At 41.0% G+C, this 144,179-nt stretch overlaps 1 protein-coding gene across 1 annotated transcript; it reads right to left on the bottom strand.

Annotated features, from left to right (window-relative positions):
• Positions 1-25,039: 25,039 nt before the first annotated feature.
• LOC119652613 (homeotic protein labial) lies at positions 25,040-138,246 on the bottom strand. Its single transcript, XM_038056850.1, has 3 exons — positions 136,808-138,246; positions 27,217-27,452; positions 25,040-27,072 (listed from the first exon to the last, which is right to left on the bottom strand). The coding sequence occupies exons 1-3, from the start codon at positions 137,772-137,774 to the stop codon at positions 26,791-26,793; spliced, it is 1,485 nt and encodes a 494-aa protein (XP_037912778.1). The 5' UTR covers positions 137,775-138,246; the 3' UTR covers positions 25,040-26,790.
• Between the last annotated feature and the right edge of the window lie 5,933 nt (positions 138,247-144,179).

Raw genomic sequence — 144,179 nt, 5'->3', positions numbered from 1 at the left:
TATGCCAATCGAGGTACTACCAAAACTAAATCCGCCTTCGATGTGTTCCATATGGGAGTAGTGACTATCGGAGTATTCTCGCCTAAGGCAATAACCAAAAATACCGAATACCCGCGAAGCAGCAGCACACTTTATCAAAGGGTGTCAGTTGTGGATTATTATTTTTCTTATTTTTTAGGAAACAGTAAATACATTAAACCCCAATTAATCATTGTTTTCAGAATGAGGAGAAAGCGAAAACCCTAATCGACGCTGAAAACTATTGAAGGAAGAAGTGGACTAGCCTATTATGCGTTGTAGAAGTAGATTGCGAGCTCTGAGAGGAGCAGTTGAAAATGTCTGCTTTCCGTATATTATACTTATGACACGACGGTGATGTTGTCAGAGACGCAGTAGTCCATCAGACCAGGGGAGAGTTTGAAAAATGTTCTTAGATCGAGATAGGTTCTACGTTGTCCTAGGAAAGGGTCCACATGGGACAAGTTTTTTTTAAAGAAGAGGAAACGCATGAATTTACATTGGATCTTTTCTTTGGTAAGACATTCAGAGTACGGCAGGGTGCTCAGTTCACGGAACAGGACCCGAGGAAGCTTGTAATGAGAGAGACAGAGCGCAAATTCTCGGTTTTCTGGATCTTTCTTCGTAAAATATGTTCGAACACCGCACCTCTGACCCTTGTGCATGGAAGACATATGCATGTTAATTTTTGATACAAGCGTACTCCTCTATATGATGGAAATAGGAAATTATACTGTGGTCAGTGTTCAACCCACCATTGTTACCAAAGTTTCCTCTCACTCCACCGCCAATGACTCAGCCCATTTATGTTCAATTTCGGTGGTAATTTTTTAATAGTTTAGTAGTCACCGTATCTTTATTTATGACCCATATTGGGAAAATGGATTCTACTGCGTGGCCTAGCCGGCAATGCGATTGTCACCCCTCCTTAATGCATCACCTATTAACTTCCATTTCCGCCTTCCAATCTCGTCGCGTATCGGTGCCAGGCCTGTGCGCCGACGAAATTTTTCGTTTGTAAGTGAGTCAAGCGTACTTCGATGATACGACACGGACAGGTATTCATGAAGGTTTGAAGCCTTCCAATGACAGTGGGGGTCACTTTCCAGTTGCTACTCTCATATAACAACACAGAACAGTCTTAACTTGATAATGGAGCATTATTATAGGTTATTAAACATTGACTTCGTTTCAAATTCCAACATTTTTATCCACAAACACTCTTGCAAGAATGGTAAATTGCTTGCAAGTATTTGCCTTCTTTTCCAATTCCACGTCAATATTCCTATGATATATGCAAGCTTTATTCGCTCGGTACCATACTATACCATTATGTACCAATTCCAGCTTCTAAGAACTTCAACACTTTAAAAACAAATATTGGTATTGGTATTGCGTTTTTCACATACGTTACCACTGACCTAAGGGTCAGCCGTGTCCAATGCGGACCTTGCTGAAGTTATTAGATTGTCCTAATGTTCCGCCAAAAGTTCCTTGCGACCGATCTCTGCATAGACTTCCACGCCCTCAGTAACTAAGTAACTTCGTTTTCTACCGTAATTTATTCCTCCATCGTCTTCTTGGAGTCTTTCTGGTCCATGATGTGGCTTCATATCTGGCTATGCTACTAATATTCAGAGGTCAACTCGAAATTTCAGCACCTCTCTTTGTAAAAACGCTCTATATCATATGGTCCATCTTCCTCTTTGCGGAGAATTGCCTCGAAGTCCCTATGAAGTTAGTTATCACTAGCTCACCAGAACATCCCCATAGCCGATGTAGCATTCAACTGCATTGGATCGCCTATTGAGCTCAAACTTCAGTTCAGGGTTTTGTTGAATTTTAGATGTTCACAAGCGCCATATTTGGCCTTTCGAAATCATCGGACGGAACGCAGTTACCATAAGGAACCTTGAGTTTTAGTCTTTTCTTGGCGAGGCAGTGAGGACTATCTTGACAGTGACCACCAGGTAATCTCCATGGAAATCACAGGTGAATCGCAAAATTCCGGATAGGTTTACCGGGGGACGGTGAAGCCTACTATGCTCAGAAGATTATTATTGCCCTGTAGGCAACCCAACTACTGGCTGAACAACAAAATTTCAATTAACAGAGAAAGAACTGCTGGAAATATGTGGTAGTATTGACGACAAGAAGGTTGCGAGTTTGATAGGTACCCCTGGCGGAGCTGAGGAGCTGGTAGTAAAGACTGCATCCGACCTTTTTGTTTACACTTTCGATGCGTGCCTGAAGGAATGAATGTTTCTTGCGATTGAAAAAGCACAAGTTGGCATTGTTTCCCAAACTTAATAAGCCACCTGGAGATTCAGCGCCTGATCTACTTGTTGGAAACAATGCGGGAGACAATGGAGAGAGTGATCTATTCATTGTCAAAAACAACATTGTCAAAAACAACAAAAATAGGTTATCGGACTGCCAGTATGGACTTTGGCATGTCCATTCTGCGGTGGATATAGTAAGCATATTGGTGAATTTGGTAAAAGGTCCGCTGCGTTCTCGCGGTTGCTGAGGCGTGTTGGTATTGGCACTCAAAAATGCATAAACTCCGCTAACTGGAACCGAATCAAACTAGCGTTGGCTGACATAGGTTCCTAGATGTTTGGCGAGTATGTTGGAGACTTTCCTATGAGAGAGGACTCCTAGTACGCGATGAATGAGAGCTCGATGCTCGGTCCCCTACTTCTCTTTTCCTTCCCGTTCCAAAAGAGCCTACGATCATTAGTTTAGCTGATGACCTAGCTGCAGTTTTTGCAGGCGTGATGATTGACGCCAAAATGAGGTTTAGGGAGAGAGAGAGTATGCATGTCGCAAGCCAGTTAGTGCCACCGCGACACTTGTAAAAATGTTGTGGTGTGTTGGTGGACTGAAACACTACCGAAATGTACTTCTAGATGAAGTGGTACGATCCATTCAGGTTTATGCCTAACTTCTGTGGGTGGTGGCATCTGCAAACTCTCAGGTGAGGCAGTACTGGTAGTGGCAGGCATGATCCCAGTGGACATTCTGGTGAAAGAAATGAGTGCTATACCACACCTCAGACCTATGTGCCTCTTCAATACAATTTGGGAAAATCATAGTGGCATGGTTTCTGGCAACGCAGATGGAGCGATCGTTGGACGCTCTGGTTCATTCCCAATACAGTGGGATCCCGGTAATTTGTACCGTCAAGGATGGTTTGGTAAGAATAATCGGGATTTCATTGTATTAGGGTTTGATTTGCGTAAAAAAGTGGAGATACCAACTACCGCATTATCCAGTTCCTCGCAAGATACGGTGATTGCCATAGGCAATATTTCTATTGTTTGGGTTGGATGATTCGCCTAATTATCCTGCATGCGATGACATAGCCCTTCGCTCCTGTAGAGTGTTTGATCTTTTGCTGCCCAATACTGGAAATAAGGAATCTGAATCAAGCGTTGGGAAGGCGTGTTGATCAGGAGGAGGTAGTTGCACAGCGGCTGAAGCTGAAACAGGCGCTGAAGGGAGAAAGAAGCAAGGAATCGGAAAAGAGCAGAAGTACGATTGCCGGCTTGCGAAGCAAAACCCAAGTTGTGGTCTCGCAGACCTGGGGCTGGAGAGACCGCGGGTTGTTTTTAGTTGCCGTGAATCAATTCCACACGCACACGCTCTATATGCCGATAAACTGATAGTTATAATTTTCGTTTCTCCTGCATTCCTAAGCACTTAGTTTTTAGTTTAGTTTTCACAGTCCAAGCGTGGCGTACAGTGGCTCTTTTGAAGCATTTTTCCACCCTAACTCGAAAATTTTGACGTGCACATTGTGGAACCTAGATCGGAATCGGTGGTAATAATCTGGTTTGAAATCAGCTCCAATGCCACCAAAGTGCCTCGAGTTTTCTCTGATGGACTTATCTAGGTATAAAAGCATAGTCCTGCCATCGAAAGAGGGGGTACCTTCAAGGATGCTATCATCTTATCATCTTATCTTATCGGTTGAATTCAAACCGTCCAGCCGATATCTTCCGGGGTCTTTATAGTTTTACTGTTAACATATTACGCTTCAATCTTGAATTCTGAGTAAATGCTACAATTTTGTTCATATTCCAGTTCCCGGCAGAGATCCCAAGGTTAAAACGCCGGAGCTTTTCCGGACTGACACGAAAGTTAAGTACAAGAAACAATACAAACCGGAGGAGTTCATGATCAAAGAAACAGAAAAGTTTGTCCCTGCTGAACAATTCTTCGCGGATCTTGAATGTAAGTATCTCATATTCTTCATTTTTGTTTTTGCATTTTTTAGTTTTTTCGCCAAACCTATATTGATGAATTTCTGTTTATCTCCTTGAAGATGACTCGCCAGATCGAACCCACCGAAAATTGGTTTGGATCAATCCACAAATGCCAATTACTGGACGTCATGAAATGCGTGCTCCGGAAGACATCGCTGCAATAAGTGCTCCAAAGACCCCTAAGGATGACCAGGAAGCTATGTGGAAAGACGTCGAATTGTCTTGGGAACGTACTTACAAGGATATGGAGCAAAGACGGGCAGCACGAGAGAGACACGGAGGCGAGACCCCAATCAGGAAAGCGGCTATGGAGAAGCTTGAACAGTTAAAAACAGCTCAGCCCAGGCGTATCGTTTTTGATGAAATGGACACTGCGATCGAACCAGAGGAGATACAATTCGAAAGATTTGTATTTACCGAATATTCGGATGAAGATAAGGAGCCATCAATCTTAGAAGAAAGCATCCTTGCCACTGAAGACGTTTTTGGCGAAGGCCAACTGGTGGAGCCGGGAGCACTTCGACCACCAGTTCCAGTAGAGGAGCTTGAAAAGGCTGAACTTCTTCTCGAAGCTGAAATGCAAACTGACGATATATTTGCTGATGATATCGCTGACCCTAGCGTGGTATTCAAGGAGGTGACGGTGGAAGGTGAGAGACTGGTTGCACCAGGGGAACCTGTTACGCCCGGGCGCGAAGGAGGTATAAGAATAGGAAAACGAATGGTCCAACTACCAGGTAATTAGAACTTTTTCGATTTTTTTCTTTGATTATGATCGTTACTAATTGATGTTCTGAAAGTATATTCGATTTTGAGCGCTGCTATTCGTATGGTGTTCCAAGTCAACTTTTCACACATTCTAATCCATAATTCCCTATATACGTACTCATAACAGGGCAAAAACCGATGGAGCAAAAGTTCATTGAACAATACGGTGACGTTGTATTCGATGATTCACTCAGAGCAATTGACCCTCCTCAAGAACCTGAAGTTCAAACTCCTCCTATGAACGATGAAATCCTCAACCGATACTTGGATCAAAAACTTAGAAAAATGAGAAAAGGTGAATCGCCCAGAGTGTATGGTCCGTGGGCAGAATCATTTCGAAGGGAATTGGAACGAATTGAACGTGGCGATGAAAGTTTTCCCGAAGAAGAGGCTGCAAAATATGAGTTACCCCCTCGGGACCCGGATGCGATTTTATCTGAGTCTGAACTTGACATTAGTGATCCATTTGCTCCAGAGAAAACCGCAATTCCATCACCAGTTGTCTTAGCTGATGCCCAAAAACTTACGCAGAAATACTCAGCACTGAAGGATACATTTGAGGTGAAAAAAGCTCGAAGAATACAAAAAGCTCTGAAGGAGAGAGAAACAGAGCAAGATCTTCTAGAACCCTATATCTACGACTCACTTCCAGACGACAGACCGACGCTTCTAGACGCCTCCATCGCGGACGCGGCCTTAGGACAGGCTTTAGTTGAAGCCCCTCAAACTCCGGAAAAGAGAGATCCTTTTGAAAGCTTTGAACGCCAGCTGGATGAGAGCCTCAAATATTTTCAGGACCTTGAATCGCCTCAATCTGAACCGGGTCGAAGGGCAGTGTATGATCCCGACTTTCTAGAGCGAAGAGTGTATGATGTTCCAGCTGACAAAAGTATTATTGGTAATGAAGAATGGGAAGAAGGAAGTTTATTTGACGAAGGGGAGATAGCTGAACCTCCTCCAGTTCATGAATTGCCACAGCCGCCTCGTTGGAGTTCTCCACGAAAGTCACCAGTACCTGCTCAATATGTACCTACAGAAATGCCTGAATTATATAGGCCGAAACTAGAAGATATTGTTCCACATGGATATGTATCAGAAGAATCGCTGCCGTCATTCGAGCGTGACCTAGAAATGAGCGTCCCTGAAAGTTCTCTGAGTGATATGGAGGTATCTCCTCTTCTTGGCTCATTTCTTGATGAAACAGATATAGCTATATCACCGTTACTTGGATCATTCCTTGAAGAACCAGTGATAGATCCAGTGCTCCAGGCTGCTCTTGAAGCGGAAGAAGGCATCCTTCAACCAGGTGATGAAGCCTTGGAAGAAATGCCAACCGAAGATATCTTCGGAGAAGATAGGGTTTCAACACCAAGCCCGGTCAGACGAGTTAGTCCTACCACGCTAGCTCTTGCAAGAAGCATTCGGCAATCGGTGGATGCACAAAAAGTACTCAATAGGTATCGTCAGAAAAGGGGATTACCTCCAATTGGATTAGAGCAAATTCCCTTCACCGGTGTTGGAGATTACATCGAAGCGCAAAGTAATTTGTTAGATCCGTTAGTCCAACAAGAAATTCGAGAGCAATTTCCTGGAATAATGGATGAGCCCATTCTGGAGGAGGACTTGCAAGCACCATTACTTGAAAAGACGAAAAAAGTTCAAGAAGATCCATTTGCTGAATATGAAAAGCAGATACTAGAAGAGTTCATGGAAGAACAAGCTGCGGAAGCTGCCGCTGAAGTACTCCCAGAGGAAGAAATGATTTATGATTTGTTTGAGGAAGGGGACATTGCCGAACCCGCACCACTCGCCGAATTACCGATGCCAGCAGCACCTATCCAGAGACCTTCCCTCCCTCTCCCGTCCCCCCAAAAACCATCAACTCCTTTCTCACATTTATATTTAACAGAGGCTCCACGAGTAGCACCCGAACCAAGAGGGCCACCACCAGAAGCTATTGACGAAATGTTGGAAGAATTTGGTGAACCCGAGTTAGATTTTGCAGAAATACAAGCAGCTGAGGAAATGCTTTCGCCGGAAGATCAGGAACTTGTGAAGGCGCTTTTTGATGAAGAACTTGAGGAAGCAGATGATATGGTTATGTCTCCTTTGCTTGGTTCATTTCTGCAGGAGCCGCAGGAAGAAGATATGGTTATATCTCCTTTATTAGGATCATTTCTTCAAGAAGAAGAAGATATGGCTATACCTCCCTTATTAGGATCATTTCTGGAGGAACCTGAATATTTTGAAGGAGATGAGGATTTTGAAGCAGCTCTCATTCCTGAGCAAGAGTTGGAAACTGATGATATATTCGGTGAAGACCAAATATTGACTCCACGACAGGCCCATAGATCGCCTCAAGCAATTATTCTCAGCAGAAGTATAAAAGCATCGAAAGATTTACACGGGTTGAGAAACAAAGTTCGTAGGATGAGGGATCTTCCTCCAGTTGAAGTACCACCGGGTGATGAAGCCCTAGAAGAACTGAAAGGTGTAGAAGAGGCAGTAGCTAATATATTGGCATTACCTGCTGTAACCGAAGAAGAAATGGCAGCAGCCGCCGCAGCAGAAGGGCGCGGGGATCTGTTCAAAAGCTTCGAGGAAGAACTAGAGGAAAGCCAACGCCGAAAAGAGGAAGAAGAACTTGCTAGAGAACCAAGTCTTGTAAGCGAAGGGGACATTGTCGATTTGTTCGACGAAGTTGAAATTGGAGAACCACCCGCAATAAAAGATATTCCAATGCCACCAACTCCACCACCATTACCGCCAGCGCCACCTATTTCATTTTACCATCTAGAACGTCCCAAAAAGTATAAATTACCTTTGCCGCATGATGTTCCTGAAGAGGCATTGCTAGAAGAAGAATTTCCAGAAGGTCAGGATGAGGAAGCGCTAGAACTGATTCCTAGTGGGTTTGAAGAGCAACTAGAGGCAATGGATGAACCATCGTTTGAGGAACCACCTATTCCACAGCGTGTAGTCAAACCCATTCCTGAGTCAAAGTTTTTCGATGTCACACCTCAAAAAGATGATCTTTACTACAGAATGTTTGCTTCACCTACAGGTTGGCGAAAACCGCCATTACATCAAATGATCGATGTTACTACTAAACAATCTCGTGCCGTACAAGACATCGTGAGTAAATACCGTACAATGAAAGGCTTAGAGCCAGTGGAGGAACGGATAGGATTGGAGGAAGATCGGTATATACAGCTCGCAGAAGAAGCAGCTGAACTGGAACGCTTAGCGGCGCGGCCACCATCTCCTCATACACCTCGTGTTCCCGAGCGAGATCCATTCGCACAGTTTGAAGCGGCCATGGAAAGGGAGCTTTATCCTTCCCCGCCTCCGCCAGAACGAAGTCTAATATTCGACGAGGATGAAGACTTATTCCCAGAGGACATGATATCAACTCCTATTCATGTCAAAGCAATTCCAATGCCTTCGCCTAGACCATCGCCTTTTTTGACACCGGGAGCTCCTCCCTCCCCCAGAACACCAGCATCTCCGAGAACTCCAGTATCGCGGCGAAGAATTCCGATTGCCATTCCTACATCTGTCAAGAAATATAGGCCGGAATTAGAGGATATACTCCCGATAGAGGAAATTTTAGAGCAGTCATTCCCTACCGCAGATAGATCTGTATTAGAATTTCAACCTTCACCGAAAATTGAAGACATTCCACCACCTGAACTAATTGCGGATGAGGACCTCCCACCGGAAGAGCCGGTGGTGGAGGATGAAGAAGACGAAGGTGTTTTAGAGGAAGGGGAGATGACGATAGCAGATGTGTTTGGTGAAGATCGAATAATTTCACCAGAGAGGGTTGCTATCAGTCCTGTAGATTTTGCATTGGCTCGAAGTCTGAAAGGTTCTGAAGATTATATGACTGTAAAGAATAAGTATCGTGCAGCGAAAGGCTTACCGCCCATCCAGGAGAAGCCACCTACTGAACGGTTACGAGAATTTTTAGACAGGCAAGCAGATCTTTTGGATCCAATAAAAAGGCATGAAGTCGAACCTGAAGGTTTTGGATTGCTTGATGAACCAGTCTTAGAGGATCAGCCACAAGAGCCGTTGGTTTGTCCACCAAGACGGGAAGATCCTTTTGTAGAGTACGAAGAAGAGCTCGAAAGAGAATTATATGCTTCTCCTCCACCACCTGAAAGGAGTTTGCTAGGCGACGAAGACTTGGGTGAATTTTTCGATGAGGGCATGGTCGCTACACCTCCACCTGTTAAAGGGTTGCCTATGCCTACGCCTAAAGCCTCGCCGTTTTTAACGCCTAGGACTCCTCAGACGCCCAGTCCACGTCCACCACGTAAATCTCCTCGACCATCTGATGCGTTTTCGCATCTATACCTTACGCAAGCCCCTTACACGCCTGCAATTATTCCTCCACCAACAATAGAGAGTCCACTGTTGCTAGAAGATCCGCATTTAATGGCAGAAACTCCACCCGGCGCCTATGAACATGTGGAATACATTTCAGTTTCCCCTGATTTGGAAGGTGAAGCCGGATTTGGACCTGAGGTCGCACCAGGCACTCCTATTTCAGCGTATATGCCGCCTGAGTTCACTCCCAGTCCCCAACTTCCTCCTTTGCCGGCTCCACGTGATCCATTCCAAATAACTCCACTACGTAGGGAGCATATTCGTCATTCGCCTTTTAGACTAGAATTTCCAGATGATATTGGGTCTCCTGACTTGGATGAATCATCGGGCGTTATCCTATTTAGAGAAGTGGCGCCTGGTCACTACACCCCTAAATCAGAAGTTGACAGAAGACGCTTTGCCGAACGACAGAGAAAGATTTTAATAAATAAGTTCGGAATCTCACCGGAGGCGATTACAGATGATTTATTAGCCCAGATGTCACCACCTGAATATGCACCTTCCCCCGAAGCAAAAGTAGGTCTCACGCCTTCGAGCGCTCCACAGGCAACACGACCGCCACGGCCGCGAAGGTCAGGACCAGCAACTCCAGGTTCGGCACCACCTAGAGTTTACTTACCAACTCCTGTTCGACCAATGCCAGAAATACAAGCTACACCAGAACGTAGAATATTAGTAGCACCAGCGCCAAGAAGGCTATTTGGGCCTGAGCCACTGCCCATTCGCATGAGTCCAATGGAGCGTCTTAAAACATTCCTTGCTCAACAGCCACGGATCCAAGTTGAAGCACTTCCCAGGCAAACTGGACTATCGCCAACTGATTTCATTACTAAAGTTCTTCCACCACAAGAAGAAGAACTTGAACTACAAGAATTCCCAGCTGACCAACAAGAGCTACGCTTGTCAGATATTGAGCTTGGAGATTTGGCGTATGCTCTGTATATTCCTACAGATGAAGATTTACGAGAAGCTGAGGAGAACGAAAGAAGACGTGCAGAATTGTACAGAACTCCACCTGATTTCAGGCTGGTTGAACCAAGAGCGCCACGACCAGTTCTTGCAGATGCTAGTCCAATTGGTGAAACAGAGGTTTACCCGCACGAGGAAGGGTTTAAGTGGCTGGGTAACTATGTTCCTTTCGTTCAACCCTTCCCACAGGATAGGAGGTCATCTATGGCTCCGCGTCCAGTAAGGAAAGAACAACCAAAAATAGCTGTCCCAGTGCGTAAAGATAAAATGGCAGTAGTCCCGAAAGCTGCTTCCCGGCGAAAATCGGCTCCAGTTCGAACGTCGCGGCCACCGTCTCGTCCGCCTACACGACCCACTTCTCGAGCACAATCCCGTGTGTCTGAAGCTGCTGAAACTTCGGCACCTCCCAAATCAGCTCCACGTAAGAAAGTTCCTGCTAAGAAGACAGAGGGACGCCCTCCCATAGCCCCGCGAATGACACGTGCAATGTCTCAACGTATTAGTATTGCAAAACAAGCTGCGGCAGCGGCAGCTGCAGCTGCAGCCGCGCCACCTCCTGCAAAAGCGCCACCACCCAAGGCTCCGACACGAAGGGGCCCACCGCGCGTTGCTAGCCTTCAAGCCAAGCAGCCACCAAAGAGTCCTATGCAAGTACCTCCTAAAACTCCTTCGCGACCGTCTTCTAAAACGCCTTCGCGCACCTTAACTAAACCACGCCCACCACCCAGAACTGCAGCGTCTGCAAAACGTCCTCCTCCTGTACCAACCAACCGGGCGCTACCTCCCGTGCCAGCTGCACGCCGGCCACCCCCACCGTCATCCGCACGTCCTTTGCCTCGAGTTGCTTCTATTCGTCGAGCATCTGCTCCAATTCCAGCACGTCAAGAACCTGCTGCGAAATCTGGACGCCAAGCACCGGCTAGTGCACGTCGACCTACATCTCAGGCATCTGCACGGCGAGTTCCTATTCAAGTATCTGGGCAAGCTGCACCGCAACAGGCTGGCAAACGACCACCTTCAAGAGCATCATCTTCTCGACGACCAAGTCGAACGAAATTAATACCCAAAGAAACACCTGGACCACCTTCACCAAAAATACCTACGCCAGTAAAAGCAATGACACCACCACCGAGGGTGGTGACACCAGTGAAACTAGCTTCCCCTGGATTCGATCCAGCTGCTGGCCCTAGTCTGTGGCAGTTCCAAGATATGAAGCCTCCAATACAAACAACATCCTTCCATTACAGGGCTCCAAGCTTGAGTCCGAGTCCGGTACGTCCTGCAGTGCCAAGAATGGCTTCACCAGAATTCGATCCAGCTGCTGGACCCAGTTTGTGGCAGTTCCAAGATATGGAACCACCGATACAGACTACTTCATTCCATTATAGAGTTCCAACTCCACCTACAAGCCCAGCAACTCGTGGAGGTCCTTCTCCACGTGGAATTCCTCCACCACCTCAAATACTTCCCCCACAATCAGTTCCAACTGCAGGTGGTACTGCACGACCTCCTCGCACTGGAATTTCACGGCCTCCTGGCACTGGAGTGGCAAGACCTTCGCTTCCGGGTGCACCTCGTCGTGTTGCACCTATTAGACGAGCTCCCAGCTTACCTGGAATGGGAGGCCGCGGAACAACAGCCGACATGCAAATTACTAAAACTAAAACTCCAACAACTCAAACCCTGCTCAAGAAGAGCATAATAACGAGGAGAGTTGGAGTGCCGCAACCCCGCTTACAGGGGACAAAACGTGAGGATTCCAGTCTACAACAACAGCAAGCACCAGCACCGCCAGAACTTGACCGTCGAACCATAAGGCAGAGGATGACGGTAGGCAAAGTTGGACGAAATGCTGCTGTTCGAAAGCAGTCCACAATTGAGATTCAGCGCGACGAGGACAGACCAGGAGGTAAAGTAGTTAAGACCAATGTTGTACAAAGGAGGACTCCCGCCGAGGTAAGAAAAAGTGAATCAAAATTCGCGATGAGTAGCAGGCCCAAGGTTCGTATTCCTCCGCCTCCACCTCGAAGAGCTCCATAAAAATGTTCAAGCTATGAAAATTTGAAATCGTATCTTATTCTAAGGACATCTGGCTTGCATTCCCGTTGGAATTTTTATAGGTAAAAATGACTTTGTTTTGTGATATGTGTGTATATGGAATGGTTATTCCCTGTGGAGTGTAGTTTTGTAATAAAATATGGAATAAAGTAATAGGATTGAATGAAGATTGGTGAAATACAATGATGGTACTATGGTAGGTCCAAATTACTCCTACGTGCATCCAGTGGGGTTGGACACACGGAGCAAAGTAACTAACGGGAAAAACTCCTTTGTTTGCTTTTTTTCTTTATATCCACGCCATCTCGACTAATACCTGCCAGTCGACGTTCCTGGCGGGATACTAGCTAGCATGATGGTGAACAAATGTGGGTATCGACGATGACGATCCAGCATGACATTAATTTCAAATTGGATTACCGATTAGAAATAGGTTATGTATGAGCTGACAGCTGGAGCGTTTTGTTACTTTGCCAGATACACCAGCGTTGAATTTCCTTAAAACGGCCTTGAACCACTGTTAAAGCTGCTCCTGTCCCGAACGTAATTTTGACAACGCTGCAAATACCATCAAAACATTGACACCATTAAGTTGGCAGTGCAGGCTCGGTTAAGACAAACTTCTAACAAGCACCTCCGGACTTTGAACTCAAACTTTCATGAGACGTTGTATCAACCCATGCATACAGATAATCGCTTGATAATTTTAGGCAACTGCACATTCCAGTTGAAGAAGTGGTTTGCAACTGGGAACCATAATTCCAACCCTAATGACAGACCGACAATATCATCATCATCAACGGCGCAGCAACCGGTGTCTGGTCTAGATCTGCCTTAGCAAGGAATTTCAGACAATCCGGTTTTGCGTCGAGGCGCACACATTCAAAGTACCTTGTCTGGGGTCATGACCTACGCCATCGCTCCATTTGAGACAGGATCTACCACCTCTTCTTTTTCTACCACAATTATTGCCTTTTTGGACTTTCCGGGTTGGATCATCCCCACCCATAGAGACTACGTGACCCGCCCACCACAACCTGTTGAACCGGATTTTATCCACAAGCAGACGGTGGTGGTATCGCTCAAAGACTGCCTGATTTTAGGGGCTACGGTATCATTCATCCTAATTTAGGGGGCCAAAAATTCTTCGGAAGATTCTTGCCTCGAACGGGGCCAAGAGTTTCCAATTTTGTTTGGGCTGACCGTATGGTGTGACGTTTCGAGCAGGACAATTTTGCAACTTGAAAGAGGCTCTGTTGGCAGTCAACAACCGCGCGAGGAGGCTGAAATTTTACGAAGGAAAGGAAGAAGAAAAGGCAAAAATAGCGGAGCTGGTAGTGAGGTGGAAAATACCACCCGAGAATGTAATGGCTCTGGCGGCCATAAAAGAGGAAAAGCTTCTGAGACTGCGATTGATAGAAGATCGAAATCGGCCCAGTGATGTCATCGGAGAGAAGGGACCGCATCTTTGAAATAGGGACAACCAGAGAGGGGCTCCTTAACAGAAACGAAGCGGTCTCGTAGAAAATAAACACCTCTATGTTCATCCAGCGAAACATCTCGATTGATTCTTTGCATTTTCCTCACCTAACCTGAGAGGAAATAAGTAGCCGATAAAATAAAAGAGAAGAACCTTACTCAACTACGAATTGAAGAAAAAGTAAAACAACTGCCAGATGCTCTCCTTATCAGCTCTGAGCGCGAAGACCTTCGATATATCCAAAACACTGCCAAACCCCTGGCCTGGTCAAAGGGTAGTATAGGTCCCGGGGCAAAACGTGGATTGGTACCCACGATGGAGCATAAAACCTGGGAAATGCCTGCTGAACCAACACCAACAGCTCTACTACCAAACCATATCTCCACCTCCACGTGGTGACCGCTGGGAGCTCTTTCTTAACGAAAAGCTGCAGACGGAGAAGGATGAAGGCGAGTCTCCCGCTCCTAAAAACGGAACAAATTGTACCAACTGGTCCTCCAGGTTGGGAGTTGGGTAGGGCTGACAACCCTACATGGAAAACAACTTGTTACGAAGCCACAACAGGAGCCTCAGACAGGACGGATTTTAAAACGACGAACCCGGCAACGACAACGGAATAACGATTTGCGCATTTTCTCATGGAACGTGCGCTCCCTGTACAGAGATGAAGCTGATGAGCAGCTAGCCGATACCCTGTCCCAATATAGGGCTGATATAACAGCCTTACAAGAGATGCGATGTCCAGGGACTGATTTCCTGGAGAAGAGCCACTACACCATATATTATAGCGGTCATCCAGTAAACCATGTGCTCGGAGTAGGTTTCTTAGTCAGCCTAAAAATGAAACCTGCTGTTATCGGCTTTGAAAACATAACCGAACGGCTATGCACTCTGCGCTTGCGAGGCAAGTTTGGAAATATAAGCCTCATAAACGTTCACGCCCCTACAGAGGAGACTGCAGAGTCGGAGAAGGATACCTTCTACGAGGCAGTAGAACGAACCCTCGAAGCCTGTCCCAGATATGATATTAAAATTATAAGTGGGGATTTTAACAGCAAGTAGGGAAGGAGCCCGTATTCAGGCGATACGTTGGCTCCCATAGCTTACACGAAAAAACAAATGATAACGTACTGCGGATTATTCAATTAGCAGGGTCACACGAAATGGTTGTTGGAAGTACCTGATTTGCGCGGAAAGCGGTCCACAAACATACGTGGGCCTCTCCAGATGGGACCACTTTCAACCAAATTGATCACGTGTTGATCGAACGCCGCCACCTCTCAGCCTTGATAAATGTCAGAACATATAGGGGGGCCAATATAGATTCGGATCACTATCTCGTTGGCATGGTGCTCCGAGCTCGAATAACAATACCACCTAGAATCCCCTCTGACAATCAGGTGAGAGTGAACACTGTAGCCATCCACAACACAACCCTCCGCGACACCTATAAGAGGGAAATGGATGCCGCAATAACCGTAGTCAACAGAGGACCTCGAGATGAAGCATCAACAAATGATCTTCACAATCACCTGAAGAACGTTATCATGGATACGGCCACAAACATGCTTGGCCCCAACCGCAAAAGGAGTCGGAACGGCTGGTTTGACGATGAATGTAAGCTAGCAACGGAACGGAAGAATGCCGCATACCGAGTAATGTTGCATTCTCAATGGACGCGGGAACGCGCAGAGACTTATCACGAACTCCGTCGAGCGGAGAAGCGACTTCACAGACGGAAAAAGGAAGCCTGGGAGAACCAACAAGTCTGTGAACTAGAAAAGTACAGGGAGCAACCGCACCATGCGCGGAAGTTTTACAAACAAGTCAGCAGGATGAAGCCTTATACACACATACATATACGATGCTCATCCTGCCGAGACAAAGAGGGAAATCTGATTTCCAACAGAATGGGCATATTAGAGTGATGGGTTGACTACTTTGATGAGCTACTGAACAACCAGAACATTGGCGAGTTGGAGGTCCCGTCAACTGAAGACGACGGACAAATACTGCCACCACCAAACTTAGGAGAAACAGTCCGAGCAATTCATCGGCTAAAAAATCGTAAGTCGCCAGGAGCCGATGGAATTACAGCCGAATTGGTTAAATATGGAGGTGACCAGTTACACCAAGTGGTTCATAAACTTGTGCTCAAGGTATGGGACAGTGAATCAATGCCTGACGATTGGCAACGAGGCATTATCTGTCTCATACATAAAAAGGGAGATATCACACAGTGCAACAATTATAGAGGTATCACGTTGCTGAGTACCATCTATAAGATATTCTCCACTATCTTGTTAGGCCGGATACCCCCTACGCCCAGAACATCATTGGCCCATACCAAAGAGGCTTTACTCCAGGTGAATCAGCAACATATCAGATTTTCTCTCTGTGCGGCAAGCGATGAAAAAACTGTTGGAATATGGACAACAGTTGAACCATCTGTTCATCGACTTTAAAGCTGCCTTTGATAGCATAGCCAGGGTAAAACTGTACACGGCCATGAGAGAATTCGGTATCCCGATGAAATAATAAGACTGACTAGGCTGACCCTGACCAATGTGCGAGGCCAGATAAAAGCAGCAGGATCACTCTCAAGACCATTCGACATCAACAACGGTCTATGACAAGGGGATGTGCTATCATGCGTCCTCTTTAACCTGGCCCTCGAGAGAGTGATCCGTGATGCTGAGGTAAATGCAAGAGATACAATCCTATTGAAGTCCACCCAACTACTGGTCTATGCTGACGATATCGACATCATGGGAAGAACAAACAGGAGACGTACAAACTGCCTTCATCCAGATCGAGCAGACAGCAATTGAGGCGAGATCTTGGGCTGCACATCAATGAAGGCAAGACAAAATTTATGGTGTTAACGTCAGCACCGAAGACGAATCAACCAACAACATCAAACCGCATTGGTCAAACACCAACACGAAGAAGAATAAGGATAACATAGGAGAACACAACTTTGAGACTGTTGATAAGTTCTCCTATCTAGGGTCGAAAATCACAACCGATAACAACTACGATGATGAAATCCGCGCACGGTTGTTGTCAGCCAACAGAGCCTATTTCAGCTTACAAAGACTGTTCCGCTCGAAACGTCTCACCATAGGGTCAGAGCTCTTACTGTACAAGACTATGATCTTGCCAGTCCTCATGTATTCCTCGGAAACTTGGGTTCTTAACAAGAAAAATTGTGAGCTCTTGGCCGCGTTCGAGAGAAGAATCCTCGGAAGAATTTTTGCCCCCCTACATGAGGATGGACGATTCCGTAGCCTACACAATGACGAAATCTATGAGCGATACCATAACCGTCCGGTTGTGGATAAAATTCGGCTCAATAGGTTACGGTGGGCGGGTCACTTAATCCGTATGGATGAGGATGATCCCACCCGGAAAGTCTATAAGGGCAATATCTATGGTAGGAAAAGAACACGAGGCAGACCCTGCCTAAGATGGAGCGATGGCATAGGTCAGGACACCAGACAACTTTTAGGGATATCGAATTGGTGGATCTCGGCGCAAAACCGTGATGTTTGGAGTTCCTTATTAAGGCAGGCCTAGACCGGATACCGGTTGTTGCGCCGTTGATGATGATGACTGCCAAACCAAAGATACTGCCGTAGATGTTAAATCTATTTAGTGGAACTACAGGAAGTGGAAATACAAGTAACATTATTACATCTTTTAATCTTTGGGAATTAATCGGGGAGGGATGAATTGAATCGTTGCTTCTCAACGGCCAGTATCGAGATGGAGCCTACCTATCGTGGTTTTGCGATATATCGGACATAACTGCCATCTGAGTTGAAAATACCGTAAATTTACCTTGACATGGCCGGAGAGATTATTTCGATGACTCATTGTCCTAAATATTAATAGCACTCTGACGATTGGAGGCTTAGTGACCACAGTGTAATGGTGGAGGGTACCAGAACATTACATGGCCAACAATCACCAGTACATTTCTTTCGAAGTGGCTATTAGGTGCACAGTTGGAGAAATTGTCGTAGAATAATTATCTGAAACTACTTTGAAAGGGGTAAGCAGTCCTGGCTGAATCACCGATGAATGCCATGATGAAACTGGGCACCTTGTGGTACAACTAAAATAGAATACCCGCTACGAGAAGGCGCCAGTATTCTGGTTAACAACTGGTTTTGACGGACTGCGTGGCAAGCGAAAACCCAGCTACCAAATCCACAAGGAAAAAGCCCAATTCGCGCTCCGGATGCTTAGCATTGTCTACCTAAAATAAGTAGTTATCAAAGCAACGGGGCTGGCGGAACATGTAGGCTGGCTCTACAATGTGCTTGGGACCGTCACGTTGACAAGTGTTGGTTCCTAAAACCATTGCAGCCGAAGTGCAACCACGACATCTTTATCTGAAATGTACATGTGGTGCCATATTTCTTAAATAAATTTGCAGCTGTACTTATCAGTCGTTGAATTCATTTACATATATACCTCATACAAGAATCATGGGTTTTTGGTCAGGTATTTAAACTTTCGACATGCTGACCTGTGATAAACTCCACTCCTGCACAGTGGTCTCAAAAAACCTCCAGGTTAATTTGGTTAACGACCTATGGGATGGTGACACCACAATGACCAAACTAACCATGTAAAATCCCCAGGGAGATAAGGAGGATAAGGGCAATATGTAATGTTAACGCTCACCACATGTACTGAAAAGGTTCCAACATCAACGCAAGAGGATCGAGACTAAAAGAATATCTGTTAGGACCCATCTGCAGATTCTCAATTTGGGCAATATACAGACTTTCTTCAACGTGGCATTCCCTGACATTGCGACTCTTGTCGGAGGGTGGAGAGAATCAAACAATATCATACTCTCGGATCACAAATGCTTTGATTTCGTAATGGGCATGGATCGATCTCCGATCACTTCGTTTCATAATCCGTGGCGACGTATAAAATAGAACTAAGCAACCGAGTTATGATCCTTGAAAGGCGCATCAAATTCATTGCTAAAATTGACAAAAAAGAACAAACCCAGATGATCATAACTAAGTATCATGAGAGAGGCTTTCAAAAAAGCTGTTCACTCAAGACGCCAAAGTTGGGTAAAACACCGTGGTGAAACTCGGATTGAGCAAAACAGAGGGAACGACGACAATTGTGCGCCAAAGTCTGATTCGGCTGGAATCGGTATAAAGAGGCATAAGATCGGTTAGACGATCCAAATTGAGACGTTTTGTGAAAGGAAAATGTTGTGTTGAGGCAATCTCAAGTGGATTTTTGTCAAAGAAGATAGCAAGAAGCTGGGTTATCTACGTTACAGAGTAAGAGGTACACAGAAAGCGATAAAGAAACGAAACACCATTGGCTTGAAGTGCTCTTCGCAAATAACATCCAAAATCTCACACAAAATCTTAATATAATAATAATAATCGTTGGCGCAACAATCCATATTGGATCAGGGCCTTGAAGTGTGTTAGAGCACTTCATTCAAGACCGTAACGGTACACTAGGAGGCAATGTGGTCAGCATTGCGCTGGCCCGAGATTATTACCCTGATTTGACTCAGGTACTCATTCACAGCTGAGTCGACTGGTATCCGACGTCAAATCACGATACAAATCCCACTGCCATCAGCGAGATTTGAACCGCGACCTTCCGTATGACAGCCTAGTGCTCTAACCACTGAGCTATCCGGACACACACAAAATCTTAGTCCATTTAATTATGCGTCGTTGATGGCAGTTTATTACGCGACAAGACAGAAGGGAAGCAATCCGCTGTTAATGATTTGGATGCTTCAAATGTTGGCGTCCTCATACTAATTGAGGTCGGCCAGAAGCCTATTGGGGCAGATGGTGGGGCCAAAATCAGAACATTTTGGCATCCGGCCATCCACTGTCAACTCTACCCTGAAGGCTGAAGTTACAAGGGTTCACGCAACCGAGTGGGAGAATTTCAACTCTTCCCGGAGCCAAAAATTTTTGTGAAAAAACTCAAAGTCGCTAAAGTGTAATTTCTCTTATCCTTTAAAAAGGGGGGACATGGAAATCCTAGTAGGGCTTATAGTGCCTGGTTGGGCACTGCTGCTTAAACTATTCTACGGAAAAAATTTAAGGGTTGTTTTCGGCTATAAGCAGCTAGTGTGAGCAGGAGGAGGAGACGGCCCTGCATTTCATATACAGTTGCCGGGCCTCTTCAAATCTCATCTCACGAAGATACCTCGGTAAGGTTTTTTTTCAATGAAGACTCAACGCACTCTCTGCATCTGGAGAACATCCTCAGATTTGCAAAATTTTGTGAATGCCTTAGGCGGGTAACCAATGAGTTGGCGACTTTCGGGGATAGTACAATGGACCTAATAAAGCCTTCGATGCTTCGAGCTGCGGCCCTCCTTACTAAACTAAACTAGACTAAACAAACCCAAAGTCATGTGTGAGATTCCTCTAAAATATTTTTTTTCTTTGGTTAACATAATCACGAAACGAAACCTATTTCGATCCAAATATCTTGAATGAATTTACAGACTCTTTTTAATTTTATCACTCTCCCGCCCTGAAATGTGTAAAAGGGCCTTCTACATTCCCGGAAATGTGTCGACTGGACACTTCAGTGCTGGTAATATGGTCAACTTCAGCCCTTTTCTTCACACTTTTACTTTAATTTTGTCCCTACCCTAGTGAACCCCGGTGATCATGTTGACCATCGTTGGTGTTTATAGCCTGTTATACCCGGCCAAATGAAGCTCGTAGGTGGGAAGCCATTGAACTTAACAAAGACCTCACTGCTCGGAAATATTGTTTATGTGTGGTTAAAGTAGGACACTATGCACTACTATTAGAACAATGAACGGTGTGTCATCGGGGTAGGATTGAGAATGTGAAGCGGCGTGTTTATACGGAATCTCGAAAAAATGTTAAGGTAACTACGGCAAAGCGAAAAAGCTGCTGTGGACAACCCGGACGGAGACGAGTGTCAAAATCCACTACCGCAGTTGCCCACAAAACCCTCTCCACATCTCCGTCAGTACTGCTGGTGGAACTAGGTTATTTCATTAAAAGTTCCAAACAGAAAGAGTAGCGGCGGAGTTTAGTCAATTATTGAAGATACTTAGGTTCTATTTAAACCAATCATTCCCCTTCAAATTGTGCCGACCCTACAAAGCCGGCTCCATCGTTAGCGCCTATATCTCACCATACAAAAGTGAAATACTAATGAAATTCAAATGGCATTTTGTCGAAGAAACACCGATTGTGTCCGTGATTGGGAAGTGAAGTGGCTCCCATGCCTAAAAGGAACACATGTTTTCGTTTAGTAGCTAGAATAGGGGTACCTTTTCGTTCGGTATAATATCAAAGTGTAGTGACCTCGAACTTTTAATGCGGGTATGGACAGTTCTGTCAGATATCGTTGAGGAAGGACCTTATAAGCGGGAAAGTTTATGAAAGCCGCATTGCAGCGTTAAATTGTATGTACTTCTGATAATGAACAATCAAAGACAAAAATGGAAAGCTGTTTGCTAATAACAGAAATTAACGATCAAATACCCCAATTGTTGGATGGGAGTCGAGAGTCCACTTTTCGAACATCCTGGTATAGTGGGATCCAGTGACTGACATTAAAGACGACAACTCCTTTTTCCCCGGCCAGGAGCCATTACGGTAGTCTTCAACATTCAAATGGATTTGCGTCTGCTACTACTAGACATTCCAGAATACAAAAGCTCAGTGACACCAAGGATAGAGTAGTATTCACCAAACTTCCACCATGGCATTAACTTAGGCACAGAATATATCGCCTCGATTCTCGCTCAAGGTGGAGAAAGAATAGAACAGAATGAATAGAATGGGATAGATCAACAATCATTAACCGTTGAGGTAAGTTTCAATCCGAGATATTGTTGATCAGTAAAATTTCGAAGTTTGCAGGTTACTCGCCAACAAATTTCTACCCCTCTCAGTCCCCTTTTACAATAAGCAGGCAACACTTTGAACCCAGCTAACAGAACTTCCGCCATTTTTTACCAATCACTTTGTATTTTGTTGGATATTGGGTGCCAGTTTTGAGTAAATGTTTATTATATATTTACTGGATGGGCTGGCTCAAACATGCTTCAAGTTGTATAGTTCAGCAATTCCTCAGACGACTCCCGTGCGCAAGCTGTTTGAAACGATCTTAGGACGAAGAAAGGGTGTGCAGAACGGACTGACGAGGATATGTTTCCTTAGTGATCATGCTTTAAAGGCCAGCGGATCCAGCGAGGATGAATAGAAGAAACCCGGGGTTCATCCTCCTTATGCAGAAAAAGGTGTTAGTAGGATCAAAATAAAGTGGAACAATATACGCTGAGGGCTGCGTGGCCATAAGGGAGTCTCGTCTCTAGTATGTGAACTCTGAACATCTTAAGCATCCTCAATTTCAGTTTTACGTTACCCGTCTCACCAAGGCATTAAGCTAAACTTTACAATTAAAAAAAAAACAGACAACAATGGAGGAAAAGGAGGTGTTGACGCCAGGCGGGTCATCGAAAAAATACCTGTTGGCATTCAGTCAGAAGACAGTAGCTGCCGAGAACAGAAAATTCAGTGCGAACCGTAGCACCGCTGCGCTGAAAAACCAGAGTCCTCCAGAAGCAAAGTCCAAAATCAGCCACCGTATACCTACTCCGAGGCCATGGGCATCGTTGGTGTTGCTGTTGAGAAAAACAATAACAAACGCCTAGAACACCAGCAAAAAGCAGAACCCACCGCCTTCAAGTGTAATTGATCTCATGATGAGATTGAACGGCAAAATAAGAGGAACAGAATGTGCAAGGACTCGGATCCCAAGCAGCCTCCGCAAACAGTCACACAGCAACGACTGGCGACGTGGCCCGCACTGAGAAAAAAAAACAAATTGCCAAAGATGGTCATCGAACATCTCCTGGAGGGAAAGGAGGAGCATGGTGAAAGTATTCCCTGTTTTCATTCATCCCAAGCAAGCGCTTGTGAAAAAATTAGACTAGTCTACAGAAGTTTCCGAGGACAAGACACTCTGGGCGGCGGAATTCACAACGCCAAGAGAACGGCGCAAGAAAAGGTGTCTGGGACATGCGGTTTTACAATGCCGCGAAGGCGTTTCCGCCAAATTAGGAAACAAAATTGCTGGTCGAACCAGCAAATCTCGCTGTTGAGATCATCATGCCTGCGAGTCTAGAGACTGTCAAAGAAACAAGGGAATCTAGAGCAGGAAGGGAAAACACCACGATCTTCAGGATTGCCTTAAAAAGGCCATGTTGGAATTTCTACAGGCGGGTATGCCCTGATACAAATACGATCCCGTGGCGCCTACATGGTTGTAAGTAATATGCCTGCGAGTTCTGTCCAACCCGAGGAAAGTGGGCCTAAGAGATGGCAGAGAGATGGATATAAACCCACGGAGAAGCGCTTACAATGAGGATATTTAAAGGTCAAACAATTCCATAAATTACATGTCTCGATCTCCTACTCAAAATTGTTCAGGTTTTATTTCTTCATGAGAGCATAAGTGGAAACAGTTTCTAAAGAGGTTTAGATGTGGCTGTAATACGCCCAGTTACGACGAAAGAAGTATAGGAAATTGCATTAGGAAAGGAGGCAAACAAACAAAGCTCTGTTTGAAGCTTGCTTGATGGACGAGATCCTTCCTGAGATATGGAAACACTCACCTTTGGTGTTGTTACCTAAACCTAGTAGACCTGGTGGACCATCTTCCGGCAGATTGATATCCTAGAGTGGTAAATCTACAACAGTATGCTCCCGGCTGTAGAGATTCTGTAAGGTTTATCAGACCGACAATCGTTAGCGCCATCGAACTGGTGAAAATGCGATGCGCGAAAAGGGTGGCACTAGCAAATATTGCGCAGTGATTATCATTGACGTGCAAAATGCATTCAATTCGGCCAATTGGAAGCTTATAAAGAGGCCTTTGGTGTCGATCAGGGTACTCAGCCACTTAACCTCGATTGTCGACATCTGTTTAGCAGGTAGAAAACTCAGGTAATTGCATCCGCGGGTGTTCCACAGTGCTTTGGGTTTGGACCACTGTTGTGGATTCTCATGTAATGATGTCCTTAGTATCTCGGTTGCTAGTGAAGCTACAATAGTGGGTTGCACCGACACAACAAGACTGCATACAGTCGGCGTATTGCTTGAATTTGTATAGTGGAAGAAAATCATTGCACATATTTAATGGTCTCTGATTGCGTGCTTGTGAAAGGCGGGGAGGCAGGGGACTGTGTCTTTACACAGCAGAGCATTCAGGAGAAACTAATAGCTATTATCAGAGCGACATATGAATCCGCAGAATTTCACGTGTGATGCACCGGAGGCAAGTAGAGTTGGCCTAAAGATAAATACCAACAAAATCAAAGTTCTCAGTCTGACCGGTCATCGCACTCTCCCTATCTGGATTAATGTAAGGGCATGAAAGACGTCGATCATTTTATATATGTAGGAAGGGTGGTTTCTGTCGACAGTGGCACCGAACTAACAGGCTAGGTGGCCGGTTTAATTGCAGAGGGGCAGAAGAGGCGAGAATGGCGCGGTTGCAAATATAATCGGGCGACGTAGTACTTTGGCACCGCGCGGAGTAATATAGGAGCTATAGGGTTGTTTTAGTGGTTAAAAATTCCACACACTGGAACATATGGGGGTCTTGAAAGATATGTACTTTCGGAAATAAAAAAAGAGACAGAGAGCCAGCATGGCAGAAATTAATTAGCGATTGTGATTGGACTAAAAACGCTTAAGTAAAGGAAATCGGTGAAACCCCAACCCTGAATACTGCAATCAGTCCACTCAACCCTTTTATCATTAGTATGGTTTGCCTCACAGTAGTTAACTTCGTGAGATACGAAAAACCTCACTCGGTTTCAGTATCATCATCCTTAATATTTTGTAACTGATAAATAAACACCAACATCAGGACAAGCACAAAGATGGACACAAATATTCATGACAACTGGGATTCGACCCCAGGGCGACGAAATCGAGAGACTGACGTTCTACCAACTCGCTCAGTGCACTACATTTAAATAAGAACAAAATACAAATATCGTCATACGGTTCTCATTTATTCTCCATCATTTTCACTAAAAAGTACAGTCCCTGAGGAGTAATTAATTTACATTATTTAACTTTATTGATTTATTTTCTTTCCTGGTATTTTATTATATAAAATATAACATTTGTGTAGCTTTCACAATATTTTAGGACAAAAAATTACAACAAATCAGATCACCATTTGTAGGTGTGATTCTTTCATCACTTTTAAAGATAATTAGGGGTTCGATTCTCAGAGTTATCTATTAGCAGAACGCTCGCAGAAACGCAAACGAAAAGATTTATCTTCGGAGCAAAACTAGATTATTTACAATGTCTAAGGAAGGGTGAAGTTAGTTGCAATAAATTATTATGAATATGCAGGAAGATTTTCTTGGTGAAAGTATTTCTTTGTGTAACTTTTTACAGTTAGTTAATACTTATAATACTTTTTCAGATATAAACTATTGATCTTTTCTACATTTATTAAATCAATTAAATTCGTAATAAGGAACTATGTGTTGTTTTGTTTTTCATTTTCATTAAATTCTTTTGAATTTGATTTTAAATTTAAGATGCTACTTACAGTTCTGTGTTTCCATTTCTTACCATGAAGCAATTTTAATACTAATCAAAATTTAGTTCAGAATTTTTACATTATATACAGAAAGATACTTTTAGATAAATAAATGATTTTTTGAGACTAGTTTAACACATTTTGACTTAAGTTTTATGGTTCTTTAATCAGACAGTTCTGGTATATTTTGATGAAGGTATTTGACTGTATTGAAACGACTCCTAAATTCGGGAGATTGAGAAGTTTTATGTCATTTGACCATTTCAAAGTGCTAATTTGATGCTTCAACTGTTAGTATTATTCACGGTGTTTGACTTGATTACAATGAATCAAGAAGACTATACACACAGGAGGAGCAACTAGGGACTAGGAAGGTGAGTGGTATTGGTGTGTCAATGTTGCCTAGATGGAAAGATGGATCTTGGATGCATCTACTTATTTCCTCCACACTTCTTAGGAGAGCAAACATCGACCTATAGTCGAGAATTTTGCACGTGTTTGCTTCCACGAAACTTCCCATAGAGGAATTTTGAAGCATATTTCATTTAGTGATTCCATTAAGATCCATTACCATTAATCCGAAATTAATCTTTAAGGAAACTCTGGCTTTGGTTCCCGTTGTGCGCACACCAATGCACTGCATCATGTACAATACACTAACAGTAGCTTTTGTGTGCATAATTTGTCTCACGCAATTCCCGGCGCGGTCGAACGAGCGCAGGACTTTTCCGTCTCCATGAAATTTCTAAGAATGTGCTGGGAGTTGGATCTCGTGTGTATACTCTCCTTGCAACGAATATATAACAAATCATAATTTAAAATTTCCTCAAGTCCTTCAAGTCGATTATTGTTCTTATTTACTTCAGATACGTATTTCGATCAGCCATTTCCTGCTTTCTTCAGCGGAACCTGAGAAACTTGAAGGGAAGCGAGGAACTATTAAAAACAAAAGAAATTCTACAAAAGTAAACTCTCTACTAGATGCCGTCAGTAATCATTCGGGTTTGAGTCTGAACTGCTGTAAAACCCTGAATATTCCTTGGATTGACTTTCACAGCAACTTTCTCATAACTGAATTTGAATTAAGAGGAAAAAACAATTAATTTTTCGCGAATCACGACAAACACCGATTAATCCGCAAATAGACCTTCATCAAAATTTATTTCTAGCAGTCATCAATCGACATAAAGACTGGAACTAGTTGGACTCCCTACTGTTTTCGCTACTGCCCGGTAGGCTATTCTCTATCGTGGTCGGTTGCGTCGAGGCTTGTTGTTGCTGTTGCTGGGATTGTTGCTGCTGAGTCTGTGCAGATTGCTGTTGGTGCTGTACGCCATTGCTGGTAGTTGGCGTTGAAGTACCAAGAGCCGTTGCAGTGTGACCGGTGGAAGTTGATTGATTAATTGGCTCGGCAGGTATCAAGCCTTCTTTCACTCGTTTCTTTTGTTTCATTCGTCGATTCTGGAACCAGATTTTAACCTGGTCGAGGGAATGGAATTCGAATTGGTTAGTAGTCAGTTGTTTCAGATGCTTGGGATATTAATTGATTTGTTTAATTTATTTGTCATAGATTTCTGACAGTTTCTAGTTTTTACATTCATTTATGCAAACATGCACACATACCTGAGTTTCGTTTAGTTGAAGCGTGTTTGCAATTTCTATACGACGGGCTCGCGTCAGGTATCGATTGAAATGAAATTCTTTTTCTAATTCAGTCAGTTGCTTGTTAGTGAAGTTCGTTCGTCCGGAGTTGTTGTTGGTGCCAGCCAGGAGAAGCGGGTTGTTTGCTTGTCCAGGAAGAACTCGACAACCATCCAACTGTTGACCAAACTCATGCAAACTAGTGGGCAATTTAGGCGCTAAAATAGACAAAAAAGAATAAGAATTAGAATAATTTACGCCTCTAATTTCACTTATCTGCAATTGGAATTGCATCAATTATAAAAAAATCCAATCATGATATTAATGATTAGGGAATCGCGCACGGTTGTTGGCAGCCAACAGAGCCTATTTTAGCTTACAAAAACTATTTCGCTAGAAATGTCTCACCATAGGGTCAAAACTCTTACTGCACAAGACAACGATCTTGCCAGTCCTCATGTATTCATCGGAGACTTGGGGGTTTTAGCAAGAAAAATTGCGAACTCTTGGCCGCGTTCGAGAGAAGAATCCTCCGAAGAATTTTTGGCCTCCTACATGAGGATGGACGATTCCTTAGCCTACATAACGACAAAATCTATGAGGGATACCATGACCTGATAAAATCCGGTTCAATAGGTTACGGTGGGTGGGTCACTTAATCCGTATGGATGAGGATGATCCAGTGCGGAAAGTCTATAAGGGCAATATCTATGGTAGAAAAAGAAAACGAGGCAGACCCTGCCTGAGATGGAACGATGGCGTAGATCAGAACGCCATACAGCTTTTAGGGATATCGAATTGGTGGACCTCGGCGCAAAACCGGGATGTCTGGAGTTCCTTATTAAGGCAGGCCTAGACCGGATACCGGCTGTTGCACCGCTAATGATGATGATGATCAATCGTCGGAACATTGCTATGCCAATAGAAAAGGTAGATCGACCACATCGTCCATAAATGAGTTTCTGCTTCAGGTGTCCACCGCTAAAAATCAGGGAAAATAGTGAAGGCTCTTACATTGGATATCAGCAAGGCCTATGAGAGAGTTGCCCTTGGTCAATATTATGAGAACGAATAAAATCCCAACTGACATCTACATGTTGAGGTTTCTTGAAGTTAGGCCAACTGATGCTGGATGAATGGCCTGAAACAGTTAGAAATGGCTTATCACAGGGAAGCGTTCTGAGCCACTCTTCAACTTATACAAAACCACTCTTTTTAACAAAAACATGAATCAGTACATATTTACCAATATGCTCATGGCTTTTTGTTACTAACAGCACATAAAGATAACCAGCGTGTCGAAAAACTTCTACATGACCAACTCAACATTTTCGAGTGTGGTGCGGTTAGCGTCCAGCGTAATCACATTCAAAAAAATTAGAATAACTTCTTCTCTGTCAATTAAAAATCACACCACCAATATGGTCGGAAAGGCAATGAGAGCGGCAGGAACGGGCTTCTTCAGGGGCCTCAAACCAAAAAAAGCAGTTAAACTGTTTCATGCGGTGGTTAGACCCATTATGCTGCCACTTCTACCATTGGATCACCCAAATATCTAGACAATAAAGTAGATTCTGTAGTTGTCACCCAGCTCAAAAGGTGCCCGGGGCTAATCAAGTCAGCACCTTTCCACGTTGCCTATGCACTTGCTAATGAACCCCCACACAACTTTAGAAAGAACCTCCTAGCAGCCAAAGAGTTGATTAGGCTTAAAAAAACTTCACCATCCTCTTAAAAACTAGTGATGGAAAACCCGCTTGCCAACAATGGCCTCTCCAAAGTATATAAATGTTTCAGGAAAGTTTTTGACCTCATGATATCTCACGAGATTCGGTACGAATTGCAAAGAGCGTGTATAGGATTTGCGGCACCCGCCATGCCACTACGCCGAGCATGAATTTCGTGCATGTTACCGAAGAGAGGGTTCGACGAGTTGTAAACAGCTCGAAGAACTATGGGGTAGGGAAGGTTCATGTCTGGATCGGGTGCAGAACTTCTGGTACAAAAATTTCACCAGTAACATGGTCGGTTAGCAAACATCTTAAATCAGGTCAAGATTCGGCCGGAGGAATTTCACCCTTCTTCACTGTGGGGATTATTACCTACCTTATCCCTGAGAAGGACATGGTGCAGGACTCCGCAGACACAAAACCGATTACTTGCTTACCAACCCTCTAGAAATTCATAACGTCCATTATTAGTGGAAGGGTCAATGCGCACCTCGAGACCAACAGGCAAGGGTTTTGACAGCGTTCTTGCATCTGTATCGCATTGATCCGAAACTAATAAAGTTCTTGGCGAAAGTCATCGAAGGGTGGTACACAACCTTATCAGTGCCTTCACCTGAGGGTGCGTATACCTCAGAACCTATCCGTATTCGAAGGGGCATCTTCCAGGGGGATTCTTTGAGCCCCTTTTGGTTTTGCATGGCACTAAACCCCCTTTCATGGCTACTGAATGACGCTAGAGAGCATGATTTTGCAATAAAATATGGCATACGTGCTAAATGCCAGCTGACACACTTGATGTACTTAGATGACATCAAGTTGTATACTGGTACTGACGACCACCTTAGATGTATGTTCCGAATAGTTGACATGTTCAGCCGTGATATTCGGATAGATTTTGGATTAGAGAAGTATCGAATTCAAGCCATCCCGACATAGCATTCAAAATATGACCGAGACAGTCTTCTACAAGCACCTAGGAATTCTACAAGGAACCCATGCTCGATGTGGTGATGTGGAGGATGCTCTGCTGTTCGAATTCCTGCAGCGTGTAAAGTTGGTGCTGAAATCGTATCTCTCGGGGAAGAATAAAATAAGCGCATTGAATGTATTCGCTATCCCTTCACTGGCTTATGCATTCGGAATATTCTCGTGGAGGAAAACCGATCTGGAAAATGTCCAGCAGCGGGTACGGACTACTATGTTCAAATTTCGAATGAATCATTCAAACACTACCGTGGAGCGGATGAACCTGCCTCGTGACATCGGCGGCACAACATCATTGCCAAGTTGACTCCCTGCGCATTTATTTTTACAGCAAAGAGCAGGCGAGTCCCTTGCATGCAGCTGTTTCCAGGGCAAACTTCAATTAACTTGAAGGATTGATCTATGATCCTCTGAGTGGAGTAAAGTGAAATCAATAGCGAAGCGATGATTGAAAGTCGAAGGCAATGCTTGGTAAACACGTGAATTGTCTTCGGTAACCATTTTTCGATTTGCGTTTGTCGAATAGAGACGTTGGATCATCTCACTTCTTGCTGCACTGTTATGGCAACGGTACAAAACACGAACAGGCATAATGCTGTACGGTGATCCTTCCAAACCTTGCATACAAGCATGGGCTGATCACATGAACATATTCGGTTTACCGATATGAGCCGCAATCAGTACTTTATAGTTCTGCTTACAGCATGTATTGGGGTGATAACTGATCGCTATACACCACACGATTAGCCTGATGTGATATTAGTTGACAAGACGGGTCGCTCCGCGTATATTGTTGTCCACGGACTCTTTTTTTGGGCTTAACACAAAAAATTCAAAAATTAAAATAGGGGCGAAGACGGCTTACGGTTTCGTACCGGGCAGAGGCAACTCGTCGGACGCTGCCTCACCTGTGCCCTGAGAGCGGCGTGGCCGAAGCGGTTTGTTAGTGTTATACGCTCCTTTTTATAATTCGCAAAATATAACATAGATGCGAATTATAATAATAATAATCGTTGGTGATATGGTTACCCTGATTTGACTCAGGTACTCTTTCACAGCTGAGTCGGTTGGTATTCGACATCCCGTCACTAAAACAAATTCCTTTGTCACCAGCGCAAGAAGAACGGCGATGAAAGAATTGAAAATGAGTGGCAAAATTCTCCGGGAATTCTCCAAATAGCACAGGACAATTATTAATGCTTTGAGAGATCTTGTACTCAAGTTAGGACTGAGGAATTGTCAGCAAAGCTCTCATATCAAAGTTGTCTTATTGGTGTAATGTATTGTACTACAAGACTTCAAACAATATTGGTATTATACCATATTAAAGTGAATCATTTATCATTACTAGTTGCAAGCTATGTGAAAATGCTTGCAAGATTCTAAATTTAAAAATATTATTGAGATGCGATAGTCACTTTACGTATTTTGAAGAAATGTTGACATTTATACTTATATTATCATAAGTCTCCAGAACAAAGGGATCTTACAAAAATTCAATCAATCCGTATAAATAGTGAATTGAAATTATTTTTTTCCACTTGTGTGTTGGATTCAAACGAATCAACTCATCCCCGCTAAATTCTGTATGAATTTCCATTAATTATCGATAAAAATCGTACACCTGCTAATCTTGCATCTCACAATTTTCGTGACTTCCCCCACAAAGGCTGCGATGAGGTAAAAATATCATTTCTATTAGCATTCCACCTTCACACACTTATCCGTTTTTTGAACCCTCCGTGACACGCAACCCAGACAGCCTCCTCGAGATCGAATCGCACAGTAGTTTGCAAAACTTTCTGTTTATTCTTTCCTCGCGGGGGTTCACCGAAAATAATACAATACAGTCGTATCATAAAGTTAGTAACTACCTTTACCGGCCACTATGCCATGGAGAAGTATTCTATTGTGGAGAAGATCTTATCGCCAGACCGGCCGGTTAGCTTGAATGACGGCCAGTCAAAAGTATGACAGTGCGGAATAACGTAATAAGGCTGTAATGGTCTAGTTAAAGGTGTAATGTGTGGCACGAAATGCCGCACAATGTATCGATTGTATAATGATAATGTACAGCTACGTATTCTGTTTTCTAGTTGCCAGTTTTACGTGCATAAGTGAAAGAATCCATTTGGGAATATTGCGGGGTTTCTTTTATTTCCAAAAGAAAATTTTCTATTCTTACTTCCTTTAGATGTTTACTTTTCTCGGATTTTCACTTGATTTTTGAACTTACGATTTCCGGGAATATATAGATACATATATTAGAAAATTAGGGAGGAAATAGTCGTATGTGTATGCATATTTAATAATAGTTTTAAAATTATGATAAATTTTGCTGTCTCATCAGATGAAGTTTTCTCCTAAGCTTCTCTGAAAATTGTTTTCTTTCAAAAACGTTTTGGGGTTATTTAGGTACTGTTTAGCGAAGGCAAGGATGGATGACTACTCATGGTTTTAACCTTGCACTGGAAAAAACCGAAGTAGTCATTCTGACTAAAAAGAGAATTCCGACCCTGCGTCCCATATCGTTCGGCGAGTCGGTAATCGAGTCAAAATCAGCGGTAAAGTACCTCGGGTTGACTCCTGACTCAAAGATGAGCTTTTCTGAGCAAATCCAAGCAGCAGCGAACAAGGCTGCGGATGGAGTTTCGGCGTTAAGTAGGCTAATGGCAAACATTGGGGGTTCTACGTCTAGTAGGCGACGTCTCCTGATGAGCTCAACGCAGTCTGTCCTGCTCTACGGCGCAGAGGTATGGGCTGGCGCTCTTAACAAGGAGGTATATCGTAGACGCCTCGCGCAAGTACAGAGACGGGGAGCTTTACGGGTGGCGTCTGCGTACCGCACTGTCTTTGAACCGGCCGTGATGGTGATCGCGGGAGTTATCCCCGTTGCCCTTCTTGCTAGGGAGCGTCAGGCCATATACAAGCGCAAGGGAGATGAGCCAAGGGAGGTGGTTGCTCGCGAAGAACGGCAACACACTCTAGACGAGTGGCAGCTCTCTTGGCTAAATGAAACTAGAGGCAGATGGACTGCGCGGCTCATCGGCAACTTAGGTGCGTGGCTGAATCGGAAGCATGGTGAGACTGACTATTTCCTTACCCAATTTTTAAGTGGGCATGGAAGTTTTCAGTCTTACCTGCACAAGATTGGAAAGGCGCGTTCTCCGGATTGTGTGTTTTGCAATGGAGTTGTGAACGATGCCCACCACACTTTTTTTTCTTGTGGAAGATGGGATGGTGTTCGTCAGCAGCTCTATTTAAACACAGGGGATCTCTCTCCAGACAACATTGTCGAAGAGATGCTGAGGACAGCTGACAGGTGGAACCGTGTTGCCCATTACGTTCGGGCCTTTCTCGTTGCTAAGAAGATAGAACTCGACCGGTGGAGGAGCCGGATGGCAGGGGGCTCCTTGAACTGACAGTTCCCTTCCTCCTCTCCCCTCCCGTTGGTGAAAGGAATTCCCTGATTTGAAGGCTCCGTAAGGCGGGAGAGTTAGGGGGCTGGCCCGAAGTAATGTGACAAACGGTTCCAGGCCAGCTCTCTGATGATGGGGAGGTGTTTAGTTGGTAGTCCGACAACGTACCGCGCGAATCCCCGCGCAGTTCGTCCACGGTATCTAGCCTTTATCCTGATGGTATCCGGATAAATTTGCTTATTGAGCTTTTGCTTGATTTCCACTGTCATCTCTGAATTTTTGTCACCATTGTTAGAATACTGCGCCTTTCTCTCCAAGACAACATTGATGAATGACCGGAACAGTTTTTCGAACAGAACTTACCTGTTGTCTTTCGACGACTCTCGCAATTTTCCTGCAACTTGTTCCCTTATACCTTCCATAATTTCCCTTATTTCTTCCATAATTTAATAATGACTTTCCTCTCGCTCACATAAATGTCTTTTTCTTTATTTGCCATTGCAATAAAAGTACTTATTCCACAATATAAACTTTATACGAACTTGCTAATCACATGCATAACTAAAAGCCAATTAATAATAGATCCAGGATGATTTCAGGTAAGTGCATTTGAGACGTCATATTCCGGGGAATTCCCTAATTCGATGAGTGTATGCTGACTTTTTCTGCTTTGATTTTGTATGATTCCTGGAAAATTGCAGTTATTTCAGAAAATGCTCAGACGAAAATAATGAAAATCAGTGTACCCAGTGATTAACAAATACTTAATCGATAGCCGAAACAAAATCTGGAAAGAATATTTCTGCTAAGTTTACATTATAGAATCAGCGTAGCACACAAATTAGTGTAATTTGCCTCTATGACTCTTTTCTTTGATGAAAACTCTTTCATAAGCACTGAACTTGTAATACATTTTTCTTGGTGCAGAGATACACGCTTTGGATGAGAAAAAATTTAAATTCCAACCGCTTCCTCATTGCTTTATAGTTTTGAAGCAATTTTCCGAAGGTTTATAATGATTTTAACTTTTAATAAAATTATTGAAAGCATTAAATCAGCTTTGTTAGATAGGGTTCGTTTACATAACACGGGGCACAGTTTCAAAGAACCAATTCAATCTTTGGATAACGAGAAGCAATGTATAAACATCCCAGCAAATAATTTTGCTAGTAATAGTTATATTTGCACCAAAATTTCAGGTATTTGAAAGGAACTTGAGTGGCCAAAGGACCACTTTGAGCTTTATTTGTTAGCCACAAGGTGGAAGCTATCCCACAAAGAGGAAAATGGAGTTAACCGTGGAGATTATTTTGCATCTTGGTGGAACTACAATGTTTTGGCATGTCCTTTTCCAGTGCTGCTTTAGCTATATGACCAAAAACATCCAATTCTCCATACTTAATTCCTTTACGTTATTGCAACAAAATTTCTCATGTCTGTAGGTCCTGAGGTTTGCAATCGGGTAGACACAAAAACTTCCAACTATTACAACATAACGAGTAATAAAACAATTTGGTAAAGGTTGAGCTATTAACTCAATCTCTGGAGGGGAGGAAGAAGATGTCTCTTGTGAAATAATGGCAGGCATCCCCCTATAAACTTATGGTACCTTATACAGAAGGTAAACAGAAGAAAGAGGAATGTCCCTCCTCTCTAGCCTCTTTGAAGAATTGAGACCGCAACCACCCACCTTCATTAGAAAATTTTGGCTTCTCAAGATGAGGTTATTTTGATGTCGTAAAGGCGGGGTTTAATTTTGAACTACCTCCCTAGAGGGTGGAAGGACGGGCCATTTTCATAACAATAATAAGGTAATTGGTAGGGCAATCGCGGGGGTACATTCAGGTATTCTATTTTGGGTCTTAATCTGTATAAAACACGAAACCATTTTCCCAACCCATTTTCGGAGTTGCGAGATATATTTTAGCATGAAGATTTAATTATCCCTTCTTGGCGCATACTTTTATTTTACCCTAATACATCTTGTTACAAAATTCTAGAAATATCTATTGTTAAATTTGTTATTAAAGAGAATTCAGCTTCTAGCTGTATCGTGACTGGTTTCGGATATAAATTGACTCTGACTGTGAATGAGTACTTGAGTCAAATCAGGGTAATATTGACGGGAGAGTGCAATCCTGATCACATTGCCTTTGAAGGGTTCCGTAATCCTGTAATTTTCCCTTACGATCTCGAATGTAGTGCTGTAATACACTTCAAGGGCCGGATGCAATTGGCTTGGGGGCCAACGATTTTTGTTATTATTAATCATTTTCGAGGCCTTAGCGCTTGGCTACACTCTACCCAGATGAAGTCAGGAGATTTATTATTTTAAAAAAATCAATAAAAGTTATATGAAGTTTTACTGGAACAAAGCTTAAGAGACCAATGTTCTCTCTATCTGATCATTCAAATGCAAAGATTGGAGTCGGAATCGAATATCACTAAACACAACTCTTGTGCTTTCAGGCTCCATAATGTGGATCTTTGTGTCCACAATAAAAAATAATCACCTCAAATTGGCAATGGTCGTTTGGTAATCTCTAAGCGTTGAGGTTCATTATTAGATCTACTTACTGTGAATTGTTTATTGACTCTCTTCTTGCTCCAAACCAAGAAAAGGACTAATTTTCCGATAATATCGGAAAGGATTTTTTGTTTCTCACTCATCGATATTCCGAGGACCAGTTGTTCTCTTCGTCATTGAGTCTTACCCTTTCTCAGTGCATCCTAGTCTATTTTGTGTTCTAAGTATAACCAGGTCGGACAAAACGACCTATACAACAATAGAATGAAACCAACGTAAAAGGGCATGCTCACGTTACATTGATATTGTTCAATGTTGACTAGCCAGTAACGTTCTCAAAAGACCTTTAAAATTTTTGACCCAAGGGCTATTCACGTTTAAGCTGAGATTGAACATCTGAGTGAAACGCTAGTTGAGAAATTACAAGGTAGGATTTAAGAACATGAGTGTCGCTTCTTCATGTTGTTTTAGGTTTGTTTCAGATCTGAAGCCCTACATAATGTATGTATACCTGCTAAATTTACCAAAATATAATGAATAATATCTAGCATGATATTAGAAAGTTTGCTAGAAATCCTACAATTATTAACAAAGGCTAAAATTGTGCTTTTCATGTAAATTTACTTCAACTGGCCTATCCATCTGCAAATTTTGATATTTCTATTTTGGGTCCAACAATTCAACTAAACAAAACCTTGCCTCGAAAGACATCGTAAACCAGTCGAAAAAAGGAAGTTCACCGTTTTAGGTGTGAATAAATTTCTGCATTTTTCATGTCCTAAAATTGAAGTGGAACGTAGCTCGTAATGTATATGCATTTAGTGTGTCAGAATATTCACATAAGTGTGATAAACATTTTGTCATCGTTGAGCCCATTTCGGACCTTATCTTCAGGATGTACTTTCTTCAACCATCGCGATCCACAGATTGCATCTTCCAATTTCCACTAAAGTGCAGTCTTGGTCAACAGAATCCGCTCAGCACTTTCAGGGTGCCCCATCGATGTTCGTCCTTCTGTTTCTTTTTCGAAAACCCTTTTAGGTATCTGAGTGTCGTCCATACATTGAACGTGGCTAGCCCATTGCAACCTCCAAACGCCCTGACTTGCTGTAACTTTAAAGTGGGCAACTTTGGCCTATTAAAACTTTGTTAATAACACCAAATTTTATGGTACCTTGCATTATATTATAGCCTACATTACTTCAAAATTATATGAATCTAAGGCGAAGACAAAAATGTTTTCTAGTTAGCTTTCAGAGAATATAGCAATATACTAATATTAATCTTATTTGAGGAGGTAGATTTGAATCTAAACTACAAATTTTAAATTACAATCGTTTGTTTCTGTTTGACATTCATTAATTATTGTCAGTATTTATAGTTCAATTGAAGCTTTGAAAGTTTAGAAATTAATATTCTTCAGCACTATAAATGTATTCTGACTTTTCCGAAGTTCAGTGACTTAATGGGATTATCATTTTAACCACTGTGCACCTATTACACTTACTTTTATTTTTTGATGAATAAAATCAGTTGATAAACAGAAGTTAATTGAGAACAGATTTTTTGAAAGGTTACTTCATGATTTTTTCAGATTTTTCGATTGTTCTGGCTCCCGCGTCTATCCCATTACAACTTGTATGGAAATTAAGACCCACTTGGGAAAGTACCAATGAAGGCCTCTAGTCTTATACCCCATAGAGTTATATTGATAAAAAAAACAACTCCTCCCTGCATGCAAAGCCACCCCCCCCCCCCTTCTCCAACTTAATGTAGGATTATATTATTTACTGAATCTTAGAGTTCAGTTTTTCCATATTACCACTAAGGTTCGCATCAAAGTAGACAGTAAAACGATGTTAATGATATCTTGTGTCGCACACTTCCGCAGGGTGGCAAACGGTGTGTGGAAAGGATCCTTTGCGTTGGTTTGCCCATAAACATTCCACCACTGTGTATTGCAAAAAAAAAGACTCCTATGAGAAAAGAGCCTTGGTTAAATCTTAACCAATATTTCCTTAGATCCACAGGAGTCATATTGTAACTGGTTCTCTCAGAGTAAACTTTTTTTTTCACAATCTTTTAACTTTATTTTCAGTTGGTATCTTTCCATATTTAGGCAGAGGTTCATCTTTTGTTCAGGCAGAAAATATTTATCTCACCTTATTTACACGACCTCTGCTAATATTTCGTCCCCATTCACTTTGGATTCTCTTTGACACTTTGGATTATCGTTGTCGACCCGTCGATATTGCCTGCCTCCTAATATGTGGCGGTCTATCTGCTCACAAAACCTCCTGTTACGCTAAAGTACCTTCCTGCCATTTCGGTTCTATTAGATGTCACTACACTAGGTAGGCCAGGAATTGTTTTTTGAATTGAGCATTTGTTTTTTTCTTAATTTTATAAAAGTCACACAAAAAAGTAATTTGGGGCAAGTGTGTTATCATGACATGTGCTATCTCACCTACTTGAAGCGAACTGAACTAATTTTGAGAAGTAGCTGGAGCCTACATTGTCCACGGGGCAAGTATCCACTTTTTGAAATTTGAAAATTCTTGACGGTTTTCTCGCCGAGTACGGGCGATTATTTAGATGCTACGCCTACCGGTGGGATTTCATCATCATCATCAACGGCGCAACAACCGGTATCCGGTCTAGGCCTGCCTTAATAAGGAACTCCAGACATCCCGGTTTTGCGCCGAGGTCCACCAATTCGATATCCCTAAAAGCTGTCTGGCGTCCTGACCTACGCCATCGCTCCATCTTAGGCAGGGTCTGCCTCGTCTTCTTTTTCTACCGTAGATATTGCCCTTATAGACTTTCCGGGTGGGATCATCCTCATCCATACGGATTAAGTGACCCACCCACCGTAACTTATTTTATCCACAACCGGACGGTCATGGTATCGCCCATAGATTTCGTCATTGTGTAGGCTACGGAATCGTCCATCCTCATGTAGGGGCCCAAAAATTCTTCGGAGGATTCTTCTCTCGAACGCGGCCAAGAGTTCGCAATTTTTCTTGCTAAGAACTCAAGTTTCCGAGGAATACATGAGGACTGGCAAGATCATAGTCTTGTATAGTAAGAGCTTTGACCCTATGGTGAGACGTTTCGAGCGGAACAGTCTTTGTAAGCTGAAATAGGCTCTGTTGGCTAACGACAACCGTGCGCGGATTTCATCATTGTAGTTGTTATCGGTTGTGATTTTCGACCCTAGATAGGAGAAATTGTCAACGGTCTCAAAGTTGTATTCTCCTATTCTTATTCTTCTTCGTGTGTGTTTGACCAGTGCGGTTTGATGTTGTTGGTTGATTCGTCTTCGGTGCTGACGTTACCACCATATATTTTGTCTTGCCTTCATTGATGTGCAGCCCAAGATCTCGCGCCGCCTGCTCGATCTGGATGAAGGCAGTTTGTACGTCTCGGGTGGGATTTACTTCGATAATATTGAATCTTAAGGCGATCTATGATCCGGCAGTCCTGTCAGTCTATCTGGCTGCCATTCACGTACCGACAGGCTTGACAATTCAGGTCGTGAAAGGTGTTGAGATGTATATTTGAGATATGTCTGTGTTTAAGCTCCTCAGCGATAAAAGTGTTCTCACTACCTAAACGGTCTATGCGGCGACCGTCGGTCGGGCGAATTAAAGCACATACGTGCCGGATTGCCTGATCTAATTTTGGGTCGGCCAGATGACCGAATTGGTTTTCAATCAATCGCTCGCCGTCTGAACAGTCTAAACTGACAGGTCAGCCGGATGCCACTTACACTCCGGCTCCTAGTTAACTGAGGACTGTTCAGGCATACCTGACAGTCCTGGCAGATTGTGGATGGCCGCCTTTAAACATAACGTGAGCATGAATCGGAACGAGCGTCACAATCAGGCTTTGGCCCTAGTTGACCTACGCCTAGACACGTGTTTTGTTTGCGTTTTAGAATGATGGTTGGTCCTGAGTCCTCATATTCTCAGCCGCTCTAACCTAGCGATGGAACCGTTAAGTATTTTTTATTCTAAAGAGTATATACTTGTCCAAACGAGTGGTAAGTATACTGAAATGTGGAAGCCAGCTGCTTCTGAAAATTATTGCGGTACTCTAACAAATAAATAAGGACTGACTCTTATTTTAAAACAAAAAATACTGATCCAGGCAGGTTGCGTGGCAGCATCTGAAGAGTTGCCCCTGTCCTGCAACGGAACCGTCAGCTAGTTTTCAAATTGGAACAAGCATTGGCATCAGAGTTTTATATGGATCTCATTCTGAATATTATAACCTGTAATATGAACGGTCAGGGGAATTGATAATTTATCAAAGATTATATATGTGCTATTTATATATATATATACATATATTATTCGGAAACGTTATTTTATCGCCTATTGAATAACATTTTTGCCACTTTTATTATTACTTTTTTTAAATAAGATTACTTATCTAGTACTTTTTGAATCACGTCAATTCACTCTTTGGAATAACTCCCTCGTATGTACGTAGATTTAACTGATATTGACTCTTCAATCAAAATATCCCATCACTTGTATGCTTGCATTTTTGTGTAATCTAGTAGGCTTGCCGAAATAAATCTAAGAATTAGGAGGACTTAAAGCTATCACATGATTTTATTGTTATTATATGCATAGAAATCTGTAACGTTTTTTTCTTCATTTCAATTTTCCATTCAATTTCTTTTGATTCATATAACGAGTCACAAGACTTATATAATCAGGTTGGATGGGGTGATGAGGTTTACCGAAGAACATTTTTTTTATTAATGAAATACAACTTATCAGAGGATCGAGTAATACATTTTTAACCTATTCACCGTTCAATAGGTGTGACAGACAAACAAACACGGTCAAGTATCTTTAGTTTAATACAACTTTCTGTTAATCACGATTGGCACACTCCATGTTCTACTGTGACGGATTTCTAAGACGTGTAGCTGTCTAATGTGCTCCTCTGAGATACAACGGGCTTGATAAAATCTTTCTGTAGATTTTATCTTTTTCAATCAACTGACAACATAGGTATGTACAAGTTTAAAATGATGGGTAGTGCTGCAGTTAGTCCAGGTTTATCTAAGTCTGTTTTGTTGTTCAAGTGAAACTTCAGCTTAATGAGTATCTTTCATTAATATTGAGAAAGTGCGTATAAATTTCTTCCTTCTGCAGAATGCATAAGTGTTCAGGACTAAGATATTCCATGGATAATTTTAGATACTGGAATATTCGAAATATTTCAGATACGTAAGAAGATATTGTTCATAAATATATACAAAACTATAAACAAACACGCAGCCTATAGTTGGATATCTATCTTTTTCATGTAAATACGACTACACTAAAGGTCAATGGATTGGAAATTTTCTGTCTATTCTCCTTAAAGAATCATGTCAATAGTGCGGATACCCATATAGAAATGTTACAAGTACACTATGATTAGAGACAGTAGTACGTGTCCAGGTTCAATTCAAAACGGTAACCAGCGTCAAAGTGATGTTAACTTAATGTCAGTCATTCTTTTGTTTTCTCACCACCATACCACCACCACCTACTGTGCGAACCTCTCCTCCAAGAAGTCCACAATCTACGATTCTCCAAAATTGGCTGGCGTTCTTGGCTCCTCATTCGCTTGAACGCTCCCTTGGGGGCGAATTTTTGATTTGTTGTTTCTTTAATAAATCGTGACTAATAACTTAACAAAGTGGTTCTATTTTCTGATCCCTCCTGTCAGTTAGTGTTTTCAATTAACAAGGAGAACTCAACAGACAAGATGGCTCGTTGGCATAGTCTTGCTGTTGCTTAAATGGCACCAGCACAGTCATCCATCTCTTGGATTATCTCATAGCTCAGTTGTACGTAGCAATTCGTATCAGCAGCAGTAGTAGAAACGATGTAGCAAAAGTCAATCATGGCAAATTGAAAGATAAATGACAGATTGACGAATTTCATCAAGTCATTGTCTTGAAATTAACCCTTTCATTTTCTTAATGCCTGAGAAAGGATACTTCACCCCCGTATGTACGAGTATATGCATGCATGATGGACAGAATTGACCATCTGTCCATGAGCAAATATTAAAGTCGCTTTTATGCAACGGATTAAGTAACACATCAAACAGTGGACACTGGACGTTAATGTTTCAGTGTTATCTCATGGGTGAAAGGGTAGGAATTTTCCTGGAGACAATTTGAATTGGTTTATTTGCTTGTGGGTTGTCGGGTGAAAGTTCACACATTTAGCGCGTACATGCTTTAATTAATCTAACAATAGAGGCTGCCTGTGGACGGATTGTCTACGTAAACTTAGAATTTGATGAGACAATTTCAAATTGGAATAATTAAGTTTCAAAAAAATTAGCAAACAGATGATTCGAAGTCTAATAAATTCCAAATCCGGGCGATAATTTACATACTTTCCCTAATATTCTCAAAGGATGCATTTGAAAAAAATGTGTTACTTTTTCTTCTTTCACGATCAATGACATTGCTGGCCAATAGCTGCCCCCGCTAGGTCTCTTCGCCAGCCTTGTTTGTTAAGGTGACGAACGAGGTTTTTCAACTGTGCGATAATTCCTTTGCAAGTGACCTACTCCAACCATCCTGACGAAGAGTTCTTCTATGAACTATCCGAAATCTTGACTGTAATGATCCCTTTTCTTTTGCCGCAGCCCTCTAGTCTGTATGAGGACATCTTCTCGGCACATCATCTGAAATTATAATCACCATATTTGCAATTCTTTTTGAATTTGTCTTTTCAGTACAAAAACTGCGTCCGGCATCAAGCCGATGCGGACTTAGGACACCCCAACCCCTAAAAAAAAGAAACTGTTTAGCTCCGGCCAAGCTTTTGGTCTGACCTGTAGGCGGATTAACGAAGAATATAATTCGCACTCTTGTCGTCTTTTGCGAGTTATAAAAGGGAGCGCATAACATCCGTGAGCCGCTTCGGTCACGCTGCTCCCAGGACAGAGGTGAGGCAGTGTCTGAAGAGTTGCCTCTGCCCTGGTAAGAAACCGTAGCCGTCTTCGTCCCTCTTTAAATTTTGGAAACTTGAGTGTTAAACCTAAAAGGAGGAATCCGTGGACCATCAAGAGTGGGAGCAAGTTGCTCTCCATTTGGTCCGGTCCGGCATCAAGTCGATGTGGACTTAGGACTCGCCAATCTCTAAAAAAAGAAATTTTAAATGTTAAGAGTGTTGCTACCCCCTAAGAGATAACAGAATATTCTTCTCTCATGGATAAAATCGCAAGGCATCATAACAAGCGAATACGGACTATTCCTCTAAATATTATAGAAGCGAAATTAATACACTTAAGCGGACCAAAGCCGTCAGGATTGATGGTCTATTGACAGAACTGCTCCTTCCGCCCCTTGTAAATGTAGAGTAGAGTTGAAATTTTGAAAATCTGAGTGTTTTCCTATGGAGTGAAATAAGTGGCTAATAAACCTGGAATGTATTAAAGGACACCTCGAAAATTTAATCGACAGAAAGTTGGTTGGCTCCCAGCCCTGATACTCCTGTGTCGAAGTCGTTGATGAATAGTATGATCCTCCTCCTATGAGTTTAGATCCCAGTTTCAACAGAGGATGCATCTCCAAATAAAATCTCGGTGACTCACAAGTAGAATCTGTCATTGATGCTCGTCCTCCTCCAGGTAACAATATACTTTTAGCGTAGTAGGATCTTAAAATATATGTAGGTACCAAAAACTAACGTAATATTCAGATTGTTGACATTGACAATGGCTTCTAGTGTCGACTGCTGCTACTTCTCAAAAGTTTGAAGTCGGAATGAAGTTTGGATCGGAATTTGGAATGAAGAACTACATCTACGCATGATCCCAAATATTCATGGACGTAATAATTAGGAGCAAGCATTTTCAGCGCTGAAGCCGAAGGTTGAAAGTGTTGCAATTCGGCTATCTCTGGTCGAATGATGAGGGTTTAGGCAAAATTGAGTGGTCTTGGCTTGGCAGTTCGGGCAAACGCATACCCGTCATATCAGCATCAAGCCTCTCAGTGAAACTCCTTTGATGGGCAGAAGGAGTCAATTGTCACGCAGGATCCCCTCAAGACAAGAAGACTAAATACAGGAGGACCAAATTAAGTATCTAGGGGGCATGAAATATCGTGGACCGTCGACTTTGTGGTTAATTTGCTGGAATGTCGGTGTGTCGATGGCATCTAGATTGTATTCTTATGCATGTCTCCCCATCCTATCTGAGAAGGCGTAGACAGCAGACGTACACGGTCGAATATACGCAATGAGTTTTATTTATCATACAACTTCAAACAATGCTCAAGGAGCATTAGCTCTAGTCCTGTGTTAGTCTTCTTGCATTAAGGTTACGTATTGGGGCTTTGTAGTTTAAAAGCGTAAGTATACCGTTTAGCTGTTGTATTGCAGAAAGGACATTATTAATCAATTTTGCAGATAACCTACCGGTGGTTGGTGTCGCAAAACTGAAACTATATCTGGGGTTGGAAAAGACGAATGTTGTTATTATCACCAAATGCAAGAAAAATAATGCTGTCTATCTCCGAGCTACGAGGTCGTTTTAAGATTGTTAGTGTTTGGGGCTAACAATCAAGACCAAAATCAAATCAAGGGAGACTTGAATTATGCTGTGGAAGACGTGCTAAGGCTTAGCTCATGTTAGCAAGGATTATGTCAAATATGTGGGGAGCGAGATGTAGTTGCTTTTCCTGCCGGGGTGGTCCAACCCATGTCTTCATTGGGTGAGGCTGAATACGTGATTCGGAGTATTAATGCCATAGCATCCTCAGATTCTTTTAATATAACAGGTGAGATCAGTAAACCCACTAGGTGAAAGGGTAAATATCTTTTCAGATTTTTCGGTTAAGTAGTTTCTGAAAACAGGTCCTTCAAATAATTAACCTTTTTTGAATCCCTGCAATCCTTCCATTTGCAACCAACGTCAAAACTAAAAACGCCGGAAAGTACTAATCGAGATATTTCTTTTGATACCCCACGCGACTAGATGTATACCCCTCTTTTGTATGTTGAACAATGCCATCCACAGCATGTGAGGGGATTCACAATTCCCACATTTTCTCCAAATTTCGTATCAACAGGGATAAAGTCGCTTATTTCCAGGCGGATCGAGAATGCGTCCTCCCTTAGGTCAGCATTTTCCCTAGTCTGAATGCTTCTTTGGTTTGCTCAATATCCTCACAGTTTCTGAAATTTTCGTTCCACGCTTTACAAAGAGAACTTTCTTGTGTTGGCTTTCCTAACCGGATGCATGATATATACATTTTTATACCATCGGCAGTTGTGGTTTGCCAAGTTAAAGTGTTTGCAAATATCTCTCTTCAGCTAGGCTAGGCTTTTGCACCTGCACGGTATTTCTTTTAATGGGGCGATCGTCTTTTGTCAATCAGCTGGTTTTGTATGCATCTATGATGACTTCATTAAAATCTTCCACGATTGTTTTTGTTAATTCTTCAAACCTCTAAACGAGTTGGATTGCTTTTCACAAAAACTGTTCTTTTGAAATTTCTTATTATTCCTTCCATTTCAGAAGTTCCCTCTCTCTCATAGAATTATATTCTATGGTCGGACATAAAATGCTCATTTGATACCCTCCTATGCCTGACTAGGGTGCTAATAAAAGTATCTCCTCGGATTAATCTAAGACTTCTTGTCTAGAGCTAGTTAGCAATGTTGATATATGTGCTACGAGGGTGATCAAAATTGGTAACGTCTATGCCTTTAGTTAGGAATTCTTAAAGACGTACACCTTCAGATAGAATTATGCAAATTCTTGGTTTTTGCGAATCCCAAGTTACCTGTCAATTTCCGCCTGGCAGACCACGGATCTTAACTCAGAGTTCTTGAACCAATAACGCCAATGTTGTTCTTGGCAATTGTCCTGAATAGTATCGCAGACGGATTCTTTTTAGGGTGAGGTTTATCTAAATAATTCTAGTCCTGATCATTCACACCATTATATTTTGGACCTTCCTTCCTATGTCAGGGTATCTTTCTCCTCTGATAAATTTGATCACTGATTCGTGACACTTTTCTAATTAGTAATAGGTCTACCTCCCTTTTCATTTTTGCCTTTTGGGTATATATTCCTTTGGTGATTTCTTCTCGAATCTTGGCTAGTTTTTCTCGTTAACCCTACTTTTCTTGCTTTCTCCTCCTGCACGTGCACTGCAAAGCATACAAATCCGTATCTGATAACAGAGTCAGGCTCCCTTAATTGCCTCTAGTGGTTGGTCATCTACACTGATTGTGAGCAACTTGCCTTTTTGTATTTGAACATTCCGCATGAGAATGAAGATCATAAGAATTCCAGCCGTAGCTATGTAGGACATTACAATTTTGGCCCGTGGACCGTTGCAATTTTAGGCGAGCAAACATATCTGTTTAACGCACAAATATAGTTAATGGTATAAATTCCATAGAAGAGACTGATGCTGATGGTTCTAGATATGGATCTTATAGCTATGTGGACACCATGGTGGCCACTATCTTCTATCGATGGAAATAACGGGTTCCAAGCTTCTGATGGTCACTTATTGTAAGCACTGGCGGTCATATCAACACCCGCCTCAATAAGAATCACCATAACCAGCTCAGCAATACAATAGTGGAAATAATTACAATATGATCCTAGCTATAATGTTTCCCTTTTGGGGAAATCAATAAACTCATTATCAGCCAGCTCCTCAACCTCCTTAAAGTGCACCCCAAACAGTTTACGAAATCCCTAGAGCTCTTGAGCTTCCCAAAGCTTCTTCCTTCTCGGATCCTAGTTTACTTTCTTCTTTTTCTGTTTTGCTAGTGAATGCTTAAGTCATTCCTGGATCCCCTTAAGGGTCTCTTCTGGATTTAAGCTGTTTTCCATTTGGCTTCTATACCACTGAGACCTGCCTTCTCTCTGATATCCGGAACCCTTAATTTAGACGTGATTTTGCTGACCTTTTCTTCCGTTTGACAATTATTTGTCAGTTGTAGATGAAATCGCCAAAGTTTGTCTACCCGGAGCTGCGTGATTTTTTTCGGTTTGCCATTGCCTACCAATTATTTGCATTGTAGGGATATGGCTTCGGCTGATGCCTAGTTTGGGCGTTGGTTGCTATTTGTTGCTATTTTTATTATCATACTGAAGCCATTCTCAACGAAGCCCTCCGTAACAACTATAAGGGGGAAATTGATGCTGCAATAACCGCTGTAAACAAAGATCCTGGAGATGAAGCATTAACAAATGATCTTCACAACCACCTGAAGAACGTTGTTGATATGACCACAAACATATTTGGCTTAAGCCGCAAGAAAAGTCGGAACGCCTGGTTCGACGATGAATGTAAGCTAGCAACTGATCGAAAGAATGGCGCATACCGAGTACCGAGTCTCAAAGAGCGCGGGCATGCTCAGAGACTTATCACGACCTCGGCCGATCGAAGAAGACTTTACAGACGGAAAAAGGAAGCCTGGGAAAACCATCAAGTCTGTGAACTAGAAAAGTACAGGGAGCAACCGCACCAACGCGTAAGTTTTACCAACAAGTCAGCAAGTCAGCCTTATACATCTCGATGCTCATCCTACCGAGACAAAGAGGGAAATGTGATATCCGACAGAATGGGCATATTGGAGCGATGGGTTGAGTATTTTGATGAAAGGCTCAACAACCAAAATATCGGCGAGTTGAAGATCCTGCCAACTGAAGATGACGGACAAGCGCTGCCACCACCAATCATGGAAGAAACAGTCCGTGCAATCCACCGGCTTAAAAACTATAAGTCGCTAGGAGCCGATCGAATTACAGTCGAATTGGGGGGAAAGTATGGGACAGCGAATTAATACCTAACAACTGGCAACGGGGCATTATCTGTCCCATACATAAAAAGGGGGATATCACGCAGTGCAGCAATTCTAGAGGTATCACGTTGCTGAGTACCATCCATCTCCGCTATCCTGCTTGGACGGATAGCCCGGTACGGCCAGAATATCATTGGCCCATACCAAAGAGGTTCACTCCAGGCAAATCAGCGACAGATCAGATTTTCTCTGTGCGGCAAGCGATGGAAAAACTGTTGGAATAAGGTCATCATCGATTTCAAGGTCGTCTATAATATAAACGAAGAACTTTTTGCCCCCTACATGAAGATAGCGATTCCGTAGACTACATAACGACGAAATCTATGAGTGATACTTCGACCGTCTGGTTGTGGATAAAATCCGGCTCAACAGGTTATGGTAGACGGGTCACCTAATCCCTATGGATGAGGATAATCCCGCCCGAAAAGTCTATAAGTGTAATATCTATTGTAGAGAAAGAAGATGAGGCAGATTCTGCCTGAGATGGAATAATTAAAGCATTTAGCAACGAAGTTGATAAAGACCAGAAGGTTTGAAGTTGTAGGTCTATGTTTCACGAAACTCCCGCTCTTTGACAATGAGGTGACCGAAGTGGGCGGTCAAGCAGTCGTTGATGTATCTTCTCAGGATTTTGAAGCATGTCCGTACGTGACTCTTGTATTTACGTTAATTTTGAGTATATTAGATTTGAAGCTTTTCTCAGTCAAAAATTCCAGGAAGTATAATGTAATGAACGCTCTCAAGACCAATTGCTTACCATTTGTTCCTTCCTAGGTAAATATGAATATGGCGGCGCAGTTTAAATTAATGATGTGATATAATTAAATTGGCTTCACGTCGGTTCCAATATTTTTCACTAATTGTTTATAGAGTTAAAATATGCGTACAGGTGTTACACGCATACTAGTTTCATGTGAACATCATATGGGGCCATTAACAATAAAGTAAGTTTGCAGGTATTTATTACAGTTCTCCATGCTACCTGCTATTTCCTTTTCCATAATTCCTTGAGCTTCACCGAACGGAGTACTCCCGGCTTTTCAGAATGCATACATACATAAGAAATTACATCTTTCGTACTTTTCAGTGTACACGAAGGTGAACTGCACGCTGGCTAATTTCTTATGATAAGTCCTGACACTCACGCAAGCCTAATTTAGTTAGATGGGGAATGCTTTACTGGTTTTCAGAGGTAAGTGGATTTAAAGAGGGTGGAAACCGGACAGGATATGTTTTTATCTAGTTTTTTTTGTGACAAGTACGATAAAAATTATATGATTATAATGCAGTGCTGTGGTCATTTTTGATAGTGAAAAATACCTCTGGACTACTTTATAGTCTATAATAGAATTCAAGAAGTAATTTCTACTCAAGAGATGAGAAACCCCAATGAGCTCCTTTCACATGAAAGATATTGCACGTCAATCATTTTGCAAGGTATGTTCCTCCCGAACAGCACAGAAAGATATCAGTCCAAAAAACGAGAAACTGATTCTGCTTGCAATAGACCTAATGTAATGCTTACAATATGTCACTATTATTATCTAACCATATTCAACCGGTAAACAAACAGAATGCCCAGTAGCAGCGTGTCATGTTATTTCCTTTCATAAATGTTAAAACCGTTTAAATACCTCCATTTCCCGCGATAACACCTTGTGTGATTATTTGATTGAGATATTACGAGCTGAGATACTTTCACAACTTTTCCCGACGGCGTATTTCCTCACTTGTATAAATAGTCCAGTGTTTTCAAATCTTTTTCTACTATCGGCCGAAAAACCAAATCAGATTGTATCTTTTTTGAAAAAACAACCTTAGCATCGCCTACCCATCCAAATTTTTGATTGTTATTCAATGAATGCGTATGATCTAATTTAAAATATCTAAAATCGCACTAGCCACTTTATTGTTTTAGAATTTAATTTCCATTTAATAGTTCAATTTGCACAGAAATACATAATTCAAAATCTCCAATAAAATTCCCCCTAAATCAGTTTCGAACTTCTGAAATCATATGTGAACATCGGATATAAAAGATACTCTGATCTAAATAAAATATTTGAACAGTGGTAAAAATGCATTTCACATTAGGAACGATCGAGTTGTCGCGACTAGACAATACCGTGATGAGACTTTGCATTTGATTGCAGCAGCAATCCAGGGAGCCTATCCTACAGGCGCCACACTTATCAGCTCTTTGTCTGCGCAAAGGTGGGTAAAGTGGTAGATTTGAGGTACAAGTCGTCAGTCGACTGAATCCAAATGTTGTCAAATTTTGATGTCAATAAAATTATGATATGGGATTGTTTAAGGATTAGTCGCGACCACGGTTGTCAATGTCACCCTTGACTCTTGGCGCATCATATGGTTAATGTTTTTTTGACTGTCGTCTGTGGAAGTATGCTTTTGTGAGTTTGGGGATAAACGATGTAAATGCAATGAAAAAAGAAATATAGGCAGTTGGGTAGCAATTTTAGTCAGTTTTAGACGTTGTAGTATGATACATACTTTTATTACTTTGCTAATTACTTGCGGCATATTTTTGGAATGTTACTTCAAAGTCTTTAAAAAGGAGCTGTAATTTAATGGCTGCATTTATCAAACTATGTTCTTAGAATTAGAATTTAATATTAAGAGCAGCTTTTCCAGCTTTCGATTGAACCTCCCTCTATAGCACATATATTTCCTGGACAGATTTTGTCACTATGGGAAAAGGGTCGGGTCCTAAACAATTGGGAGGATCAAGATTATTTTGTATAAAATATGAAAGGAACAGAAAAGCATGATGATTTACAAAAAGCTAGACTGCTGATGAATTACCCTGCTCTGGACGAAACCACAAGTCGTCTATAATTTTGTTGCAAATTTCTATGTTAGCACAAAATAAAGGGGCGTGTTGACCAAAAACCATCAGGAGGAGGACTCACCTCCATTCCTAATCAATATTTAGGACAGTTTAACTGCATCTTTCCGCTGCTGGAATCGCTCTAGAGTTTATTGAATTCCCGGGTGCATCTTCCTTACTCGTTTCGCTTCCTCTACTTCGAAACCCCCAGAAGCGATTTGCTATCGGCGTCGATTGGGTTCTCCTATACCGCAATATAAAAATAATTACTCCCCCGATTCACTTAAAAAAGGAACTCTTGCATTCCAAAGGAAATCGTGTCATTCACAAGACAAGTGTGCAGGATTCAACAGTTTCCATATTTCTGCTAAATTTTGAATCAGTAGATGCAGGCGTTTTTGAGAAGAATGTGTATGGTCATCAGATTTGAATAAGGTTTTAGCTTATGCAAAACCTCAAAAAACATTCTTTGCGATACTGCGTTTCTTCAAAACATGAATTACACTACATCGCTCATATTTGATTGACACTGTCTTCAGACTTATTGTCAACAAGTCAAAAGTCTTTAGAGCCCAAAATTTAGTTCTTACACGAAATTTTTGGAATTTAGTAGATTGTTCTCGACTATTGGCGTCGTCAAAATTTCTACATTTATTGAGTTCCTGAATTTTGCACCAAAAAAAAAATGTGATTTTTTCCAATTTTCTGGTAAAATCAAGGCCGTCCTTTTTTGATTGGAGGATGTGACTATTTCTGATTTTTAGGTGATTTTATACTGTAAAGTTCAAGAACATCAGTTGCATTTTTTCTTTTCCAGGTGCTTCCAGACGACCAATTTCGGGGATGTGTGGCGCTTCCGAACAAGCATTGTCAATAATCTGGGCTATTATCTTTTCCAACTGGATTATCACCTGCCAGAATACAGCTATTTACGATTTTAGATTGATTTTGTGTCCCCAATGTCAGATTTTGCTTTGATTTCAGGGTTTACATTGCATCTGACATTGCATCAGCAAAGTTATTGCATTAATTGAATATGGACTGTCTCTACTTTCTACCAAAGTGGGTTGTTGAGCATGTTTTTGATGATATAGTCATGGTTTGCAAATTTTTCTTATAACTTGATTAACCTTTAACAAGATCCTTCACCTAAAAACAACTGACCTACTATTTGTTGACTCTGGGTATTCAGATTTAATCATTATGCTAGTGCACCAGTTGTTTGTCCTTCCGCCTTGGATAAATCATCCGCAGAGCTTTTCCATCAGAACCTATTTTGTTGGTATTCTTGTACAGTTTGTGTGTGCTCACTGTTTATTACATGTTGAAAAATGGAACTGAATTCGCAACAGCGGGTTTGTATGAAATTTTTGCAGAATACCTGGCGGTATCGGACCTAATATTCATGAAACGTGTTACAAATGAGGTGAGATCAAACAATCACGTCATAGATTATAATGTCAGCACGTAATATTATTTGGGCGTTATGAGACGTTTATATGAAGCAGCTTGGTGGAAAACAAAGGGATTCGTTTGGCCAAAGGCTCGTGGAACACACCATGTCCAATTTGTTTAGCAAACACGCACGCTCTGAATTCACGTGATTTGAGTTCCTGCGATTTTTTTTTTGTTTTTAGCGAATTAAATAATCTTCATTGGGGACGTGTTCGAGCAGTCGAGTATAAAAAATGTGTTGCGGGTTGAATTAAGCACAGACATAAGTGCAGTACAGTCCAGCGATAACTGTGGAAGAATCTAACTATAACTAATCTATCTAACTCCTCTGAAGCAACTAATGCACAACTTCACACTTGACTTCTCAAGCAGCTTTGCCCTTGGCATAGCGCAACCACACCCACCATAAAAATTACCACAAGGGGGTCTACTTCAAACAACCGGGTCGGCAACATATCTCCCAGGAATTCTCCCAGAACATATATATATACTCTTAGAAGGCCATGCCGATACCCATGGTACAAGATAACATACAGTGTGCTTCATGACAGATGCACTGTAAATTCAGCTCTGATTGCCCTCCTCAAGTACGAAGGAAAGAAATTAATAACCTCGAATTTAAAATTTTTTGAATAAATTCTCTGATCTTTTTGATCAGAGTGGTTGTCTCTCTTTATTTACCCAGTCTCACCAGATACGCTTGTCAGAATGTAGGAGCTTTTCATTTCTTGTTAGTTGTGATCATTTTCAGACAGCACTGCTTTCGGCAAGGCTACACCAGTTAGTTCATCTATTCTATTATATTTCTATTCCGTTCCATCACTTGATAATGGTGCTCAATCAAATAAAGTAAATCAGCTTAAATCATTAAATTTGGCTACTTTATCAATAAAAATGCCTAAATATTAAGAAAAAGAAGTGAATTGTATTGGCGATGATCAAAAAGCATTCTAAATGGCCGTGTCGACCTAGAGGGGAGAGCAGTACGTAAAAGCTAAAAAGTTTTTGAAACTGAAGATGTCGTTGTGCTAGCTAGGCTTGGAAATGTGAGCAGGGGCCATTTTGGATACTTAGTCCCCCATGTGCCATTTTACAAAATTTCACACGTCCTTTAATCGATGCGTGGGAGTGCAACGAAACCTAAAAAAATGAAAAAGAGAATGTCGCAATGTCGAATGTACCAAAAAGCACACCTGAAGCTAAAACTGGATATATAAAAAAATCCCACTCTATCACGCACGTGGAGCCGGGAAATTGGAGACCCGAGGCCGTGATCAAGACGGACAATGGATCATATATCCTTAATCGATGTTTCTTCTGCCCCTGCTCTTCCAGAGGCGTGGCAATTTGGTGTTTCCACCCTTTCTTGACATTCTAAGGCCATTTAAATGGAGGATACACCTTATTCGAGGAAGTTTGGAAGGGGAAGGAGGAGGATAAGTCCTCAAATCCAGGACTTAGTACTTCATAAATTCACATGCAAAAAATTCAAATAAAAAAGCAAAGTAAGATAGAAGAACTTAAAAAACTAGAAATAAATAGGACAAATAGATATTAAAAAAGGTGCTAAAATTCCCACTAATTGAAAAATAAGGCACCAGATTAATTTTTTTTATAATGGCCAAGGGGAGCTTCTTTCTCTTTAGAGTTCTAAATGTCTGCCACCAAGCAAAGGACAGCAAACTCTACTCTACAAGTTGACATGAAAAAATGAGGCTTACGAACTCTTGTTTCTGGGAAAGAGGCGTGTAATCCAAGATTTACAAAATGAAAACCTTTCTAATTTTTCGATGGGGCGAGGATGGACCTGCAGGTTGTCTTTCAAAATCCAAAAGGATCAAAGATACAACCTGTGTCTGGGTTACTATGGACTATCGTCTATCCATCACCAAGGCACACTGCCGTGCAACCGGTGCCTTCAGATCCCTATGCCCTATTGTCGAATATAACATTCCAACTCCCCAAAAGGTTAAACTTTTTTACCACAAACAGCTTACCGCCCCGTCCTCATTTTCGGCTTCATTTTCTGGTCTTACACTTCCGCACCCCTAATGGGTCGACCCCGCCACCAAGAGCACAGAGTCCTTCGTCACTGTTTTAACACCTTTAAAAATGACGACTGGTCCAAATATATGTCGAACTCGATACTGCACGCCTACTGCCAAACTTGCTGCATGGAAATCGACTTTTTGATCCCCAATGTAGAGCAGTTTTCTACACTAGTGACTTCTCCAAATGCAAACTTTAAAAACCACCCATCATTAGCGCCCATTCTAGCTTCTGATCCAGCACCGAGTTATGATGGCACTGCGATTCTACTTTTTAAGGTTTTGTGTGAAACAAAACCTTATTAGAATCGAGACGGTGTCTGTCTGTCCGTCTGTCCGTCTGTCTGTCTGTCTGTCTGTCACACCCGATTTATTCGGAAACGGCTGGACCGATTGTCACGAAAATTGGTGAGAGTATGTAATCTGGTGTTCCCTTTACATGCAGTAAGTGGCACCATCTTGTGCTAAGTTTAAGGGGGGCTCCCCATACATGTAAATGGAGGGTGCAAATTTTTTTTTCACAGAATGTAGCCATGTGGGGTATCAAATGAAAGGTCTCAATTAGTACTTTTCGAAACTCGTTGAATATTTGATGTTGGGTGAAACATAGGGGAGTGAGGGCTCAACATATGACCCCCAAAAAGTGTAACAGGTCTCGTTCTCAGAACCTATCCGACCGAAAAATCTGAAAAAAATCACTGTAGTGCATCTCTACGAAATCTAGGCCTCAAAATATATCCAGTTCCAATATCTGCACAAATAAAGTTAATAATAGTATATTTCCACGTTTTAGAAATTTACCCGGCACCCCCCTTATGTTGATCTCAGAAGTACAAAATTTGGCACGCATGTAGTGAAGAATATAGTGCACAGTTTGGTCAAGTTTGAAGAAAATCCAACTATTATTAACAAAGTTATAGGGGGTGAAACTTTACAATTGTTTATGAATTTAGTGCACTCTACAACCTGCATGACGTCAGCATCACATATCAATTCGCCAATACCACAACGAAATGAGTTCTTATGAATTGGGTCCCAGAAAATTATTTTGTTTTAGTTTTTTAGTTATTTATCAAGCAGACATGTGTGTATGTAGATATATAATATATGCGTGCTAATGAACTTTGCGGGTAGTGCCTAATTCAAATAGATATAAGAAGTAAATCGGAAAAATGGGTACGATCAATTTATATACGTGCATATATGTGTAGAGTATTCGGAAATAGGCAGTTTGTTTGTTTAGGGTGAGCGTAACATCTATGGCTGTAATATGTACGTATGTCTCATAGTTTGGAAAAATATGAAGGATTATGATGGATTTGTAGCTATATACGGATAGAAAAATGTGCGTTGAAATTTCTTCCATAGAATAAACACAAAACCTTTATACCCGAAGCGCGAGCTTCCGGTATTCCGACTTGTTTCGGAGATGCTTCCGACCAATTGCTGGCATTGCCTTATTTTTTTATTTTTTTCATGAACATTTTACACAATATTCTTCGAATGCCATACCTTAATGTACGATTGGTTTTAATAAATAGGTTTCAACTGTGTCGTTAAAAAAAAAATCGTAAAATTATGCCTTTTTTGCACCAATTAGCGCGAGGGCTACGGGGCTAAATTTACCCTCGCCGGGTCGTTATCGACTGCAGTTTAAATAGCAAGGAGCATTTTTTTCTTTATAAACTAATGAAGCTCAGATCGTAAATTAGATCCTCATGTGAATGGTAATTGCCAACGCAAATAATCTCCAGTCGAGGTATCATAAAACAAAAAGAAAGAATCTATCATAATTACAACTGCAGTCAAAAGCAGATACCAACCACAAGAAATGCTTAACAGAAATGAACACTCTAAATTGTTCAGTGGAATCACCAACGAAGACTTGAGACTGATAAGCTTGCTAATATTCTACAGCTTTTCATGATCATCATCAACGGGGCAACAACCGGCATCCGGTATAAGCCTGCCTTAATAAGGAACGAAAACTATCTGGTGTCCTGACCTACGCTATCGCTGCGTCTCAGGCAAGGTCTGCCTCGTCTTCTTTTCCTACCATAGATATTGCCCTTATAGACTTTCCGGGCTGGATCATCCTCATCAATACGGATTAAGTGACCCGCCCACCGTCACCTATTGAGCTGAATTTTATCCACGACCTGATGGTCATGTATCGCTCATAGATTTTATCGTTATGTAGGCTACGGAACCGTCCATCCTCATGTAGGGGGCAATAAATTCTTCGGAGGATTCTTCCCTCGAACGCGGGCAAGAGTTCGCAATTTTTCTTGCTAAGAACCCAAGTCTCCGAGGAATACATGAGGACTATTGGCTTGTACAGTAAGAGCTTTGACCCTGTGGTGAGACGTTTCGAGCGAAATAGTTTTTGTAAGCTGAAATAGGCTCTTTTGGCGGCCAACAACCGTGCGCGGATTTCGTCGTCGTAGGTGTTATCGGTTATGATTTTCGACCCTAGATAGGAGGAATTATCAACGGTCTCAAAATTGTAGTCTCGTATCTTTATTATTGCCGTTTGACCAGTGCGGTTTGATATTGTTGGTTGGTTGGTTTTCGGTGCTAACGTTGCTACCATATATTTTGTCTTGCTTTCATTGATGTGCAGCCAAAGATCTCGCGCCCATACCCGCCTGCTCGATCTGGATGAAGGCAGTTTGTACGTTTCGGACGCTCTTCTACAGCTTGTACCAATTTAAATCCTATCAAAATTGATGGATATCAATGATCAAGTGGGATGTCCATTTTAAGCATCTGCCACCCTCGAGTCCAACCTGGATAAATGAAGGAAATAGTAATTTTGCGAAACCCTTTCACCAATATCGACACCCACAAATATTCTTCTTATTCACATTATTTGGTTACTAATAAGACATTTATCCCAAGGAGCTGAAAATACTTGAAAGATGATGACGGGACGGTGTCCGTTCAGGGCAGAGGCAACCCATTAGATGCAGCCTCAGCATGACCAACATGAACGCATTCATTTGATGTCAGACCGGACCGGACCAAAAATAAACTTATTTTCTTTTCCTTCTTTTCTGGCTAAGAAGCAACTTTTTTTAAAAAATGTCGCCCCAATCCTTAAACTAAAAACTTTATTTTGGCCATGCTTGCCTAACCTGATTCATACTCATAACGTGTTTATGAATCCATATACATATAAAAGCAAACAACATATGGCAGACACTCTCGATCATGTTGCTTCCAGGATAAGAATGATGCAGCATCTAATGAATTGCCTCTCCCCTGGATGTTACCGCAAACTGCAGGTGCTTAGCCAAAAAGCAAAGGAATTCATGAACCGAAAAGTGGGAGCAAGTTTCTTTCCAATTGGTCCGGTCCAACACTAAATGAATGTAGTAGGCTCAGGACCTTTCAATCCTAAAACGTTGAAAATATATACTTGGTAAAACCGGGAATAATGTTGGCACATAAAACTACGAATATGTAAGCTTCAGTTATTTATTATTCAGCAAATATCGATATTTCGGGAGCAATTTGTTCTATTCTTCAGTGCCGGGTGTATGCCAGTATGATTCCCGAAATATGGATTTTTACTAAATAAAAAATTACTAACAGAGACGGAGAGAGTGTTGAGTTTTAATTCCTAAAAGTAATGAGTTTGATATCACTCCTTCAGGCTCGAATACAAATTTTGTCGGTACTAAGCTGCGTTATCCTTCTTTTTATACCTCCTTCAAAAGGACGCATGGCGTGAATGTTTTATGTGGTTGAGAGTGTAATTGCCAAGGACTTTCTAAATTTTCATGAATTCTGATATTACCAATTATTTTGACCCTTCCTGTAAACATTTACTTCTGTATCGCATTATTTGAGATGCATTTTGAATGAAATCCACTAAACAACCACATATGAATCTCAAATTTCATAATATTTGATCTAAATGATGTAACACGAAAATATCATTAGATAATATGTGCGATGTTTTTATAGACATCGAATATGTTCAATATTTTCGCTCCGAAGAAAATGAAATCGATTCAAGAACGTGTTCCATGTGGGAGGATATTTCCACAGAGCAATTGTAAATATTTGACTTCCCATATTGAATTTCAATCGAATATCAACTGAGATTTAAAGGAAAAGGGACGCTTTTTAAATTTCATACAAAGATACTACAAACTTTTGTGGAAATGTCTTCAATTGGAATTATCTAAGAGGAGATTCTGTAGGAACAAAATATAAAACTTTAGATTGATTTTATCATCTGAATATACTCGTGTGTCTGTTTTCTAATAATCTTAATTACTTTAATTACATTATATGCGTGCAAATGTTAGCAAACTCTAAACTGCAAATAGAAACGTTGACATGTTTACACAGTAGAGTGCATAGTGGGATTTCGAAGGCATCCCAACAGAATGGATCCATATTTATAATTTAATTTCCATGTGTAATCAAGAATTTGAAAAGGGTTCACTATCAAGGAATAGTGCACAAACCAGCATATATGGGTTCTGATAATAATTAAATGTGTCCATTTATTTCAGTAAATATCCAAAGTACTCATCTGTACAGTTTGAACCATTCCAACAGATTACATGCATTCATGCGAGTATCTGTCCCTTAGTGAATTCAGCTATCCAATCCATTAATTTAGTGTTGACAGCGAACCCGTGAGTGACCATCACTGTAGCCATTTTACGAAGTAGTGGAAGTGTTGAAAACTCCCAACAACATTCATATATTGATATAAAACCAGCAACTTCCAACCAATTAACGTCTATTTAGAATTAAGTCAGATACAGTTGAGAGCATATTTGTCTGCAGCTATAACGGGCAAATAGTGGAAAGAAGCCCTGATAGGCTATCATCTGTTAATTACGAAATGAAATGAACATACTATATGTACAATATATGGTACTGAGACTGGTTTAGCGACGTAATATTAAAAAGTTAATTCAATTAAAGATTAAATGGAGTTTTAAGTTAGTTTTGGGCCGTGGTTCTGGTTTGATTTAGTTTGGATAAAATCTCGTTATAGGTGGAGGTGTGAGGTTACTACTCGGGAATATTCCCCAGTTATGGTACGTGGGGTATTTCATTATTAGTTATAGATGTATTCAGTTATCCTAGTTCATCATTTGCGCAGACGTTTTTCAGAATGTCTTTCTAACTTAGTAACAAGTCGGGAAACCGGAAGCTAGACGCTTCTGGTATGAAAGGTTTTGTGTTTTTCTTCTATAAAGAGATGCATGTATTATGGAAAATATCCACTTTCAAGTGATATTGACATTCATAGTCTTGAATTTGCAGAGAAGCGACAGTTGTGACCGAGTATAACTTTGTTAGTATAATAATATCGCGATTTTCATCAAATTTGGCAGGATCATGCTCTATGCTGTAGCCTACATTTCGTGATTCTAGGGTGAACTTAAGGGGGGTTTCCTGTCAATCACTAAAAATTATAGTAACGTACTATTATTAACTTTATTTGAACAGGTATCGGTATGGAGGGTATGTCGGAGCTTAGGCACCATATAATGTCAGCCCCCTGATTTTTTTTCAGATTTTTCGGTTGGGTAGCTTCTGAGAATGGGTTCGTTAAAAAAATGATCACTTTCAACCCCCGGCACTCCCCACCTTTCTAAAAAATGTCAAAACTAAGAGCTGCTTCGAAAAGTACTTATCAAGACCTTTCATTTGATACCCCACATGACTATATTTGATGAAAAAAAAATTTACACCCCCCTTTTGCATGTATGGGGACCTCCGCCCCCTTAAATCCGATGTAAAAGGATGTAACTCCCTATATGCATGAGCGTTCACAGTTCCCAACTTTCTACCAAATTTCGTGTCAACCGCTACAACCGTCTCCGAGAAAAATGCGTGTGTCGGACAGACAGACAGACAGGTAGACGGACAGGCAGTGGCCTGGAACCCAGAGTATCCAGACATTGATGGACGAGCCGGGCGTATTCAGTCTCTCAAGGCGTTCCCATACCAGTTTAGAGTTCACCTGGTTGGACCTAAGTGCCTTAATCGCTGCTTGGCATAGCAATGTTCGTATATATCCGCCTGGAGTATGCTAGTGTACCTACCTACCCATTGACTCCAAGTACATTTTCCTTGGACCTATGACACCGGCACCCGCTCCCTCTGGGGAGGGAGGGACGATCCGGGATCCGTCAGTGTATCAAGTAATCAGTTGCCGGTTTAAGCCGTATTTCGCAGCCACGCTCTCCCAGTTTGCCTTGTTACTCCAACGTTTTTCAAATCTCTTATCAAAGTGAAACCTCGTTGTCATGATATCAGTAATTTGGGATACCGCCTAGAAGAAATATTAATCTTCCTTCGATTTAAGCAGCACTTCGCCTCAGTTACTCCCGGCCATCCAGAATTTCGCCCTTCTTGCCTGCATCTCTATGTGCAGGTGGAGAGGGGTTAACCCCAGAAGGACCTCCAAGGATGCCCTTGGGCATGTCTTCATTGCCCTATTGATACACATGCAAGCAAACCTTGCATTGTGCGCTGCAACTCCATTTTTTTCCTGCTATGGACCTAGAAGCCATCAGAGGCGTCTTCGTCTAAAATCCAAGAAAGCTGAGCAACATATTATTAGGACGGTGAATTCAAAAATTGGAATTTTCTACTAGTTGGTACCACTTGTGACGGCGTTATAGTAGCTTATTAAGTGGTGGCTCATTTTGAAGTTCTATTTTGCGGCTTTCAAACATAGTTTGACTTACCGAATAATATGAATGCGTGTCAACAAAATCGACGATGAAAATGTAGAAAATTTGAAATTGAGGCAGATAGCCTTCAATTGCTTATAAAAGCATATGGACAGCACGCTTTGTCGAAAACATAAGTTTGCCAATAGTTCCGACGGTAAAAAGTGCCCCGGATAGCCCAAAAAGTTTGAAGATGCCGAAGTAGAGGAACCCCTCATGTCAAACTCAAGAAGAGCTCCCAGAATTATTCGGAGCTGATCGAACAATCATTTCCGAGCATTTGCACTTGGAATGTTGGGTGCCGTATGGGCAGAAACCGGGAGACGTGGAATGTGCCTTGGCAGGTCGGCACTTCACATTATACGACGATGTCCAAAAATTGGCGGATTCATTGATTGCATCCATAAATAACGAGTGCTTTCGCAAAGGAATAGGTGAGCTGCCTGAAATATGGGCAAAAGTAGCTGCTCGCGACGGCCAATATTTTGAATTCTTCCTTCCATTGGCTTAAATCAGACAAGGAGACATCAGGCCCACTATTGATTCACCTTTTGATTTACTGAAGACTAAATTACCCTTTCCCAAGTCTGATCTCTAGCTCCAGGTGGTCATAGGATACCGTAGGCGCCAGAGCGAAACGTGGATTGGTACCCACGATGGAGCATAAAACCTGGGAAACGCCTGCTGAATCAACACAACTCTACTACCAAACCCTACCTCCACCTCCACGAGGTGACCGCTGGGAGCGCTTTCTTAATGAAAAGCTACAGACTGGAAAGGATGAAGGGAAGTCTCCTGCGCCTAAAACGGGACAAATTGTAACAACTAGTCCTCCAGGTTGGGGGTTGGGTAGGGCTGACAACCCTACACGGAAAACAGCTTCTTACAAACCACAACAGGAGCCTCGGACTGGATGGATAGCACAACCACGAATCCGCCAACGACAAAGGAATAACGATTTGCGCATTATCTCATGGAACGTCCGCTCCCTGTACAGAGATGAAGCTGCTGAGCAGCTAGCCGATACCCTGTCCCAATATAGGGCTGATCTAACAGCGTTACTGGAGGTGCGTTGGACAGGGACGGGTTTCCTGGAGAAGAGCCACTACACCATATATTATAGCGGCCATCCAGTAAACCATGTGCTCGGAGCAGGTTTCTTAGTCAGCCAAAAAATGAAACCTGCTGTTGTCGGCCTTAAAAATATACGCGAACGGCTATGCACTCTGCGTTTGCGAGGAAAATTTAGAAGTATAAGCCTCATTAACGTTCACGCCCTTATAGAGGAGACTGCAGAGTCAGCGAAGGAAACCTTCTATGCGACAGTAGAACGAACCCTTGGAGCCTGTCCCAGATATGATATCAAAATCGTACCAGGGGATTTTAACAGCCAAGTAGGGATTTTAGCAGCCCGTATTGAGGCGATACGTTGGCTTCCATAGCTTACATCAAAATACAAGTGATAACGGACTGCGGATTATTCAATTAGCAGTGTCACACGAAATAGATGTTGGAAGTACCTGGTTTTCGCGGAAAGCGGTCCACAAACAAACGTGGGATTGCCCCATACATCCAGAACATCATTGGCCCATACCAAAGAGGCTTCACTCCAGGCAAATCAGCAACAGATCAGATTTTCTCTGTGCGGTAAGCGATGGAAAAACTTTTGGAATATGGGCACCAGTTGCACCATCTTTTCGTCGACTTTAAAGTCGCCTATGACAGCATAGCCAGGGTAAAACTGTACACGGCCATGGGAGAATTCGGTATCCCGACGAAATTGATAAGACTCACTAGGCTGACCCTGACCAATGCGCGAGGCCAGATAAAAGCAACAGGATCACTTTCAAGACCATTCGACATTAACAACGGTCTACAACAAGGGGATCATGCGTCCTCTTTAACCTGGCCCTCGAGAAAGTGATGCGTGATGCTGAGGTAAATGCGAGGGGTACGATCGTCTTTAAATCCACCCAACTACTGGCCGCTGCTGACGAAAATACTTTGATCCAGATCGAGCAGGCGGCGCGAGATTTTGGGCTGCACATCAATGAAGGCAAGACAAAAAATATGGTGGCAACGTCAGTACCAAAAAGCAACCAACCAACAACATCAAATCGCACTGATCAAACGGGAAGAATAAAGATAGGAAACTACAACTTTGAGATCGTTGATAATTTCTCGTATCTAGGGTCGAAAATCACAACCGATAACGGCTATGACGATGAAATCTGCGCACGGTTGTTGACAGCCAATAGAGCCTATTTCAGCTTACAAAACTGTTCCGCTCGAAACGTCTCACCATGGGGTCAAAGTTCTTACTGTAGAAGACAATGATCTTGCCAGTCCTCATGTATTGCTCGGAGACTTGGGTTCTTAGCAAGAAAAATTGTGAACTCTTGGCCGCGTTTGAGAGAAAAACGATTCCGTAGCCTACATAACGACGAAATCTATGAACGATACCACGACCGTCTGGTTGTGGATAAAATCCGGCTCAATAGGTTACGGTGGGCGGGTCACTTAATCCGTATGGATGAGGATGATCCCACCCGGAAAGTTTATAAGGGCAATATCTATGGTAGAAAAAGAAGACGAGACAGACCCTGCCTAAGATCGAATGATGGCGTAGGTCAGGACGCCAGAGAGTTTTTAGGGATATCGAATTGGTGGACCTCGGCGCAAAACCGGGATATCTGGAGTTCCTTATTAAGGCAGGCCTAGATAGGATACGGGTTGTAGCGCCGTTAATAATGATGATTAGAAAACTAAAAGATCTGGAATTTACGACACCGAATGAGCGACTAGTGTCATTCCACGTGGAGGCCTCGTTTCCAAGCATCCCAGTGAAGGAGGCGCTTTTGTATCTGAAGGAGTGGCTACTGAGTAAAAACGCCACAGCCTTGACGTGGAAAAGAGAAACAGAGATGCTCATGAAACTTGTGGGGGTATGCGTGTCGGAAACCTACCTGACATTCATAGGAAACTCCTACAAAGGAAACAGGGAGTGGCAGTGGACAAGATTGAGAATGATCTACATTCCAAAGATCTGGTCAAGGTATGTTGATGACATTTTCACCATTGCCTATGAAGGCAAAGGGAAGGAAATGCTGGAGGTCCTGAACAAGGTACATCGGTACCTTAGATTTACAGTGGAGGTACAGTGCAGAACCCCCGTTTCTTGATTTAAGGATCATTAGAGAGGAGAAAGGGATCTCTTTTGACATATACAGGAAGCATACACAGACGCAGCGTATAATGGACACCGGAGTGAAGAACGGCTTCCAACGGTCGATTATTGAAAGACTCATGTGGAAAAAGGTGAAACGGCAAGAAATAAGGACAATGGCATCCCTCGTTAGTATCTTGGAAGGGAAAAGAAGAGTAGGGGTCGTTTAAATTTCTTAGTTACTGTCTACACTGAGTGTTCAAATGATTTCGTCAGATCTTCGCAGTTAGGAAACAACACACTTCTGGGAAAAAAACCTTAAGGAGCAAAACACTTTTAGGAGCACTCCGGCGCCAAAAATACATATTGTATGACTTTAGTAAGTTGTCACCACTCTCAGTTAAGTGACAATATCAGGACATAATTTCTATCTAGATCATCCATCATTTTTATTTATTTTTTCTGAGTTGATTGTAGCATATTACTTTTTAAATAGACACTCATTCACACTCAACTGAAAATCCGCGTTTTCCCACACTTGATATATTAGAAATTACAACAATATATTGTAAATTCCGACAGTTGCCTTTCCCAAGAAATTCGGTGCAAATTCATAGGTATCCCAACGACAATCATGTTTGCGGCTTCGATTAGAAAGAAGAACGCTAGTGGCGGCGTTTTCATCCCCAAAACAACCTGCCAATCGATGTTAAGATCGACTAATTTACGTTCGAAATAGACAACCTATTTTTATAAAACGATTTGACCGGCAGTCACGTTCTTATCAACGCACTAGGTTGCCAGCGCTCTTCCAAAACAATCATCCCAACATTTTTTTGAAGACACTTTCAAACCTCAAAGGAAACCGACTTTACTCACTCTGCCTCCAAAAATAGATCGTCTACGCTTCTACATACAAAACAAAACTTTGTGGACGAAATCTTTTAATAATAAAATCCGACAAGTCAATATTATTATTGTCATATTTTGTATCCACTGAGGTCTGCCTTCCAAGGCGAGCATTATTCCCACATAAAGTCGCCGAATTGTATAATGTTCAATATAATTGACAAAAAGTTAATAGAAGCGATACCGCCTTGCGATACCGTCAAAGCTTCCAACTATTAGTGGAATGATTTTGTACCGATTGCGAAATATTAGAGCCCACCACGACCAAAAAGTAGATTTCAATGGTGCGTTATCGCCATGCATTAATAAACTTCAAGTGCGACCCGGTTCGGTATTTTGGTAGGAGTTATCTCAGGTGATGTGGTGATTGTTAGGGATTTATGTTAATTATTTTACAATTACAACTTGCGTTTCGTTCAATAAAACTCATACGTAGTAATAATGAAGAGAGAGACAGGTGAGAGCTTGGGCTGGTTTGGTTACTACTAGCTTACCCAATGGCACAAATTTATTGGGGTAGGTCTTCGAAGATAATTCTCATGAAGTAATCGCAACTACCTTCACGATGACGTTAATGCTGCCCACCTTCATTAGAATTGCAACGCATCAGATATGCAATGCATTTTCATATTTTTTTGGTTTCATTAACAGAGAATGGAGCTGAAGAGAAAATAAAAATGATGACAGTGAACACTCATCAAAGAGGATCCGAGCCTAACTAACGACCATCTACACAAAACAGTAAAAAGCTCGATGCCGGTTCCTCCTAGACTAGCCAAAATTTACCGGACAGCAGCATCAGCAACAGCGAAGGAGCACAGATCGTCCCAAATCCCCTAATCCAAATACCGATAGTAAAAGTGTGGTAGAAATGTTTTCAGAATAGAGCCTGAGTTACCAAAGGGCATATCCTACAGAAATATTCGAAAAGATTTCACAAAAATTGGAGCCCAAAGAAATGAAGATCGTCTTCTTCAGATGTTGTGAAAATACCAAAGGGTACAAACCAAGAAGACTGAATATAGGAGCAACAAATTTAGCGGCAAACGGGCACGGAATATCATTGTGTATTTTTGTGATACGGACGAGGTAGCGAATTAATCGGTAACCCATGTTATTAATGAATTGGTGTGTCGGCGTGTCAATGGCGCTTAAATGGTTTTCTTATGTGTGTTTCCTCATTTCATGGGCTATGTTATATTACGAAAGTGATAGTGTAATATCACATTGCTATCACCAAGCGCGCTCCAAAGATTACAATATCACCTACCATTACCGCATTACCAAGAATCACCGCATTACAAAGATGATGTGGTAATGTAACACTATCGCATTACCAAACATCACCGCATTACAAAAGTGATGTTGTTTTATAGCATCATCTAACATCACTGCTCTTTGCAGTACAAGTCCCGGCTTTGGGCTTGCTTTGGGTTGGCTTTAGGCTTGTCTCGGGTTGGCTTTTGGACCGTTGGGTGCATGTAAATATGTGGATGCAGATTCTTGGCTTTAAATAATTGATTTGTAATGTCAGCTGCTGGTTGTTGCGTGTATGGCGTTGGTCTACGTAATATTTCCTAGTATAAGCGGCCGAGGTGATAGGAAATCTTTTATTTTTAGTTTCGTTCATTATTCATTTATGCGTGTATGGTACTTTCGTATACTTTACGGTGCAATAAATGCAAGGCAAATTATTCTTGTAATAATTAATATTTGGTACTATCGGCTAGTGAGTGTTATATTTGATGTTGATGGCATAAAATTATTTGTACAGTTGGAGTAAAGAAAGGTGATGTTTGTAATATTACTTTGTAATATCTGCTTCAAAAAATGATGTGATGCCACATTACCTACAAAAGTGATGTTTTGCGCACCTCTAGTGAAAAGCCATAAACAGCTGTGAAATGTCACATATCCGCAGCCATGTGCTAGCAACCACGTGGGTGCACACCCACGTATTAACGCCAAATCTAATGCGCAGAATTTTTCTCTCGCAATTACCGGCACAGTCGAAAATACGCAATGATTTGTCTCTGCTATAAAATTTCGAACAATTCGCTGGGAGTTGAATGCCCTGTATACAGTCTTCTTGGTACAGACTCAAGTCATAAAAGAAATATTTTTGGGCAAATGATACACGTAAGAAAATAGCAATTTAAGGTATATTGAAGAAAACGAAGCTGGCGAGAGAGACGGTACCACCGATGACCTTTGTGTGAGCTTTGAAACTGGGGAAATTGGGGAGGAAATCGGCCATCAAATCAACATAGAGAGACCCATGCTTTGAAAACCAGTTGCAACAAGATGGATGCAAGCAATGCCAACGAGGCTCATCCTCCTAAAAAAGGAATTGATATGAAATAGCTGGATACAGTGGGAACAGTTCAATGCTGTAAAATGGGTCTATTTGTGAGTAGATGCGCACAAACATAGAGCATCCACTGAATGCCATTTTCCGGAAGTAAAGTACACATTAATTCATCTACTTTGTACTCTCCAGCAAAACATGTTTCAAATACAGATCAAATGGACGGGGCAACAACATACCTCCGCTGCAATATTGAAGAAAAAATAAAGATAAAACCTTCAAAGGAGTTATAAACTTAAAGAGCAAAACTCAACTAAGGTGGCTGAGCATGGAACGAAAAGCGATACCACGCCTTTTTGGTGTTTCAACTCAAAAGATCTCAACAATCTACTGATCCTGTTAAATGTCAGAAAAGGTAAAGTGATGAAAAACGTGAAATCGTCTGAGGCATTCGAGATCCGAGATGAGTGGGGTTTGAGACAGGTGCTTGCCATGTAGGTATAAGCCTACCATCCTCCGCGCACAAGGATTAGATTTGTAACCATATTCAGAGCTCCGTGAAGGACCCAGTAGTACAAAAGAATCTGTGAAAAATCTCGCTTCAATACGATTGCAGTGTGAGAAGCTCGCCAGAAAGAGGATGGTGGCCATTATTTTCATCGTTGCAAAGACCACGGATCACTCAGCAACGGTGTAGTGTGGACGCGTTTGTACGTAAACTACGCTCCTGTCGCAAATCCCAGCAAAAGGATTCAATTGGATTCACGACAAATCAAGGACTTCCACTATCCTCCATGAACTCTCGACGCTCGCGTTACCATTTACTTCTGTCAACCGAAAACGAACTTTGAAAAGAAACGCCACAAAAAGAAAGCTGTAAGGAAGTTCGATGTAAATTTATCGGGCAGTGTTCTTGATGAAAGAGATTCCTCGCTAGATCAACTTACGTCCATTCCGCCGACGCCTGCAGTCGAGTCAGCTCCGGTACAAAGCAGGCAGTTCAACACCAAACTCAACTCCGCGACAACAACAGTAAGTTGAACTGTAGCAACAACAGACTGTTTTACAACAACAGCAATAATATTACCAGTAACCGCCTACTTTTTTTAATATGCAAATAGTATTGACTTATTTAATTTTAAAAGATTTAAGGTAGTATCAGGCCGGAAGGGTCGGGACTGCCTGTTTCTCCTCCATACATTATAAAAAAAGAGAGAACGCCGCAATAGACGAAGCAGGACCGTTTTTTTGCCCTCCCCCGTTTCTGCTCGTTTCTGTACTCGGTCCACTTGTGTGTTCTTTTTCTTGTGGGTTGTTCGCTTCCACTAACGATGTCCAAGTTCTTCGGTAACTACTGTGGCAGCGTGGCTCCTCCAGCTCGAAGCTCCTGCAATTTCTCACCAAAAAAACAGACTTGCCGCACAATCTACGACCCTTTGAACTGGCGCAACTATCTGGTCGATGCAGGTGCTGAAGTTTCAGTTCTTGCTGTATCCTGTCATAATAAGCTAATTCCATAAGCATTGAAACTAGCAGCAAAAAATTCTTCGTCGATCCGAACGTATGGCTACAGGCAGGCACACTTGAGTTTACTCACCCAGGCATTCGGACAATAAATCGGTTAGTTTTCGCGAAGTATTTCTTACCGTCCATGAACAAAGACATTAATTTATGGGCCAGACATTCCATCGCATGCCAAAAGTGCAAAACTACAACGCATGTGAGAAACAAGTTAGTAATTTTCTTCGGTCCACCAAGCATTTCCACACAATCCACTTCCACATAATTGCCCTTGCGTGACTCAAACGGTTTTAGATACTGCCTCGCAATCATCGATAGGTTCACGTGGTGGTCTGAGGCGATACCTCTGAGAGACGTTACTGCACAATCTTGTGCAGAGGTGCCCTGTCGAGAATGAATCCTCCGTTTTCTCAGAGTTGAGTACATCCGCGTACCAGTCGCTACCGGTCTGTTGTGTCTGCTCACGGACGCAATGTCAAAGCTGAAGCCGCCGCCATGCAGAAACCGTGGCTGACGTGCCCAGGGGTCTCGAATCCTGTACGTATGTCCTAATTAGGACGGTTGCTCCTCGGAGGCCGCTGCAGTTACCTTACGAGGTTCCATTGGAAGTCTTCGAGCGAGGCCGATATCATTATAGTCTCAACGTCTGGGGCATGGTCAAACGGATCTCCTTGGATTGATTAAAGCCCTTCGTCCAGCAAGAAAACCCAATCAGGGTGAGAGGCGCTCGTCTGCTTTGACTTGCGGCAGCCGAGTTGAGGAGGCCGTACATCGTTGCGATTGCAATAAATCTGAAGGCTTAAAACGGCAAGCAGGTATAAGAGGAAAAGCTGGACTTTTGAGAAGCAAACGATTTGTGCTCATACATTTAACCACCATCCAGTTTAGGACTCCTTCAGCTCTAGCATCGCAATGCCTTCATCAAGAATTTCACCTGGTTTCCCAGTTTTTGATTAAGCCGGATAAAATTCCTCCTTAAAAGTTGACTGAATGATTCACGTTTTTACAAATGATTTTTTCCAATCGAATTTAATTTATTTGCGACAGTGCATTTTCAGTGACAAGGCTCCTTTATTACAAACTGCACTGGAACATTCGTCTCAATCCACAAGGAAATTATAAGGGTGTCATGTTAATATCTAGGTTTAGTGGAATAATGAAAAGTTCAACCAGACCTATTTTCGGAAGAATAAGAAAAGGATAAATGACGTTCATTTAGCAGACTAAATTCATATTCACTCTGAATATGGTCACGGCGTTGAAAAATAAGAAATCGGTATGTCCTGACAAAATTGTATCCACAGTCCAAAATAAATTTCCACTTTCCTCGCCTCAATTATCAACCCCTACCTCCTCAACGCCCATTTTCCCACTGATTGGAAGAGTGCTCGTATAACTCTCATCCCCGAAAGAAAAATGAAAACCCTCTTAATCCCAATAGTTGCAGGCCTATCTCCATCCTTTCGTCCTCTACCAGGATCTTCGAGCGGACCACTAAGTCCATTATCGATAAGCACTGTGAATCAAATTGCACACTTCTCGACTTCCAGTTCGCAAACCGAACTAGCCACTCGGTCGAGCACGCGCTTCTTGTCTTTAAAACGGACCTTCTTCTCGGTATTGATCAGAAGACTCCAACCATAGCCTGCCCCCTAGACCTAGGAAAAGCTTTCGACTTCTTATGGCAATACGGTCTCGCTTTTAAGTTTTCTTAAGTTCTCACTTCGCACCTCTAGAAGCTAATCCTTAGCTTCCTCTTCCAGCAACACTTTTTAATACCATACATATGTCCCGCAAACATTCCCCAAGGTTTAGACTGTTCAGCCCTGTTCATTGCTGAACTACTTTAACCGAGTCCTGACCCTCTCAAATGATTTGACGTGAAGGAGTTGGACCAAAACTTCCCTCTTTCGTCCCTAATACAAGACTGTGAAAAGAGGTAGAGGCCAAGATAGCTATGGAAATCGGGGAGATGGATTGGATTCCTTTTCACAACCGGAGGAGAAGACTAGAGATTTCATAATCTGAGAGATATATGAGCCACTTCCTTTAAAATCCCGGAGTATATCATTGAATGGTAGCAAGATCCTAAGATATTTTAAGGCGCTCACAAAGCAAAACTACAGTTGGGACATGAAACACAAACTGAGTCTCCAGAATATCGGGGACACTACTAAGCTGATCCGCTAGCCCAGTGAAGGACGTCATCTAGCCGATGAGCAATCCTTTGCTTTCAGCTATTGTGGGACAAGAGCAAGGTGGCTAATCAATACATTATAGTAGATATCTTCAAAAGTGCGTATGAATTTATTTTCGACGATACTCTAAATAGACTCCACAGTGGAAATGCGAATTTTATTAATTTAATAGCGGTGGTGAACTCCCCAGTGCAATAATTTCTATGTAATTTGAAACATCACTACTTCTACTGATAACTGACTCACTAAATGCGTTTAAAATAGAACCGAAACCTAAATATGATTGGTGGCGGACTAAAATAAACTGTTAATAAGTAGAGACAATGGATTTTGATTCGGTTTCTTCGGTTGTTATCATCGCCGACGATGAGTGCTGAAAATGTCGATTAGTCAGCAAGGGGTGTATGATTTCACTAAATTTTCGTTAGCTTGAACAAAGTATGAAAGTCAGAGTTTTTACAGCTTAAAGCAGACAACAACTATTTTTTTTTCCTTGTCATCTGATTTTTAACAATAAAAGCTTTCATTATTTCATTTTAATTATTATAATCTATATCTTTATAATACATTTCATTCTTAACTCAATACAGTTAAGAAAATCTTAACATCATTGCCAAAAAATCCACCAACTAATTTTTTCACGTACTAGCCACATCGATAAGAAACAATCTAATTAACTCTAGGTCTCTTGCACAATGTATTGAACTCTAGGTCTCTTGATATTAACATACTCACGAAGGCAATGGCCTGCATGGTATCCAATCAAGATTAGTTGACGACCGGTCACACATCCCCTCTGCAATATTGCCGCGAAAATTACAAGAACTTCTGTAACTTTATCAACGACTAAAAAGACAGAGTGACTTTGAGGAAAATACTCTCTGGAGATTCGAGATGAAGGATCTGGTCAGACTCTTGCTTGCCGACAGTTCTTCCCATTGAAAGATTCCACAAAGATCAGAAGTTCATAATTTACATTCAATATAAGAAGAGCAAATATGTGTTTGTCTTATACATAATTCCTTATTTCATTGGAGTTGCAATGTATGTAAGAAAATTCACCATCCTAACCATGCCATCTCCTCGAGAAGTGGCGCCCTTCTAGATCCCTCTCCGAGCTCAGTGACCATAGGTAATTCCCTTATCATCATTAACTAATGCAAAAATAGCGAAAAACTTACATTCACTGTATCCAACGTACCCAACCCTTATTTTCAGCTGCCTCCCTTACAAGTTCGTTGATAATTTTAATATAATATTATCAATAGAAATGGCCTTCTGCATTATATATTCTTAGTTGTAAACTTTTAACCATTCCTCAACTTTCACAGTACCTATCACATACTCCGAAAAGAGCGAATTTCTAACGTCAGTCAAGAACTTGGTGTATCATGAACTATTACCTGAAGCCATGGCGAAGTCATCAAGCATTGTCCTCTTCTATCTGCTTGCCGATTTTAACGTTCACTATAAGCTATGCCAGCTGAGTTTCAAGGGACACTTGGATTATGCGCGAGAGAAGGTAGCAAATGCCAGCTCATCCCTTGCAAGGATGATGCCTAACGTGGGAGGGCCGAAGTATAGTCGCAGGCTACTCATCGCGGGAGTGGTGAGGTCGATCCTGTTATACGCGGCCCTTGTCTGGGCGGGAGCGTTGAACCACGCTGTTAACCGGAGGAAGATATGTTCGGCATACCGGCCAATTGCGCTAAGGGTGTGCAGCGCATTTAGGACGGCGTCGACGGAGGCAGTGTGTGTTATCGCAGGAATGATCCCTATAGATCTTCTAGCGAGCGAGGCACACTGACTCTACGAAAAACGGAAGGCAAATCCAGCCGAGGTGAATGCGGATTTCCGAAAAGCCATCAGGAGAGAGTTGTGTGGCAAGTGGCAACAACGATGGGATAACTCCGACAAGGGCAGGTGGACCCATACATTGATCCCGTGTATCGAGAAATGGGCCAACCGAAAGCACGGAGAATTGAATTACCACCTGACACAGATCCTTACGGGACACGGTGGCTATAGGAAGTACTTGCATCGCTTCGAGTTGGACGAGTCTCCCAACTGTCCTGAATGCGGTGCTACACTCGAGGACCCGGAGCACGTTATATTCCATTGTCCCAGATTACTGCAGCAGAAAAAAAGGTTGAACAGCATCCCTAAAAAAAAAAGCTATGCCATTTCAATCTAAATAACAATGCCTGAGGAGTCTCGTTCCTTGAACAATAAGTATAACAAAGCTGGCGGGGAAATCTTGCTAACGCAGCTTTCTAGCCCTACATCTACCGATGCTAGAATTGCCTTTAGTCGAGCTTTACTAAAAAGGAGGAATTCTCGGAGTACAAATCGGCCAATCCAAGAATAATAAATAGATAAAGTTAATAAGTAGCCGATCAAAAAAGATCTAAATGCAGTATGTATCTAAGTATTATAGTAGACATTAGTAAGTTCTGGTCCACTGTCAGAGTAATGTTGCCTTTAAAATCAACCTATTTACCGTTCGTGACGACAAAAATGTGTCCATTTCTTCAACAGTCAGTTTACCGTTCATCATTCTCTTGACAAATACAGGCACAAAATATGAAGGAAAATTAATTCATTATCTAATGGTTGAACAGATGCTTCAATTATTCGCTATTGAAGCTACCTAAGCCTTCAAAAAAAACAGACGCGAAAAAGTTTAGGTCCTGATAGAGTCTTCACTAGGCGAATTTCGCCGTCCTATTACCCCATTATTTTTGGTTGTCAAAACGTTCGTTTTGTTTCTCCGCCTGAATTTATGATTTACACTCTGTGAACAATCGTCAGGGCATCCGGAGAATGCACAGCATTACCATGGTTTTGGATGCTATAATATCCTAAATTTATAATGGTCTTACGCGACTCTGTCCCGGTCTCAAAGCAAATTTTGTGGCGCTTGGATTATCAGAGGCCTTTAATAAGGTAAATCGGTCAGTTTCCCGAATCAAAAAAGCAGATGGGTTGCGAATCACCCGCCTAAGCGAAGTCCTTCATCGAGTTTAGATACAATCAGTTCAAACTGCCTTCAAGCAGGATGTTATCACCGAATCTAGTCAACATATACCGATTGGAGTTCCCTACACTACTTGAAGTACTTCAAATTATCAGCTATGATGGTGTACGTTCGATTTTGAAAACCGAAAACAATAGCTCTCTCAAGCGGGTTCTGATCAAATGGTACTTGGACAAACTTAGCGCCTTCTTTGTCAAAATCTGCTCTTAGAAGTACATAGCGGCGCATTTTAAAATATGGACCAAGAAAGAAGTCGAGATGCCGCTTGATATATCAGTACATAGATAGTCGACGCATCCCAAGCGTCAACTCCTCTAGAAAACTTGTTGTTGTTTTCCATAGTATAGTCACAGCATCTCTACACAGAAGAAAGATTGTCAAAACTTTAGCTGCAAGAAGAAAGAAAGAACAAATAAAGAAACCTTACTGGTTATCTAGAAAGCAATTGGTAATTCTGTTGAAAATTATGCAGCTTTTCCCTAGTCTCTGACCTGACTGCTTCCCAATGGATGAACATCAATATTCGCATAAACACCACAGCCATTATGACCGTTCAAAACCACCTGCGTCAGGAAATCACAACGCTGTCCACATGTCCATTCTAACATCTTAAGATATCTTAAAAGGACTCAGTTTGAAAACTAGAAGTCTGTCGTGAATTTCAGCTTGTACAGTACTCATTTCGGAGCTGTGTTTGGTTATGCTACGAACCCCTATGAGCACGAATCTGGCAAAGGTGAGAGTGGATTTTATTTTGTACATAAAAAATTTTTGCGCATTAAATTTGTCGTTCATTATCTTATTCAAACCATCATCAAAAATCTTCATAGGTGGTAGTAAATATGTATATTTCCGATATTCCCAGTGGGAATGCAAACTTAGCAGTGTCGAGGTCAGCTAGTGCGCTCTCACCCACCAATATCTCTAAAGCACCTCCACTGATCACTACCTCATAATACTAAACGCATTTAACTAGAAACGAAAGCTAAATATGATAACGGGTGGGCTAAAATAAACTATTATATTTATAATTAGTGACAATGGATTTAGATTCAGTTTCTTCGTATGTTATCATCGCTAACGATGAGCTGTGAAAGCGTGGATTATTCAGCAAGGGGTGTATGAGTTCATTGAATTTTCGTTATCTTATACCAAATGTGAAACTAAAGATAATATTCTTCGAGATTTTTACACCTCAAAGCAAACGTCAACTATCAAATTTTCTTTTCCATTCCTTTTCTTATCTTGTGATTTTTAACTGTAAAAGTTTTCATTATTTTAATTTAATTGGTCTATAATATTTTCATAATACGTTTCGTCCTTTATCCACCAAAATTAAGAAAATCTTAAAACCATTGCCAAAAAAATCCACCAATTAATTTTTCCACGTACTGACTACATCGATAAGAGCGCAATGTAATGAACTCTAGGTCTCCTGACATTGACATTCTCACGAGGGGGATGGCCGGCATGGTATCCTAACAAGATTAGGGGTCAGTTGACGACCGGTCACACATCACCTCTGCAATATTGCCACGAAAATTACAATTTGCATGACTCTTTGTTTTGACTAATCGCAAAGTTCCATTTCCATTTCGGATACGAGTCACGAAAATCGACTTTTCCTCTTTTTAGCATGCAACAATGACGACACTAAACTAACGTCTAATATTCGTCCTGTCCAAAACGAGTACAATTTCAGGACTCAGGGGGAGTATGAACTTGGTGCATGTAAGTGGATATTGTTTCAGCTAATAAGTGTAAGTGTTACCGGAGTTAGTAGCATTGCCAGTAATAATGGATAAATTTGAGAATACCTGCAGAGCGTTCGTAAATAAAGGATTTCAGGTTACTTTCTTGGTCTCCGGCAACATCCCTGTTACGAAAAGTAGCAAAAACTGATAAATTTTATAACTTATCACTAAAGAAATATGTAAAAAAAATATTTACAGGTTATTTTGGAGGAAAAGTCGGAAAAACCTCCACTCATTGAGCACATTTAAAAAAGGATGGGGCGGGGAACGAAAAGGGAATGGGGCTAGTTTGGTGGCATGCAGGAGAGGGATGGGAATCAGAAGCTACGAGGGGCGCTAATGATGGGTAGATTTAAAAAATTGGGAGTCTGAGTAGTTGCCTGTGTAAAATACTACTCTACTTTGGGGATCAAAAAGACGGTTCTGAGATTGGACGGATAAGAGGACCTGGGGAAACAGATGAGTTCGAAGAAGGTTATCTGCGACGATCTCGATCTGCATGTCTTTGGAGACAAAAGGATTGGAGTGGGAGTGACATTTGACCAGGAAGTTAAGGGCATGACGGTCAAGGAAGGCATCGATACATGGGGTTTGGCAGAACTAGTAGAGGATCAGGTTGGAAATGTATTTAGAGGTGCCTTCGTTTTTAAAAATGTTGGCGCAGTGGGGAAAGATCCTGCGCTCTTTAATCCATGTTTCCATGCAAGACAATGGTCTCGCATTTGTCGGGATTTCAGAAAAGTTTCCAACGGATGAAATAATGGTAAAGTTCGTCTAAATAGGAATTCAGACGAGTTTCACCGTGGGATATGTCTTTGGTGGCAGTGTAAAGGATTGTCATCCGCGTATTGAAGGATTCGGATAGGACACGTATGTGGAGTTGGTTTATGGAAATCAGCGTTGAACAGGGAGAAAAGGGTTACAGAAAGCACTGAACCCTGAGGAATGCCAGTGGGGCAACTATAGGACAAGGAAAGGTGCTATTGGATGTTTAGGTTAAGTTTCCGGATTTCCGCCCATCTAGAAAGCTAGGAATTAGCTTGGAGAAATGCGAATGGAAATTGAGGATTTCGGAAAGCTTATACGCGAGTCCGTATAAGGAGTCGAAAGCTTTCCTTAGGTAAAGGAGACAGGCTATGGTGGGTGTCCTCCAATCGATACCTAGAAAGATATCAGTCTTGAGGACATGCGTGCTTAACCTAGTGTTTAGTTCGGTTGGCGAATTGGAATTCGGGAAGAGTTGGAAAGACAGCGCTCGTCTATGAGGGATTTAATGGTCCGCTCGAAAATTTTGGTGGAGGAAGATTGGATAGAGATAGGCCTGTATCTATCAGGATTAAGTGGGTTAAGGTTCTTTTTGGGATGGGCATAATACGAGCACTTTTCTAATCGGCAAGGAAGTGAGCGTTGAGGAGGCAGTGATTAAAGATAGAGGAAAGTGTGGTGGAAACGTTGTGAGCGCATTTTTTAAAATCTTTGGAAGGGGTTTTGTCCAGACCCACTGATTTTTTGGTCTTGGAGGCATTTCCACTGAAATTGGGCTGACAAAGTGGATAGGAGGAACATCATCGTGTCCATTGGGATGGATAAGAGATATTTACATGAATAATATAATTTTCATCCTTTACAGCTTTTCTTTACTGGAGATAATCTTCATCTATTTTGTTTTGTAGGTATATTACTGCTTCACTAGTAAAGATTGCATGTCGTTGAAAACATCTACTTGCTGCATACATTTGACCTCTGCCTTACAATTTATAATAGTGTCTATATGTTCCCTGAAAATTCATACAGGCGTATGAGGCGAAGTTAATGTTCACTTCAACGAAATTAGGAGAAGACCTCACTTGCACCATGCTATTTGGCTAATTCGCTTAAAAATTTTGCAGCACATTTTAAAAGTAACATAGACAATAATCAGTAGTATCTCGTTATGGTTGCGAACGGCGATGTACAGACTAGTAATGGGGACCAAGTCACAATTCTTGGGAGGAGCATCAGATTTTAAAAAAACCCAGATGATCACAGCAGTTTTATGATAGATAGGAACTTTCGAAACCTGTCAACTCACCATGCCAAAGAAGTGTAAATTATAATGGTTTAAGGGGGTCATCCCGTGTGAAGGCCGTTTTTTTTGCCTTTTTTTGAAAAATTATTTTGAAGGACTGGATAAAGATAGAAACGTGATTTTTTTCACCATATGTTTATTGATATCTCTAGTATATGTGATAAATTTTTCAGCTTGATTTCGTAGCTAATTTTTGGAATAGGTGTTAATTTATGCACCCATCTCCAAAAAAAGGTGTTTTTCTGCTGCCACGCTGGAGGGCGCTGTGTTCATCTGAGCGAAAAAACTAAACGGCATTTTAATGTGGACAATATTCCACGGTCCGCAAACTAGGATAATTAGAAAATATTAAAAGGTAAATTTTTGGTGGGCTTTTAAACTTAATTTTTTGGATTTTGGTGTTTTTTTACGGCTTTTTTTATGAATAAAAAAAACTACCTGTCCGATTGCAATTATCCTAGTTTGCGGACCGTAGAAATATGTACTAAAGAAGCCGTGAAAATTTCAAAGAATTTGGTTGGATAGATTTTGAGCTATGGTGGCAGCCGATTTTCAAGATGCAGTTTCGAGAAAAACGCATGTGAAAATTTAAATGTGATTATCAACAGTAAAATTTTAGCTCACCATTAATCTGCTATACCTGATCGATAGAGAACATCCTCCGTTTCTTCAAAAAAGTCTTGTAAGGCCGATTGTTGCTCTCTGGTGTCAATTGTGGCTCTTTTAGCGAGGTCAGTCGAACGTCGTTCGGACCGCCAAATTCGCGCTTCATTACGGTGGTCGGCATAAACCTGACATATGTGACCAACTTGACATCCCATTGTCACTAGAATTTTGAGAATGCCATTGAATCCTTCATTGAAAATAATTACAGCCAGAAAAGTGGCTATTTCTACGACCTTGGCCCCAGAATGTAGGTGTTTAGGAGCGAAAGTTCAGATCAATGCATTTAACGGCTCATTGTTATTCTGGGTCTCTGCTCCTAAACATCTGTTGAACAGATCATCTCGTGACAAATCTTCGTAGATTGGTTTGATGACTGTTTGAACTTCTTCAGTCAAAGGTGCCTTCTCGTGGTAAAAACTATCCAGTTCTCCTTTAGCTTCCGCTTTGCGCCATTTGCACCAACTGTCCTCGCCTGTTGGACAATTTTGATGCTGAGGATTTTCGACTGTAGAACATTTATGGAAGAAAGTTGCCCAAATTTCTTGCTTCATTCCTTCTATCGAATTTGCGTGTCGACGAATAGCCAGCCCAGGAAATGTAGTGAGGTCCTTATCAGTAAGTTTTCCAGCCTCTTTTCCACCAATGCCTTTGTGATTCTTCTTTGCATTTCTAAGCCGCGTTCCCATTCTTTCCTCGACATGTCCTACGTATTCCTTTTTTACTGCTACGTATATTTTATTATTTGCAGAAATTAGCAGAAATACTGGAGACAACTCCAGCAAAATCCAATATACAATATACAAAACTTGTCGCAATTGGAACATCCATGTTCATGCTTCCTAAAAGTTTCTTTGCTGATGTTAATGCGAAGTCCTTTTTCTTCTCTGATAAGTATCGATTTCCATGAAATACTGGTTTTTTAGTGCGAGCATGACGTTGAACGTTAAAGTGATCTCCCTTCGTACGACCCATTTAAAAAAATCACTGAACACACAAACAGCACAATACTTACAACAAAATATAACTGAGTATAACTTGAACGTCTTTCAGTGCTCACTCTAGACTGGATTATCCTTTTTATTCCAAACAGCAAATAAGTTTAGACAATTGATTGGTTTTCCATCTTTTTATATTTATACCTGTGTTCGAATTTATAAGGCTCAGGTAAAAAACTAACAGATAAAAAAAGATTCGATGCTCCTTCTCATCGAGTACTCTAGCCGCGGCTGCAGACTCCTTACCTGTTTAACACTGTAATTTCTGAAGGACTCGGAATATCGAAAAATCCCTTTGCCCACATATTCTCCACTATATATAGATACAATTCATGCAAAAAAAAAAAATCGATTTCTCCAACCCGACACACGGGATGACCCCCTTAATTCGGATTGTCAAAACAATGGGTGGAGACGTTCAAGGGCCCTCCTCAACCGAGCTCTAAAGTTTGAAGACGAACGTTGGTACAAGAAAGCTCAAAAGACTCTAAACAAGAACATAAGGTCGGCGTAATGATTGTCACAGGGATACTTTTGCGAAGAGACTGATTCATTCTGTACGGCCTCGAAGTTAAAAAAAATCCTCGTCAATGAGTGCTCGGTAATCGATATTTACAGGCGATATGGTGCACAGAAAGCGATTAGAAAACAGCCCCAGGGAATCCTTACATAGACGTAAAAAGCTTCCGACCGACCAATCTAACTTTCCTTCTATTAAAAGGGATGCAAAGACTGATAAATCGGTTCATAAAAGATATATAAATTCCCAGGTACCAAGCCAATCCAAAAAGCAAATCAAGAGAGACAGCACACAATGCGTTGACGGCAGAAACTAAGAAGGCGATATTTGACAAAGAACGCGTAGTTAAACGGCGTGAAATCAATCCATTGTTAATCAAGTTGACAGATTAGCTCACCAAAGATCTGGCTATTCAACAACAGGACCAGAGCCGAAATTTGGCATTAATTCATCCACTTTCAAGCGTGCACTTTAGGGCTCGCAGGTAAAAATGCCGACGCTTCTAAGGCGTCATTTTTACTGTCCCTCAAAAATGGGAATACCAAAGCTCTAGTGGGGCCTTTATAGAGACGCGGCTCTTAAACCACACCATAAAAAAAATCGGAGTGGTCGACTTGAATATACGTAGCCAATGCGAGGAATATGCAGTCTACAGCCCCCTTGGACTTTAGACCAGAATAACCTATCTGCATCTAGAAGTTTTTCTCAGATTCGGAAAAGTCAACCATATCATCTATTATTTTGAAAGTGTTCGAAATTGTACAACTTAACAATATTTTACTTATTTTGGTCACGTTGTCCTGGACGAAACCGTTAGTCGTCTTTCATTGGTATACTTGGGTGCTATGCCTCAAACGAGGGGTCCGTGAATCATAAAATGTGAGAGTAATTTGCTCACCAGTTGATCTGGCCCTACATAATATAGATGTGCACTTAAGACTCATATCCCAAACAAAAATCTAGCGTAGCTTAGGCTCAAACTATTGGCGGTTTAAACTCGGATATAATTCGCATCTTTGCCGTGTTGCGATTATATAAAAAGGAGCCGTTCCCACCTATTGCTATTATCGGTCATGCTGCTCCCAGGGCAGAGGTGAGGCAGCTTCTGATGAGTTGACTCCGCACTGAGCGAAAACGTTAGTCGTCTTTCTCTAATATTTTATTATTTTTGTGAGCTCAGGTAGTCAAAGTCAGATAGTGCAGCGAAAAAGAAGAAATGGGTTACCTAAAGTGAAGTGTGATTTTTTCAATTCTCACAAATAAATATTTCCAGGTATGCATGGGGTAAAAGTATTGTCTGCCCTCGGTACAGAAATGCAAAAACTTTAGAAGATTCTGGCTTGCCCCACTACGTTTGGCAATTGGAGACTCGAAAAAGAGTACCCACCGACATGGCTTTGCCAGCCAGTGTGGTTAGCCGGACCACGTGGTCGAATTACAGGGTCTCGCTCGTTTTTGACATCTCATCATCAACCTATCTCATAAGGAAAAGTCGCATCGCGTCCTTAAAGAACTATCTAGTGTGGGATATTTTTTACAAACGATGGCTGCACTGGAAGTAAGGTGGAAGAGGAAAAAATGCACGAGGAATGCGTGCAAGTAGGTTCTCATAATGGCAGACATCAGGAATACACTGCTTAACGGGAGTCAGGCAATGTGATCAGCATTGCGTTCATCCGAGATTATTACCCTGACTTGACTCAGGTGCTCATTCACAGCTGAGTCGACTACTATCTCATGTCAAATCATGATACAAATCCCACTACCACCAGTGAGATTTGAATCGCGACCTTCTATACGACAGCCTTGTGCTCTAACCACTGAGTTATCCAGATACTATCTTTATTCTATATTGTATATTTATTTTCTAGTTCCGGGGCAACGACTTTTTTCGTTACTATGCCAGTAAGTAAACTATGACAGTTGTGACAGCGGCTTCTCTTCCTTTTATTGGGCTGTCCGTGCGTCTATAATTCTATTAGTTTTTGATAATATCTTTGCATTCTTCAGTTGCTTGCAATGCTGGCAATGAATCCTTTTGAGTTTGTTGAAGTGTCTGTCGTTTATTTTTATGCAGGAAGATGTGATTCTACCCTTTTTGTATGAGGTACAAAAAGCGTGGGCCTTGCTTATTTTTCTTCAAGTTTTTTGGCAATACTCTCTTCTTTGCTCTTTTTAAGGTTGAATGCCTGATTGGCCGTCTGTTTGTCTGTTTGTCATAGACACTTTTCCCAGAAACGGCTATACCGATTCACACGAAATTTGGTAAAAGGGTTGGAACTATGAGCGCCCACACATGTAGTAAGTTACATCTTCCTATATTTAGTTTACATTCAAAAGTGGGGTGTAATATTTTCTCCAACGAATATAGTCATGTTGCGTATCAAATTGAAGGTCTCGATTAGTAGTTTATCGAAGTCAGTTTTAGTTTTGATATTTGAGTGCGGGGGGTCGAAAGTGATAATTTCTTTAATGGGCCCCATTCTCAGAAACTACCCAACTACCCATATACGCAAAGGGGGGATGTACATTTTTTTTTCATCGAATATAGTCGTGTAGAGTATCAGATACAAGGTCTTGATTAGTACTTATCGAATTTGCTACTAGTTTTGATGTGAATTGGGAAAGGAGTCAAAATTTGTACACTTAGATTGGAAAAGGACTCATTTTTGGAAACTACCCAACCTAAAAATCCGAAGAAAATCAGGATGTTGCGCTTATATTAAATCTAGGCCTCAAACTATGTTCCATTCCGATATCTGCAGAAATAAACTTACTAGTGGTATGTTACTACCTTTTAGAAGTTTTCTGAAAAACGTCCCTTAGGTTCACCCTAGGAGTGCTAAATTTTTCATCAACATAGAAAACAGCATACTCATTAGTTCAAACTTATTATTATTATTAATTGTAGAAAGGAAAGAAAGAAAATAAACAGTTTATTACGATTCACGCTTGTTTCACTGTGAGGAAGTAGTGCAGGCCAGGTAGGTGCACAAACTTTGACAGATCCCGTTGAGAGGGTGACAATAATACTTGGAGGGATTTGTGAGCGATAGGTTGCTAGAAACAGAAGACTCCGCATCATTTCTTACTTCCCATTCCTTTTCATTTTGCTTCTGTTTGCTGTAAAAAAGCACATTTAGAGGACTTTACATGGAAGCGAGGGAAAGCGTGAGATTTAACACAATGTCATATAATTAACGAAATACACTGGATCTAACAAGTTGACTTCAGCTCTCATCTTCTCATCCTCCTCACTTCCAAGAGGTCTTTTGTTTAATAGGAGTGATATTTTACATCTGGGAAGGTGGGAACCTTTGACAGCAAACCTCGATAATAGCTAAGGTAGAATAAGACTACATATAGGAAACTCGTCTCCTGGCGCGTTGTTTGAGTTTGTATGGTGGAACAAAGGCATTGAACATATTCGTAAGGGATATGGAAACATGCACAAGAAACCATACCTAGTCCCCATATATGCCGTCACATTCCGTGTCGCCTAGTAGTTCCTCCTGTTTGTACTCTTCTTGCCTCAGGGCATATTTCCTTTCATGATCCTCGCATTTGGGTAGTGAGATGTTCGGTTTCATTGCGCTATTGAAATGTTTACTTTTTGATTCTCTTTTAATTTTTCTGCCTAGCCATCTATATTCTATTTCAGTTTCACTACGTCAGACATAAAATAAGTGTTTTTTGGTAATGAATTAAAATACCAAAATCCTGATCTTAGATCGCGAAACAGCGATGGCTTGATACATCCAAAACCAGGAAGTCTATTACTGAGAAAAGTGGCGAACTTGATTGACGATCTGAGACCCAAGGGGACAGAAGCTAAAGAAAACAAGTCGGGAAACCGGAAGCTAGACGCTTCAGGTATGAAAGGTTTTGTGTATTTCTTTTATAAAGATATTTGGGTGTGCATTTGTCCCATTAGCATGTAGTACGTAAAATATGCAAATATTATGTGAAAATATCCAGTTTCAAGTGATATTGACATTCATAATCTTGAATTTGCAGAGGAGCGACAGTTTTGACCTAGTATAACTTTGTTAGTAATAGAGCGATTTTCACCAAATTTGACAGGATTATGCTTTATATCGTAGTCTATATCGCTGCAAATGTTTGTGATTCTAGGATGAACTTAAGGGGGGTTTTCCTGTCAATTACTAAACATTATAATAATGTACTATTATTAACTTTATTTGAATAGGTATCGGTATGGGAGGTATTTCGGAGCCTAGGCACCATATAGTGGCAGCCCCCTGATTTTTTGCAGATTTTTCGGTTTGGTAGTTTCTGAGAATGGGTTCGTTAAAAACGTGATCACTTTCAACCCCCCGGACTCCCCATCTTTCCAACAAATGTCAAAACTAAGAAAGGCTTCGAAAAGTACTAACCGAGAGTTTTAATTTGATACTCCACATGACTATATTTGATGAAAAAAAAATGTACACCCCCAATGTTGCCAAAAGAGATAGGCGTTTTGGTTATCGGCGACAGTAGAGTATCGGCTAGGTACCGTGCGCGGGAGATAAGTATCAGATCTAGCTTTTCCAGTTTCCTTAGATTTTTCTCATATTTGCTTGCTTCAGTAGTGGTTATCAAAGATTTTCAATTGCGACCCCTGATATCATTAAAAATTGTAGAAAATACAGCAGTTAGTATCTCGAATTCTTAAAAACGTCAACTATACCAAATTGGAAGCAAGATTCTGTTGGGACTTACAAAATAATTCCTAACTTATGTTCCAAACTAAATACTTCGGTGGCAACACTTTCTCACTACCACCTCATGTTGAGTAAAACACAAAAGGAAAGTATCCCACCCCCATACGATCAGATATGTAAATTAGCTGCCACGAAAGCGTATAGCCAAATAAGTAACCTCTAACCACAAAATACCTGGAATTCGCATCAGACGTTTTTATTTCTGACTGAAGTGTGGCGACAAAACGCAATATGACGGGGAAATGGTGAAGGGACATCGGCTGGTAATTAATTCATTTGTCACGGAGCTAATAAGCTGAGCTTATTAAGCTATTCCTTTGGCGTAATATAAAAAGTGGTTGGGACGTATCCTGTCGGTCAGGCGAAGGACGCTAGCCCTAAATGAAAGTAATTAATTTTATTTGCGGGTTTTTATTGCACACGGTTTGATTTCAATACATTTGTTTGCCGAGTACGAATAAAAGTTGGTATGCACGCTTGTAAGTCTAATGATAAGTGCAGTGTTTTAAGTAGCTGAAAGTATATGGCCGGCGAAATCATGATTGCATAAATTACTGGCTTGAAATTAATGTACGGCTTTTGGAGAGACGACATTAACATGATGTTTGTTATGCTTTGTACTGTAGACGTCAATATATGCATACCTTGAACATGGCAGTAATCATTAAGTCTGCAGAATAATTCAAACATTGCTGTGAAATCGATTTGCTTTAAAGCAATTTGCAATCCATCTTTTCCCAGCAGGTTTTCTGGCTTGTAGGATTTATTTTGACTTTGGTCACATGAAAAATATCCTATAATTATCTTACGTGATTTAGAAGTACAGATGTATTTAAATGTGTTTGGCAATCAAGGCATAGTAATAAAATTCGAAGAAGCTTTTTCTAGTATAATGCCAATTTCACTAGGGCACCCTCGCAGACAAATGCAGCTAGTATCTTGCACCAGAATATCCCCTCAGAACTAAACGCTTTAAGCTAGACCTAGGTGGTGCAAAATATGTTGAAGCAACTAAAGTTCTTTTGTTGAGTTTTTCAAAAATTATGACTAACGGTTTGGTCCACGGCAGAGGCAACTCATCAGGCGCTGCGTCACCCCTGCCCTGAAAGCAGCGTGAATCCATCATTAGTGTGGATTGAGGCATTACATTGATGAAATCATTGCTGCGAAAACGAAATATTTCCACAAAGTCCCATTAAGATGCACAGAACGGCGTACATGTGCAATGGTTTTCTTCAAACATACAAATTAAAGTTGGGAGACGAGTTTTTTGACATCGTGCCGGACATGTTACACTTGCTGACTTTTGTCCTGACACGCTTTATGCTAAACATGCTATATGCTGGTAAGTATGAATATAGCTTAATGCTGCACTTGTGATAAATATACGGGACATAAGCATAAAGACGAAAACAATACGCGATGGACTGGCGTTTTCTGCTAGGGCAAGAGATGGACATGCAGACGCTCAACCAAATCAGCTACGTAGGTTTATTGAAAAAGTCATGGATATGAAAATCGTATCCGATACTTGTCCGTAGATTATAATCTGCGACCTGCAAAACTAATGCCATTTCTGTAATTTGTTTAAGCAGCAGTCCGTTGTTACCAACTTTTAGATTTTTAGACGGTCGAAACTTTGTGTTGCACACACACTGCTAACCCATTTTGCACTTATGACACCACACCTTGATCCTAATGGAATTCCGACCTCATATTGTCTCATGTCAAGTTAATTCTTAGCATATCCTATAAGCTCCAAGCATCAAATTGTGGTAGTTAAGTCAGACTCGTAATTCCATTTCGTTCTTGTAACGCAATTCCATGCTGAGCTAAAGGAGCCCTCTCCCACAATTTTGGGATTCAACCAATAAATAGCTGAGCCGGAAGCAGATCTTTGGAAAACTCCGCTACCAGAGGACTCTTTAGGTTCCCGTGGTGAAGATAGTAGAGCGTAGTCATTATGCTGTGTAATTATTTTAAAAAAAAATTTGGAAAAATATTGGAAGTTATTATAAAAGGCAACAATAGATTGGAGGTGTTGAAATATTTTTTCGAATCTCCCCGATTTATTGTGGGGAAATTCCAATTAAAATAAGAATGATGACATCTATGTGAATCGTTTTAAGGGTATTGGAAGAAACAACATCAAAATGAAAAAATAAATATATAAATAAATAAAGGCAAACCAGTATTATAGCCAATTACTATTCTTGTTAGTCTGATTGAGGAATAGTAAAACATTATTTTCGTAAACAGAAAAAACGTTAACCTGAATATATATAATGGCTCCATACTTTATTATCACTATACATGAAAGAAGAAAGTGATATCCTACAGCAGCGGCTCCAGTTTATCATTCATTAGAAGGTGCCAGATTACGTACAAGAAGACTACACACAGGGGATTCGTCTCCCAGCGCATTGCGTGAATTTATATGGTGGAACGAGATCAGTGCACATGTTCGACCTTCTTCGGTCACTTACGAGAGAAAAATTCCGCACATTTACTCTGCTGTCATGTATGTGATGCAGTACATTGGTGTGCAGTCGCGCGATTGCGTGTCCGGTAGTATGTGCTATAACAATTAAACCAAGCATGGGCAGTCCTAGACCAGATACCGGTTGTTGTACCGTTGATGGTGCAACTACTTCATACCCTCCTCGCAAATAATCAATAACATTCCATCTTCTTACTTCCGTATTACAACTGAATAGTGTAGTTACTAACACAGCTATGGTTTATAAAGAAATGTTTTGAACTAAAATATAACTCTTTTGAGTTGGTCCCAACAGAAACGTTCTTAAAAATGTGTAGATTCATTCTTTCCTATCTTTCTAGGATCCTTCTATGTAGCAGGAATTGCTATATCAATCAATCTTATTAAATGGAAATATGAGCAGCTAGTGTCGTCACATAACTCTATTAATCAAAATTGGATAGAGCAGAAATTATGAAAGTTTGAGAGCCAGAATGCATCCATCTTTTGTTCCTGTCGTTATTTCTAGCCACGAAAAAGGTTTTGATATTGCTCGGAGTGAAGTCTCAATTTGGTCAGTCCACTGTGTGTGGTATGGACAATGTGTGCCGGGTAAATTTCCAAAATATGGAAATATACTATTATTAACTTTATTTGTACAGATATCGGAACCCGATATATTTTGAGGCCTAGATTTCGTAGAGATGCACCACTGTGATTTTTTCAGATTTTTTGGTTGGGTAGGTTCTGGGAACGAGACCTGTTACACTTTTTGGGGGCCATATTTTGAGTCCTCACTCCCCTATATTTCACCCAATATCAATAATTGAACCAGTTTCGAAAAGTACTAATTGAGACCTTACATTTTGTGAAGAAAAAATTTGCACCATTCACATGTATGGGGAGCCCCTCCTTAAATGTAACACAAGATGGCGCCACTTACTGTATGTAAAGGGAACACCAGATTACATACTCTCACCAATTTTCGTGACAATCGGGCTAGCCATTTCCGAATAAATCGGGTGTGACAGACAAACAGACAGACAGACAGAGAGACAGACAGACGGACAGACAGACACCGTCTCGATTCTAATAAGGTTTTATTTCACACAAAACCTTAAAAAGAGGAATCCGGGATCTACAAACGAGGGAGTAAGTTGCTCCCTAAGTGGTTCGGTCCGTCACTAAGTGGGTGCGGACTTAGGACTCCCAGAATCCTCAACAAAAAATATTATTAATACAAATGCTTTAATTCGGAAAACCCGTGGTGAGGACAACAAGGCATCATATCTAACAAGGCGCACATTCCAAGGTTTCCGCCTTATGTTGTATTATAAAATTTTTTCTGCTCGCAATTTTCTGCTATCGAATCTCTCAGCTCGGTTAATGAGAACTTCAGCTTCTAACGGGTAAACACTATTCCCTAAACTACTACTGGGTGAAATCCTAGGGCTTGACTGTTTGGAACCAACATTGAGAAGATGGTAGGGCACCCTTCCACTTCATTCATTTGCAGCTGCCCGATACCAGCAGATCTAAGGCAAAGGTACTCTGGAAAAGTCTTTTCCGATGAGTACAGTGAGCGCCGTCTTAGACAGAAAACTATTTGAATGGGTAAAATAACCTCTTCAGCATTTCTGATCAAATGAAGTCATAAGTCATAAGTTTAACTATAAGGACAGAGTTAGATCTCATTTTGGGCAATTTGGCCAGGATTAACCCTTCCGGTCCACTCCTACCCAGGTGCAGCACTGCAGAAGATGTTGGCATTTGTATTTCGCTGTGTTATCTAACTGGGGAATTTGGACAGGATTCTTGGCACCCCTGTCTCCCTTAAATCTGAGCACTAGGTAGTAGGTGCCTTATGATTGAGGCATGTTATGAAACCCCAAATAAAACCTGAGACAAAAATGTTAGCAGCTAGACCACGAAAGTGACGAAAGAAAGAAATAATTGGTTCGACAACCGCAAGTGAAATCAGATATTTCGCAATCCGGGTACTGGTTGAACATCTGCATTATTTGCTCGAACAGCCGCACATTTCCTCAACAAATGAGTCCCGGGAGACATTGTGGGAAGTTGGGAACTGAATTTGACCCGGTGTGATTTTCAATCCGATGCATGGTTGATCTGAAGCCGTAGTAGAACATATATTTATTAAAATTGAAATCGGTTTCCAAATTTCGTTGGCTTTTCATTAGAATCCATTCATTTCGCTTGTTGTGCCAATAATTTTGTTGGACTTGGTTGTGTTCCTTGCTTGCCCTGTGTGACCTGTATTACGTGGGAATAAATGGTTGATGTATGCACGTTTTGCGTTCTTCAACAGCAACAAAGCTGAATTGTTTTTCTTTTTACTTGAACCTAAGTATGTTCATAAAAAGTACCATTCTGTCACATTTCTCGAAACCGTAATTTTTTCGGTTCCTGCAACATTGCTCGTGACGGTTCGCGTTTGATGTTGAGCAACCTGGATTGTCACTTTGACCATCCCCAACTTTCCAGTTCATTATAAAATGTATTCAAAAAATGCCAGATAGTGATGCATTAGTTTTCCAGTTTTGTTTTCATCTAAGTTCCACGTCCTTTGGACTTTCCTTCATTACTTTTCACCAGAAGCATTACTTTGGCCTCATTCCCATTAGACCTTGTAAATTACCTTCTTTGGTAGTAAACCCCAAAAAGTTGTCATTTCTTGTGTTCGCATTGAGTCTTGTCGTCTGGTAGGTGATTGCTCTCCAGAAGTCTCCACGTCAGACAATGGGAGAAACTGGTAGGCATTCGTTCGATAAGCACGGTTTTAAGATTTTTTGAAGGATTATCGTCGAACCTACACGGGCTACAAAGCGCGGTTGACACTTTAAATACACTATCTGCAAATTGCGGTAGATGCCTTTGTCCTTCATACATCGCCCGGGGTACCTATCGGAGCTACCAGCTAGTCCTCAGATAGCACTGTGCCGACCATATCGTTTAGTACATATTGATCAAGCGTGGAGTGTAAATTTCTCCGACCAGCTAAACATTATTCCTACCGAGCCGGTTCTTTCTCAGATGGATATCTTCACTCGATCCACTCTAGCAAGAAATTTCGAAAGAGAGTGCGGTCTCTTGGCAGTTTTCACTGGAAGAACCTGAAGATGCAAGCGTGTGTTAGCGAGACACCTTGGTAGAGTTGCATTTTGATGCTGATTGTCCTGTATGGACAACTTAGGTTTTACAATACCCTTGCCAAGAAAACTGTGTACAGAAGATTCAACCCCTGGCACACTGTTCGAAATTTTGGACGGAGAAAAATCATTGCGCATGTTCGACCATCGACGGTAAATGTGCTAGAACAATTCCACGTATAAGGGCTGGCGATAATACCGTGTATGTGATGCAATGCACCCATATGGCTGCGCACATGTGGCATTGCACAGTTGTTTATGGCATGCCACATGGAATGAGGAAATACACACAAGAAAACCATCTAAGTGCCATCGACACACCGACCCGTTACGTGCGTCACGAACCAGTTAACCACCTCGCCTCTAGCCGAAAGATGTACAATGCACTCCGTGCCCCTGTCCCAACGGATTTGCTACTCCTGTACCATACTTAATCTGGGTGGTCACTGTGCCCACACCAAGTTTCTATTTGATTACAGTCTGTCAAAAATAGTTCCATAAATCCGACAATGTTACCAAGCGCCTCAAAATAGACATAATAATGGTAAAGTAACGTAGAACAAGTCGGGAAACCGGAAGCTCAGCGCTTCAGGTATGAAAGGTTTTGTGTATTTCTTTTATGACGAGATTTGGGTGTGCATTTGTCCCATTAGCATATAGCACGTAAAATATGCATATATTATGTGAAAATAGCCACTTTGAAGTGATATTGACATTCATAGTCTCGAATTTGCAGAGAAGCGACAGCTTTGACCTAGTATTATTTTGTTAGCAATAGTGCGATTTTCACTAAATTTGGCAGAATCATGCTCTATGCTGTAGCCTATATTGTTGCAAAATTTTGTGATTCTAGGGTGAACTTAAGGGGGGTTTTCCTGTCAATTACTAAAAATTACAGTAATGTACTATTATTAACTTTATTTGAACAGGTATCGGTATGGAGGGTATTTCGGAGCCTAGGCAAAATATAATGACAGCCCCCTGATTTTTTTGAGATTTTTCGGTTGGGTAGTTTCTGAGAATGGGTTCGTTAAAAAAATGACCACTTTCAACCCCCCGCACCCCCACCTTTTCAACAAATGTCAAAACTAAGACTGGCTTCGAAAAGTACTAATCGAGACCTTTAATTTGATACCCCACATGACTATATTTCATGAAAAAAAAATTTACACCCTCCCTTTGCATGTATGGGGACCCCCCCCCCCCTTAAATTCGTCGTAAAAGGATGTAACTCACTATATGCGTGAGCGTTCACATTTCCCACCTTTCTACCAAATTTGGTGCCAATCGCTACAACCGTCTCCGAGAAAAATGCGTGTGACGGACAGACAGACAGACAGACAGACAGACGGACAGACAGACTGACAGTAAACCGATTTTAATAAGGTTTTGTTTTACAAACAAAACCTTAAAAATGGGTATTGCATCAAAACTCAGGTCCTATACCCAACAGAACTTACCTGAGGAGTCAGAACAAAAAAAAAAGTCGACTAACCCCGTCAAAAGTGAAGATTCTTTTCACTACTTTCTTTGCTTTCAAGGGAATGGCACGTTATAATTGTGTCCCTGTCATGTAATCATACGGTCAATAAGATATATAATACTAATATATAATAACACTATATCTAGAATCGATGAAAGTCCTGGGTATACTGATAAAACTAGGTGTGAAAACTGCATCATGATGCACTTGGTATCTATCTTATATCTTCTAGTTCTTCTTCTAGTTCTATTGTATTAAAAACGCTTTGATTTTTTTTGGATTTACATACTCGTAAGTGCATTTTTTACTATTTCCTGGACATTCGAACTGTTTTTTTTGTGGTTGAAACCTTAGCAAATAAAAAGTCGTATTTAATCTTAAATCCCCCGTCTGTGTTTATTCTCACGAATTTTCACTCAATTTTGCAATGTCTGGAATAAATGTACTTTCATCTTACCTGGGTAAACATAGGTCTGCGTATATATGCACATGCATATGTCACGACTCCTGCAAAAACACTTTATAAGCAGAAGTGAAATTTCACTCATTCTTTTGCTTTCCATCTTTCTAATCAGAAATGTAATTCCTCTCAGTGCTTTTATCTTTGTTTGGCTCCATCTGCGCTAATTCAATAGTAGAATCTTAATTCGGGGTAATACAGTCTGACAAGATGACGGATCACCCATTTTTTTTCTGTTTGGTACGTTTATTGCTGTACCCAACGCAACCAATGCCATTGCTTTCATTTCAACTTGTATTTTCTCTCCTTTAATACGGGAAATCTCACTCTTGTTCAACGGTAAGGACATGTCCATCCTATACGAGAATATATTGTAGAGAAGCATAAAAGATTTCTCCCATTCTCTATTGATTTCAATGGAATATGTCAGAGGGTATATACGTATGTTGTGTATAGAGGAACCTTTCTTTCCACCCCTAATAGATGCGAGGACATGGGCATATTTTGCGTTAAAATGGAGATATTTCTACTTGCTGTAGAGGAGAAAACTTCAGATGGGTGTTCACACAGTTTGTTTAAAAAAGAAACAGGTAATAGAACCTACGTATCTGCTGAGCTATAAAAATAAAATAAAAAATAAAAAAAATAAATAAAAAAATAAGAACTATTCAGCCATATAAGATACCGAAGATCAGAAGCTACTTTGGGCCTTTATCACCATACTGTGTAGCTTTGAGTAGCTAATACCAATTACGTTACCTTCGTGCAGTTTTGGAAAGCCATGTTCACAGTATGGTAGCTGTACATTTTATGCAATTTAAAAATGTAATATTAACAATGCTTTGTAATTTCAAAAGAAAGACTGATTGATTGGTCGCCGCATCGGTGGTACCTAGCGCCACAGCATTACTGCGAAAGGAGATGATCGAATGCGGAAGCTAAAGTGAATGGCAATCAACTTGGGCCTAACATATTTAAGTAATAAATTTGCAGTAAGAATTTGCTTTCACTAGAAACATATAGTAGTAATGCGAACCTTGTAGATCTTTAGGTTGCGACTTTCGTTTGGTAACATGGCAAGAATAATAGAAGAAAAAGAATCCAGGACCTACAAATCTTTCCACTTTTTTGACTTGACTTTCGTTATAGAGGTCATGATGACACTATCGGAGTTAACCTCTTTCGGATTAAGTACCGAGCTTAGCCAGAATGTTGATTGCGACAGTTCGATGAAGCATTAGGGTACTGTAAGATTTTAAACCAAGGAAAGAGTCTGACCAAAACAGAGCATTCTACTTGTCATAGTCTCTCTCATGTTTTATTTAGAAGAGAGCTAGCTAGAAAAGTCCTGAGCTCCTAAAAGAACGTTTGGAAAATCTAAAGTAAAATGAACGAGCCAATTTCGATTCAGAATTATTCTGAAAAAAACTTCATTAACTCATTATCGATTATACCGAAACAAAGTGCGGAATACAGTGCTATTCTCTAATATTTTATTGATATCAAGAAGGCCTTTAATCGACTTGTTCCTCCTGTTCCACTCCATGCTGAAGCTTAAGTCTCCCTCTCCCCTCGCGAGGATTTTTTCCTAATTTTCGTCACACATCTTACGTCACTTACGTCTTTCAGTTAATTTCCCCGCTAGTTTGTAGCAGGACTGCTTTGACAAATGAACTGAACAGTCCAACTTTCGACCTCTAGGCAACTTTAAATTTACCAAACACCGCCCTAAATAGTTTCAATATATTGTCTACGTCGATATCGGTTACACAGATGTAAAACTGATGTTGCTTATCGAGTTGCAATGAGTATATTTGGGGTGTATTATATAGGAAAATAACACATTTCTAGAGCAAAGAAGAAGTTGAAGTTTCAGGTTAAGTTAGTCAAGCTCGTATTTGGTAACGTAATTCAGTTTCCTTCTTTGTAAGATTTAGCTGAATTTAATTCAGAAAATATCCATTCTCAAATGCTACATACATGAGGTTTTTCTATCATATGAGGTGACTTTTGTCAACCGCTAGGGCAGAGATATACCCCACACAGGAAATTTACGGATAATGACGGATCAAATTCGCCAGCAATCAGTGTTCTTTCAGAAAAGTATCCCTTTGAAAAATGCTTGTCTACAGGCGAGTTCTTTAGAGCTTTTACTCCTAACGCCATGTTAAAACATAAATACACGTATCTCAAACTTGTTGCTCAAAAGATCCCCAAAATGTGGACCTTTAAATCCAAACCCATCAAGGTAAAAAAATGCATCCGGCTTAGAACCTTCCTGCTGCATTTATACTAGTAGAGACCATTTGAATGCGAATATAAGCTCGAGCATGTTTGGTACAATCAAAAAAGTATGGTGGCGTGTGGGCAGCGGGCTTCTACAAAATTGAAAGTTATCTGAAATTTTGGGAAAAAAATTAAGCATCTAAATCGCTTGAAAAGTAACAATGGATACCTCCTTATTCCTATAGAATAACACACCCTCGACGCTCTTGATTTGAGTAACTTAGGACAAGAGGAGCAGGATTTAGTTGGCCTTAATCTTCAGAGTTAACTGGGATCAATCGTGGGTTATAGCAGCTTTCTCACCCACCAAAGAATTGTTTGTCCGTGTCTAATTATAGCTGGACAATCGCAAAGGAAAAACTTAAGAATCTCCTATCTCGCCACATCTTCGACAAGATGAAGCGTAGGGTATGCCAAATTTGGTGACCCCCGTATAGTGCCGCCGCAATCCGGGACCAGATCTTTTTCGAGTTCGCGCCGGGGCCGGTCAACGGCGGCTGTCAAGTAGTGTGAGCACCATAAATTACGTGCCTTTTTTCAAATTAAGGGTTAGGTAAATATTAATTGAAGTATTCATTCAGCAATGGGCTCCCATTTGCTTGGGAGGATAGTCTAAGAATCCCGGAAAACCATAAAATTTTCATTATGTCGAATTGGTCGGAGAACCGGGTCGTGCTGATGACGATGGATCAAGAATGTATCTGGCTATTAGTCAAAAATTTATCGAGGTAAAAGGACAAGGTCCCCAACGAGTGTTAAATACAGAAAAAATTGATTTCATTTGGAATAAGATATCCAAATGAACCTATACAGGTTCTCCAATATAAGAACGTTTTTCCTACCCCCAGATGCGACAGTTGTAATAGAACCACATGATCAAGGATCTATAGTAGCTTGCGAAGAATACTAAAAAACAGAGTCAAGGGCTGATTTTTGAAATCTGCGCACTCCCTTCGACAATTTTGGGACTCGTCAAAGAATACCCTAAAAATTCGATTGATAGCGAACCGGCTGGTTTTAACGCTGGATTCTCTTGCGCCGTCTCCATCAACACTTTCCGTGCCAATATGGTGAAGTGTGCGAAGTTTATATTTTCTTTCCATAGGGGGTTTAATGGTCCACATAATTTTCCTTGAATCGTCAACATTGGCCAAACCGCTTTGAATTCGGGAAAGGAGGCTTGGAAAGTCGGACCACAGATAATTGCCAACAAGATCAAGGCTACGTCTCATCAGCACGATCATGAATTTTCAAACATCATTTGATTACTTCATCGTCATCTTATCATGGAACTCTTCCTGTTTTCGTTAATGAAATATGTCAATTATCGACCAAGTCAAATAATTTGGATATCTGGATGGCGTTGGTACTGCTGCTATATGGGAATAGCAAATGAAATGAAATGTATCCCGTTCAGTAGCGGGGTGAGCTCGTTTGGAACGAATATGCTATTTTTCTTGTTCATAGAAATGTCCCAGACGGAGTCGAGAGAAATCACCATGTAGCATCTCAAGCCATCGTTGTTTCAGTCGGTCTTTTGGGTCGCAATGAAAAGCCATTTCCACGATTATTCGGAAACTCCAAACCTTCATTAATTGGATCTTTATATCAAGCGAAGAATTCCATAAATCCTTTTATACAATAAATAGGTTGTCGGGGACGCCGTTAGTCCATATGTGAAATTTATAATTTGATATCATTATTGTTATATTATTTCTGAGTTATCAGAATGTCGGCTGGTGCCGGATTTTACCTAATACAAGCACTTCAAACAATTGGGCTCGAGCTACCCTAAGTACCTAAAAAATAGAGGCTCTTTGGTTGGGGTGGCCTATTACTGGTTATTAAAAAGATTTGTTGAGAACCCCCGTAATATAGAGTATATTCGCAGAATGATGTACTTCTGCACAGCTTGGACTTTGCCAGAGGCGCAGCGCAACTAGGGAAGTCGTGGGTATTTTAGGTACAATACCTGCATTTTTTTCCCAGTATTATGAGAACTGCAGCGCGCTTCAGGATCCCAAATTTCATTGATTTTTTAACCAGTGACTGATAGTTCGTCTTCTTCTCCGCTCACCTTTGCTTAATGTTGCTATTATCTTTGTGAGATAGCAACATTAATAATATACGTAGAATGACCCGTCTTATCAACTGTTAGTACAACAGGTTTATTGTGTAGAATAGGGCGGTTAATTGAAGTAATAAAAACTTGTTGTTTCTTTTTCGTTGGTGTGGGTATTTATTCTTGCAAATACCGATATTTCGGGAACCACTTGTTCCCTTCATCAGTGTAAACAAGTTCGGTATTTGCAAGAATAAATACCCACACCAACGAAAAAGAAACAACAAGTTTTTATTACTTCAATTAATTAATCGTTGGAAACACCGCATAATTTCACTCTGATAGGGCGGTTAGTTAAAGTTTACCGATTCCAATACATTCCGTAAGCAGAAATATTGAGTATTGCTTGTGGTTTATATAGTTGCCCTGGGCATGTTCTCGTGCAGTCAGAAGTGAAATGGTCTAAAGCTTTTAACTTCGACTACATATTTTACTCTGGTCGATATCCACCGCTCTTTCTTTATAAACTTTCTATAAACACCGGTGCCGACTAGCCTATCTGAGATGATGCAAAAATTTCTTCATGTCCGCAAAGAGATCGACAGCACGCGGCCATCTGTCCGACAAATAAAGATCAAGGACTGACTGCAGGAGAAATCGTGGATTACCCTTCCTTCTTTCCTTCCTACAATTTTTGAAAGATCCATCCTTGAAGTTCAGTGGAGTCACTCAAGATACATCGCATCTTACCGTAGAAATAAGTGCATAGCGAGTCGACTGGACGGTGATGTTTTGGCACAACGTGGCCCACATTCCTGCCTCCGATGTCAAGAATCAGGTTCATCCACTTCACTGCAAACTTTGAATGATGCATTCGGAATTTGGACATAGTAGTCCGTATCCGCCACTGGAGTTTTCCAAATCGGTCTTCGTCCACGGTAATATTCAAAACGCAAATTCCAGTGAAGGGGTAGCTAATTCATTCAGTGCATTTATTTTATTCTTTCGAGAGAGATGCAATTTTACGTCCTAGGAATTTGAACAGTGGATCACCAACTCGAGCATGAGTTCTTTTCCCTTAATTGCCTGGATAAATTTTTCTCCGTAAATAGTTGGATATGGATCCATTCTACACCTCATAATACCCTCTGAGGATGACTTTCGTTTGACATTTGTTTAAGCCAGATTATATCCAAATATCAAGACCGAACATACCAACTGTACGACAAAGACACTAAGATTGTTATCAATGCCACTATATAACTTGAGGTCAGCCAAGTGCATCAAGTATGACGCGCTCTCAACACGTAAGCCATATTCAATTTCAAAATCATTCCTTCTAGCCTAATGCTACACAAAACTCAAGAGGACTTCCCTTAGATAATGCCTCTCTGCATTGTCAGCCTCAGATGAGCGCATTGACAAGTTGGTATAATACTTCTCTATGTCTGTTGTCATGCCATGTTATTGTTTTGGATCTATTCGATACATGAGGGTTGATGAGGGATATCGATTAGCCAGTTTGCGAGACGCTGCCAAAAGCCTTGGTTAAATCAGTGTAGCTACTAGACTGATTTCGTAGGACTCAATTACCTTCCCTACTACTAACGTGTCCTGGGGCAGTATATTGCTAGTCTCAAAGTGCGAATTGATCCTTTCAGGAGCAATGCATGTTATGAATTTTTGGGGGCAACCAAGTAATCGGCTTTGTCTCTGAGGGATCCTGTACCGTGTCTTTTTAGGGAAAAGGTAGGTAATCCCCTGAGAGGAAGATCAGCTATTCTTCCGGCCAACCAATGACCTGATTGTATATGCCAATCGACGGTGCGTACGATGAATTTCTTGTAGTTTCGGTAAACCCTTGGCACTTTATTTTTAACCCATTTGGTTGCATTTCCAGTGTTGATTTGAGTCAGGTGAGCAATGTCCTACCACAAAGAGTTATGTGTACTTTCTAAATCAAGTTTCCAGTTCGATTCTCTTTGGTTACTTATATCAATAACACGAAACAGTTGGGAAAAAAGCCGGCTTCACGTTATCTGTCAATGCAGAATATTACAAGGAAAACATTGTCAGAGGGTTTGCAAAATCCCTTACTAATGTTCATCAATTTATTGATAGAGAGGAAGCGCTGTTGATGCAGGATGGAGAAAGACCGTACGCAGCTTAGAAACTTACGGAACGATTTTGGAGCATTTCGCGAATGTTTCGACAGTTAAGCTTGAATGGCAGAATACGCTCAGAAAATGTGTGGTCCAGGGTGAAGCAGAGCGTGTTTATGGAGCCCAGATCCAAAAATAGTTAGCAGTTGAGTTGTAGTTGTAGATGAGTGGGACACCATCCCGGTGGCGAATCTAAAAAAATTGTACAAAAGTTTCAGGCAGCGAATTCTAGACTACATAAAAAAATTCATATTATATATAACCCACTAAAAAGAGCTGATTATTTTGGAATTAGCACAATCCTAATATATTTAATTGCATATATCCATATTTCGGAGGTCAGTTGCTCTCATTCTGAGTGCTTATAATAGAAATTCAAAAAAACTTAGCCTTTGTTGTTATTTGACAGGTTGTCCTGATACATAAATTGCCAGGTAATTAGCTGGCATTTCAGGAATCCGGAATTTTTGATAAGATTGATACTCAATTAACTATTCATAAATTAGGTTGCAGCGCCATGATGGAGTGTCCCCAAGGTCGCTATTCTTCCTTTTTCCTTTAGGTAGTTTCTAAATTTCTAAACTTTCCACCATGCCCAATATTCGTGACACTCGTACCGTATGTAGGACTTCTTTGTCCTCCATGTTATGATTGTCGTTTACCATGCGCTGGGCTACTGACGATTTTATTTCACTCGCTGCTTGGTCTTTCTTTACTGTTACTCAAGCTCCCCCTATGTGTTCTTTGATCCTGGTTGCTCCTACTTGTTTTGTTTGTCTGACATAGACCTGATCGCATTTCGGGCAATCGATTTCATAGATCTTTTCCTTCTGTTCTGGGCAGTCTTTTGGGCACCCAGTTTTTGCTCCAGTTACTGTTTCCTGATTGGATCGACAGCAGGTTTGTCCTCATCATTGAATTTTCGATGCTGCGTGTTGTTCTTGAGTAAATGCAGGGGGATCTGTTTCTATTTTGTGGGTGCCCTTCGGTGCATTAATTCTAGCCTGTTTAGTTGCCTTTCCTTTTGTCTCATCAGACGTTCTACAGTTTTTTTGCAGCCGTTCTTCTTCTTGAAGTTTTCTCCACTTACCCAACCCAACCCCAATATATAGCCTTTTTAATAAAATTATAAGAATTAACTTTCCTACTTTCATTCAAATTTTATACAGTAACAAAAGGTCTAGAAAGATTTGTCCTGTATATATCTAATCCTGTTAAAGTCAATATTCTGGGTGCGAGAAAACTATAGGAAATCAATCCCCAGCACAAATGAAAAGAAGAGTACTCCAGGTACGAAAGTTAGAACTTTTTTGAGGTTCTCATCCAAAAAAGATCGAAAGTCATGTTGGTGCAAATAAAAGATTCGGTCCCGCTTTTCTGCATCATTTTCACCCCTGGTCCGGATTTTCTCTCTATGGCCTTACAAAGAGCAAACATACTATATTTTGTTCTGCACATCATAAATCAGTATTTTAAGTCATAATTTTTTCGATTTACGAATAAAAACTATGAACACTACATATCCACCTTACATACATGTACATACTATATATACTGCATGGGAAAATATAAAGTCACTTTTTCACTACACACTGTCCTTTCTTGAGAAAACAATCATAATAGTCTCTCCCACATTTCTTGTGCATCGAAAAACGAACAAAAAACTCAAGTTCCATAAGCATCCAATATAAGACTACGTGGAGAACACAATAGCAGCCATATCCTTACAGTCTTATTTGCTCAAGCACTCTTATCAACGAAGGGAAAGAAAGGAGGCGAATCGAAAAGGTTCCCTCATTTTCTTCTCCTTCCCAAGCCGAAATATGCTGTCTATGTTTTTTGCAAACATTCATAGCTGTTTGACAACCTAATCTCAATGTCGTCCTGGTAAGTCCCACCCTTGAAGCTAATTCCCTGGTCGTGAAGAGCAGACGTCGATTTTCTCTCGTTCCCTCATCAACTATTCTCTCGTCTACCATACAACACATTGTCCTTTTGGTTGCTGAATTCACTTGATGTTGTTGTTGTTATGTAGCCGCCTTTTCAATATCAGTGACGCGAATACTCCCTTCCAAATATCCTTGTCAATTTGATTTAAAATTTCAATTACGAAATGGAGAACATTGCTGACGTAAGAGCCTCAACGGAAGACAACCGATAAGTGGTTGTGTAGAAGCCTTCATTTTGGGAAATTGAATCCTCATCCTGGCGAAGAAAGTTATGGAAAGCACCGCCTGTGGTCCCCGGGTGAAATGATTTTGGCACTCTTACCTTTTGTTTGTTTGCTATAATAAAATTTACTTCTCAGCTTGATGGGAATTTAATGTGTTGATTATAATAGATGGTGGGAAGGATTTCGAGAAGGAAGTGGAAATTGGGTTGATTATGATAATTGGAGCACGTTTTTAGCATTTTGGGATTATTGAAAGCTTAACATTTAATGAGGACATCTGTACTTTGCTTAATTTAATTGACATGGAATGACTTCTTGAAGTGGTAAGAACTTGCGGACAAACCTGACTTTCATTCAAAGGTTCTGCTTCGAATTATATAATAATAATAATAACGACCGCCGAAGACGGTCCCAAGCCCGGTTGCGAAAGGAGGAGGCATGGATAGCTTCAGTCTGAATGGTTGTACGCCACCGCAGCGTCTCAGGGGGTAGGTGAGGAAAGTGCAGGAAATTTCCAATCCTGCAGATGACTCACTGAGGAAGCTATCCCCACACCTGGCAGTTAGGTATAAAATGCAAATCCATCCAATGAGAAGAAGGAGAAATTTGAGGTCCGGTACGGATAACCGGCGAGAGTCGGCTGACTTGGTGACTGGGTCGAGCTCTCGTAATGGACAGCACGGCCTCAAAACCGCTAGTCGTGGGGCGGTTCGACGTCTAGGCGCCATGACGACCAGGAGCACAGCTTCGACTGCTGCAGCTGTTTCGCCACAATCTGTGGCGACCACTTCAGCAGGTTCGCGTAGGAAGCGGATGAAATGGACTGAAGAAATGAACCTCTTCATCATCCGCTCCTACTACGAAATAACGACGGGGGCGGGTACAACATCTTACCGCCCCTTGTTGCACCAGAGATTCGTCGAGCGTTTCCCGCAATTCGCGCACGTAACTGTGCAGCGAGTCGCAGACCAGTACCGCTTTATTACTCGCAGCGACACAATCCCGGCCACCATGAGGGAGCGTGTTCTACTTCAAGTCATCTGGGAAACTGATGACCGAGAGTCGATGGGGGCAGAGGCGGCGGCATCAACAACACCACGCCGCAATGCAGGTAACAGTTTCAGTACTCGCCGAAGCACTCTTCTCCACCGTCCAGCTGAGGTTTCCGCTGAGGTTCGGGACGAATTCCAAAGAGCGTGTATAGAATTCTCGGATATGGATCCTTTGCACAGACCAGGTATTCCTAGGCTCTATGCATCTCCAGCAACTCCGGGAATTCTATCTCAAATCATTGAAGAGATTGCATCTCGACTGTGTGCTTATATGTCGCTGCTGCAACTACAATCACTTGTGTATTGTCTTGCAGTTGCGGCTATCAGATTGCACGGTCAGAGATTCGCCTTCGTGTTATTGGTTTGAGTGACCAAAGAGATTCACCATTGAAAATTCGTCTGGAACGTCAACGGGACTCACTAAGGCAGGACACTGCTAGACTGATTCAGATCAGTACTGGCAATGCCAGCAGACGGGTGAGATATAAAGTGCAGAGGGTTTACCGGAACTATGCCATTCCCAGTGAGACACCCGTAGTTGAAATTTTGGACACACTAAAACAGAAACTTTCTGTCATATGCAATTGATTACGACGGTATGGCGAAAGTCATTCCAGACGTATCCAGAATGCAACATACGCAAGGAACCAGCGGAGCTTTTTCAGATCTCTCAACGAATCCCAACAGAGCGTCCAGACAATACAGTTATCGGTGACGGAAGCGAAAGAGTATTGGGGTGGATTTTGGAGGTTCCCCGCCCTGTATGCTGAGCATTCTGAGTGGATCACCGCCGAAAGCACTCGCCATGCCAATACGCCTGGCATGAATTTTGCGGATGTTACCGAAGAGGAAGTCCTACGAGCCATAAATAACTCGAAGAACTGAAGGGGCCCTGGTCTGGACCTTATCCCTAAGAAGGACACGGTGCAGGATCCCGCAGACACAAGACTGATTTCTTGCTTACCAACCCTCTACAAATTCATCACGTCCGCGCGCATCAATGCGCACCTCGAGACCAACAACATTCTGTCCGAGGACCAGAAGGGCTGCCGAGTTGGGTCAAGGGGTTGCAAAGAGCAACTCATTATCAACTCGGTAGTTGTAGGACAAGCAACTAGAGGCCAAAGAAACCTCTTTAGTTGCTATATCGATTATGCCAAGGCTTTTGATAGCGTTCCACATACCTGGCTAATCGATATCCCACATCTGTATTGCATTGATCCGAAACTAATAAAGTTTTTGGCCACAGTCATGGAAGGGTGGCATACCACCTTATCGGTGCGTACATCTGAGGGTGCTAATACCTTAGAGCCCATCCGTATACGGAGGGGCATCTTCCAGGGGGATTCGTTGAGTCCCCTTTGGTTTTGTATGGCATTGAACCCCCTTTCATGGCTACTGAATAAAGCTAGAGGGTATGGTTTTGCAATAAAGTGTGGCTTACGTGCTAAGTGCGAACTGACACATTTGATGTACTTAGATGACATCAAGCTGTATGCTGGTATTGACAACCATCTTAAAAGTCTGTTGCGAATAATATACATGTTTAGCTGTGATATTCGGTTGGAGTTTGGATTAGACAAGTGTCGAATCCAAGTATTGGTAACCTCCACATCGAAGCTATGACCGACACAGACTTCTATAAGTACGTAAGAATTCTGCAAGGAACCCATGCTCGAGTTGGTGATCTGAAGGATGCTTTGCTGTCCGAATTCCTGCGACGTGTAAAGCTGATGAAATCCGCACACGGTTGCTGTCAGCAGACCCTGCCTAAGATGGAGCGATGGCGTAGGCCATTACGCCAGACACCTTCTAGGGATATCGAATTGGTGGACCTCGGCGCAAAACCGGGATGTCTGGAGTTCCTTATTAAGACAGGCCTAGACCGGATACCGGTTGTTGCGCCGTTGATGATGATGATGTAAAGCTGGTGCTGAAATCGCATCTCTCGGGGAAGAATAAAATAAGCGCGTTGAATGTATTCACTATCCCTTCACTGGTTTATGCGTTTGGAATATTGTCGTGGACGAAGGTCAATCTGGAAAACGTCCAGCGGCGGATACGGACAACTATGTCCAAATTCCGATTACATCATCCAAAGTCTGCCATGGAGCGGATGAACCTGCCTCGTAACATCGGAGGTAGGGGCGTGGTTGACGTGGCGGCACAACATCATCGTCAAGTCGACTCACCACGCGCTTATTTTTACAGCAAAGAGCAGGCGAGTCCCTTGCATGCGGCTGTCTGTAAGGCAGACTGTGGGCTGATTCCACTTAACTTGAAGGATCGATCTTCCAATCCTCTGAATGGGGTGAAGTCGGACCAAGAGCGAAGTCGAAGGTAATGCACGGTAAACACGTGAATTGTCTTTGGCAGCCATTTGTCGATTTCCATTTGTCGAACAGATGGCTGTGTGCTGGGGAGCTCTTTGCTGGGTTCACGTGTGCCATTCAGGACGGCGTGATCGCGACCTGAGCTTATAAAAAGCTCATCATGAAAGAACGGTTGGAGAACGACCAGTGCAGAATGTGTGGTTCGGCGTTATAGACGTTGGACCATCTCATTTCTGGCGGTACTGTTATGGCACCGGTGCAATACATCACCAGGCATAATGCTGTATGTAAGGCTATCCATCAAAACCTTGCATACAAGCATGGACTGATCACGGGAACATGCGCGGTTTACCGATATGAGCCGCAAGCAGTACTTGTTAGTTCTGCTTACAGCATGTATTGGGACCGGCAAGTTTTGACTGATCGCCATATTCCACACAACAAGCCTGACGTACTGTTAGTTGACAAGACAGGTTGCTCCGCGTATATTATTAATGTTGTTATCCCCCATAATAGCAACATTGAACGGAAATACGTGGAGAAGAAGGTGAACTATGAGCCATTAGCTCGGGAAATCAAAGAAATTTGGCGTATCGAGCGGGTGGTTGTAGTTCCCATAATATTGTCAGCTACAGGTATTGTATCTAAATCCCTCACGGCTTCCCTTGATGTCCTGGGACTTTCGCACAGTCTGGTGCAAACCAGGCAGAAGTACACCATTCTGCATTCGCGCTCGATGTTGCGGGGAGTACTCGACGGATTCTCCCACTGACCTACCACCGGCCACCACCACCAGCGCCCCTTGAGTTTTTAAGTAGGTAGGATCGTCCGAGCCTAAATGCTTGGCACTTAGTGCTAGTATTAGGTAAAATCCGGCATCTGCCGAGATAGTGATAACTCGGGAAAAAATAATAATAATAATCGTTGGCGCAACAATCCATATTGGATCAGGGCCTTGAAGTGTGTTAGAGCACTTCATGCAAGACCGTAACGGTACCTTACAGTAGTACACTGTAGGAGGCAATGCGGTCAGCATTGCGCTAGATTGATTCAATTTTAAATCTGTTAGTTCCTGCAATTGATGCATATTTAAACCTGCCAAGCTAAACGTCAAGTTTTAAGCGAGTAAACGTCAAACAAGATACCAAAACCAATCAATTCTACACGCGTTTTCATAAAAGTGCTCAAGCAAATCAAAACTAAACAAAATATTCAAGTACCTTCTCAGCTTAATTTGATAAGAATAAAATTACTGATTTCTGAGCCGATTTTCTAAAGCCGAAAGTGCCAAGATTAATTTCGATTTGATATAAATTGATGACAGTCCTGATATGGTGGAAATCAAAACCAATTACTTTTTTTAACGTCCATTGAAAAATCTGAAAGATTCAATTCGAGGTAGAAATAAACTTGAACAAAAAAAAATAATTTGACCTGACCGATAATGGAAGAAATTAGAACAAATTGATTGCCCAACAACTAATAGTGAGTTCTATGCTTTGATGTCAACATGTCTGCCAATATGTTGTCAATTATGGCTGCCAACATTTGTTCATATGTCCATCAAAAATAGGTTTACTGAAAATTTGCATCAATTTAAGTAACTTTTTGATATCTTATCAGTTAAGAAGGGTTTATGCGTGTGTTTGCCAAACTCTTTCAAAATTGTAACTCATGAATTGCTGCTTGTGTTATTATGAATATTCTTGAAGGCAAAAGAGACTTATTTGGTGCGGAATATATTTTCTGTTTTTGTATAAATTGTAGGGGAAAGTCGGGTTAATTTTAGAATTAGGAAAAAGCTGCTCAATCATAAACCTCTGGAGTTGAAGCAAGTGCCAGGCCAAACTTTGAACCTGTGAAACCCATTCAAGCAAATTCTGTGAATTGAAAATGATATCTGCATGAATTATCGCAAAAAAAAAAAATAAATATCTCTTTTTACGAAAAATCCAACATATAACAATTATATTATTTTCCCAAAAAAAAATCAGAAATCATCAAAAAACCATAAAAATACCGCCACAATACGTAATCTTGCTCTACTCGGTACAACTGTGAAAACATATATTCGCATACTATAAACTTTTATCTGCTGTAGGTGTCAATCAAAATTTCACCGAAAACAGTCGTTTCGGTGCCTTTAGATCTTTTCGGCTAACGGAAGTAAATATTGGCTTCTCAAAGCTATCTACCGAATTTTCTTGTCAGAAATCGACAGCCTGTCACGAGCCAATAACGTTTCAAGTTGGTACAGTGACGACGCTGTATCTTACTGTGTACTGTTTTAAGATTACTAAGTTTTGAGCTATTTATATAGGGGAATGTACCGACGAATTCACACATTCACGTTTACCTGATTAGATATCAGTAATTTCGGTAATTTTCAATGAATTCGCCAGACAAGTGAAAGCTTGAGAATGGGGAACGTGAAAAGTATTTTCTATTGTCTTATTTGTATATTAGATACAATGAAACGTTGAACGTTTCCAGAATATCACGCTACCCACAAATCTTATGACGCATTCAGTGTCTGTACATTTGTGAGTAATTAATGGTTCCTTGGTCATGAAGGAACTCAAAATATTTAAGTATCTATAGTCAACAAAAATTAGATATACAGATATAACCTAGTTGAATTGTGATGTATGCAGATTTTCTATGCTTCCACTTGGACTAAGTAGAAAGCACGAAAACGCTATAGAAGAGGGGAGGACCTGAGGCATTAATCATAACGGAAAACAAGTCGGCATATCGGAGCCTGGACGTTTCAAGTGTAAATGTTTTGTGATTGTCTTCAAGGAGGAACCTCCTATATACGTTTTTCCATTCATACACATTTAAAAATTCAACTATAAAAAGAGGCGAACAAATCAGAATACCAGAAGCTTGACGCTTCGGATGTAAAGGTTCTGTTTGTTCTTCTAATCTAAAATATTAGTTCATATATCTCCAAACTTTCAGATATATGTACATATTTAAAGTATATACACACATATCTATCTGAATTGATGGCATGCATCTGAATATTTCCATTTTACTCCAGAAAATCTCATTTTGCCCCCCACCGAAGTACTAATAATTCGCAAAAAACGCTTAACCTCTGTGATCTCACGAAGTGCAGTTTACCCACCAAGCTAATCCTCAGCATGTAGCTCGCGTATTTAAAAATCTTATCCGACGTGTGCATGGAATTGGCAATTATTTTCTTCTTCTTTCAACTTTGCCTGGTTCAGAAATAGAATTAGCTCGTAGTCGACAATTAATACGTGTAGTGAAGGGTTTTCAGCTGAAAGCGGTTCCCATAATTTACAGATACTAAGAACACTTTCGCCTTATATACGTTTAGGACTGATTGAAGCCTGCCAGTATGCTGACAATGTACCGATGGTCAGCTATATTACCGTAAGGCCATGTGCATCTACAATAAACTTAAGTAGGGTTTTTCGACGAGCAGAAGCACATAGCCGCTAAACTCGACGGGTGGTGAACCTCGTAACACTTGACGTCAGAAACGCCTTCAATTCCGTAAGATGGAAAGACATTCTAGGCACACTAGACAATACCTTCAACGTGCCGAACTATCTCTTACGGATTTTGAGGGACTATCTGAAGAACCGCTCCCTGCTCTATGAAACTCTAGAGGGTCAAAGGTGAATGGAGGTCACGTCGGGGGGTAGGACAGGGATCCATCCTAGGGACCTCTGGGACGCTACCTATGACAGTCTGCTTAAACTCGACATGCCAGAAGAGTCGCGCCTGGTCGGCTACGCAGATGATGTCGCAGCGCTTGTTGCTGGACGCACTGTCGAACAGGCGCAAAGCAGACTCGGCATATTGATGCGACGGGTAAGCGGATGGATGACTACTCATGGTTTCAACGTTGCATTGGAAAAAACCGAAGTAGTCATTCTGACTAAAAAGAGAATTCCGACCCTGCGTCCCATATCGTTCGGCGAGTCGATCATCGGGTCAAAATCAACGGTAAGGTACCTCGGGTTGACTCTTGACTCAAAGATGAGCTTTTCTGAGCAAATCCAAGTAGCAGCGAACAAGGCTGCGGCTGGAGTTTCGGCGTTAAGTAGGCTAATGGCAAACATTGGGGGTCCTACGTCTAGTAGGTGATGTCTCGTGATGAGCTCAACGCAGTCTGTCCTGCTCTACGGCGCAGAGGTATGGGCTGACGCTCTTAAAAAGGAAGTACATCGTAAACGCCTCGCGCAAGTACAGAGACGGGGAGCTTTACGGGTGGCGTCTGCGTACCGCACTGTCTCTGAACCAGCCGCGATGGTGATCGCGGGAGTTATCCCCGTTGCCCTTCTTGCTAGGGAGCGTCAGGCCATATACAAGCGCAAGCGAGATGAGCCAAGAGAGGTGGTTGCTCGCGAAGAACGGCAACACACTCTAGACGAGTGGCAGCTCTCTTGGCAAAATGAAACTAGAGGCAGATGGACTGCGCGACTCATCGGCAACTTAGGTGCGTGGCTGAATTGGAAGCATGGTGAGACTGACTATTTCCTTACCCAATTTTTAAGTGGGCATGGAAGTTTTCAGTCTTACCTGCACAAGATTGGAAAGGCGCGTTCTCCGGATTGTGTGTTTTGCAATGGAGTTGTGGACGACGCCCACCACACTTTTTTTCTTGTGAAAGGTGGGATAGGGTTCGTCAGCAGCTTTATTTAAACACAGGGGATCTCTCTCCAGACAACATTGTCGAAGAGATGCTGAGGACTGCTGACAGGTGGAACCGTGTTGCCCATTACGTTCGGGCCCTTCTCGTTGCTAAGAAGATAGAACTCGACCGGTGGAGAAGCCGGATGGCAGGGGGTTCCTTGAACTGACAGTTCCCTTCCTCCTCTCCCCTCCCGTTGGTGAAAGGAATTCCCTGATTTGAAGGCTCCGCAAGGCGACTAGCTCGAAATAATGGGACAAACGGTTCCAGGTTGGTAGTCCGACGATGTACCGAATCGGGAGTCCAACACTGTGTGCGTAAATGCATTCACCTACCCTACCCCAAAAAAAGGATGGTTTTCAAGTGAATTTGTAGACTATGGGAATATGCTTTTATTAATTTTTTTTGAGCGGATATTAGAATGAGATGTATTTTCAGGCCTAGATTTCATATAGATGCAACATAGGGATTTTTTTCAAATTTTTTTGGTTAGATAAGTTCTGAGGACGAGTAGTGTTTCACTTTTTGGGACTCACATTTTGAAGTTTCACTTCCCTATGTTTCACCCAGTATCTGAAATCATGGTATAAATAAGATCAAGGAAAGTACTACCCTTCATGACCATACTTTGTGAACAAATATTACACCCTGCCTTTCCCATTTAGGGGGGTCCTCTTAAACCCAACATAAACTGATGACCCTCGGTAGATGGCCACATGTTCTCATCAAATTGATAGTACCTTCAGCCGTTACCGAGTAAATCGGATGTGACAAGAAGACAGATAGAGTGGCGGACAGAGAGACATTGAATCGATTGTAATAAGGTTTTGTTTCACACAAAGCCTTAATAAACACTCTCAGATACGGTGACGTTTTTCGTAAGGTTAGGAAAAATACCTCGCTGATGGATCTAGGTAAAAGTGCCAACCGTACAAGGTGAACACGGAACGGCGACTTACTATTTGCATTTAAACCAGATAGAAATAAATCGGGAAGTCATTCAAAGAACTTAAATAACATTAATACAAAGAAGGAAATTAACCAAGCTTTATGGGCCCAGCTAGGTGTACATGAGGCAGATATTCCATGGCTATTGAAGTAGCTTAGTGCCGATAAATTGCGTCTATAATATTCGGTAGAAACAATGGGGACAGGTGAAACCTGCCTGAAAAGGGAGCATGTAGGACTAGGACTACTACTGCCAGCGAGTCCGAATCGGTTGGGTCGTTTGTTGACTTCGGGAGCAGATATCCATAAAAGAATGGGTTTGGCGTTTTAAATTTGTGAATCGTAAAACAAACTGCACTAGTGCCCACGAAAGATTCAAGTTGTGCTGTGAATGTGAAAATGTTTACGATTGAATAGAAAGACCCAGCTGTCTGTTCCCTAGGCAAGTAAATGATATCAATAGCACTAACATCGCAGGCAGCAGGACATGGTCGATGTTTAGAAAGACGATCAACACTATCTGTAGACATTCCCTCAGCTAAACCTGAACCATTGCCAATTAGCCAGGACCTGCTCTCTTAGAGTGTGCTCGAGAGCAAAACTGCACAAAATGGTGCGACAGTAGAAACAGCGTAGATCCTCGATAGAGATTTCAAAATAGCAAAAATGGGTGGTAAATCAATCGATATTTTCTGTGCAGCACAAAGTCTTTCGGTAAAGGCCAGCGATGGATGCAAATGGACATATATTGTTTGAAGTTCTTTTTAGTCTGGATGCATGAATGGATGCATCAACACAATCCTAAAGAGGAAAATAGGGTTGGTGATAGACGCCACATATGTTAACGACACTTTAGCTAAGGACTTCCAGTGGTACGTCAATGAAGATTGCTCACGCAATGGCCATCAGACCATAGTGTTTAAGTGTTAGCAATTGGGAAATCAATAAGTTTCACAAGGAAAATTCGAAAGAGATTCTGCTGCAAAATATAACGAGACGAAAATGATACAAATCAGTGAAAAGTAACGCCGAACTTCTGAAGCGTCCATGTTAAAGTGTATCGAATGTTAGTTGAATTCGAGGAATACTCCAAGGTCTGGTTCCTCCTGCCCATCTAAATACAAGTAGCTACATAAGCAAAACAAAGATCCTAAAGGAGCATTTCCAACAGTGGAAAAAACAAATATGTTTAAACTATCAACTTAATTATCTGCTAATTAAAGCGGCAAGTCCTTTTAATTTCGAGGGGTAGTTACTTGAATCTGTGTTTAATAACCGCCTCTCGTTTTCTCCTAAAGTTTCTAAATTCCAAGGATCCCAAAGCGGGAATCAATGCATACTCTCCAACATCATCAATACTCCAGAACAGAAGAATGCATCAGGACAGCAACAGTGGACGTCGTCAAGAAAAATAACATTAAGAAGGCCAGGAACACCAACAAAACGGAGAAGATAATCAAGGAGTTCATAGAGAAGCCCGTTTACTACATCAAAGCGGATAAAGGGAAAGCGCTAGTCATATTGAACATGAAGAACTACGAAAACTGGATGAGGGATAAGCTGCAGAATGGACCGTACAGAAGACCGATGTTCAGTCACAATTCGTCGAATAGATGCACAGAGTCATTAAGGAGCGGCAACCACTTTTGGGAACCAGTAGATTGAAAGTCTCAAAGCCAGTACTTGCTAAGATCCCAAGGCAAAGAGATTAGGGGAATCGTTTCCACGGAAATGCCTTACATGCATCAGATCGTCAAATAGTGAGTGAAGGAATTTCAAAAATTATTTTTGAATAGAATTCAAGTGAGTTCCCAAGACTCTTCAATTGATTGGGAAATCGAGGAAAACGAAGTCTTAATGCTCTTTTTAAGGTTTTGTGTGAAAGAAAACCTTATTAGAATCGAGACGGTGTCTGTCTGTCCGTCTGTCTGTCTGTCTGTCTGTCACACCCGATTTATTCGGAAACGGCTGGACCGATTATCACGAAAATTGGTGAGAGTATGTAATCTGGTGTTTTACATGCAGTAAGTGGCGCCATCTTGTGTCAAGTCTAAGGAGGGCTCCCCATATATGTGAATGGAGGGTGCAATTTTTTTTTTCACAGAATGTAGCCATGTGCGGTATCAAATGAAAGGTCTCAATTAATACTTTTCGAAACTGGTTCAATATTTGATATTGGGTGAAACATAGGGGAGTGAGGGCTCAAAATATGACCCCCAAAAAGTGTAACAGGTCTCGTTCTCAGAACCTATCCAACCAAAAAATCTGAAAAAAATCACAGTGGTGCATCTCTACGAAATCTAGGCCTCAAAATATATCCGGTTCCGATATCTGCACAAATAAAGTTAATAATAGTATATTGCCACATTTTAGAAATTTACCCGGCACCCCCCCCCCCCTTATGTTCATCCCAGAAGTACAAAATTTAGCATGCATATAATGAAGAACATAGTGCACAGTTTGGTCAAACTTGAAGAAAATCCAATTATTATTAACAAAGTTATAGGGGGTAAAACTTTACCATTTTTTGTGAATTTCGTGCACTCTGCAACCCGCATGACGTCATCATCACATATCATTTCGTCAATACCACAACGAAATGAGTTGTTATGGATGGGGTCGCAAAGAATTATTTTGTTTTAGTTTTTTAGTCATTTGTATGAGAATATCAATTACTCCAACCAGACATGTGTGTATGTAGGTATATAGTATATGCGTGCTAATGAACTTTGCGGGTAGTACCTAATTCAGATAGATGTAAGAAGTAAATCGGAAATATGGGTACGATCAATTGATATACGTGCATATATGTGTACAGTATTCGGAAATAGGCAGTTTGTTTGTTTAGGGTGAGCGTAATGTGTACGAATGTCTCGTAGTTTGGAAAAATATAAAGGATTATGTTGGATTTGTAGCTATATACGGATAGAGAAATGTGCGTTGAAATTTCTTACATAAGATGAACACAAAACCTTTATACCCGAAGCGCGAGCTTCCGGTATTCCGACTTGTTTCGTATGTTTCGGTGAAATAAACGACCTAGAGCGGTAAAGGATTTTCAATACCAACAATCAGAAGGTCCAAGGTAACAAAATCTACATGGAAGAAAACTTTAGGGATAAGTATTATAAACAGTTAAAGGAGCCCCGACAACAAGCGAGTGAAATTTCCCTTTTGTTGAACCGATAGTTGGGGAAAAATAGTTTGGACGTCATTTTCAGTAGCAGGAACAGCCAACTCGATCAAATGGCCAAGTCCGAGATATATGAAATAGTTTACGCAAATGACAGAAAAGTATACATCGGACAAAGCGAAAGGAACTTGGAAACACGTCGTGGATAGCACCTGAAGGAAGCAGAGTTGGCGTAAAAAATGGTCCGATGGTCTTCAAATCGTTTTGAACAAAACCGTGGTTAACATCAAGGCTTGTATAAAATTCTTCGATAACGACACTAAAGAGGAAATTCGCTCGGCTATATGTAAAATCATTCGGAATGACGCGCCTTAAAAATTTGTAAACGCTATTTATAAATAATACGCGACCTTCGTGATAAACCGCTATACTTTCTCAAGGCGGATAAAGGGAACAACGTCGTCGTTATGGACAAAGATAAGTATGATCAGACTATTTCTCGGAGAGTGGAAACTTCTTCGAATTACGGAAAGATCCGCTTCTCGAATTTATCAAAGGGACCTATCGAACGTTGAAGGAAGCTAGTGCCTGAACATTGGGCCACTCCAACTGCCCAATCGTGCGCTTCCAAGAATCAAATGTCAGCCGAAAATCTAGAAGAAGGGGGATGAGATGCAAGAAATCATTGCGGACTCGAACTCACCTACGTACAACATCGCTAAGTGGTTGATCAATTAGTGTCAGGCTCTTGGGGCAACGAATAGTAAGTATTCAGTGGCTAACTCCCATGAACTAATACAGAAGCTGCAACGCATTGAGAGGATGGGTGAGGACGAGGTGATGGTGTCGTTCGACCTGAAGGCAGGCTTTGCCAGGCTCTTCACGAACGAAAACTATTTTACGTTTCGGGAAAGATTCTACGAAACTCCTTCGGGAGTAGCGTTGGGAAATCCTCTCTCGCCATTAATCACTGAAAGGTTCACGTCATTAATCGAAGAAGAAACTGATTCGAGGTAAATAATGCCCAAAGTATTGTTTAGGTATGTAGACGACATATTTGCGATTGTTAGAAGAGACGATATCGACATGGTCATCTCCTCCATAAACAGGATTCATCATAAAATCGAGTTTACACTAAAGGTAAAAATGGATGGGGCTCTACCCTTCCAAGATCTGAATATCGCCAACTCCAGCGGGAAGCTTAAGTTCGAGATATACTGCAACGCAGAGAGCGATACCAGCAACTTCACACCATACATTTTCCCAAAAAACTATTCTCGCAGCTTAAGAAAGCAACCACGAAACGGATAAGTATCTCATATTCCTACCTATTTAACAACATCAGGATTTGGATAAAAAAGTTTCAATTGGAAGTCGTAGGTTCATGTCGATCCTTGCAAAATTTACTGGGAAGCATCAAGATCCTTTGGCATTGGAGGAAAAAAGCAGGATTAACCGAATAACGTACAGCGGCTGTAATAAGATATACATAGGACAGACTAAACGCCTGATAACGACTAGATTTATGGTTTGAATTAAGAGGTGGTTTGTTAGCCGAAGTCTTAAAACGAAAGATGGCCTTGGAAGATATTTTTCCGCTTTATTGGCTAAAAGTGTCTACTTTAAACAAATACGTATTCCGTCCCCTTCTTCAGTGTTTTATCTTTTGAAAATGTTCCATTATGATTTGGGTTTTTAAAACTGTTCCTGTAATTATCGAATCCTAATTCTGCTCTTTTCTAGCTTTTCATCGAAGTTGCACCAAACCAAAGAAGTTGTCGCCCATGTCCATATGTAGCCTTCTTTGCATTCCGTTTGCAGGGGAATTTTCGGAATGTGGAGGCTTTCGTATGAGTCTAGTTTTCTAGCGTCGTTGAAAATACTTTCTTCAATATATTGGTATTATCCAACGATAAATGGTTTCCTTGCTCTATATGGGAGTTTATATATGGGTTGCCACTCTTTCTTGCGGATTCGGCCTCTTTAATGTTTTGTCTGCCCTACATAAATCATGTCGCAGTCTGGGCAGGAAATCCTATTTTTGAGGTAACCCGGAACCCACGTTTATGTAGTTGCCTTTTGATGTTCTACTTGAGACTCGAATAAGTTAATGTTATATATTGGTTCAGCGTTTGGCTCCTAGAGGAGTCAGAGTGAAATTATGCGGTGTTTCCAACGATTAATTAATTGAAGTAATAAAAACTTGTTGTTTCTTTTTCGTTGGTGTGGATATTTATTCTTGCAAATACCGATATTTGCACCACCTGTTCCCTTCATCAGTGCTAACAAGAAACTTGTCGGTTCCCTTCATCAGTGACTGCACTGATGAAGGGAACAACTGGTTCCCGAAATATCGGTATTTGCAAGAATAAATATCCACACCAACGAAAAAGAGACAACAAGTTTTTATTACTTCAATTCCTGGAGGAGCGTCGAAAGTTTCTGTCTTGAAACTTTTGGATCCGATTTACGATGATGTTCCTACAGCATCCATTTTTCTTCGCAGTGTCCAGGATGTGTTTCGTTTCTTTTTTTCTTATCACTTGGTTGTGTCTTGTGGGTCATACAGTTGTATGCCGCCATCTCGTGGTTTAAGGTGTATGTGATGGTTCGTTGTATTTAGCTGGGTTCTCTGTAAATATCGAGCTCAAAGTCCTCCACTAAATCCAGGAAAGTTATCTGCCTTTCTTTTTTATCTTCATGGTGAATTCGACGTTTCTGTATGCCCGGTTAAGTTTCTCAAGGATCCTTCCCGTCTCTTCCGTTTCGATTATTGCTAGTACATGTCCACATATCTAATCCAAAATCTTGGTAGTGTACCTCCTCGAGTTCATTCTCCAGGTTCTTCATAAATACCTCACATATCAACGACGAAAGTGGACTGCTCATTGCTCCCCGGAGGCTGTTTTATAAAACTCATTTTTGAATGTGAAATAGGACTTGCTCATGCATGTGAAGGCTAGTTTTCTGTACAGTTTCGCATTCTTCCTCCATTCGGTAGAGTTTTCGTGTGTCGCGATCTATTCTTGATGTTGTTTTTGAGTATAGGGCTCCCTTTATCAACACGCTTAGAAACAGTGCTTTTACGTCGAAGGATACTAGTATTTCATCGTTTTATATCCCCCCGTTCTCATTGAGTTTGGTGATGATTTCTCTGCTGTTTTCCACTGGTCGTTTTCTTATTTTTAGGCCTAACTTTTTAGCTTCTTCCAGGAGCCGCTTCGCGTTACTTTGGGCCGGTAAATTCATTGCGGCTATTGTCTCTCTGACTTTGTTGCCTTCTTAGGTTAAGCATTTTCAGTTGGGATGCTTTCTTAATGATAGGTTTACATTTTTGCAGAGCCTTTTCCACTCTTTTAACGGAGTCCTTCCTGATGACATAAAAGTTACCTTCATCTAATTTTTTTGGTACTAAGTCATCGTATGTTTCCATGTTGACTACTAACTAGAAAAAAGCAGGATTATGATACGATAATTACAGGGATAGAAGACAAACCACTGTGGAAATGGACAGGTGGTTCCCGAAATAGGTATTTGTATATATTTTACATTACTGTTTACCAATAAAGGAAAACTATCCCCCAAATCAATATTTTACTTAATTCTGGATTTCTTTCCCTATTCAAACCCAAACATTGATGAAGATGGCAAATTGCCGCCGTAATATGCATATTTGCCCACAATAAAACTGTTCAATAGAGAAGGAAACCGTTTTGAATTTTTTTATTTTTAGTTTATGTAAAAGTCTATTTAAGGAAGGAGGAATGCGGATATAGCACCAAACTTTTGAAGAATACACGACAAGTGGTTTCTTCCAGGGCAAAGGCAAAGAAAGTAACGCCGCCATTTAGGGGTCCCTCAATCTACTAGCAGAATTTAGATATCAGAATAACCGGCAGACAGTACTTTGTAACCACTTCGTTCAAGCTCTAAGGGCATAGGTAAGGCAGCGTCTGATGAGTTTCTTCTGCTCTGGATCAAATCGCAAGTTGTTTATTAGCGATGATCTTATTTTTCCGCGGTGTGCATCTCTTTGTTTTCCCTTGCGCTTTCCTGAGATGTTCTTTGATTCTAATGGTCACCCCACTTTTTGTTTGCCCAATATAAATTTCCTTGCATGCTTGGCAGTCTGGCAGGTGTTACTGCAGAGAGTCTTTTGTTGAATCTAATTTCTGTTTCAGATCGCTATTTTTATTACGTCTGTTTGGAAACTTTCCAGTTTTGCCTGAACTCCGATTGGCTCCTTCTCTTTCGCCTGCCCAATTTTTCTATCGAGCTGGCTTTGTATTAATTTTGCCTGGGTTGGCTCAGAATGCATTAAATGTTATTGACTGGCATTTTTCATCAAAGGTTACTGAAGTTGTTTAGCGAAAAGTCCCCCTGAAAATTACAATCTTTATTTCATTGTTAGATCTGAACCCTCTTATCAAGTCAGGGTAGATCAGTAGAGGAGAAATATACATAGTTCACACGTTACCTTCTTTAGAAGTTTTTCTTTCCATGAAAGTTATTTGTATTATCAAAAATGATTGCCTGTGCAGTGACGATAACTTATTTATTAACTTCGATTCATATTTCCGTAGAAAAATGTATGCATTTTTACCCCCTGTCGAGAATATTTTAATGTCATTATTAGCTTAAATCAATTTCCTTTTCCGAATCATCCAATAGACGTCCCCATGTACCAATACATTAATTTGAAACCATAAGACCAACACTTTCAGTGGGCATGGGGCGAAATAGCGTCTTGATCTAAAATGGAACAGACAGATTTGAAACCGAGGATCGTTCAAAAATCACTTGTGATCGCGATCGAATCAAGTGAGTAATGCAGCCTCAAATGGCGATGGTTGGACGCGATAAAACATCAAACAGGTCTGTGCGCTTCTGTCAATTAATTTCATTCATTTCTGTTTCGACCCATCTTTTTATTTGTGATCTTCTCTTGACTGATCAACTGAGTTTAAATTAACACTTTGATTGCTCAGGTCACTTCGTTGGTGGGGGTTTAGATTTTGATATTGTATTTTGTGGAACCTGTAGGACAATATACGTGTATGATATAACCCTTGCCCATACCTGGAAGCATCAAAATTATACTTTCAAAACCCACAATTATTTCCAAATTTAGCTATTTTCAAAACTATTCTCTGACTAGTCTCCTTTTGAGCACGTCAACTAACACTAGTATTACTTAGCGTAGAAACATACTAAATCTGGCAGTAAAAGCGTTAAGAAAGTAATTCAAGTCCAGAATATTAAAAAATTATTAAGAAATCGCCGATGTTCGAGACAACATAAAATTGACGGACCTTGACGTCAACACAACTAGGGACCGCCTAAGGACCAACCAAGCCGATAGCAAATTTTTTCTACGCAGGCACTCATATGTCTGTGTGTGAGCGTTTGATCTTAAATCGAGTGATCCTCCCGCTTAACGAATAATCTCTCAACGTCTTAATATCAAACATCATTTCAAGATGCCAGAATTTCTTATCAACGGTAGCTTGTAGTTACCTGAATGCAAGCAAAGCCAGTCGTCAAATTAAAAGCCAGGCTTCGGTCGACGACAGACCTATTAGTCCGTTCTGACTGTTTTCCCCTGATAGAAGTAGTGATGTCTCAAATTAAAGGCAATTAGAACTGTTCCTCCTTCAATCTCCAACAATCTCTCGTGATGCTTCCAAATGATCATTTCGTTTTTCCGTTGATATGTTCGACGAATTAATTCTACCTACAAGCCTCGATCATCTTCTCAATTCAGTCGCATAAGATCGCCTCGTTCCTGGGCTAGTCGCTGCGATATGATCACTTAAAACAACTCTGAAGCGTGGGTTGACCATCTTCAGGTGTAATTAATTAGCTTGGACGTGATCAGTGAATTTGGTTGATTCAGTCGGACATGCAGGTATATCCGAAAAATCGAACAAGAAATGATCTGTGAGCAGATCGAAATAGTATTATTGGATTTTGAGTATCAATGTCACCGATCGCTAAAAGGTAGGTCACTGATTCTCGAAACTGGGACTAGTTAAACATTATAGGAAGGTGTAAAGGTGTCGATGTCGGTTGATCTATTTTTCAGGTTTTTTTTTACATGAGATCATTTGACTGAAGTGATGCAGAGTATCATGATGATCGTGATTATCATAATCACGGTGATCTGTCCCAGAAAGTGTGGTAACCTGTCTCGATTTGAAGCTGCGTTATTCAATGTTTTATTGTTTCTATTGCTTTTATTTCGGTTCATTCATAAAAACATGTACGTCAGTTAGTTTGTTGTTATTTATGTTGTTTTGTTATTTTATGACATCTTTGACATCCATATGAGTAGACATAAGATGTCTCGAGGATATTGTTTTTGAATGTTTGTGATTGAAATTGACAAGTATTCGTTGCTTTGTAGAACATCGGAGTAACAAGTAAAGTAGTGTCTACATTTTTAATGTTTGGTTTATATTTAGAGTTCCGTGATATCATGCGATGTAACATTTTGATTAAGAATCTTCTTTTCAAGGCAGCATTAGTTCAAGTCTTGGGCGATGACTAGCCCATTCCCCCCAATTTTTATAATATAAAGTAGAAATTTGGATAAAACTCGTTATTTGTTTGCGAAGTCAAATAGTACATTTTTAATATTGTAGATTAAAATGTGAACTTGTCGGTCTGAGTTTTCGTAAATTTCAGCGGAGCCCCATCACATCAAGGATAGTAGGTGCTACCTAGACTGAGAGAGAAGTTATTGATTTGGATCATCTCCCCATTGATGTGGTTGGAGAAACAATTCAAGAAAAGTGATGACCTGCTTCATTAGGGTCATCTCCAATACAATTCCACTTACTTCAACAATAGGCCCCTTTGAGGGAAGTCCATGCCAAGTAAAGATTTGTTAAGCCTGAACGAAACAGAGATAAGGCATCGATCATTGATTTTCTTCATATCCCTTCATAAGGCTGAAGGATATTTAGGTACTGTATATTATGAATGAGGAATTTTAGTTGATTCTACTGCATGAAATTTGGAACCATTAAGACGACCCAAGAACTAAGAATGCGTCTAATTGTGATCTGTCGACCGAAAAGGGTGTGGAATATGCGCTGGTATAGTATAGTATCTATCTCAAAATTTATCCTGATAAAACGCTTATCCTAGTTCCTTGAGATCTAAACGGACGTAAATCTATTGCCAGCTTCACAAGCTTACCACTTACCGCAAACTCCAAACCCTTCATAAATACTTTGATTTTGTTTATCAACATCGTCATCATGTGCAAGTGCGTTACACTAGCCACAACCATGCAACCAAGTTGTCAACTAAATTGTTGATTGGCGCGAGCTTGTCTGTGCTGCTGCAACTTGACGGATCAACCGTAACTTGTCCACAGACATGCAATCTCGCTGTAACCGTAACTTGCCCGCTGACTTGCAAGCTAAATCTACGCATTTGCGACTTTTTCTTAAGGCTTGGCAAACATGTGGATGGGCCATAAGAATAAATAGTCCCATTAATTACGTCATTATCACACTCCTCTGGTATACACTCGCTTCCTCCATGTCCTCCATAGTTCTGCTTGCAAGCGAATTTCATCTGGTGGAGAAGCATTTGCGAGAAAAAGATGAAGAGAAGCTACTCTAATCTGCCTAACTAATTAGCATATTACCACATGACTATAAAAGTATACTTAGATGGTTACTAAATCGTGCTTCTTGCCAATTTTTTAATCTTAGTGGCTCAACGCTGCCCCCAATAAACCCCTATTATTGAGAGATTATTGAGAGGAGCGTGTCATGCCGCGACCTGAAGACCAGAGTTCGAAGTGTGGTCGATACTCCGACTCTCCGTCGTTTTTTGCCTTGAAAGTGTTTTTCGCCCATCCTGCTCGTTCTTGTTATGGATACTGACACGCGGAACAACCAACTTTGAGCGCCCATGATGTTTTTGCATTGTCTCAAAATAGACCTTACCGACAATCCAATTGGATAAGGACCTTGGAGTGTGTTAGAGCACTTTATTCAAGATCGTAATAGTACACTACAGTACACAGTCGGAGGCAATGTGGTCAACATTGCCCTTGCTGAAGATGATTACCCTGGTTTGACTCAAGTTCTCATTCATAGTTGAGTCGATTGTATTCGACGTCAAGTTAGGATACCAATCCCACTGCTACGCGAACTTCCGTACGACAGTCTAGTGTTTGAACCATTGAGACATCCGAGCACATAGCGAATTTTTCAACATATATTTATTAATATCGTGACCATAACTATTTTTGTAGCCCGATATTATCGTTCATTGGGGGTGCCAATAGTCGAGAGCTATCGCAAAACCTAAAATAGATACCTGCAAATACACTGAAGTGTCCAGCCGACATGGGCTTCCACACTTTTGTGTTAGCCAAGCTAGGGAATGTGAAGTTTATGAGTCCTTTTAACCGATGCGTGGGATCTCACCAGAACCTGAGCTAAAACTGGAAAATAAAAAATAGCGGCTTGACCGCGCGTGGAGCTTGGTTTGCTTCGACTCCATTCGTCTCTAAGACAAAACTCTAGCTCAAGAACCGATACCCAGGAGCAAGTAACATCGGCTGCCTGTCCATCAACCAGAAACGTGGCATGTTGGGGTTTATAATCGAGGTATGTGACGCATGGTGTAAACAACAACAAAAAGAAAGAGCTGATGATCATTTTGGAAATATTTGAAAATTTCTTTGTTATGTGAAATAGTTTATTGTGTTGGTGTGATAGGACGACGAGGTGGGAAGTAGGAATTTGATAGAAGGATAATGGAGGTACTAAGGGGTGTTAAATAGGAAGGAGAAATAAAAATGCTGCTTCCAAGCAAATTATTTTTTCGTCAGCTCGTTGCAGGACAAAATGCATACACATGTTGTGAATGTGCGGACACTATAGATAGATTGAACATTTACGGAAAATAAGCAAGGTGAAGGTCGTCGACCTAATCTTAAATAATCAAAGACCAGTGACCATTGGACATTTAGTTAAAGTCAAGGAATTTTTATGTAGCAATATCCAAAGAGATATAATCAACAAATGATAGATGATAGCAGTTTCCTTGCAAGCCCAGGAAATGATTATGATAAAATATCTTGAAAGGACAACCACTGTAACCAGTTACTTCAGTACAGAGCAGATAAAAAGCATTCGTAATATTATCAAGGAGAAAAAACAAGGTAAACCGCAAGAAGAGCCCCACTTTAAACAGGATAAAGATAAAGTTAAAGTTGAAATTACGATGGTTTGATTACCACTTCCAGATTGGGTTTTCAACTTTCTTTAGATTTAACTTTGAAGGATCTGCTTTTTGTATCAAGGAGTAGTTATGAGCGTCACAAGTTTCGAGACAAGAGCTATAGACTTTAAAACTAGATATTGACCTATTAACGGGTGTATAAAAAAGAACTGAATTTCTAACTTTATTCGCATTGGTATATATCAATTATCATCCCTTGTACATATTTCACATAGAGCGCAACCTGCTCGACTATTTGTTAACTATCGTACCGAATTGTCAGCAAGCGCATGTTTAAATGTCAAGGTAGATACGGGAACAGTTCTTCTCCCCTTAACTAATGGTAACGAATCTTGATCTCCCCCTCGAAATTCTCAATATTAATGGACACTTAGAGAGTTTCCAAAGGAGTATTTCAACCCATTCTCCCTCCACCCATTTTGGCGGTCCTTTTATCCTGTCAACTAATAATCATTTTTTTCATGTATGCAGGAGATAGCTTGAAGGTGATCCGAATAATGCATAGCAGGCGTGCATTTTTTACAGGATATAGCCGTGTGAGGCGTGCTAATTGTTCCATTATATTCTCAAAGCAAATGCAATGATTTATTAAAGCAAATAATAATAGAGAAGTGTGTGAACAACCCAGATTTTTTCCAAAGAATTCCAGCTCCAGAGTAAAAGCTTTTATTAAAAAAAATATTGAAAAAATTTTCAATTGGAAAGGGAAAAGTCTGAATTTCAAATGGAAAATACGGAAGTTGGTTGGGAAAAGTATGAAGTTGGTAAGTTGGTTCTGAAATTAGTTTAGAAAATTCTAAATCGGTTTGGAAAATTCTGAATTTGACTTATACAACCTATAGATAATGTAAGTTGCCTCGGCGCATTGATGCGCCCTCCTAATGCAATTCCTACTTATTGTAATTTCTGCAGCCTTAAAATTGTTCAAACTTCTTCCCCGTCGATTAGTTCCTTTTATCCTTGTCCTCTTTCTAGGCTGATCTCCCTCTCATTTTACCTGGACCACATCCATAACCTAACGTAAGTTTCACTACTATTTATACATAATTAAAAACTTAAAAGGTTTGTTTCCCTTGTTATACAGCTATCCTTTAGGATCGTCAGAACTGTATAAAAAGTATAAGCGAATTGTACTCTTCGTCTGTTTTCGGCAATGCTATCACCATCTTTTGTCAATTGTGCGCCTAAAGATGTTAATTCATCCACTTTCTCTATATTTATCAAGTGTTACGCTTTGTCCATTGGGGATTCTTTTCCTATTTGCATCATAATTTTTGTTTTTATTTCGTTGATTTGTAGTCCTACCATATTTTCTCCTTGACTCAGGTTCAGCAGGATTTCTTTATTTTTTAGTGAATCCAAACGACCTTAAAAGGATATTGATAATGTCTACATATTCTTCAATTTATTTCGTTTTAAAGAGTATCTATCAAAAAGTATCTTAATAATTACGTACTCGAGAGCTACTTTAAATCACAGTGGAGTAACCCCATCTGGTCTTTTCATTCGAGTTTGAATCCCGGCCTTCATGAATGTTTATGTTCGTCCTTGTGGTGTTCGGTGCTGATGGCTTGCCACTTACATAGCAATAAATTTATTGTTAATGAAACTAAAACACAGTCTCCTTAAAAACTAAAACAAAGCCTGTTTTTTGCTGAAGCATAAACTGAAATCCAACCTTCCTGCCACAGTGATTGTTCAGTTGGTATTTATTGACTTGTGATGTTTTTAATGTTCTTGTGATATTTGCCAAACGGTCCAATTTCACATGGATATCACAGTGTAATAATTATTGGGTACAGTATTTTTCGTCAAGTACTGTCGTAGTTAACGCCACCTTGGGAACCTTTCGATGCTAACATCGATATTCCCAATTCTCTGTGGCATTTGCTCTTGATTTTAGATGGGCTGGATCATTTGAAGGATGGTCATTACAACCATATTCACAAAAACGGTCGGAATTTTATGAATGCAGGGAAATTTATTAATTTTTTTTATACATGATAACGGTATTGACTTCATACTGTGTGCTGAATTAAGGAGTGTATCTCTCCTGAATTGTAATGTTGCCAGTAACGATATTACCGACTGCGTTTGTACAGAGTCTCGAACTGGCCAGATATACGTATCTTCAATTTTTTAATTTTTCGAAAGCTTGCCTTAATTTATTGCCCAATTGGTCGCCACGATATATTTTTTTTAGACTCCTGATAATTCAATTCCTTTTATGATACTGTAAACCTCCACCGTCCAATAATAATAAAAATAGGGGGGACGTTCGAATGACTTTACTAAAAGGAGAAAAATTTAAGCCAAGGTTGTACATGTGTTTCTTCAAAAAACCTAAGGTTTATGGACTACGTATAGCAGATTAATAATCAGTTAAGATTTTATGCCTAAAAATCGCATTCCACTTTTTAAATGCTTTTTTCCTCGAAACTGCATATTGAAAATCGGCTGCAACCATAGCCTACTATCTATTCAACCAAATTCTTTGAAGTTTTCACGACTTATCCAGAACATATTTCTACGGTCCGCAAACTAGAATAATTGCGATTCATTCAGTAGTTTTTTTGTTTTATTCATTAAAGAATCCTTAAAAAACACCAAAATTCACACAATTAACACGGCGCCAAAAATTTAGCTTTTAATATTTTTTTAAGTCTTGGCGTTGAAATGCCGTTTAGTTTTTTTCTTTAAGATGACCGTAGCACCCTCTAGCGTGGCAGCAGAAAAACACCTTTTTTTGGAGATGGGTGTATAAATTGCTGTAACGAACTATGTGATCGGGCTGAAAATATACTATGCACGCTCAAGATATTAATAAATCTATGGTGAAAAATTCGTATTTGTATCTTTATCCAGTTCTTCACAAAAAATTTCTAAATGGCCTTCACACGAGATGACCCCTTTAAATTCGAGGGCTTAAGTAGGGAGCAGCTCAAAGGTGAGCTGGCGTTGTTGGGGCTCTCTACAGAAGGGAGCAAAGTAGAATTACAAGAGACTTCATGAAACTTTGGAGTCAGGAGGTACTAATGTCGAGAAGCGTGAATTCCAGTGTGAGCCTAAAATGTTTGTTGAGAGTCGCGGGGAAGCAACTGGAACGACCGCGATAAACAACAACAATATAGCAGCTCTAATGCAAGGCATCTCCAAAACACAAGAAAAATTGGCAGAGCTGACAAGACGACAAGATAAAAAACGAATAAAATTCATGGAAGAGATGACAAGGCAACAAGAAAAGTCTTGAAAACAACAAGAAGAATCTAGAAAGCAACTGGAAGAATTTGTAAGGCAACAAGAAGACGACATGAGGAATGGTTGAGACGTCAAGACGAAAAATGCAAGCAATGGTTGGAAGAAATATTTAACGAAAAGTTAGTGAACGAAAAACAAAAGGAAAGCGCTCTGGAAGTGGCGTGCCGAGAGAATGAAAAGCTGCTGTATGAAGGTAATCCAGAAGTAGTAGAACAGATAGCTGAAACTACAAAGCGATTGGGAGATTCCTCTGAAGAACCACAGGAAAGAAAGGAGGGATTTGTAGTGTTTCAGGATGGAAAGTCGATGTATCAGGAAGTGAGTATACAGAAGGAAGTGATACAGCATGAGAATGCCAAGGAGATTCCAAAACCGATGGAAGAGATGGTGCAAAAAGTTGAAAAGCAGCAGGAGGAAGTCGGCAAGTCCAGTCAGGATATTCGAAAAACACAAGAAGTGATCAGTCAGGAGGTGACTAAAGAGGTGGAGCGAAACTGCCGAGAAGCAGTAGACCATGGAGAGGTCATAAGTGAAGGTGGAGGCAGGAGGAGGCCATGCGAGAAGGAACGAAACAGGTAGAAGAAATTTGTAAGCAACGTGAGCATTCCTGGCAGGCCAGTGCAAAGCCGGAGGAGATAACTATATAGATAGAATTGATACGTCGGCAGACGGAAAGTGTAAAGTGGCGAGAAGCGAGTGACAATTGCTCACCTCGGTCAATTATAATTTAAACGTGGAGTTTTCGCGATTGGGGCAGGAAATTCGACCTAAGGTTGAAATATAATGGCAGTTACTTTTTGATTTTAATTTGCATTTAATTACAAAGTTTCAGCCACATTATAGTTATCACGAAACAATTAATTTGTTCGTAGGTATTCGATATTCCATATTTATGTTTACTTAAACTTACTTTGTTGTATGTATATAATTCATTGTATTATAAGTCTATCAACAGTACTTTTCCCATATACACCAAAGACCTGAATAGTCCATCTTTTCATGAAGTTGAAACGACACATATGACTCTGGATTCGTACATGCCAAGTTTGCACCACAATGCTCCATGTGAAAAAATGAAAAAAATAACAATTTTCTGACATTGCTTATGGAATTATTTCAGGCTCTTCTAGAAGAATACATTCAAATACTCAGTAATTATAGACTGGAAATGATCTGCATAATTAAGCTGTTATAACGATAGTGGTAAAACTACTACTATATATGCCAAAAACGAGTTTGTATTTCTGGAATTGGAAACTATATGTTCCGAATTTTTAGTTCTGATAGTAGACTAGTACTGTGTTGATATAAACGTGAGGAAGGGATGATCGTTATAATCCAGAAAATTTAAGATTATTAAGTGATCTCTTAAAATCTCTTTATAAGTCAGTTGAACATTAGGAATTGCGGTGCCAAAAAGAAGAAATATTTAGATTTCAGATTAAAGTATTTTCAACGAATTCCTATTCGAAAGAATCTTCAAATTCCAATTCGAAAGGATCTTCCCTAACGGAAGTATCTCAGCTTTTCTCTGCTCAGCTCCGAACTCTCGACACAAAATATCAAAGACTTCGATAGCCCCAAGCAGAATCGAACTCCCTAAATCGGACAACTGGGGGTAGCAAGCATCGTGTATAGAAAAATTTATGGAAAGCAAAAATAATTGTAACTTATGTAGATTGAAAAATATCTAAACAAATATAATGTTAACATAGAAAATAGCAGAATGGAATCTTTAATGGAAGCCCACTGTTCCAAAGCTTTACGGTGTAATTATGGGGCCTTGTTTGTGCGAGTACAACATTTAGATTTACTTTATCGAGAAAACTGCGATATATTATGTAAGTGCATTCTATTAAAAGGAAATCATGTTCGACAGATATTGTCCATGTACACCATATAATGATATCATTTCTATAACCACATTATTGGAAAAATAGACTTGTACCCAGCTCCACAAAATAACACTGCAGCGGCTGCCATAATTCCTTCCGCATTGTAATGGATTTGCAGTATTGCTAATATCTCAGTACATATTTCGATAATAAATACATAATAAACATGAACAGCTTTCAAATAAAAGGGTTGTGTAAAAAGTGTATTACATTTTAGCATTAACCTCTTCAGGACAACTACTTGCAGTAATTAAACGTAAATTGTATAATTATGTTACTCTAATAATGTTTGGATATCGTAATTCAGGTATCTAATAGTACAACATGTTACCACCTGATAACATATTATCAGGTGGTAAGAATGCCTTATGTTCATAGGGGAGAAATTGGTGATTATTTGAGTGCTATATGGTGAAATTCTAGGTAGTTCTCCCAATGGCCCTACCTGTTCTTCAGTGAGACAAAAGGAATGAAATTGGTTTTTGGGGGTTGGGTAGTATTGTTTTTAAAATTTGAGAAAATAAATGTAAATTTGAAGTTGACAATCCAGTCCTTATAGTTGTAAGGACGGTAAACCATTTACAGTGATACACAATCAAAATTGTCCACGTTTTCTGGTAAGCTGTATGTAAATTTCACGAAACGTTATTCCAGAAATTGCAAAGAGTATATTAGGACAGGATTGGGAATATGATTACATTCGCTTTCAATCAGGACTCAAATCATTTACAAATCATTTGGATTTCAAATTACTTCTTCTCTATTTTTTTAGATGTTATACATAACTTTTTTATACAACAAATTGAGTACCGAAAATGAGGCATTGGTATTGAAAGCAAATGGCCATAAAAGAGATCAATTTGAAGAGACATAGTTAGTTTTTATGGAGGAGGAAAGCATGTGGCGCGGCAGGATTCGCGGCATTGGAAATTTATTTCGAATGTCGCGAATACCAGCGGACAGATGACGTCACCGGTGCTCCACTCAGTTCGGACCTCACTGCAAGAGTGGGGAACAGAGTAGGTGACGAGAAACGTTAAAAGAAAAAAAGACAGTTGGTTGGCAGTCATTGAAGAGGAATAATTTGTAATATAATGTTGCTTAATTTGATAAATCATAATAGAATTTAAGTAAGTAAACTTCAAATAAAATAATGAAAAGTTGTGTTTAAGTTAGCAGTCCATAAATTCTATGACTGCCAACCAACTGTCTTTTTTTCTTTTGACGTTTCTCGTCACCTACTCTGTTCTCCACTCTGGCAGCCAGGTCCGAACTGAGTGGAGCGCCGGTGAGGTCATCTGTCCGCTGGTATTCGCGACATTCGAAATAAATTTCGAATGCTGCGAATCCTGCCGCGCCACAAGCAACCAAGCAATGGGGAAACAACTCCTAGAATTAGTCCTTCACGGGAAAATCAAAATCACAAAAAGTGCCATACCTTATCGATTTCAATATAGTTAAAAATAATGATAGCCGCCACTTTGCTGCACATACGTTTCATACATTCTCTCATTCGATTATAATAGCTAATATAAATGGTACTGTGTCTCACTTTCCTAATAAATCATTCGCCGAACTACGAAACATTCAGAAGAAAGTGGAAAATCTGATGATATCCTTACATGAAGCAAATGCAAAGCCAAAGCTGACTGATAAAAACCTCGTTTCGTCAAGGTTAAGGCCTTGTTGAACAAAGTTAGTAAAGAACTCAAAAGGATGCTAAGGACAAAAAAAACCTGAAACTTGATACTTTTGTTGGTATCCTGAGACCAGGAATGGGCACCAATTACTTAGTGTGAAAATCCCTAAAGAGAATGCTAAACTCTGTTTTACCAATGGCCCTAATAAAGAATTGCTAATTGCTGCTCAAAGATTGCCAACTCTTGCTGTTCTCTTTGACAAAATCCTTAAACTTTCGGGCCAAGAGCAAACTCATCGGGTTCTCACAAAATATAATTCCTACAGAAACTCAGTGGCATCAACTAAAACCTTAGAACATTAGGCTTAGTAATTTGTATAACCTCTTCTTTAAGGTTAACGTTGGTAACTCCCTAAAGTAGATCAAGTACTTACTCAAACCATCATAGTCGAAAAAAATAAACCTATCATCGGCCTGGTGCCCATACGCACTGTGATCGGAAGTGGCAGTAGATAGGTCACGCATTAAGGAGGGGCGATAATTGTATTGTGCATCCTAAGATGGCCGATGGCGTAAAACAGTAGAGGACGAGTGGCGATGCCTCGAGAAGTCTCGGGGGGAGCTAAAGGGCATTTTTGGTAATCGAAAACGAGGTTGACGTAGGTGTACTTGCACGCATTACGCACCATCAAAAATTTACGAGAACTCAAATTGAAAAAGAACTTACCGTTTGTTATAGGGGAGTTTCTTAGGGGGACGTGAAGAAAGCTTGGGTGACTTCGCTTTAACATCCTAAAACCCTTTGGAAAACTGCAGACAATAGCGGATTCACCTTTATTATAATGCGAAGAACAGATCCTTATTATTCACCCATATATCGGTCCAAGACTCTTATCAGGAGAGAGGGGCTCAAAGAAACTGTGATTCTGTTTCATTATTATTTATTTGATTTAACACAGCGTAAGTGGCGAGTCCAGAGCAAGGTAATTAAGATTCCGACCTAGATCGATAGGTCAAAAAGTTGATGCTGTTATGTCGGCGGCTTTGCGTCATATGCAACATTTCATTTGTTTTATCCAGTGACAATCTGACGAGGGAGTGTATTTGCTGATATGCAGCTATTTTTTTTCTTTGCGGACTCCCTATTTACCTCACCCAGAACAATCACAGACAGACACAAACCGATCAATCCCCCGTGCCGAGGCTTTTGAGATATGAATTCTCGCTTGATTATCGATTGTATACTCTAGTGAATTACTTTTACTGAATTAGGAATAATCCCAAAATCCCAAAATTGGAGAAATCTTTGTTCCACTCATGTCTGCCGGTTTGAGACAGAGTTTAGACTCGAATTGATTCCTATTGAGAAGCTTGATGGTATATTGATCCCTTGCAGAACTAGAAACAAAGCTATCATATACAGGACGTACCTCGCACCAAACATGCCATTGAGTGATGTCTTCCGTGCACACCTTATTCCCTCAGCCATGAACTTTGTATTTGTAAGTAAACTCGTCTACATTGAGGGTTGAAAAAAGGAGACTAATTGAATTGAGACTAATGAATTCAAGCTGGTTTCGGTTGTTAATTGGAGAAATAAGTAGATAGCTCTGGTTTTAATAGTAACATTAAATGCATGGAAATTATTGGGTAGTTTTCTTTTTCGTCTGGGCAGATGTATAACAGGGAAGAATGGAATAAGTGGTTCCCGAAGGATCGCTATATTATTACTAAAATTATTAAAATAAAATTTTAGCGGAAAAGAAAAACCGTCCATAAATTTTCAAAAATTTAATCTATAGAAATACCGCAAGGACACACAGATATTCAGTGGATATATGTGCAAATATAATTGACATGGTTTCATTGCATCAATCATACCTTTCTGCACTCCATAGTATAGCCAGCAATGGAGTTGCCGCTCTTTCTCAATGTCTGGCTTATCCACTGTCACTTTTACCTTCTAATTAACGCTTTTACCGGAACTTGGCCCGTTTGCTGAAGTTCTTCATTCCAAACTGTATCAACCCAAATTACTTAGATGAGACGACCCAGGCAAGTGTTGACAAAGGCTTATTGCTTCCAAGTTCTTGATGGTCATGTTGATATAGCTGCAAATTAGCGCTGTTAACGCACCGAGTTCGTAGCCCTTGTAGGCATTAACAACACTGACTAGATATGCAAGTTGAATTTCAACGCGCTACCCAATAATACGGACAAGCGGGGTGCGGCGACCAGTCAAACTGAGAATCTTGCTTTATCAGTATTCACCTTTAATCTGACTCTGCTTGCCTCTTTCTTCAGGGTAATTTGGTCAAGGTTCATAGCTTACAGATAAAGCACGCAAATGCCATCAGTATTGTGACCGTGATAAAAGAAAGGTACCATAGTTTATCGAAGCCCTTCACGCCTTCCGAACAAGGCAGTACGGACTACGACTGACGCTTATTTAGAAAGCGTAAAGTAATGCCCATAAACTCCTTGGTGACCCCGTTCCAAAGCTTCTTTGATGTTATTGAAGATAAGTCTGCAAACTTTTACACAATGATTCTCAGAGTTTGTGCATATGGCGCGAAGTGGGAAGAAGAAGGACTATATATTTCATAGACTGTTACAGACTTCTATTGTTGTATATGTTGTTTTGTTCGGGTTGTTTATTGTTGAAAAATAAAAAAAAACGCTAAATTTTCCTTTAATGTCGAACAAATATTTTATTTATCATATATCGATATTTGGAAGATCACTTGTCCTCTTCCTTAGTACGTGTTAGTCTGGGGACTTAATGATATTTTCATGGAAAGTTTTTTAAAGCAATTATTTTTTCTATTGCTTGTTCGTCTTCTTCTTCTTACGTTTTCTTTCAGTTGACTTAGTGGTTGAGAAATGTTTTGATAAGAATTGATGTTACAGCCAAGATTCATTAATTTCTCTCCACTCCGCTTTAGTCTTTAAGATATTACGCGCTTTTTACTAAATTTTCTAAGCCCCATCTTCGTTATGATTCTTATGATATAAAGTTATGCTAGGTGGGGTTATTTTCAGACAATTCCTATATGTTTTTTGGATTTCTTTTAGATGAATTGACAGATTTTGGACTCTTTGGACTCTCTCCACGCTTTAACTTTCTCGGGGCCCAGTATAGAGAGACTAAAAAAAATGTCGGAGAAGCCCTCACAATGTTCATTTACCTCCTAGAACTTCTATTAAAATCATTTTCTACCAGCATCGTTCATACGTTTTTGTAAGTCTTAAATGCAGAGGTCGTCCAAATTGTTCCTCCAATAGCCCACCAAAACTATGTATATCTGCCTCTTAAATTTGAAGAGAGAGTAGAGTAGGCAGGTAGGCAGGTAGAATAGAGTTATTTAAGAAATGCAGGAATATCTTCTCCGTTTGCTAACAGCCGATATTTTCAAGATATATTGAGAGTATTATTGGTTGAATGGAATATTAGGGTCTTCATGTTGTTGTTCCTTGAGAAGCAGTAAGAATGCCGTTCGAACGACCTTAGGTTCTCTCGTAGAGGTTTTAGGCGAGGTGAATGTTTTGACTCCAAGAGTTGCCTTGATTCATTAACGAAGTTTGAGCATTGTTGGTTGTTTGTCATAATTTAGCGATATTTCATGTAAAATTTCAGAAATAATCGTTGGCGCAACAATCTATATTGGTGCAGGGCTCTCAAGCGTGTCAGAGCATTCCCATCAAGACCGTAACAGTATACTGTAAGGAGCAATGTGATCAGCATTGCGTTCGTTCGAGATTATTACCAACTAAGGCGACTGGTATCCGACACCCAGCCATGATAACAAATCCCTCTGCCACCAGTGAGGTTTGAACCGTGACTTTCCGCTATGACAGCCCAGCGCTCTAACCACTTGAGGCTTCCGAACAAATTCCAGAAAGGTCAATAAAAATTTAGACCGGAAAATCCACATTTGGTGATGCTATGTTCTCACAAATTCCGTTACCAATACTAAAGAAAATCGATGCGTTGTTTTCCATGGTTTTCAACGTCAGCTGAAGCTAACGCAAATTTTTATTGGATGCCTAAGTACATCTGGATCGAATGTACTCTCACTGAAAACTGTGTCAAAGTGTTTTTGAAGATTTCAGACGGGACGTTCGACAGTTGACAATTGACCTAAGAAATGATTGCTGAATGCTATGAATGTGTTAAGAATATTTTATCATCATCTAGGATACGCGAAAAATATCTTCTCGATTGGTTCCACGCACTTCAAATGACGCTCAAAAGGAGGCACGCGTTCATTTCGCTAAATATTTACTGGTGACATTTAGAAAGGGCCAATCTAGCATCTACCACAAAGTTATTACATGTGGGTAAGCTTGTTTCTATAAGTATCATCCAGAAACCAAACAACAGTCTATAATATGAGCCAACAAAAGTCAACACCTAAATTGATGATATCAATTTATTTCCGCCTGGCAAAAATTGTAGCTGCCTCAGATAAATACTCAAAATTCAAAAAAAGTCCGCACGTTATTAGCGTATAGTATAGCGTATAGCAAGCTCAATAAGTTACGGAAGGCGGGTCACTTAATCCGTATGGATGACGATGATCCAAACCGGAAAGTCTATAAGGGCAATATCTATGGTAAAAAAAAGAAGACGAGGCAGACCCTGCCTAAGATGGAGCGATGGCGTAGGTCAGGACGCCAGGCAGCTTTTAGGGATATCGAATTGGTGGACCTCGGCGCAAAACCGGGATGTCTGAAGTTTCTTTTTAAGGCAGGCCTATACCTGATCCCGGTTGTTGAGCCATTGATGATGATGGTGATGATAGATACTTAAATATTTTGAGTTCCTTCATGACCAAGGAACCATTAATTAGTCACAAATGTTCGGACCCTGAATGCGTCATAAGATTTGTGGGTAGCGTCATATTGTGGAAAAGTTCAGCATTTCATTGTATCTAATATACAAATAAGACAATAGAAAATACTTTTCACGTTCCCCATTCTCAAGCTTTCACTTGTCTGGAGAATTCATTGAAAATTACCGAAATTACTGATATCTAATCAGGTAAACGTGAATGTGTGAATTCGTTGGTGCATTCCCCTATGTTTGTAAAAAAAAATAATTGTCGTACATGTATGTATGTGAATATCAAAAATATATACATTTTCGTTAGCGCGAATTACGTGGGCATACCATCGAAGACCCCTCTCTCGCAGTTTTTCCTCGATCGATGCTACGCCATATCGATCGCGGATATCCTCATTTCGGATGTGATCAAAACGTGTCCCGCCACTATTCCAAAGCAACATCTTCGTCGGCCAACACTCAGAACCATAGAGAGCGACAGAATGGACGATATTGCGATAAATTTTAGATTTGAGACGTTCGTTGATACGTCCACCACAAAGAACACCAGTTGCGGAACGCACTTCATCCAGGTTGCGTTTATGCCTGAAGTAATCTCATAACGCAGTTTTCCATTGGCTGATAGCATTGACCCTAGTTATTCAAATCGCTCAGTTCTAGGCAGATCACTGCCATTAACAGTGATTGTGCCTGTTTCATTGGGATGGGTCGTCAAAAACTCAGTTTTATTCAGATTCAATCTGACACCGTATTGCTTGAAACGATCATTCCATTTCTGGACAAGTTGCTGTTGATTATTGTTTTATTGGACGCTATTATCTTCATAAAGCAGTGTATAGGGCGTTGGACATTGGATGTCCCGTGTTACAGTGTCCATAACAAAGGGCCCCTCGCATCCTTCATGAACACCAACGGAGATACGAAGCGGTTTTGATACACCCGCCACACTTCGAACCTTACTTTTCGGATCGTTGTAGAGCAATCGAATCCAGCGCACAAGTTCTTCTGGCACTAAGTGCTGTCGTAGAGTATACCAGATGAGTTTGTGTGGCAAATGATCAAACACTTTCTTTAGATCCAGAAATGCAATGTAAAGAGGGAGATTCTTCTCACGGTGTTTCTCCATGAGTCACCGCGCAGCGTGTATTGCGTCAGTAGTTGTGCAGTTCTTGACAAATCCCGCTTGATTCACGGTTATTTCAACGATTTCTCGAATACGGTTATCAAGAATGCGTTCAAAAATCTTCATGGTATAGGATAGTAATCGGATCGAACGGTAATTTGAACATTCTGCTGGATTACTTCCCTGTTTCCATATTGAAACTGTGGTACTTTCCTGTCAGTCAGATGTTGTTCTACTTTCCTGAATAATCCGATTAAAGAATTCACTGAGCCACAGTGTTGGGTCCTGCTCTTCGCTTTCCAGAGCTCAGATGCGATGTCGTCAGGGCCTGTAGTTTTCCCCGATTTTATTCGTTTTATTGCCTCCTTGACTTCATTTGCGCTGACAGGTAGAGCTTTTCCAAATCTCAGCAATGATTGTGGAAGTGGAAGATGAGCAAATTCTTCAGTTGAAATCTGCTCGAAGTATTCTCGTCATCTATCCGTTGCGGCTCGACGGTTGGTAAGCAAAGTACTGTTCTTGTCATTAACGCAACAGAAGTGTTCGATATCTTGTGTGCATTCGCTTGGGCTTTTGCCAAGTCGATACAGATCTCCCTTGCCACCCCGAGTGTCCGGTTTATAAGAATGATTACAACTACTATATGCTATTTAAAGTTGGTAGATGGCATCTTCTTTAATAAGTATCCTAAGTTCCAACTGTCAAAAATGACAATTTAGTGGTTGCTTTTGTGTCCCTGTGAATAATATATTATCTTCAACGAGGTAATAAGTACTGACAAACTTTTGCCCGGAATCTGAATATTTAACCCACGAATCCTATTTCTTAAAATTGTCTTAGTGCCTTTATCAACCGTACTCGCTAACACTTCCTACTTTTTTTGGTGTTGGTTTCTTAACGTCTATCATGTCAATTTATTACTATAAAGCTGTGAATACTGATATGGTTTTTGTAAGTAGGAAATCTATCTTTTTTGTTTTGATCTTGTATTTTTTACTCTATTGATTTGGGGAACAAGGATATAAAATGTTAATTAAGGGTGTTATGGAGAGGTGGTTTCTTATGCAACTAAAATTCTCCAAAGTTTTAACGGCTTGGAGAACTACAGGATATTCAGCTTGTTGAGTTTAAGTGGTATCTGAACGGGTTAAGGTTATGGTAGGTACCGTCTTTTTAGGGTGAATTGATTCAATGATAACACTAGGCTCACATGTAAAAGAATGTATTCACAACAACTTCTGTCTGAGATTTACTTTATGCGTCTTCGAATGATTCTTCTAATTCCAGCATGAAACTGAGTAGTCTTTTCAAAAACTTATATTCGAAGAGTAGACGTTATTCTTGAGGCAGTGCCTTTTGCATAAGTTACAACTCAGTTCACCCAAAAAGATAGTGTGGTTGAAACTTGATTTGTCCTTATTCTATATTCTATATAGAACACTCTTCTCATAGGAAGACAATATTCCATGCCCAATATGCTTCTCTCTGATCGATTTAAATTGGACGAAACGCGTCTATACCTTTGGGACCTCGCCGCCTTCGATGATACAATATTTACGTCATTTTGACAAAAGCAGTGTTTCATCGGTTCACGTATATATATACTACCCCCTTGGGACGAAATATGTCTTTTTGCCATTTTTGAAAAATCAAATTTGATGCATTCAATAATCCTTACCTTGTGGTTTTGGCACATTCCGCTTCAATTGCATCCATTTGTAAGTCGGCACAGTTTGCTGTTGCTGTTGTGAAGACATTTGTTGATTTGATGTTCCTCCCGGTGAAAGGTGTCCTCGATTCATTGATCCCGGCGACGTTAGAGCATTGATCTGCTGTCTGCCTGGAATACCTGTTGTTAACGTGTCCAGACCCATTTGATGAGCCAAGGAATTATCGACAGTGCTATATCCACCGTGTTGCAAATGCGGGGCATGATGCCAGGTGGCGTGACTGGGAAGGGTACCATGTTGTCCTGGCTGACCAGTTGCCACCAGAAGATCATCCGCTAGATTGTAATGGGTGGAAGAAAGCGAAATTTTCTCATCCGCCGTGTGGAGGTAGCTCGTATTAGACACTGTGTGCGGGCTTTGGTTATAAATGCAATCCAGATTTGTGTAGCTTAATCCATTTTCCGAACTAATGATATGTGGGTCCTGGATCACCGTGGTCTGTTGACCAGTCGCGGGATTGTAGTAGGATTGAACACTGTCATTATCATAATATGAATCACTTGGTGAACTGCTTGATGGATGCTGCGGGGTAGTAGTGGTTATTCCATACTCAGCGGCCGTCGGACTATAAAGATGCGAGTGATAGATAGAATTTGATCCTAGGCTGGTTGATGTTGTGATGAGGGAGTTGTTAGAACTATTGGCGTTAATTATATTATTGTTATTATTACTATTGTTAGGTAAATTTGGGGTTGAGCAACCAGTTCCTACTACTCCCGCCGCAGAGCTACTTATGTGATAGATATTTGTATCGTTTGTCCCCAGATTGTGCTGGTTATGAGCGTTATACTGTAAGTGATTGTGATGATGCAGATGATGATGCGATGAGGCTGGGAAGTAAGTGTATCCGCCTGCTCCCACATCGGAGCTGTGATAATTATTTGAGGGATTTCCGTACATGCTCACGTCCATCATATTGAAAAGCACCCTATATTTTCGTTTAAATACTTTGTCTAATTCCCATCCACCATTTCAATTGGAAACCACTTTATCAACACAATCTCTATCCTCGCTAGTAACAGCGTCCCTCCAATGGTTGCACAATATATTATTCAGCACTTTTCACACTTTCATTCAAATATGGTCGGAATTCCTTCAAAATTCATATCAAACTTTTCAAGGGATTTTATTCATCGGTTCGTAAGGATTTAAGCACTCCTTGTCGCTAGTTGTCCTGATCACAATACCGCAAATGTACTGGTTCAAATTATTACACGTAGGAAATTCCACAATAATACACAAGGAAACTCGACACTGCACAGTAACTTAAGGAACTCGGTACCGGAAAACGCGTTTTCCCGTCTCAGAAACAACTTTTCATGAAAGGAAACCTTCGTCGTCGCCCCGTCGACTGTTACCACTAGAATGTGACTCCCCACGCGGCGAACAGGCAGTCATTCACGATAGTAGCCCTGGTGAAACTGGTTTTGAGAAATGCCTTATCAGTGGACAAAACATGGTTGTCTCTTTTCTATCTTCACAAACTGATATCAGGAGGCGTAACCCGAAAGTATCTTATTTTCGGTGCCATGCGCACTTTAGATTAGGCGGGAATTGGGCTTCCATTTTCTGCGATTAGGTTATAGCCACGCCTAATGAAGTGTGAATTGGATACTAAGCCCATGGGAATGGTTGGGAACATTGCTGGGATCGGCATGTTTTCGGAATTACTTAATCCACGGGAAAAAAAAAATTTGAAGGCTGGCACATGGCTTCGGGGTTGTTTAGCCGTTGCAAGGCAATCCCACGAGATGGACGATTCAGAAGAAAGAATCTCAAGATACAGAAATGCGAATTTATTCGACAACTTGATTTCTGTTTACTATGGGATTTACTTACATTGGATTTCGATTTTCTGTCAGGAATTGCGAGAGATTCAAGGTTAAGGAAATGAAGGTGACATCTATTTGTACTATAGTTTAAGAAGTTCGCGTAATTGAACAAAGAGTGATAGCTACGCGGATGTTTTGCGGGGAATGTTAATTACTATGCGTTCTTGTATACTGAGATATGCTTTGTAGTGGTTGAGAGTGGGCAGCCAGTTCAATATACCTTACTTGATACTTTCCCGGTTTTTGTTCCGTAGGAAATTATGACATATGCACGTACATATAATAATTCATAAAAAATTGGCCGTTTTTTAAGCAATTCGGGATATCGTATTCGTATTCAAAAACTGAAATATATTCTTGGGAAAGATTTGATTGTAAATATTTTCTAAATATATCCCATAAGCGGTGCGAAAATTATTACATTGCACTGAGCTATCTTAAAAATGTTTTTTATATCGCTTTTCTTTTTGAATTTTCCATGGAGCTCTTGCGATGAGATTTAAGGTTGTCTAACACGGATATAGTGTATCTTTGCGTTCAAGGTTAATTTCCTTTCTGGTGGATTTTGTATTTTGGGTGTGGACACTACATTTTTTGGCGATTTTGATGTAGTAATTTCCAAAAAAATTCACCATGAAGCCTAAAACAGTCTAAATGCATGTTAAATGTTAAATGAGAGGTAGACAAGGGACATATATAGCGTACATAGAGTACATATGTAGCAACCGCTCGAAAATTATTCGTTGTATGCCGTCGAACTACCAACTAAACACTTCCCCGTGATTAGAGAACTGCCCATTTGACAAATTATTTAGGGCTAGCTCTCCCGCCTTAGCGAGCCTTCAAGTTAGACAGTTCCTTCCACCAGATGGAAGAGAGAGACGGAGAGAGAGACGGAGAGAGAGACGGAGAGAGAGACGGGACTTGTTAGTTCAAAGAAACCCCTGCCAACCGAGTTTGGTGCTCAGAGGTGGCGGTGAGGAAGACGGGGCGATCAGACCCGAGTCTGCACGGGGACTCATCTGAAGTGGCAAATTGGTCACGAAACCTTACCAGGGGTATACTGGTACCCTGGGAACCGGGAAAGTCCCTGGACTCTCATACTTCGAGTGAACTCCCGTTGTATGTGAGTACAGCTCGGTTATTTGCGGTTGGCCCCCCTAGTGGGAGTTTCATGGTGGTTGTGGTTGTGCCCAAGCGAGAAGAGACCTTCGGGCCTCGGCGTGGTGTTGCGTTTCAACACGGGTGCCGTACTCCTTAGTTCGGTAGAGATTTAGGTAATTCTTGGATCCACCAGTATGAAAGCTAAGCCATGCACTTGGTATAGACTGGTACCGTTGTTGCTTGTCTCAGCGGGGCTCTGATTGTGGTCACAAAATCAATCCGTGTCTTAAGAGGACCGTAGGATTAAGTCTCACGGCAGGTACCTACGTTAAACACCATGAGCTTAACTGCCAACCGAGTTCAATTTTTATTCCGCAGAATAACAACACGAGCATAATGCTTAAAATTTATTTATTTATTTATTTAGTCCCCCTCTACATCTTTCTGACAATGTTGTCCGGAGTGAGTTCTTCTCTATCTGCATGAAATGCTGACGAATCCCATCCTACCTTGCACGAGAAAAAATTTGTAATCGGCGTCGTTACCCAGAACACAGTCAGGGAGTGTAGAACACACAGTCAGGGAGTCGTGCCTTGCCAATCTAGTGCAGATAGTACTGAAAAACACCATCCGCTTAGAAGCTGCATACGGTCTGCGGCAGATCCGCAAGTATGTTAAGATTGCTTCTTACCTTAGGTCCGTGGCAAATCAGAAAGTATGGTAAGATTGTTTCTTAGCATACTTTCGGATCTGCCACGGACCGAAATTGTGGATGAGCCGCACAATCTATTTTCCTCTTGCCTTGTTTTCCCAAGAAAGTCGCCATTCATTTAGTGTATGTTGTTTTGTGTTCTTCCCAAGCAACCATCTCCCCTGAGCTTAAAGCCAAAACTCTAACCACGACCTTGCCCGCAGCAGTTTTGATTTGATCGAAAAAGCTCATCTTATGTAGATTCGAGCATCAACCCAAGGTACTTAACTATTGGTATTGACTCTATAATCAACTCGCTGATCGACATGGACGCAAGGTCGGGATTCTCGTCTTAATCAAAATGACTACGCATGCGCGCCCGGCAACAAGTGTTCAAACATCATCTGCATAACAGACCAGGCGCCACTATTCTGGCAGGTCCAGTATTAGTAGACAATTATATACCGTATTATATCCACCTTCCTCTGGCCTTCCTGCGTCTCCAGATAATCCCTCAATATCCGCAAAAGGTAACTTAGCACGTGGAATTCATTTTCTTGTGAGCCTACTATATCTGGAATCTTACGGGGTAAGATAAGTCTCCGGCAAGACGAATCGCGTCGGTGAGTCTATTCCTTATGAATGAGCACTGAATTCGGCCGAAGATGAAACGCCAGTCTATGGTCCTTTGGATTCTGGCGCCCATTTACTTTTCATGGCGAGAATTGCAACTTCCAGCTCTCCACTTTTCGAGGCGAAAGTTCCGTTAGGATTGCTTCCTTTGCAACTAGGGCATCGATACTTTGGTGTAGATCTAATATTAAACATTTCGACCCCCGTTCTCGCCACCGTTGTCAGGTATTACATTGGCATTAACGTTAAAGTTGCAGCTTTGCGCAACTTTGTTTATGAAGTTTGCTTGGGATTCAATTTTTCATATTTTACTGCAATCAAGGTGGGGGAAACTTTTGGATGACTACCTAAATCACTGCCATAAAGATAACCTTCCACTAGCTATTCTAATGGAAGGACAAGAAGCATGGAGCTGCAGAAACTTCTTCATCAGGTAAACACACCAAATCTTAGAGTCAAAACCGTAGGTTTGCCTCCAAAAACTGGCAAAAGACAATCTAAAATAGTGGCACTAAGTGCCAGGAAAGTCTGTAAGGGCAATATCTATGGTAGGAAAAGAAGACGAGGCACACCCTGCCTAAGATGGAGCGATGGCGTAGGCCCGGATGCCAGACAGCCTTTAGGGATATCGAATTGGTGGACCTTGGCGCAAAACCGGGATGTCTGGAGTTTCTTATTAAGGCAGGTCTAGACCGGATACCGGTTGTTGCGCCGTTGATGATGATGACCAAGTATTGTCGTAGAGTATACCAGATGCGTTCGTGGCACATAGTCAAACGCTTTCTTCTGATCCAGAAATGCAATGTAAAGAGGGCGATGCTCCTCACGGTGTGTGTCTCCGTGGGTAACGGCGCAGCGTGTATTGCGTCAATAGTAACGGAGTTCTTGGCAAATCCGGCTTCATTCACGGTTATTTCAACGATTTCGCAAAAACGGTTATCAAGAATGCGTTTCAAAATGTTCATCGTATGAGAAAATAACCGGATCAGAGGGTAATTTGAACATTTTGCTCGACTACCTTTCTTTTTAAGGTTTTGTGTAAAACAGAGTGCGGGAGGTTTAAAGTGATCATTTCTGTGTGGCCCCCCTCAGACACTACCGAACCGAAAAATCTGAAAAAAATCAGGAGGATGCCAATATATGGTGCTTGGGCTTCCAAATACCTTCCATACCGATATCTGCTGAAATAAAGTTAATAATAGTACTGTAATATTTAGTAATTGGCTGCGAAACCCCCTAAAGTTCATCCTAGCACCACGTGCAGTGATGTAAGCTATAATATAGAGCATGATCTTACCAAGTTTGATGGAAAGCGCACTAAAGTTATAATGCGGCCAAGTTGTTGCTCCTTTGAAAATTCAAGCCTATGAATGTCAATATTCCCCGAAAGTGAATACTCTCACATAATATATGCATATATTACGTGCTACGTACTAAGAAATACGCAAAACCTTTCATACCTGAAGCGTCCAGCTTCCGGTTTCCCGACTTGTTTTTAGATTGTCTTTATTATAAATATAGGTTCACCTCCCTAGAATATTATGGAGAAAAAGTGTGCTGAATTAGTACGAGAAACGTCAGATTTCAAGGCACTTCATGTAACTAACTTCTCTAGTTTGAAAATGGCATCTTGTGCGGCGGCCATGCTGGGAGACTTTTGGCGGAAGTCTCCTGATTGCTTAGTAATTGCAAAAAGAGTCTGGGTTTGTTTTGATGGTTCAGATGGATTCTGAATTGGTTTTCACGTTTGCCTGTTGATAAACCCAATAGAAAATACATATATGAGGTTTGATGATTTTCGTGCAATCAATGAAGCTTGGGACAAAGTTGGACATCAGGGATCAAAAAATTTTTGTTTCTATGTTGTATGTATCGTGTCACCGATACATTTTGTTCTTATCATCGGTAACTTTCTATATGTTGCTTTTGCTGTTACCGAGTCGTAGACTGGATTATTCTTTTTTGGAATAAATGAAGCAGATTGATGTTAGATAGTTTGGCACAGCCCCATATTTGAACCCCGTAAGTGCAGACAGGCTTAAGCACCGATTTGTAGATCAAAGACTTACAGTTCAGAGAAAGTGGTGATTTTTTTGTAAAGCATCCACGAAAAATGTTTGAACTTAAATTTAAGTTGAACTTAATTTAAGTGGGGTATAGTGATGTTGTTGACCTTCACTTCAGGACAATTTGCTTTGCGCAAAGTGAAAGTTTCATCCACAACATCTGAAGCCAGTTTTCTACTTCCCTTAGATCAGATGCAAAGAAGCTAGTTTTGGGTCTGCGTGTGAACTTAAGATTGCGGTATCGTCAGCAAAGCTATGAAGGTTAACCCGCTAATAGGAAAATCGACCGTGTACAGGATCCCCTGAGTAACTCCTACTCTGACCTTATGTTGTTTACTGAGGATATTCTTGTATTTCACCTAGAATCTCTGTTTCATTAAATACGATATTAACAGATTATGGAGACAACCAGGAAGTAGACGTTAGATTGTATTAATAAGACCTACCTGTCAAACTTGACAACAAACGCTTGGGCCACATCTAGAAATACTGCTGTACAATATCTTTTGCCTTCGAGTGCATTGTTTATTTTTGATACAATCCGGTAGACTGGACAAGTGCTAATTGGACATCTGCGAAGGTCAAATGGCATTTGAAGATCAATTGGTTGAAATACTTCTTCCAAATGAGCTGCGACTGCTTTGTCCTCATTACTTTTAGCCCAATTTCCTGGAGTAGTTCTTAGTGGGGAACTCTCTGAACGTTGGCCTATTCAGCTAATTTCCACACCGATTATTCACTGGATTCAGATGTAGACAACGCGGCCAGGAATCGTTGAATACCAGGCTCCTGATCCTTTATAAGCGCCGATTTAAACTGTTTTGTGGTTTCACGGAGTCTGCTTCTTGCTTGGGGAGACGCAAAAGTTTCAAAATTGTCGACGAATAGACAGACTTCTTTGAATTCGGCACTCTTCGAAATATTTGGTGTTGCTATAGAGTAACATTTTGTTAAAACGCTCAAACACTTCATCGATATCAGATTTACTCCTTAA

Source organism: Hermetia illucens, chromosome 3, assembly GCF_905115235.1.
Source record: "Hermetia illucens chromosome 3, iHerIll2.2.curated.20191125, whole genome shotgun sequence".
NCBI lineage: Eukaryota > Metazoa > Arthropoda > Insecta > Diptera > Stratiomyidae > Hermetia > Hermetia illucens.
Note: the sequence above shows the minus strand (reverse complement) of the source record. Positions and strands in the feature narration are given on the sequence as shown.

Coding starts and splice junctions, on each gene's coding strand:
- LOC119652613 (XM_038056850.1), bottom strand. CDS start 137,774: ATGATGGACGTGAGCATGTACGGAAATCCCTCAAATAATTATCACAGC. Junction 27,453..136,807: donor GAATGTGCCAAAACCACAAG/GTAAGGATTATT, acceptor TGTCTATTTTAG/CGCCTAAATTGCCCACTAGT. Junction 27,073..27,216: donor TTCAACTAAACGAAACTCAG/GTATGTGTGCAT, acceptor TCCCTCGACCAG/GTTAAAATCTGGTTCCAGAA.